This window comes from Ranitomeya variabilis, chromosome 1 (genome assembly GCF_051348905.1).
Source record: "Ranitomeya variabilis isolate aRanVar5 chromosome 1, aRanVar5.hap1, whole genome shotgun sequence".
NCBI lineage: Eukaryota > Metazoa > Chordata > Amphibia > Anura > Dendrobatidae > Ranitomeya > Ranitomeya variabilis.
In genome coordinates, this window is record NC_135232.1 from 222,603,535 (window position 1) to 222,725,729 (window position 122,195).

The window sequence follows — 122,195 nt, forward strand, 5'->3', positions numbered from 1 at the left end:
ATTTGTCCTGTATTATTGGAGGGAGATTGTTATATTTGTACAAATAGTGACTACTTATGACTTCATAAATGTGATGGTCATGCTAAGGTGATGTGTGGCCCTCCATTGGTACTCTGTTGGACCAATATTGTTTTATAAATATTTGTTAATTTCAATAAAGATATAAATTTGAGACATGAGGCATGATACACTCTGCGTATTTAATCCCATCCTTTCTGATAGACAAATGGAGTGTAATCCCAGCACGTATTACAGAATGCTCATCTAATCCCATAACGTGATAGTCTGCATATCTAATCCCAGCGTGATTTACTCCACATATCTAATCCTAGTGCGTAATACACTCTCGTATTTAATTCCAGTGTGTAATCCACTCAGCGTATTTAATCCCATCCCATGATACACTCCGCTTATCTAATCCCATAGCGTGAAACAGTCTGCATATCTAATCGTAGCACGGGATTCGGCAAACAGCAACTAACAGAATTGGCGTTGCCAGCTTTCCTCTATGACAATTTCCACATCTCGGTGTCGCTTTGCAGTCACCAACAAAAAGTTTCCGCACGGTGATCCTAAACTTCATTCTCCCTTAGCCTTTTTCAAACGCCCTTAAGGAGTGGGAATGAGTGACATCAGACACGTGAGCAGATCCACCCACATTTACTGCAGTCGTAATGTGAGCCTGCACTACACTAGGTTTTCAAGGAAAATTTTAGTAGATGCTCCCTCTAGTGTTTAAAAATGGAAAATGTCAAACTTTTTTAAAATTATTTTTCATTTCTTAAACCATTTAAAAAAGTGAATTTCTTTAAAATATTATTTAGCCCATATTGACTAGATTAACAAACTAATTTTTATAAATACTTATTACAGAGCTAAACACGTTGTGGGACAAATGGATTATCTTCTCGGCGAACAGGTGAGGAATATGGTTGTTAATTTAATTCTATTACAGGAGACATTGGCTTCAATGGATTGGGCCTTGAAGTTAGCATATGTGTTTTTGTTAAATGTAGATTAATTAAAGGAGTCTTTAATTTCAATTAAAGGACATTATTCTTCGTGTTTTTTTCTTTTTTTACACAACATCACTACGGGGTTAGCAATGGGGACATCTTACAGATGCCTCTCCATAACTAACACCTGGGCTTGATATCACTTGACAATATAAAGGTGACATCAACCCCTATGCTATCACCACACTTGCCACCGCACCAGGGCAAGTGGGAAGAGCAAGGCTAAGTACCAGATTTGGCACATCTTATGAACATGCCTTTTCTGGGGCGGCTGAGAGCTGATTTTATTAGCCTGGGAGGGGGCCAATAGCTATGGCCCATTCCTAGGCTATTAATATGAGCCCGCAGCTGTCTGCATAGCCTTTGCTGGTTATTAATTATAGGGGTATCTTATGTAATTTTTGGAGGTAGGTCCCCCATTTTAATAATCAGAAAAGAAGGATTTTGGGATGAGAAAAAAACCAAACACTGCATTCTATGATTGTCCTCGTATGTCGGACAAGACTTGCCAATGCAAGTACAGTGGGGGGGAAAAAGTATTTAGTCAGCCACCAATTGTGCAAGTTCTCCCACGTAAAAAGATGAGAGAGGCCTGTAATTGACATCATAGGTAGACCACAACTATGAGAGTCAAAATGAGAAAACAAATCCAGAAATCACCTTGTCTAATTTGGCAAGATTTATTTTGCAAATTATATACACTGTTCAAAAAAAATAAAGGGAACACTAAAATCCCACATCCTAGAAATCACTGAATGAAATATTTCAGTTGCAAATATTTATTCATTACATAGTGGAATGTGTTGAGATCAATAAAACATAAAAATGACCAATGTAAATCAAAATGAATATCCTATGGAGGTCTGGATTTGGAATGATACTCAAAATCAAAGTAGAAAATCAAATTACAGGCTGATCCAACTTCAGTGGAAATGCCTCAAGACAAGGAAATGATGTTCAGTTGTGTGTATTGCCTCCATGTGCCTGTATGACCTCTCTATAACATCTGGGCATGCTCCTGCTGAAGCGGCGGATGGTCTCCTGAGGGATCTCCTCCCAGACCTGGACTAAAGCATCCGCCAACTCCTGGACAGTCTGTGGTGCAACGTGACGTTGGTGGATGGTGCGAGACATGATGTCTCAGATGTGTTCAATCGGATTCAGGTCTGGGGAACGGGCGAGCCAATCCATAGCTTCAATGCCTTCATCTTACAGGAACTGCTGACACTCCAGCCACATGAGGTCTGGCATTGTCCTGCATTAGGAGGAACCCAGGGCCAACAGGATCTCATCTCGGTACCTAATGGCAGTCAGGCTACCTCTGGCGAGCAGTACGGCCCTCCAAAGAAATGCCATCGCACAACATTACTGACCCACTGCCAAACCGGTCATGCTGAAAGATGTTGCAGGCAGATCGCTCTCCACGGCATCTCCAGACTGTCAAATGTGCTCAGTGTGAACCTGCTTTCATCTGTGAAGAGCACAGGGCGCCAGTGGCGAATTTGCCAATCCTGATGGGAAAGATCGGTCTCCCTCAGGACTGTGACCTCAAGGGTCATACTGTTGAATTCAGAGACTGAGAACTCTGGTGAAAGAGGGGGTATTGCGAGAGAAGAGAATTACTCCTGATGGTAGCAGGGAAGAGACAGTCTGAAGAACCCCTGGAGCCTGCGACTGATGTCTTAGCAGGCGAGACAGAAAGAAACGTCCTCCTCGGAGGGAAGTTGATTTTTTAACCGGAAATAACTAATCTCCCTGACCCAGGCAACGTCGACCACTAACAAACCAGCGTTCCAGAAGAGACGAGGCCGGCCTCCTACCCTGGAAAGATTCCCAGGTAGGGGTGACTCGTTACGTTGAAGAGAACTTGCTGGTGCGGGACCCAGAGTGCTTGGAGGAGCGACCCCGCGGCCGCCATTGGGATGCAGGTTTGAATGACGGCCTTCTTCCTCTCCCCTTGGGCGGAAGAGCCATCATGCAGAGAGGAAGTCCCTGAAGAAGAGAAGCGCCAAAAGGAAAGAAAATGAAGCGACCTCTTCCTATTGAAAGGACATTTAGGCCTGGGCTGGGGAAGAGGGGAGCTTTCTTCCCCGGTAGCATTCGAAATGATCTGATCCAGTTTGGATGTGAAAAACCTAGAGCCTTGAAAGGTAAGGGTAGTGAGACTTATTTTGTTTTGAGGGTGGATCTGTAATCCGCACCTTCAACCAGAGGATGTGGCGTATAGCAATGATGTTGCTGTTTTCCCCAGCGGAGCAACTGGCTGCATCCAAGGAAGAGGTCAGAAGATATTCACCAGCATGGGCAATCTGGGACCCCAAATCTGCCATCTCATCCGGAAGAGCTGCTGATAGAAAGCCCTGGTGAAGCATTCTTGCCCAGACAGACATGGAGTTTGCCACCCAGGCGGAGGCAAAGATGGGCCAAAGTCTCATTCTGTCTATCTGTAGTGTCCTTAAGAGACACACCGAGACATACCATCTGGCAGAGACAAGTGTTGTGAAATTGGATTTTGGGCTCCCCCGGTGGCCACTGGTGGAATTGAACTGGTGTGCATCATCCTCTCTGTTCACCTGTTTCCATCAGGATGTGGGAGTCGCTATTTAGCCTTGCTCCTCTGTCACTTCCATGCCGGTCAACATTGTAATCAGAAGCCTTTCTGTGCATGTTCCTGCTGCTAGACAACTCCCAGCTAAGTTGGACTTTGGTCCTTGTTTGTTTTTGCATTCTGTTCCAGTTCACAGCTGTAGTTTCGTTTCTGTGTCTGGAAAGCTCTTGTGATCTGAAATTGCCACTCTGATGTTATGAGTTAATACTAGAGTCTTAAAGTAATTTCAGGATGGTATTTTGATAGGGTTTTCAGCTGACCATGAAAGTGCCCTTTCTGTCTTCCTGCTATCTAGTGAGCGGACCTCAATTTTGCTAAACCTATTTTCATACTACGTTTGTCATTTCATCTAAAATCACCGCCAATATTTGTGGGGGCCTCTGTCTGCCTTTCGGGGAAATTTCTCTAGAGGTGAGCCAGGACTGTATTTTCCTCTGCCAGGATTAGTTAGTCCTCCGGCCGGCGCTGGGCGTCTAGGGATAAAACGCAGGCTACGCTACCCGGCTACTGTTAGTTGTGCGGCAGGTTTAGTTCATGGTCAGTTTAGTTTCCATCCTTCCAAGAGCTAGTTCTTATGTTTGCTGGGCTATGTTCTCTTGCCATTGAGAACCATAACAGTTTGACCGGCCGCAAAGGGTTAAATTAATTGACAGAGAAAGGGGAGAAAAGAGAAGTCTGCTGAAGATTTTTTTTTTTTTTTTCTTCAGTTCTGAGTGTGCTTGTAATTGAATCTCTTGCAAGTCTGCCTATATTGCAGCCTTTCTCTCTCTCTCCCCTTCTAATCCTGGAATGGCTCTGTGTTCACCTGTTTAAAATGGATATTCAGAGTTTAGCTGCAGGGTTGAATAATCTCACCACGAAAGTTCAAAATTTACAAGATTTTGTTGTTCATGTTCCTATATCTGAACCTAGAATTCCTTTGCCTGAATTTTTCTCGGGGAATAGATCTTGCTTTCAAAATTTCAAAAATAATTGCAAGTTGTTTTTGTCCCTGAAATCTCGCTCTGCTGGAGATCCTGCTCAGCAGGTCAGGATTGTGATTTCCTTGCTCCGGGGCGACCCTCAGGATTGGGCTTTTGCATTGGCTCCAGGGGATCCTGCGTTGCTCAATGTGGATGCGTTTTTTCTGGCCTTGGGGTTGCTTTATGAGGAACCTCAGTTAGAACTTCAGGCGGAAAAGGCCTTGATGTCCCTATCTCAGGGGCAAGACGAAGCTGAAATATACTGCCAGAAATTCCGTAAATGGGCTGTGCTTACTCAGTGGAATGAGTGCGCCCTGGCGGCGAATTTCAGAGAGGGTCTCTCTGATGCCATTAAGGATGTTATGGTGGGGTTCCCTGTGCCTGCGGGTCTGAATGAGTCCATGACAATGGCTATCCAGATCGATAGGCGTCTGTGGGAGCGCAAACCTGTGCACCATTTGGCGGTGTCTACTGAGAAGACGCCAGAGAATATGCAATGTGATAGAATTCTGTCCAGAAGTGAACGGCAGAATTTTAGACGAAAAAATGGGTTGTGCTTCTATTGCGGTGATTCAACTCATGTTATATCAGCATGCTCTAAGCGTACTAAGAAGCTTGATAAGTCTGTTTCAATTGGCACTTTACAGTCTAAGTTTATTCTATCTGTGACCCTGATTTGTTCTTTATCATCTATTACCGCGGATGCCTATGTCGACTCTGGCGCCGCTTTGAGTCTTATGGATTGGTCCTTTGCCAAACGCTGTGGGTATGATTTGGAGCCTCTTGAAACTCCTATACCCCTGAAGGGGATTGACTCCACCCCATTGGCTAGTAATAAACCACAATACTGGACACAAGTAACTATGCGGATTAATCCGGATCACCAGGAGATTATTCGCTTTCTTGTGCTGTATAACCTACATGATGTGTTGGTGCTTGGATTGCCATGGCTGCAATCTCATAACCCAGTCCTTGACTGGAAAGCTATGTCTGTGTTAAGCTGGGGATGCAAGGGGACGCATGGGGACGTACCTGTGGTTTCCATTTCATCATCTATTCCCTCTGAGATTCCTGAATTCTTGACTGAATATCGTGACGTTTTTGAAGAACCTAAGCTTGGTTCATTACCTCCGCACCGGGAGTGCGATTGTGCCATAGATTTGATTCCGGGTAGTAAATACCCTAAGGGTCGTTTATTTAATCTGTCTGTGCCTGAACATGCTGCTATGCGAGAATATATAAAGGAGTCCTTGGAAAAGGGACATATTCGTCCTTCGTCATCTCCCTTAGGAGCCGGTTTTTTCTTTGTGGCTAAGAAAGATGGCTCTTTGAGGCCGTGCATTGATTATCGGCTTTTGAATAAAATCACGGTCAAATATCAATATCCGTTGCCACTGCTGACTGATTTGTTTGCTCGCATAAAGGGGGCCAAGTGGTTCTCTAAGATAGATCTCCGTGGGGCGTATAATTTGGTGCGAATTAAGCAGGGGGATGAGTGGAAGACCGCATTTAATACGCCCGAGGGCCACTTTGAGTATTTGGTGATGCCTTTTGGTCTTTCAAATGCCCCTTCAGTCTTTCAGTCCTTTATGCATGACATTTTTCGTGATTATTTGGATAAATTTATGATTGTGTATCTGGATGATATTTTGATTTTTTCGGATGACTGGGACTCTCATGTCCAGCAGGTCAGGAGGGTTTTTCAGGTTTTGCGGTCTAATTCCTTGTGTGTGAAGGGTTCTAAGTGCGTTTTTGGGGTTCAAAAGATTTCCTTTTTGGGATATATTTTTTCCCCCTCTTCCATCGAGATGGATCCTGTCAAGGTTCAGGCTATTTGTGATTGGACGCAACCCTCTTCTCTTAAGAGTCTTCAGAAATTTTTGGGCTTTGCTAACTTTTATCGTCGATTTATTGCTGGTTTTTCTGATGTTGTTAAACCATTGACTGATTTGACTAAGAAGGGTGCTGATGTTGCTGATTGGTCCCCTGCTGCTGTGGAGGCCTTTCGGGAGCTTAAGCGCCGCTTTTCTTCCGCCCCTGTGTTGCGTCAGCCTGATGTTGCTCTTCCTTTTCAGGTTGAGGTCGACGCTTCTGAAATCGGAGCTGGGGCGGTTTTGTCGCAGAGAAGTTCCGATTGCTCCGTGATGAGACCTTGTGCTTTTTTCTCGCGTAAATTTTCGCCCGCCGAGCGGAATTATGATGTTGGGAATCGGGAGCTTTTGGCCATGAAGTGGGCTTTTGAGGAGTGGCGTCATTGGCTTGAGGGGGCTAGACATCAGGTGGTCGTATTGACTGACCACAAAAATCTAATTTATCTTGAGTCCGCCAGACGCCTGAATCCTAGACAGGCGCGCTGGTCGTTGTTTTTCTCTCGGTTTAATTTTGTGGTGTCCTACCTGCCGGGTTCTAAGAATGTTAAGGCGGATGCCCTTTCTAGGAGTTTTGAGCCTGACTCCCCTGGTAATTCTGAACCTACAGGTATCCTTAAGGATGGAGTGATATTGTCTGCCGTTTCTCCAGACCTGCGGCGGGCCTTGCAGGAGTTTCAGGCGGATAGACCTGATCGTTGCCCACCTGGTAGACTGTTTGTTCCTGATGATTGGACCAGTAAAGTCATTTCTGAGGTTCATTCTTCTGCGTTGGCAGGTCATCCTGGAATCTTTGGTACCAGGGATTTGGTGGCAAGGTCCTTCTGGTGGCCTTCCCTGTCTCGAGATGTGCGAGGCTTCGTGCAGTCTTGTGACGTTTGTGCTCGGGCCAAGCCTTGTTGTTCTCGGGCTAGTGGATTGTTGTTGCCCTTGCCTATCCCGAAGAGGCCCTGGACGCACATCTCGATGGATTTTATTTCGGATCTTCCTGTTTCTCAGAAGATGTCTGTCATCTGGGTGGTGTGTGATCGTTTCTCTAAGATGGTCCATTTGGTTCCCCTGCCTAAGTTGCCTTCTTCTTCCGAGTTGGTTCCTCTGTTTTTTCAAAATTTGGTCCGTTTGCATGGTATTCCGGAGAATATCGTTTCTGACAGAGGTACCCAATTCGTGTCTAGATTTTGGCGAGCATTCTGTGCTAGGATGGGCATAGATTTGTCTTTCTCGTCTGCTTTCCATCCTCAGACTAATGGCCAGACCGAGCGGACGAATCAGACCTTGGAGACATATTTGAGGTGTTTTGTGTCTGCAGATCAGGATGATTGGGTTGCTTTTTTGCCTTTAGCGGAGTTTGCACTCAATAATCGGGCCAGCTCTGCCACCTTGGTGTCTCCCTTTTTCTGTAATTCGGGGTTTCATCCTCGATTTTCTTCTGGTCAGGTGGAATCTTCGGATTGTCCTGGAGTGGATGCTGTGGTGGAGAGGTTGCATCAGATTTGGGGGCAGGTAGTGGACAATTTGAAGTTGTCCCAGGAGAAGACTCAGCTTTTTGCCAACCGCCGGCGTCGGGTTGGTCCTCGGCTTTGTGTTGGGGACTTGGTGTGGTTGTCTTCTCGTTTTGTCCCTATGAGGGTTTCTTCTCCCAAGTTTAAGCCTCGGTTCATCGGCCCGTACAAGATATTGGAGATTCTTAACCCTGTGTCCTTCCGTTTGGACCTCCCTGCATCTTTTTCTATTCATAATGTTTTTCATCGGTCATTATTGCGCAGGTATGAGGTACCGGTTGTGCCTTCCGTTGAGCCTCCTGCTCCGGTGTTGGTTGAGGGCGAGTTGGAATACGTTGTGGAAAAAATCTTGGACTCCCGTGTTTCCAGACGGAAACTCCAGTATCTGGTCAAATGGAAGGGATACGGTCAGGAGGATAATTCTTGGGTGACTGCCTCTGATGTTCATGCCTCCGATTTGGTCCGTGCCTTTCATAGGGCTCATCCTGATCGCCCTGGTGGTTCTGGTGAGGGTTCGGTGCCCCCTCCTTGAGGGGGGGGGTACTGTTGTGAAATTGGATTTTGGGCTCCCCCGGTGGCCACTGGTGGAATTGAACTGGTGTGCATCATCCTCTCTGTTCACCTGTTTCCATCAGGATGTGGGAGTCGCTATTTAGCCTTGCTCCTCTGTCACTTCCATGCCGGTCAACATTGTAATCAGAAGCCTTTCTGTGCATGTTCCTGCTGCTAGACAACTCCCAGCTAAGTTGGACTTTGGTCCTTGTTTGTTTTTGCATTCTGTTCCAGTTCACAGCTGTAGTTTCGTTTCTGTGTCTGGAAAGCTCTTGTGATCTGAAATTGCCACTCTGATGTTATGAGTTAATACTAGAGTCTTAAAGTAATTTCAGGATGGTATTTTGATAGGGTTTTCAGCTGACCATGAAAGTGCCCTTTCTGTCTTCCTGCTATCTAGTGAGCGGACCTCAATTTTGCTAAACCTATTTTCATACTACGTTTGTCATTTCATCTAAAATCACCGCCAATATTTGTGGGGGCCTCTGTCTGCCTTTCGGGGAAATTTCTCTAGAGGTGAGCCAGGACTGTATTTTCCTCTGCCAGGATTAGTTAGTCCTCCGGCCGGCGCTGGGCGTCTAGGGATAAAACGCAGGCTACGCTACCCGGCTACTGTTAGTTGTGCGGCAGGTTTAGTTCATGGTCAGTTTAGTTTCCATCCTTCCAAGAGCTAGTTCTTATGTTTGCTGGGCTATGTTCTCTTGCCATTGAGAACCATAACAGACAAGACTGTCTTGGAAGACAAGCGAGAAACTGGCGAGTACTCCTTAGGGGACTCTGCCCATCAACCAACAAAGTCAGGGCAAAAGGGATAAAGAATGTCTAGCTGCTTCTTTCCCGGGAAGCGCTTTTTGGGATGTTCCCATTGTTTAGCCACAATAGCTTGAAATTCCCTGTCATATGGGAAAGTCCAGGAGGGATGTTTTACACGCTTGAAGGAAAAGGAGTGCTCCTGAGCAGGTGCCTCGTTCTCCTTCAGATTCAGGGTTTGGGTAAATGCCAAGATAAGCTATTGAGCATATCCTGTGTCTTTGACACCTGGTCCGAATCTGACAAATTTGACTCAGACTGGGAATTCGCATCCAACCCGAAAGACGCCTCCGAGGAGGGGGCCTGGGGAGCGGAGGGCATCCTAAAGAATGCTGAGGGACCTGGGGAACTGGAAAGAGCCCGCTTCTTGTGCTTTGTACCCGATCTGTCCCTGCGAAGGTTGTGGTCAGGTGCATGCGAATCACCATGAGAGGCGTTCGGAGCACTGGTGGCAGCAGACAAATGTGAAAGACGTTCCAGGACCAGGGACTGTGACTTTTGTCAGGTCAGAGACCGACTGTGACATGGCAAACAGCCCACTCTGGAGGGAGGGGTGTGCTCTCATCCCGGGCGTTAAGAGTGGTCCTGTGGGGCAGATGGGGTGCAGCACTGCACAGGAAGGGGAAAGCAGACCTGAAGACCACTTTCTTTTGCAGAGGGCACAGGCATACTGGATTACAGTCGGCTTAGAGGGGCAACGAGAAGCCTTTCTAGGGTTGGGCATAAATCTGTTGGGAAGGGTAACAGAGAGCGAAAGATAATAGATCCTACGTATATCAGGAATGACTAACGGTGACCGTGTGGCTGCCTGTGTCTCCCTGCAGCAGGCGTGGAGAGGCTCCGATGAGTAGTGAAGAGGAAATCCTATCTGCCGAGGCAAAAGCTAAAAAGCGGAGCATCGGCTGTGCTGAGCCCCAGCAAGCACGACGCACTGCAGAGGGTGTGCCTGAAAAGCTGGCCAATGAGAAGTGGAAGAACCCCTCCGATAGGCTGAAAAACTGGGGGCATGTACTGGCAGGGAGCTCCGTGAACTGCAGAGGTGATCCTGTCTGCAGAGGCACAATGCTCTATTGGAGCATTGGCTGTGTCGAGCCCTGGTAAGCGCGATGCTGTGGTGGGCGTGCCTAAAAAGCTGGACGATGAAGGAAGCGAAAGTACCCCTCCGATTGGTCGAATTGCCGGGGTCGTGTACTGACCGGCAGGGAGAGGAAGCTGTGTGATAGGAGCAAAAGCGTGCAGGGAAGACGCGCGATGAAGCGGGGGCATGGCCAGGTCTGCAGCCAACGGAAGCCCTTCTATTGGCTGAAAAGGGCGCGCGATTCAAAATCGCAGTGGTGAGTGGCCAGAGGAAGCCGGGAGGAGGTGTGGCCAGGAACAAAAGGGGAGGGGGGTTGGGCCACAGAGTTAGAGGATGGTCAGGGTTAAAATGGCCACCGCTATGCAGAACTATAGGAACAAGCTGTCCTGCCCCCTAAGGCTATGTTCACACTTTGCGGGTTTTGCTGCGGATCCACAGCGGATTTGACGCTGCGGATCCGCAGCAGTTTTCCATGCAGGGTACAGTACAGTGTTACCCTATGGAAAACAAAAACCGCTGTGCCCACATTGCGGAAAATCCCTTAAAAAAACGTGCGGAATTGCTGCGGAAAAAAAGAAGGAGCATGTCACTTCTTTCTGCGGATTCCGCAGCGGTTTTCAACATGCACCAATAGAAAAGTGCTGTTGAAAACCCGCAGAGGAATCCGCAGAAAAATCCGCAGTGAAAACCGCAGCGGTTTTGCACTGCGGTTTTTCCAAATCCGCAGCGGAAAAATCCGCAGCTAATTCTGCAAAGTGTGAACAAGCCCTAACAGTGATGCTATGGCCGTCGCTATGCGGGCCCTTAGTCAATGCCGCCCTGCTACCAGGACCTGTTGCGCTTCTGGGAGGGAATCATACATACCTGCAAGGTGAGCCCTGGTCCTCTTCGCAGCGGAGGATGATATCAGGAGCCCCCGGGTGGATGGGGGTCACTGGAATAGTAAATCCTCCTTTCCGCACCGTCTCCGGACGGTGCAGAAGACGGCATCAACCCCTTACAATAAAGGGGGGAGGCCGTCTTCCTCTAAGCCCTCTCCGAGGAGAGGGGTGAGGTGGGGGAAATCGGCAAAGGACCGGCCACTGGGAATCACCCTGAAACACCCGTATAGGTGACAGGGGATTAGGTCCTGCCTGCGGGTCCAAGAGTGGACGATGTGGGTGACACCACACTGCTCTCTCGGTCGCATGAATGTGGGAAAACAGGGTGAGACATTACACCCGGTTACCCTGAAGATGAAGCACCTGAAAAACAAAGGAAAAAGATAAATAAAACAGATGACCTGAAAAGGAAAACTGCGGATCTGGGATCAGATCCAGGTCCGCCTTCTACAGACAACAAGCTTAAACTGAGGTACTTGGTTCCTGTCAGTGGGGTGTATACTGCTGAGGAGGAGCTATTTTCCTTTTTTTGCATAGTGTCAGCCTCCTAGCGACAGCAGCATACACCCATGGTTACCTGTGTCCCCCAATGAAGCGATAAAGAAAAAAACATGTACAGTAAACTACACAAGCAATGTAATAATTATACATAACTAGATGGTGTAAACATACTGACGCTAGAGTTATTAGACTCCCATAGTCAAGAAGCGCTGAATTTTTAACAAATACCTTTATTAACATATAAAATACAAATACACATGGTTAAAAAATGCCTCTCAATCAAAGATTTAAATACCAGTACAGAGACCAGCGAGTTTTAACTTGTGCAAATCCAGGTAAATACGCACAGTTAATACAATTAGTATTGCACAGACTACAATGTAGCAAAGAGGGAAATTAGAAAGTGACAGTGCAGAGTAAATAGCCATAAAGGCCCCTAAAGGTGCCAATAAATTTATTATTGCGTCTCCATAGTGAGATGTGTTTTCCGTTTTCCGGGCTGAAATTGTGTTAGGTGCGGGGGATTATAATGAGATTTGGCCATTGTTAGGCTACAAGGTTTAATAGTATATTAGGTGCAAACACATGCAATTATGTATGCCGGACAATTGTCCGTTACTACTGCTGGATAATTTATTATTGCGTTATGATCCATCATAGGCCTCTGTTTGAGGAAATGGGAATGCACAATATTTATTGGCACCTTTAGGGGCCTTTATGGCTATTTACTCTGCACTGTCACTTTCTAATTTCCCTCTTTGCTACATTGTAGTCTGTGCAATACTAATTGTATTAACTGTGCGTATTTACCTGGATTTGCACAAGTTAAAACTCGCTGGTCTCTGTACTGGTATTTAAATCTTTGATTGAGAGGCATTTTTTAACCCCTTCACGACCTTTGACGCATACGCTGCGTCATGAAAGTCGGTGCCAATGCGACCTATGACGCAGCGTATGCGTCATGGAATGATCGCGTCCCTGCAGATCGGGTGAAGGGGTTAACTCTCATTTTACCCGATCTACAGAGACAGGGGGAGTGGTGCTTCAGCCCAGGGGGGGTGGCTTCACCCCCCCGTGGCTACGATCGCTCTGATTGGCTGTTGAAAGTGAAACTGCCAATCAGAGCGATTTGTAATATTTCACCTAAAAAACAGGTGAAATATTACAATCCAGCCATGGCCGATGCTGCAATATCATCGGCCATGGCTGGAAAACCTGAAGTGACCCCCCCCACCCCACCGATCGCCCCCCCAGTGCTCCGTTATGGGGTCCGGTCCCCTCCGTCCGCCTGCCGGCTCCCCTGTCCTCCTGTCCGCTCCCCCCTGTGGTCCGATCACCCCCCCTGTGCTCCGATCACCCCCCCCTGTGCTCCGATCCACCCCCCCACCACCCCTTCATACTTACCGATCCTCCCGGTGTCCGGACGTCTCCTCGCTGGGCGCCGCCATCTTGGAAAATGGCGGGCGCATGCTCAGTGCGCCCGCCGAATCTGCCAGCCGGCAGATTCCTTACAAGTACATTTTGATCGCTGTGGTAGGTTCTATCACAGCGATCAAAATAAAAAAAATAATAAATACCCTCCCCCTTTATCACCCCCATAGGTAGGGAGAATAATAAAATAAAGAAAATATATATATATATTTTTTTTTCGTTTTCCACTAGGATTAGGGTTAGAACTAGGGGTAGGGTTAGGGTTAGGGGTAGGGTTAGGGTTACGGGTAGGGTTAGGGTTATGGCATGTGCGGATTTGGCTGTGGATCCGCAGCGGATTGGCCGCGGATCCGCAGCGGATTTGGCTGCGGATCCGCAGCGGATTTGGCTGCGGATCCTCAGCGGATTGGCCGCTGCGAATTCGTTGCAGTTTTCCATCAGGTTTACAGTACCATGTACACCTATGGAAAACCAAATCCGCTGTGCCCATGGTGCGGAAAATTCCGTGCAGAAACGCTGCGTTGTATTTTCTGCAGCATGTCAATTCTTTGTGCGGATTCCACAGCGTTTTACACCTGTTCCTCAATAGGAATCCGCAGGTGAAATCCGCACAAAAAAAACACTGTAAATCTGCTGTAAATCTGCAGGTAGAACGCAGTGCCTTTTACCTGCAGATTTTTCAAAAATCGTGCAGAAAAATCTCACACGAATCCGCAACGTGGGCACATACCCTTAGGGTTAGGGTTGGAATTAGAGTTAGGGTACCGTCTCACAGTGGCACTTTGATCGCTACGACGGTACGATCCGTGACGTTCCAGCGATATCCATACGATATCGCTGTGTCTGACATGCAGCAGCGATCAGGGACCCTGCTGAGAATCGTACGTCGTAGCAGATCGTTTGGAACTTTCTTTCGTCGCTAGATCTCCCGCTGTCATCGCTGGATCGTTGTGACAGCGATCCAGCGATGCGTTCGCTTGTAACCAGGGTAAACATCGGGTTACTAAGCGCAGGGCCGCGCTTAGTAACCCGATGTTTACCGTGGTTACCAGCGTAAAAGTAAAAAAAAAAAAAACCGTACATACTCACATTTCGGTGTCCTTCAGGTCCCTTGCCGTCTGCTTCCCGCTCTGACTGTCTGCCGGCCGGAAAGTGAGAGCACAGCACAGCAGTGACGTCACCGCTGCGCTCTGCTCTCACTGTACGGCGGCACTCAGTCAGAGCGGGAAGCAGACGGCAAGGGACCTGAAGGACACCGAAATGTGAGTATGTACGTTTTTTTTTTTTTAACTTTTACGCTGGCAACCACGATAAACATCGGGTTACTAAGCACGGCCCTGCGCTTAGTAACCCGATGTTTACCCTGGTTACCCAGGACCTTGGCATCGTTGGTCGCTGGAGAGCGGTCTGTGTGACAGCTCCCCAGCGACCACACAACGACTTTCCAACGATCACGGCCAGGTCGTATCGCTGGTCGTGATCGTTGGTAAATCGTTATGTGAGACGGTACCCTTAGGGTTGGAATTAGGGCTAGGGTTGGAAATAGGGTTAAGATTAGGCTTGTGGTTAGGGTTAAGGATAGGGTTAGGGTTGTGTTGGGGTTACAGTTGTGGGTAGGGTTGGGATTAGGGTTAGGATTAGGGTTGGATTTAGGGTTACGGGTGTGTTGGGGTTAGGGTTGTGGTTAGGGGTGTGTTGGGGTTAGGGTTGTGATTAGGGTTATGGCTACAGTTGGGATTAGGGTTAGGGGTGTGTTGGGGTTAGTGTTGAAGTTAGAATTGAGGTGTTTCCACTGTTTAGGCACATCAGGGGTCTCCAAACGCAACATGGCGCCACCATTGATTCCAGCCAATCTTGCGTTCAAAAAGTTAAATGGTGCGCCCTCCCTTCCAAGCCCCGACGTGCGCCCAAACAGTGGTTGACCCCCACATATGGGATACCAGCGTACTCAGGACAAACTGGGCAACAACTGTTGGGGTCCAATTTCTCCTGCTACCCTTGTGAAAAAAAAATTGCTTGCTAAAACATCTTTTTTGAGGACAGAAAAATGATTTTTAATTTTCACGGCTCTGCGTTGTAAACTTCTGTGAAGCACTTGGGGGTTGAACGTGCTCACCACACATCTAGATAAGTTCTTTGGGGGGTCTAGTTTCCAAAATGGGGTCACTTAGGGGGGCTTTCTACTGTTTAGGCACATCAGGGGCTCTGCAAATGCAACGTGACGCCCGCAGACCATTCCATCAAAGTCTGCATTTCAAATGTCACTACTTCCCTTCCGAGCCCTGATGTGCGCCCAAACAGTGGTTTACCCCCACATATGCGGTATCAGCGTACTCACAGCAAACTGGGCAACAAATATTGGGGTCCAATTTCTCCTGTTACCCTTGTGAAAATAAACAATTGCTTGCTAAAACATCTTTTTTGAGGAAAGAAAAATGATTTTTTATTTTCACGGCTCTGCGTTGTAAACTTCTGTGAAGCACTTGGGGGTTGAACGTGCTCACCACACATCTAGATAAGTTCCTTGGGGGGTCTAGTTTCCAAAATGGGGTCACTTGTGGGGGGTTTCTACTGTTTAGGCACATCAGGGGCTCTGCAAACGTAACATGATTCCCGCAGACCATTCCATCAAAGTCTGCATTCCAAATCGTCACTACTTCCCTTCCGAGCCCCGGCATGTGCCCAAACAGTGGTTTACCCCCACATATGGGGTATCAGCGTACTCAGGAGAAACTGCACAACAACTTTGGGGTCCAATTTCTCCTGTTACCCTTGGGAAAATAAAAAATTGTGGGTTAAAAAATCATTTTTGAGGAAAGAAAAATATTTTTTTATTTTCATGGCTCTGCGTTATAAACTTCTGTGAAGCACTTGGGGGTTCAAAGTGCTCACCACACATCTAGATTAGTTCCTTGGGAGGTCTAGTTTCCAAAATGGGGTCACTTGTGCGGGAGCTCCAATGTTTAGGCACACAGGGGCTCTCCAAACGCGACATGGTGTCCGCTAATGATTGAAGCTAATTTTCCATTCAAAAAGCCAAATGGCGTGCCTTCCCTTCCGAGCCCTGCCGTGCGCCCAAACAGTGGTTTACCCCCACATATGGGGTATCATCGTACTCAGGACAAACTGGACAACAACATTTGGGGTCCAATTTCTCCTATTATCCTTGGGAAAATAAAAAACTCCGGGCTAAAAATCATTTTTGAGGAAAGAAAAATATTTTTTTTATTTTCATGGCTCTGCGTTATAAACTTCTGTGAAGCACCTGGGGGTTTAAAGTGCTCACTATGCATCTAGATTAGTTTCTTGGGGGGTCTAGTTTCCAAAATGGGGTCACTTGTAGGGGAGCTCCAATGTTTAGGCACACAGGGGCTCTCCAAACGCGACATGGTGTCCACTAACGATTGGAGCTAATTTTCCATTCAAAAAGTCAAATGGCGCGCCTTCCCTTCCGAGCCTTGCCGTGCACCCAAACAGTGGTTTACCCCCACATATGAGGTATCAGCGTACTCAGGAGAAATTGCCCAACAAATTTTAGGATCCATTTTATCCTGTTGCCCATGTGAAAATGAAAAAATTGAGGCTAAAAGAAATTTTGTGTGAAAAAAAAGTACTTTTTCATTTTTACGGATTAATTTGTGAAGCACCTGGGGTTTTAAAGTGCTCACTGTGCATCTAGATAAGTTCCTTGGGGGGTCTAGTTTCCAAAATGGGGTCACTTGTGGGGGAGCTCCAATGTTTAGGCACACGGGGGCTCTCCAAACGCGACATGGTGTCCGCTAAAGATTGGAGCCAATTTTTCATTCAAAAAGTCAAATGGCGCTCCTTCCCTTCCGAGCCCTGCCGTGCGCCCAAACAGTGGTTTACCCCCACATATGAGGTATCAGCGTACTCAGGACAAATTGGACAACAACATTCGTGGTCCAGTTTCTCCTTTTACCCTTGGGAAAATAAAAAAATTGTTGCGAAAAGATCATTTTTGTGACTAAAAAGTTAAATGTTCATTTTTTACTTCCATGTTGCTTCTGCTGCTGTGAAACACCTGAAGGGTTAATAAACTTCTTGAATGTGGTTTTGAGCACCTTGAGGGGTGCAGTTTTTAGAATGGTGTCACTTTTGGGTATTTTTAGCCATATAGAACCCTCAAACTGACTTCAAATGTGAGGTGGTCCCTAAAAAAAATAGTTTTGTAAATTTTGTTGTAAAAATGAGAAATCACTGGTCAAATTTTAACCCTTATAACTTCCTAGCAAAAAAAAATTTTGTTTCCAAAATTGTGCTGATGTAAAGTAGACATGTGGGAAATGTTATTTATTAACTATTTTGTGTCACATAACTCTCTGGTTTAACAGAATAAAAATTCAAAATGTGAAAATTGCAAAATTTTCAAATTTTTCGCCAAATTTCCGTTTTTTTCACAAATAAACTCAGAAATTATCGACCTAAATTTACCACTAACATGAAGCCCAATATGTCACGAAAAAACAATCTCAGAACCGCAAGGATCCGTTGAAGCGTTCCTGAGTTATTACCTCATAAAGGGACACTGGTCAGAATTGCAAAAAATGGCAAGGTCATTAAGGCCAAAATAGGCTGGGTCATGAAGGGGTTAACCACGTGTATTTGTATTTTATATGTTAATAAAGGTATTTGTTAAAAATTCAACGCTTCTTGACTATGCGAGTCTAATAACTCTAGCGTCAGTATGTTTATATTAATTTTGAAGTGTTTCCCATTCTAGGGGTTGAAGAAATGGGTTGGTGCTTTATGTTTATCATAACTAGATGGTGGCCCGATTCTAACGCATCGGGTATTCTAGAATATGTATGCGTAGTGTATAGCACAGCCCACGTATTATATTGCGCAGCCCACGTCATACATTGCGCAGCCCACGTAGTACATTGCACAGCCCACGTAGTACATTGCACAGCCCACGTAGTACATTGCACAGCCCACGTAGTACATTGCACAGCCCACGTAGTACATTGCACAGCCCACGTAGTACATTGCACAGCCCACGTAGTACATTGCACAGCCCACGTAGTACATTGCACAGCCCACGTAGTACATTGCACAGCCCACGTAGTACATTGCACAGCCCACGTAGTACATTGCACAGCCCACGTAGTACATTGCACAGCCCACGTAGTACATTGCACAGCCCACGTAGTACATTGCACAGCCCACGTAGTACATTGCACAGCCCACGTAGTACATTGCACAGCCCACGTAGTACATTGCACAGCCCACGTAGTACATTGCACAGCCCACGTAGTACATTGCACAGCCCACGTAGTATATAGCAATGTGGGCATCATATTCCTGTTAAAAAAAGAAATAAAATAAAAAAATAGTTATATACTCACCTTCCGGAGCCTCCGGATCCAGAACCGGCCTTTCCCGCTTGCAACGCTCCGGTGCCTGCTCCATGCTGCGGTCTCGCGAGATGATGACGTAGCGGTCTCGCGAGACCGCAACGTCATCATCTCGCGAGATCGCAGCATGGAGCAGTCACCGGAGCCTCGCAAGCGGGAAAGGCCGGTTCTGGATCCGAGGGGCTCCGGAAGGTGAGTATCTAACGATTTTTTTTTAAATTATTTTTAACATTCGTTTTACTATTCATGCCGCATAGGCAGCATGAATAGTAAAAAGTTGGTCAAACAGGGTTAATAGCAGCGGTAACGGACTGCATTACACCGCGGCATAACGCGGTCCATTACCGCTGCCATTAACCCTGTGTGAGCGGAGGGGTGTATGCGGGCAGTGAGTGCGGGGAGTAAGGAGCGGCCATTTTCTTCCGGACTGTGTGCGTCGCTGATTGGTCGCGGCAGCCATGACAGGCAGCTGCCGAGACCAATCAGCGAACGAATAACCGCGACAGACAGAAGGACAGACAGACGGAAGTGACCCTTAGACAATTATATAGTAGATTTGCAAAATAGAAATCAGACAAGGTGATTTTCTGGATTTATTTTCTCAATTTGACCCTCATAGATGTAGTCTACCTATGATGTCAATTACAGGCCTCTCTCATCTTTTTAAGTGGGAGAACTTGCACAATTGGTGACTAACTACTTTTTTCCCCCACTGTACTTGCATTGGCAAGTCTCGTCCGAGAGATACGAGGACAATCATAGTATGCAGTGATTTTTTTTTCTCATCCCAATCTGAGGGCTAAAAAAAAAAAAAAAAAAGCACAGATAAGAATTCATAACTTGTCGAACAATACGCTAATGTAACTATCTCCATGCCAGAATCAAAAATTGTATATTGCCAGCTCATTGCCCTTTGAGTTGTTTTTTTCCACAAAGGAGCACGGGATAATCCACTTCCAGACTTTAAAAACGTATTCATGGAACACTGACAAAAGAGCAGTCTGAATCATTGCTACAACCCTTATGGCAAAAAAACGCTTTTTACAACCCATCTGCTTATATCCATCGAGCTGGGCCAATCACTGAAAGTTTGTGCACAGGTTAAAAACAATAATACATTTTTCATATATGCAAATGACATTCTCTTTAAATAGTATCAGTCAGCACTTTTGTAATGTAAAGTAAAGCCATGGCAGTAGTGGCGCTGTAATACGGATTACACTGATATCGTCGGTGAAGAAATCCGCTATGTTCTTTAATCATCATTTGAAGTTTTCTGCTAATTAGATCTTCGTGCAGAGGGGGCCGCACTGTGTACAGGGTCTTCTCTTCCCTGACCCCTCCACCTGCCTCCAGGGTGTGAATGAAGCCTCCTGTTTGAGCTCTCAGCAGTGATCTGTCTCACGGGCTGGGAATCCCAGACAGTGAGAAGACCCAGTATACAGTTCGGCCCCTGTGCATCGAAATCTAATTAGTAGAAAACTTCAAATGCTGATTACAGAAGAACCATAAAGCAGATTTCTTCACCAAAAGGTATCAATGTAATCAGTATTACGGCACAACCATGTCGTTACTTTACATTACAAAAAGGCTATGTGCACACGTTGCGGATTTTGCTGCAGATCCGCAGCAGCTTTCAATGCGTTTACAGTACAATGTAAACCTATGGAAAACGCAATCCGCTGTGCCCATGCTGCGGAAAATAACGCGCGGAAACACTGCGGGTTACATTCCGCAGCATGTCAATTCTTTGTGCGGATTCCGCAGCGGTTTACACCTGCTCCATAATAGGAATCCGCACAAAATCCATGGTAAATCCGCAGGTAAACCGCAGTGCCTTTTACCTGCAGATTTCACAAATCCGCTGCGGAAAAATCCACAGAGCTCAAAACTACGTGTGCACATACCCAAATGTGCTGACATTCTCTTTAACAAAAGAATCTTGATAAAATACCTGTGAATAAACACATATACTTACTACCAATAATGATTTACTACATCATGTCTGTTATTAACATAGGCTGGAAATGGAGTATGTGGTAGTCCTGAGGAAGGACTAATTCTGAAACGCATTGATAATAAACCACTTTCATTTAATTGTCTTTGGATGTTGGAACCAGCAGCCCATCTGAAATCCACTTTTTCCTTTTTATATACGAATTGATCCCTGTGGATATTGCCACAGCTGGTAGTTATGCCATACAGTGGTTGTGTTACACACCTCTCAAGGTATCTCACCCTTATCTTTCTATGATTCATACCTGGATAACAACTGCATTTTTTACGTTTTTATTTTTTTATAGGATGGGATTAGATGCAGAAATTAGCCATTTCATTGTAAACCCTGCGTTAGACATCTGAATGAAGCTTTACGATGACATAGTACAGCTACATCAGAGTTCACAGCACAGCACTGATTATGTGTGGCACAACAGTTTGTGCTACACATACACTAAGAGAAACACTTCTAACAAACAACAATGTATTATGAGTGTTTTTGATTCACTTATGCTTTTTTTCCTGACATTGTTTGTAGTCCATTTTATATTTTAACTACCGTAGTTTATTGAAACATTTGGCTTTATAAAACGTTAAGTTCACACTGCGTATTTCTGAAAAATACTGCAAATTAAGTCAGTATTAAAATGGTTATCTTCACCTTTAGTGATGAACAATTGTATAGTGCTTGTAATTTTCCCAAATATATTAGTTTTTAAAATTTCTCCTGTCCTCCCTCCACTGAAAAATGTCATTTTTATTACCTGTACTCTGGTTCTTATTGGACCATCCACGCCTGCAGTCACCGCACATGTGCAGAGCTTACAAGTTCTTTCCAATAGAGCTTGTACACAATATACTAGTACGTAAAAGCCATCTCACCAGGGTCAAGATGTACCCAGTCAGAACGTCCTAGCCTCAAGTATTAAAAGCAGGGCTGTGGAGTCAATAAGCAAAACCTCCGACTCCTCAATTTCCCTGACTTCCAACTCCACAGCACTCCCTCACTACTGAGCATGTGCATAAAGCGCAGCACAGATTCATCTCAACTAAAAGCCAATATCCTTAGATCAGGAACAGAACAGACATTTATAGGACATTTCATAACTTTCCAAAATTCTTATGAAGACATTTACAGCACATCGTGCATTGTTCTACTGGACCCAATGTATTATATATTTTAGGATTCGGTCCATTTTATACCAACTCCACAGCCCTGACTCAAAAACCTTAACAGGTGTCAAAATTACCTCAATGTGAATAAGGGCAGAGCAGGACCAGGGCCTAACTGTGGACACTAAACAATGGGAACCTATATAAACGTAATGCCCAGCTCAAGAAAACTGGGTATACCTTGACACTGGTGGGATGGCCTTTACACTTTTTTTTTTTTTTTTTTTAAATCAAAAATGGCGTTTACTATGTACCCTATAATATTTATATGCACTGTTGCTTTTTACATACTTACAGCAGGGTATACATTCATTTGATTTCTGTCTTTGGTTTGATCTGTTTAATGGCCAATGTGAACATGCTCCTACACATTGCATGTACACCATCTTATACTCCAGTTCATTTCTTTCAGTTTCACTTTTGGCTTCTTTAATGCAGCAGAGACAATTGTGCTTCCTTTAGCATGCGATCGTGAACAGTTTGGGCCAGCTACGCATCCATACTGCTGGACTGAACTGCCACTCTGGCTGGGTAGTGGCGCACTCCTACATCAGAGCATAACCCTTCTAAAGGAACTGTGATATGAAAAGCTTTCGATCATTTGTAGGAAGAACTGAAGCTTTGGAAGAGATGAACAAGAGAGAAAGGACAACTTTAATACAGAAAGTAGGCTATAGATCATTTCCAGCACGAGGGAGCTGGTGGAACTGGCTTGCGCCTTGGAACAAAGGTACTGGAGTGTTACAGTAGTAAATAACTAATACTTGTAAGGGATAAATAAAAGTATGCCTCACTCATACATAGTTGGGTGTAAAAGATGTATAGAGCAAGTATACAGTTTCTACAAAATCAGCAATGTAAAGCAGATAATCTGATAAAATACAACGCCAAATTGGACAACAACCATGTCCTGAAGTGGCAGCACTAATGAGTTTCTATGACGAGCTACGAGGGGCCTGAATAAGACAGTTTAGTGCCACAATTGGATTCTGGAGGGAACAGTATGGTGGACCACATGGGTCGATTGGAGGATTGCCAGTCAAGAAGTCATTGTCCAGTAAGTAAATAATGGAATTTTTGAAGGTGAACTCCGTTTGAGTTTGGGCATCCTGATGAGATTTTGTCTTTTCACTTTCATCTACAGCACTGTCACTGCTTTCTATTAGACTTTCCGTGGATGTAGAGTTTTCGGGCAAATCATCCAGATCTTCGGATTTAATGGACACAGTTATTATTTCGGATGACAGATCTTCGCCTTGGCTGGCATTACTGCAGGTTTCCATATCATTTTCAGTTGATGTAGTATACAATGGAAAATCGTCCAGAACTTCTGACTTAATTGACAGCGGTAGTGACGGATATTGGGAGGTCATCGCACAAAGCGACGTTTTCTGTTCTCTCTTCCTTTTGAAAGTTTTTCTTAGAGATAAATCTTCATTCACCTTTTGTGAATTAAATGGTACATTATCAAAAATGGTGGGGACGGCATTTGGACGTAGTGTTCGACTGAGAACATTGACGATAAAACTGTTATCAGAAAAGTGCAGAGAACAAAGGCGAAACTTGTTGCATTTCCTTTGCTTGTTGTCCAAAATTTGTCTGGCGACATTGTCAATGTCCTTGAACTTTTGCCCCATTTGTAGAAGCCAGTCTTTTATTCTTGGCAATGAATTTGGAAAAGAGTGCAGTTTGATCTCATGGCCATTATGAACCCGTCCCGGGGTGTATTTACAGCCTGTAATCCAACAAACCGGCATTGTGTATTGCCTGGAAAAAAAGAAAAACAATGTTCAAATGGACTCAAGCAGATGAATACATTGAGGTTACTAAACCTGTGGCACAGTGCACATTGTCTATAGGAAGTGGCACCCTGGAGAAAGTTATCAATCCTGGGGACACAACTAGAAAATGCTGGGTCCTACAGAAAACATCAGTGCAGCTACCAGCTTTATGTGAAAGTAAGAACATCCTTATCTGCAAGCCGCTGTCATAAGACACACAACTAGACCAACAAGTGCGCCACAACTCTTACAGGGGTGATATGTAACGTATAGCGTCCTATCAGTTACTAAGCAGTTAGATCCAACTGTAGGCTTAATTTCATTCACATCGCATATAGAAAAAACAAACAAACAAACAGTCATGATCCACACAGCTAAAGCAAATAAGGCAGCACACTGTAGCGCTGAAACATGCAAACATGAAACACGAAAATTGAACTGCATTACTGCACTAGAAATATGAAAAATGAGAGCGTTTAGCACATAAAAATGGCCAAATTTATGTGTACCTGGTAGCCACTTTACGGCATCTCTCTTATACCAGGTCCTACGCTTTCCTTTCCTTTCCTCGCTGAGAATAAACGCCTCCTTCTGAATGGGTACCTGTGAAACCTCTTCTTAGACTACATTATCTCTCTCTGTGGAGGGGTAATGGACCTGCTGCAATTAAAACACCTGTGACTAAGAGGCGGAGTGCTCGGTCAGAAGGCTAAATAATACATTTGAAAAAACTGACCGTCACATCCAAACATAGACTAAGTGTGAACAGGTGCTGAACCTAGAGTCACTAACTCATATATATAGTCAAGCAAATAATGCAGCACACTGTAGCGCTGAAACATGCAAACATGAAACACGAAAATTGTTCAATTTTCGTGTTTGCATGTTTCAGCGCTACAGTGTGCTGCCTTATTTGCTTGACTATACAAGAGTTGGTGACTCTAGGTTCAGCACCTGTTCACACTTAGTCTATGTTTGGATGTGACGGTCAGTTTTTTCAAAATGATCCAGACAGCTATGACGGGCTGGCAAGCTTTCATTATGCCTACAACCGGCATGGCAGCCAGTTGGCACCATGTGATGGCATGTTGCGTGACATGGAGGTGACAGAGAGACCCATCTAGCTCTAACTGCAGCATCTATCTGTACACAGCAGGAAGGAGACATGTACATTGTAGTAGGATGTCGGCTGCTAATTTCAACCCTCATGCCATCCAATGAAGGTGGGGGATGCTAAGGATGGAAAAGTCCTTGTCAATCATGCCAACCTAACAAAGCTAAGCAGATAAAAAAAGGAGACACAAAAAGCGCAATAGGGTCCTACCTCACGTTGCAAAGGGTACACCCACCAAAAGAACTACTCACCTGGTGAGGACGATAAAAGACATAATAATGGCGGCTGCTGCAGATACATAGGTCAGTGCCGGACCAGGTAGAAGTGTACACTTAGAAGGAGAAGAGGATTATAATTGCGCTGCCGCCAGAATAATTCCAGGAATAGTAAGGGTTCAACGTGGCTTATTCAACGCGTTTCAGAGTTCAGACGCCCCCTTCATCAGGACAAACCATACCTAACAAAGCTGTCACTGATCCAGAGGCTCTGCAGCAGTAGCAACTAGCATTTAAGACTACATGTGAAATGATAAAATATTACTGTAGGGAGGTGATGGGGATAGCAGCCACAGGTAATTAGCCTAACGCTTCGCCCTAGTTGCCACACAGACTAGTTTGCAGCCAGTGTGAGACTCCTGAGCCCCTACAGTTGTGGCCAAAAGTATTGACACCCCTGCAATTCTGTCAGATAAAACTCAGTTTCTTCCTGAAAATGATTGCAATCACAAATTTGGTATGATTATCTTCATTTAATTTGTCTTAAATGAAAAAACACAAGAGAATGAAGCAAAAAATTGATAATTTCGCACAAAACTCCAAAAATGGGCCAGACAAAAGTATTGGCACCCTCAGCCTAAGGCCGGTTTCACACTGCGTTACAGCAGCCCGTTCAACACATACGGTAACGGGCTGCTGTAACACAAGTGCCGACTTGGCACCATCGCTAGCGCAGATAGAGCATCTGCTAGCTCTATCTGCGCTAGCAGTGACGGACCCTGAAACGCTGCAGCCCGCGTCTCAGGGTCCGTCACTCAATGACGGCACATGGCTAGCGCACGCCCATTGTGGGCGTGCGCTAGCGATGCGTCCGACATAGACCTTAATGGCGGGGTTACGGACTACGTTACACTGCGTTTATGCCGCGGTGTAACGTAGTCCGTCTAACGGACGGGTTCAACACAGTGTGAACCCACCCTAACACTTGGTTGCACAACCTTTAGCCAAAATAACTGCGACCAACCGCTTCCGGTAACCATCAATGAGTTTCTTACAATGCTCTGCTGGAATTTTAGACCATTCTTCTTTGGCAAACTGCTCCAGGTCCCTGATATTTGAAGGGTGCCTTCTCCAAACTGCCATTTTTAGATCTCTCCACAGGCGTTCTATGGGATTCAGGTCTGGACTCATTGCTGGCCACCTTAGAAGTCTCCAGTGCTTTCTCTCAAACCATTTTCTAGTGCTTTTTGAAGTGTGTTTTGGGTCATTGTCCTGCTGGAAGACCCATGACCTCTGAGGGAGACCCAGCTTTCTCACACTGGGCCCTACATTATGCTGCAAAATTTGTTGGTAGTCTTCAGACTTCATATGCCATGCACACGGCCAAGCAGTCCAGTGCCAGAGGCAGCAAAGCAAAGCCAAAACATCAGGGAAGCTCCGCCATGTTTGACTGTAGGGACCGTGTTCTTTTCTTTGAATGCCTCTTTTTTCTCCTGTAAACTCTATGTTAATGCCTTTGCCCACTTTTGTCTCATCTAACCAGAGAACATTCTTCCAAAACGTTTTAGGCTTTTTCAGGTAAGTTTTGGCAAACTCCAGCCTGGCTTTTTTATGTCTCGGGGTAAGAAGTGGGGTCTTCCTGGGTCTCCTACCATACAGTCCCTTTTCATTCAGACGCTGACAAATAGTACGGGTTGACACTGTTGTACCCTCGGACTGCAGGGCAGCCTGAACTCGTTATACAGTATGGAGCATCATGTGTGGCCATATTTTTTTGTTTATAATTATTGTTTATGAAACAGTGTGATCAGCAGTGCTAAATGGGTGTGGTTGGGACGTGGATATGGGTGTGAATAGTTATGAATGGGTGTGGTTAGAGGCGTGGCCTAAAATTTGTTGTGGCGTACGTTGCGCGCCACAAACTTTGTCCCTCTTTCCCATCTTCATAAGTTGGGAGGTATGGTATTACATTAGTGCACACATAGGTTTAGGGCTTTTTATTTGAGTAATTTGTATATGTGTTCGGCTATATTTTTTAAGGTTTGTCATTGTGGGCGGAGTATAAGGTCTCCAGATGTTTCTTGGCCTTAAAAGTTACTAAATTTACACAAATGTGCTGTAGTCCCAGCCAATGTATGTACTCAAGAAATTCTTACAGTTTTCTGCAGCATGCGCAACTTTTTGCACTAAGAGGTTGGAAAGGAGTTTGCTCCCCGCAGAGGGACGGCTACCTGCTGCTCTTACGGGGGGGGGGGGGACGGCTACCTGCTGCTCTAAAGCCCCTGTCTCACTAAGCGAGATCGCTGCTGAGTCACAAGTTTTGTGACGCAACAGCGACCTCAGTAGCGATCTCGCTATGTGTGACACGTAGCAGCGACCAGGCCCCTGCTGTGAGATCGCTGGTCGTGTCAGAACGGCCTGGACCTTTTTTTGATCGTTGAGGTCCCGCTGGGTAGCACACATCGCTGTGTTTGACACCTTACCAACGACCTCGTTGACGACTCAGACACTGAATCGTCATAATAGCTCCCATGTGACATCGTTGTACAGGTCGCTGGTGAGATGTCAAACAGTGAGATCGCAGCAGCGATCGTTGGAGATCTCACTGTTTGACATCTCACCAGCGACCACATAGCGACGCAGCAACGATCCCTGAAGGTCGGATCGTTGTCGGGATCGCTTTAGCGTCGCATAGTTACTGCTCCCCACGGGGGGGGGGGCTGATGGCTACCTGCCTAAAACTACTGCTGAGGGCCCCAGGAACATTGCCTCATTGCCCACGATTGCCATCACATAACTTTGCCTGCTGGAGGATAAACCTGCTGGATTGAGGAGTTTTCATGACTTACCTGTCAGCAGGACTAGAGCTCCTCCCCCTCTGTGGCGCCCAGACCTCCTCTGCCCTGTGCTAGCCCCTGTGCCTGGGCTCCAGGATTCCCCGTGTCCAGGCTGCCTGTGGCTGTTCCCCCGGATATCCGCAGCTCGAGCGCAGAGTGGTCTCGCGGGATAGTGTAAACCTCGCGAGATCAGACTCCAAGAGCCGCTATTTATGTCGGCGCTGATTGGGTAGCTTCCCAGAGCCTCAGATTCCCTTCCAGTTATCAATGTAGCCACCTATTTGCAGTCCCCGGGTCTCTCACAAGAGGCAGCAGTTGAACGGCCAGAGCCCTAAGCGAAGACAGCGAACACCGCACATCCGCGCCTGCGTGAGCGTACTAGCCGGCAAGGGCTCAGTGCGCCTGCGCAGACTCCGCCTCTCAGCTTCGGCCGTCGAGAGCTGGAGAGGTGACGTCAGATGTGAGCGTAGCTGTGGAGGCCGGGACGCTGCTCGTCTCCAACATGTCCTTGCACAAGTGCCGGGAAGAATGGGGGGAACTGGAGAAGGAATTCCGGCAGCTGCAGGTGAGAGGCGGAGAGCGGGGACTGTGCACACTGGTGCCTTGTGCTGCGGCTTTTGTGTTGGGCTACGGCAGGGTCTCCTTTAAAGCACAGAGGAGATTGCAGTACGAGACCCTGCTGGATACCCGTGCCTGATCCTGGACGAGTGCGCGCTCCTCTGCTGCCGCCGTGTGTGCTCCGTCCGCACTGCACTCATCCAGCACATTACTGTGTGCAGCCGGGGATGAGCACAATGCAGATTACTTCCCTCATTAAAGGGATGGCCGGGATTACAAATCACAGGACCGTGTAACATTTGGGGAGAGACATCTGATGTCGGTGAGATCAGGAAAAGAGACATAAAGGGCGGGTGTAGGCGCGTTATATGGCGCTGGGGCGGGTGTCGGCGCGTTATATAGCGCTGGGGCGGGTGTAGGCGCGTTATATGGCGCTGGGGCGGGTGTAGGCGCGTTATATGGCGCTGGGGCGGGTGTAGGCGCGTTATATAGCGCTGGGGCGGGTGTAGGCGCGTTATATAGCGCTGGGGCGGGTGTAGGCGCGTTATATGGCGCTGGGGCGGGTGTAGGCTCGTTATATGGCGCTGGGGCGGGTGTAGGCTCGTTATATGGCGCTGGGGCGGGTGTAGGCGCGTTATATGGCGCTGGGGCGGGTGTAGGCTCGTTATGTGGCGCTGGGGCGGGTGTAGGCGCGTTATGTGGCGCTGGGGCAGTTGTAGGCGCGTTATGTGGCGCTGGGGCGGGTGTAGGCGCGTTATATATATGGGGCAGCACGGTGGCTCAGTGGTTAGCACTGCAGCTGGAGTCCTGGGTTCAAACCCAACCAAGGACAACATCTGCAAAGAGTTTGTATGTTCTCCCCGTGTTTGCGTGGGTTTCCTCCCACATTCCAAAGACATACTGATAGGGAATTTAGATTGTGAGCCCCATCGGGGACAGCGATGATAATATGTGCAACCTGTAAAGCGCTGCGGAATATGTGTAGGCGCGTTATATGGCACTGGGACTGCGCTAAGCGCACACGGCCAGATATAGAAATCAACTGAATGGTGCAGAACCGACATGACCGTCAATGATGATTTATTGTGAAATACATAGCTAATCAGGGGTAATGCACTGATGTTATAAGAAAGTGCGGATCAAAATACACTGCTCACAAAAATAAAGGGAACACTAAAATCCCACATCCTAGATATCACTGACTGAAATATTCCAGTTGTAAATCTTTATTCATTACATAGTGGAATGTGTAGTGGAGGTCTGGAGTTGGAATGATGCTCAAAATCAAAGTGGAAAATGAAGTTACATGATCCAACTTCAGTGGAAATGCCTTAAGACAAGGAAATGATGCTAAGCAGTGTGTGTGGCCTCCACGTTCCTGTATGATCTCCCTACAATGCCTGGGCATGCTCCTGATGAGGCGGTGGATGGTCTACTGAGGGATCTCCTCCAAGACCTGAACTAAAGCATCCGCCAACTCCTGGACAGTCTGTGGTGCGCCGGCGGGCCAGTCCATAGCTTGAATTCCTTCATCTTGCAGGAACTGCTGACACTCCAGCCACATGAGGCCTGGCATTGTCCTGCATTAGGCTACTTTCACACTAGCGTCATACGACGCACGACGAATTGCGTCGTTGCGACGTACCGACGCAAGCAGTGAAAGCGCCGCACAACGGGGGCAGCGGATGCTGTTTTTCAACGCATCTGCTGCCCCATTGTGAGGTGCGGGGAGGAGGGGGTGGAGTTCCGGCCGCGCATGCGCGGTCAGAAATGGCGGACACGACGCACCAAAAAACGTTACATGCAACGTTTTTTGGTAGCGACGGCCCGACGCAACCGTCGCACGACGGTTGCGACGTGTGTCAATACGTCGCACTGCGTCACTAATGCAAGTCTATGGAGAAAAAACGCATCCAGCAAGCACTTTTGCAGGATGCGTTTTTTCTACAAAACGACGCATAGCGACGTGCAGTGCACGACGCTAGTGTGAAAGTAGCCTTAGGAGGAATCCAGGGCCAACCGCACCAGCATATGGTCTCACAAGGGGTCTGAGGATCTCACCTCGGTACCTAATGGCAGTCAGGCTACCTCTGGTGAGCACATGGAGGGCTGTGCGGCCCTCCAAATAAATGCCACCCCACACCATTACTGACCCACTGCCAAATCGGTCATGCTGAAGGATGTTGAAGGCAGCAGTTCGCTCTCCACGGCGTCTCCAGATTCTGTCACGTCTATCACGTGCTCAGTGTGAACCTGCTTTCATCTATTTAGAGCACAGGGTGCCAGTGTCGAATTTGCCAATCCTGGTGTTCTGTGGCAAATGCCAAGCATCCTGAACACTGTTGGGCTTTAAGCACAACCCCCATCTGTAGACGTCGGCCACTCAGACCATTTTCATGGAGTCGGTTTCTAACCGTTTGTGCAGACACATGCACATTTGTTGCCTGCTGGAGGTCATTTTGCAGGGCTCTTACAGTGCTCTTGCTGTTCCTCCTTGCACAAAGGCTGAGGTAGCGGTTCTGCTGCTGGGTTTTTGCCCTCCTACGGCCCCCTCCAAGTCTCCTGGTGTACTGGCCTGTCTCCTTGTAGCGCCTCCGGACACTACGCTGACAGACACAGCAAACCTTTTTGCCCCAGCTCGCATTGCTGTGCCATCCTGGATGAGCTGCACTACCTGAGCCACTTGTGTGGGTTGTAGAGTCCGTCTCATGCTGCCACGAGTATGAAAGCACAACCAACATTCAAAAGTGACCAAAACATCAGCCAGAAAGCATTGGTACTGAGATGTGGTCTGTGGTCCCCACCTGCAGAACCACTCCTTTATTGAGTGTGACTTGATAATTGCCAATAATTTCCATCTGTTGTCTATTCCATTTGCACAACAGCATGTGAAATTGATTGTCAAACAGTGTTGCTTCCTAAGGGTATGTGTCCACGTTCAGGAAACGCTGCGTTTTTGACGCAGCGCTGAGCCGCAGCGTCAAAAACGCAGCGTCCAGATGTTACAGCATAGTGGAGGAGATTTAATGAAATCCCGTCTCCACTGTGCATTAAAAAACGCATGCGTTTTTCCCGCAAAAACGCACATGCGTTGTGTTTTTTCAGAACGCAGCATGTTGCTACAGTGAGCAAAACACGCAGGAACACCGCAGGTGACCTGCCAGTGACCTCAGGTGCATTTTTGGTCAGGATTTTACCTGCATAAAATCCTGACCAAAGCCTGAAGCAAACCTGAACGTGGACACATATCCTTAGTGGACAGTTTGATTTCACAGAAGTTTGATGTACTTGGAGTTATACTCTTTTGTTAACCCCTTCACGACCTTTGACGCATACGCTGCGTCATGAAAGTCGGTGCCAATGCGACCTATGACGCAGCGTATGCGTCATGGAATGATCGCGTCCCTGCAGATCGGGTGAAAGGGTTAACTCCGATTTTACCCGATCTGCAGAGACAGGGGGAGTGGTGCTTCAGCCCAGGGGGGGTGGCTTCACCCCCCCGTGGCTACGATCGCTCTGATTGGCTGTTGAAAGTGAAACTGCCAATCAGAGCGATTTGTAATATTTCACCTAAAAAACTGGTGAAATATTACAATCCAGCCATGGCCGATGCTGCAATATCATCGGCCATGGCTGGAAATACTCAAGTGCCCCCCCCCCCACACCCACCGATCGCCCCCCCAGTCCTCCGTTATGGGGTCCGGTCCCCTCCGTCCGCCTGCCGGCTCCCCCGTCCTCCTGTCCGCTCCCTCCTTGCTCAGATCCCCCCCCCCTGTGCTCCGATCACCCCCCCCCTGTGCTCCGATCCACCCCCCCACCACCCCTTCATACTTACCGATCCTCCCGGTGTCCGGCCGTCTCCTCGCTGGGCGCCGCCATCTTGGAAAATGGCGGGCGCGTGCTCAGTACGCCCGCCGAATCTGCCAGTCGGCAGATTCCTTACGAGTACATTTTGATCGCTGTGGTAGGTTCTATCACAGCGATCAAAATAAAAAAAATAATAAATAAACCCCCCCCTTTATCACCCCCATAGGGACAATAATAAAATAAAGAAAATTTTTTTTTTCTTTTTCCAATAGGGTTAGGGTTAGAACTAGGGTTAGGGGTAGGGTTAGGGTTACGGGTAGGGTTAGGGGTAGGGTTATGGCATGTGCACACAGAGCGGATCCGCAGCGGATCGGCCGCGGATCCGCAGCGGATCGGCCGCGGATCCGCAGCGGATCGGCCGCGGATCCGCAGCGGATCGGCAGCGGATCCGCAGCGGATCCGCAGCGGATCGGCCGCGGATCCGCAGCGGATCGGCCGCTGCGACTTCGAAGCAGTTTTCCATCAGGTTTACAGTACCATGTACACCTAAGGAAAACCAAATCCGCTGTGCCCATGGTGCGGAAAATTCCGTGCAGAAACGCTGCGTTGTATTTTCCGCAGCATGTCAATTCTTTGTGCGGATTCCGCAGCGTTTTACACCTGTTCCAAAATAAGAATCTGCAGGTGAAATCCGCACAAAAAAACACTGGAAATCCACGGTAAACCTGCAGGTAAAACGCAGTGCCTTTTACCTGCGGATTTTTCAAATATGGTGCGGAAAAATCTCACACGAATCTGCAATGTGGGCACATAGCCTTAGGGTTAGGGTTGGAATTAGGGCTAGGGTTGGAAATAGGGTTAAGATTAGGCTTGTGGTTAGGGTTACGGATAGGGTTAGGGGTGTGTTGGGGTTACAGTTGTGGTTAGGGTTGGGATTAGGGTTACGGTTGGGATTAGGGTTAGGATTAGGGTTGGAATTAGGGTTACGGGTGTGTTGCGGTTAGGGTTGTGGTTAGGGGTGTGTTGGGGTTAGGGTTGTGATTAGGGTTATGTGAATTGAGGGGTTTCCACTGTTTAGGCACATCAGGGGTCTCCAAACGCAACATGGCGCCACCATTGATTCCAGTCAATCTTGCGTTCAAAAAGTCAAATGGTGCTCCCGCCCTTCCAAGCCCCGACGTGCGCCCAAACAGTGGTTTACCCCCACATTTGGGGTACCAGCGTACTCAGGACAAACTGGGCAACAACTGTTGGGGTCCAATTTCTCCTGTTACCCTTGCAAAAATAAAAAATTACTTGCTAAAACATAATTTTTGAGGAAAGAACAATTATTTTTTATTTTCACGGCTCTGCGTTGTAAACTTCTGTGAAGCACTTGGGGATTGAAAGTGCTCACCACACATCTAGATTAGTTCCTTGGGGGGTCTAGTTTCCAAAATGGGGTCACTTGTGGGGGGTTTCTACTGTTTAGGCATATCAGGGGCTCTGCAAACGTAACATGATGCCCGCAGACCATTCCATCAAAGTCTGCATTCCAAAACGTCACTACTTCCCTTCCGAGCCCCGGCATGTGCCCAAACAGTGGTTTACCCCCACATATGGGGTATCAGCGTACTCAGGAGAAACTGGACAACAACTTTTGGGGTCCAATTTCTCCTGTTACTCTTGCAAAAATAAAAAATTCTGGGCTAAAAAAATATTTTTGAGGAAAGGAAACACGTTTATTATTTTCACGGCTCTGCGTTATAAACTTCTGTGAAGCACTTGGGGGTTCAAAGTGCTCACCACACATCTAGTTTAGTTCCTTGGGAGGTCTAGTTTCCAAAATGGGGTCACTTGTGCTGGAGCTCCAATGTTTAGGCACACAGGGGCTCTCCAAACGCGACATGGTGTCCGCTAATGATTGGAGCTAATTTTCCATTCAAAAAGCCAAATGGCGTGCCTTCCCTTCCGAGCCCTGCCGTGCGCCCAAACAGTGGTTTACCCCCACATATGGGGTATCATCGTACTCAGGACAAACTGGACAACAACATTTGGGGTCCAATTTCTCCTATTATCCTTGGGAAAATAAAAAATTCTGGGCTAAAAATAATTTTTGAGGAAAGAAAAATTATTTTTTTATTTTCACGGCTCTGCGTTATAAACTTCTGTGAAGCACCTGGGGGTTGTAAGTGCTCACTATGCATCTAGATAAGTTCCTTGGGGGGTCTAGTTTCCAAAATGGGGTCACTTGTAGGGGAGCTCCAATGTTTAGGCACACAGGGGCTCTCCAAACGCGACATGGTGTCCGCTAACGATTGGAGCTAATTTTCCATTCAAAAAGTCAAATGGCACGCCTCCCCTTCCGAGCCTTGCCGTGCATCCAAACAGTGGTTTACCCCCACATATGAGGTATCGGCATACTCAGGAGAAATTGCCCAACAAATTTTAGGATCCATTTTATCCTGTTGCCCATGTGAAAATGAAAGAATTGAGGCTAAAATAATTTTTTTGTGAAAAAAAAGTACTTTTTCATTTTTACGGAACAATTTGTGAAGCACCTGGGGGTTTAAAGTGCTCACTATGCTTCTAGATAAGTTCCTTGGGGGGTCTAGTTTCCAAAATGGGGTCACTTGTGGGGGAGCTCCAATGTTTAGGCACACGGGGGCTCTCCAAACGTGACATGGTGTCCGCTAAAGATTGGAGCCAATTTTTCATTCAAAAAGTCAAATGGCGCTCCTTCCCTTCCGAGCCCTGCCGTGCGCCCAAACAGTGGTTTACCCCCACATATGAGGTATCGGCGTACTCAGGACAAATTGGACAACAACGTCCGTGGTCCAGTTTCTCCTTTTACCGCTGGGAAAATAAAAAAAATTGTTGCTAAAAGATCATTTTTGTGACTAAAAAGTTAAATGTTCATTTTTTACTTCCATGTTGCTTCTGCTGCTGTGAAACACCTGAAGGGTTAATAAACTTCTTGAATGTGGTTTTGAGCACCTTGAGGGGTGCAGTTTTTAGAATGGTGTCACTTTTGGGTATTTTCAGCCATATAGAACCCTCAAAATGACTTCAAATGTGAGGTGGTCCCTAAAAAAAATGGTTTTGTAAATTTTGTTGTAAAAATGAGAAATCACTGGTCAAATTTTAACCCTTATAACTTCCTAGCAAAAAAAAAAATTGTTTCCAAAATTGTGTTGATGTAAAGTAGACATGTGGGAAACGTTATTTATTAACTATTTTGTGTCACATAACTCTCTGGTTTAACAGAATAAAAATTCAAAATGTGAAAATTGCGAAATTTTCAAATTTTTTGCCAAATTTCCATTTTTTTCACAAATAAACTCAGAAATTATAGACCTAAATTTACCACTAACATGAAGCCCAATATGTCACGAAAAAACAATCTCAGAATTGCTAGGATCCCTTGAAGCGTTCCGGAGTTATTACCTCATAAAGGGACACTGGTCAGAATTGCAAAAAACGGCAAGGTCATTAAGGCCAAAATAGGCTGGGTCATGAAGGGGTTAAAGTGTTCCCTTTAGTTTTTGAGCAGTGTAAATTATGCTCACAAATAACAATCAGTGTGTATGTAGAACATTGTGACATTGCTGCACAAAACGGCAAATATCAGATTAGTGACATGTTAATTATGTCACACAGTGTATACATGATAAGGTTCCACAATGGTTGGACACAAAATCATTAAGGAGATGGAATATAGAGGTATGTACATTAGTATAATCTAGCTATGGGGTATCCAAGGTGCAATCCTATTGGTAAAGTGCATGTGCAATGAAGTACTGATAGGATGGATGGGACAAAACCCACAATAGAGTGCTAGTGCATAATATCCCTCCATTCACATGTACAACCTACAATGAATGACACAACCATGGTTGGAATCTTTTATGAAGCTGATACCTTGGTAGGTGAGTGCCGCAGCCTGTGATGACATGGGCCCACCCCTATATAATTGGTAAGATCCATATTTTCATTCTGCATCTGATTGTGTCTTTTAGGGAAATCCGTTATACCTCCTAAATTGTCCAACAATTCCACAGCACTTTCCAGACATTGTACTCTGTCGCTGTCTCCGGTGGGGTTGACAATCTGAATGACCTGATACACATAGGCAGACCCCGCTAATATCATGTGTGGTGGCCCCCGACTCTCCTCCACTAGACGTCGGGATATCCTCACCCGATCCTTTAGATCTGTTAATATGATTGGTGCACGCCAGGACCTCATTCTGGGCAGCACTAGTCTTGGTTATACGGTATGTTGATGAGAGAGATGATTTTAAGAGGGGATGTCCAGGTCTGGGACTGAAGGCTGGAGTCAGTCTTTGTGACTAACTGCCAAGTCGTATCATCGTGCAGTGCACAATTTGGATTCCTGCAGTCACATGCCAATTAGACCCGTCTGTTTTCTCTCAATTCACTTCTAATAGAAACCAAACTTGTCTAGTCGGCCTGTGGCCACAAGTATGCAAATCACATCTGTGTGGTCATGTGACTGCCCACTCTCACTGGGAATACGAAGGAATGGAGACTGCCCTCTCTGAGTCACTGCAGACCTTTGTGCCCAACCTGGACAATTCCTTTCAGCATAAAAACAATTTCACCCAACAAACGAACAAAATCCTCATTTGTTGGGTGACTACAAAGCTGTATAGATTGGCCAATAAATACTAAGTAAGTATTCCCAGCAAGGGGCCATTTAGACAGACCAATAATCTTGAAGGAGCATTTCTGGGAATACGTTTCCGGATTAATGGCCTGGTTACAAGGGTAGTTGCACACAACCGATTTCTATCGGACGAGTACTGTCCTCACTTTTGACGGATAGCTCATGCATCCATGTTATTCTTTGGGGCTGTGCACATTTTTGATTTTGGCGTCAGATCAATGTGAAAGTCTTTGGGTCCATGGAAAACATTGACCACTTTCAGGTGACATCAGATTGCAGTCCAATTTTTACGGACTGATGTAAGGCCGGCCTCACACTCAGCGTATAAAAATACGGTCCGTTTTTTACGGCCGTAATACGCAGAAAAGTCCCCAAAATAGTGGTCCGTATGTCATCCGTAGGCAGGGTGTGTCAGCGTATTTTGCGCATGGCATCCTCCGTATGTAATCCGTATGGCATCCGTACTGTGATATTTTCTCGCAGGCTTGCAAAACCGACATCTAATGGATTTATGGGCTCAAATGTTCGTTAAAAAATATATACAGTATATATATATAATGTCATTGAGACACATATATATATATATATATATATATATATATATATATATATATATTCTGTATTTATATTTAATTCAGCGCGATATATGTGAAAAGCCGGTAATTCAATTGCCGGCTTTTCATTTCTCCTTCACAAACCCGACATGATGAGACATGATTACATACAGTAAACCATCTCATATCCTTTTTTTTTTTTTTTGCATATTCCACATTACTAATGCTAGTAGTGTGTATGTGCAAAAGTTGGGCGCTGTAGCTGCTAAAATAAAGGGTTAAATGGCGGAAAAAATTGGCGTGGGCTCCCGCGCAATTTTCTCCGCCAGAGTGGTAAAGCCAGTGACTGAGGGCAGATATTAATAGCCTACAGAGGGTCCATGGTTATTGGCCCCCCCTGGCTACAAACATCTGCCCCCAGCCACCCCAGAAAAGGCACATCTGGAACATGCGCCTATTCTGGCACTTGGCCACTCTCTTCCCACTCCCGTGTAGCGGTGGGATATGGGGTAATGAAGGGTTAATGCCACCTTGCTTTTGTAAGGTGACATTAAGCCAGATTAATAATGGAGAGGCATCAATTATGACACCTATCCATTATTAATCCAATTGTATGAAAGGGTTAAAAAACACACACACATTAAAAATTATTTTAATGAAATAAACACACAGGTTGTTTTAATATTTTATTGCTCTCTCAATCCACCTGAAGACCCTCGCTTGGCAAAATAATAAACCAACAATATACATACCTTCTGATGAACTGTCACATCCCACGAAGTAAATCCATCTGAAGGGGTTAAATCAATTTACAGGCAGGAGCTGTGCTAAAGCACTCGCTCGTACCTGTAAACACCGGGTGCTGAAAGGAAAGCTGGGTGATCTGTACTTACATTGAGTCGCGGTGAGGCGCCCTCTGCTGGATGTTCTCATGAACTGCAGCCTTGGAAAAGTTCCCACGCTCGAGTTCATGTGAGTTCATCCTGCAGAGGGCGCCTCACCGCGACTCAATGTAAGTACAGATCACCCAGCTTTCCTTTCAGCACCCGGGGTTTACAGGTACGAGCGAGTTCTTTAGCACAGCTCCTGCCTGTAAATTGATTTAACCCCTTCAGATGGATTTACTTCGTGGGACGTGACAGATCATCAGAGGGTATGTATATTGTTGGCTTATTATTTTGCCAAGCGAGGGTCTTCAGGTGGATTGAGAGAGCAATAAAATATTAAAACAACCTGTGTCTATTTCATTAAAATAATTTTTAATAATGTGTGTGTGTGTTTTTTAACCCTTTCATACAATTGGATTAATAATGGATAGGTGTCATAATTGACGCCTCTCCATTATTAATCTGGCTTAATGTCACCTTACAATAGCAAGGTGACATTAACCCTTCATTACCCCATATCCCACCGCTACACGGGAGTGGGAAGAGAGTGGCCAAGTGCCAGAATAGGCGCATCTTCCAGATGTGCCTTTTCTGGGGTGGCTGGGGGCAGATGTTTGTAGCCATGGGGGGCCAATAACCATGGACCCTCTGTAGGCTATTAATATCTGCCCTCAGTCACTGGCTTTACCACTCTGGCGGAGAAAATTGCGCGGGAGCCCACGCCAATTTTTTCCGCCATTTAACCCTTTATTTTAGCAGCTACAGCACCCAAATTTTGCACATACACACTACTAACATTAGTAGTGTGGAATATGCCAAAAAAAGTGGATATGAGATGGTTTACTGTATGTAAACCATGTCTCATATCCTGTCGGTTTGGGAAGGAGAAATGAAAAGCCGGCAATTGAATTACCGGCTTTTCACTAACACCGCTGCGTATTTCTTGCAAGTCACACTGCTGGTCCGTGTGGAATCCGTATTTTTCTCCCCCCATAGACTTTCATTGGCGATTTTTTTTTTTTTTTTTTTTTTTGCGCAATACGGTGACAAACGCAGCATGCTGCGATTTTCTACGGCCGTACAAGACCGTATAATATGGATCAGTAAAATACGGCAGATAGGAGCTGGGACATAGGGAATCATTGGGCCGTGTGTAATGCGAATTTTACGGACGTAGTTTATGCGCTCATACGTCCGTAAAACTCGCTAGTGTGAGGCCGGCCTAATGGTGAAGGTGAAGAAACTTTTTTTTTTTTCATTTCCCTCTCCACCTCTGAGAAAAACTGATCACACTCTGATCAAACTTTGGTAATAAAAATCAGACCTTTTTTCTCAAGTGGAGAGAAAACGGTCACATGCTCATACCCTGATGGGCCCTTACTGTGCTCTCTATAACACAGAAATTCTCAAGCGGAGTGTCCCCCTATATGGGGGAGTCAGGACAGCTGGTTGCTAGCTGAAGGGGTCCCAACAGTTAGCTAATGTGTATGGCAGCCTCAGGCTCTATTCACACTAGCATCTTCATTTCTCAAAACAGAAAAACTCATTACCACGATCCTCATAGAATCGCAACTTTATTGCAGCACATTAAAGACTCATGGAAATGCTTGTTACACATTTCTCACCATGTCTCATGTCCCATTAAAGTCAATGTGATCTGAGCTGCAGTACCCGAGAATGGCCACTACACAGTGTATGGTGCTGTAGTGTTTCGGTACACTGTGCACTTCCAACCACCATGATACCTAATGGCTAGTGATGAGCGAACAGTGACTTCGGTGTGCTCGAAAAATATGTTCGAGTCACCGTGCCTGCATGTCTCTTGGCTGTTCGACAGCTGAAATGCATGCAGGGATTGTTTGCCTCGAGACTTGCAGCTGCGGGGACTCAAACATATTTTTCAAGCTCGCCAAAGACACTGTTAGCACACGAGCATGCTCAGTTAACACTTTATCCAATCACATTAAGGCTAGGTTCACATTGCGTTAGGGCAATCCGTTTAGCGCTAGCAGATTGCGCTAACGCAATGTATTTGTTGGGGTCACGTTTAGGGGTCGCGTTAACGTCCCCGCTCTCGCAGATCCCCGATCTGCGAGAGCGGGGAACGGACCTCGGGCGCGCCGCGGACGCTGTAAGCAGCGTCCGAGGCGCGCCACAAAAGAACGGCACATCGCTAGCGCGAGCCGAAAAAGGCACGCGCTAGCGATGCGCTTCAGGCAGAAACAACATTGCTGTCAATGGGTGCGCTAACGGACCCGTTGCACGGCGTTAATTGCGACATTTTCGCCGTGCAACGCTGTCCGTTAGCGATCACCCAATAACGCAATGTGAACCTAGCCTTACAGCAGTGCCAGGTGTTGAACCCCTTTAATCTGCTATTGATTACGAATCCTAAGGATAGGCCATCAATATAAAAGTCTTGGACACCTAAATGGACTATTACAGTTAATCGGGTCTGCTTGCAGATGTTTGTGTAAGTCATAGGGCAGACCTGTTTATTGCAGGAGAAAAACAGAACTCCTAAGTCTAGCGGAGACTGAACATTGGAGCCAGGCTCTCAAAGTCCGCCAGGTTTGCTTGTTGTTCTCATTATCTCCTCTGTGGACATTGCCCAGCTAATAAAATTGTACCTGCTCGAAAACAATATACGTGTTTTCTGAAGGTGGTGAAGCTTGGGTTGTTCTAGGCTTTGTAGGGGGTTCATAACTTGGGAATCTGACCACTGAGCAGTATTGAATATAGACTTCCCAGCATGTTGCAGCTAGCTGATTACTAGTAGCTGCCCGAGGCTCATTTTACAACCAGCAATTACTGTACCACTATTCCGACCAGGAATGTAGCTCCTCTAATGACTGAATGCTATTATCTGATCTCCCTTATTATTGTCAGGGCCTCTGTAGGCTACAGCTTTACCAGGAGGGGGAAGAAAGCATAGCTCTTTTCTTTTTTCTTTTTAGTTAAACTGATGATTACTTGAATGGAACCCGATTTCTGTTCTTGTAACACTAGTGTGAATTGAGCCTAAATGAGGAATGATACTTATTATATAGTGTTCTTGTCTGGAGTAAGACAAGTGTTATAATTTGTTGCTTTACTTCAGTTACACCTCATTCAGAAGTCTGCTATTTCTGCATATGAGTGTTATCTGTCTTTTTCATTTATGGTCACGGATGCACTCTTACCTGTAATAGTTATGGGGCCATTCATATGTCCGTGATTTTTCAAGGACCAAGTGGTCAGTGTAAAATCAGATATGTCCGATAATGATTAAAGTGTCCCATCAGAATCTGCAATGCAAGTCTATGATTCTGTGAAAAAATCTGATAGCATTTGAATGGCGTCGAGTTCAGTTATGTTACTTAGGAGAATTTTTTATTTCTCCACATACGAGAAAAACTGACGACATTCTGATCAAACTCCTTGTTCTATTGTTCTTGTATGTGAGAAAAACAGTCGTCTGAATGAACCCTTAATCTTGGTAAAAAAAAAAAAATAATTTTTCCCCTTCTCCCATGACAACACCACCTGAGAGACGGTATCCGCCCATCAAGGACAGGAAGCCTACTAAATAAAAGAGCGGTACCTCTCCTCCACCTCAGTTTGGTTTCCTGTCCTTGAGGGCGCCTAGGAAGTGAGCGGTACTTGGACTTAACCTGATCTGGAGGGTGTCCAGGATGGGATGCCTTCCAGAGGGGTAAAGTACCACTGGCCAGGGGGTCGGTGCAAAGCCGTGCAGGCAGAGACCTCTTGGTACAAAGGTCCCGGCTTTGCGCACGCCAGGGCTGCAGGAGCACCCCGCGTGGGACTTGCTTCCGGGGGTGCGCTGGTGGTAAACCAGGTGCATTCTTGCGACGAGTGCGCCAGAAAGCGGGGCCGCCTCCGGTTTGCGCGGGACACAGGGTGTATATCCGGCACGTCCTGATGACGTAGCATGCGGGAAACTAAAGCAGCCATCTTGGCTGCACGTGTGTATGGTCGGCTGAGACTCCCTGCCCACAGCGCACCAGATTTGAGAGACCAGAAATGGGGGCCAGATGGAGGTGTCTGGGCTATTCTACTATATAGGGGATGGGCCCAGGATGATGGTGGTATTTTCTACGGCAGTCCTGAGCAATGTATTCGCAGCAGCAGCACTCCACCACAGCGGTAGCATCTGCTACTAGAGCAGCAGCAGCCACTACAGCATCACCAGCAGCGCCATCGCTAGGGACGCAGCCGTGGAAGTCAGGAAATCAGTAAGACCAGCCTGAAGAGTAAGGCAGGACATGAGTCCACCTCCAAGGAAGAACGTTCTTCTGAACTGATCCAGCCTTCATCTCCGATACCTTAGATTGATCAACTGATGGTGAGTGATCTAATCGAAAGTTCAACATATTGAATGGGTCCCCCTTTTCTGTATTTTTTTTTTTTTTTTTTATTAGGAAAGGCCCCTTTAAAAAAATGTATCAGAACAATAAAGAATGTACTCTGTGCAGGAAGGGGTTGCCCAACACTTATGTTAGACTGCCCTGATTGCATACAGCAAACAGTCTTGGAGGAAACCCCCGGGTTTGCTATGAACTTTAAGTCTGTAATTAAATCTGAAATCCAGGATTCATCGGAGTCTGATGCTTCAGTAACATTAAAAGATAGGGAAGATTCGGATTCATCTGGCTCCTCTTCCTCTTCTGATAGTGACACGGGGTGGGGGGTGTAGGCTTTGTTTTCCAGCAGAGGACACAGACAGGCTAATCAGAGCATTCAGGTCAGCTATGAGCATAGATGATTCTAAGACCCCTAGAACAGTCCAGCACATCATATTTGGGGGCTTCAAACAGAGGAAAAGGCTTTCTTTCCCAGTCAATTACAAAATCAAAGTGCTCATTGGCAGCGAAAGGAAGAAACCTGATAAGAAGGGTCCGATACAATCTTCGTCAAAAAGAAGATATCCGTTTGAAGATGAAGCAGGTGTATGGGAGAAAACTCCTAAAATTGATGTGGCGGTAGCAAAATTGGCAAAATAGTCTACATTGCCCTTTCAAAACCTGGGGTTCTTAAGGACCCCCTGGAAAAGAAAGAGGAGGTTTACTTGAAACAGACGTGGGAGTCATCAGCAATGTCGTTAAAGCCAGCAATAGCAATCTGCATAGCCAGGTACATGATGGTGTGGCTACAGCAGCTTGAGGACCAAATCAAGAACAAAACTCCTAGGGATAAGATCTTGGAATATCTGCTGATGCAGGGAGCTGCTGCATTCCCGGCTGACGCCTCGGCAGATTCGGTCAGGTTGGCTGCTAGGTCTGCAAATCTATCTAACGAGGCCCACAGAGCTTTGTGGCTCAAAAGTTGGCCAGGGGATACCCAGTCCAAGGCCAGACTATGCTCGGTCCCATGTGAAGGGAAATATCTTTTCGGCCAGGCACTGGATGATATCCTAGATAAAGCAGCAGATAAGAAAGAGTTCCCCAATGTGTCCCTTCCACAGTACAAAAGTCCTTTTGTAAGAGGAAGTATAAAAGGAACAAACCCCTTAGAGAACAAGGGGGGTTGAAGGAGAAAAATCAAGGAGCGGAGGCTTCATATTTGGGGGCCCCTCTTCAGGAAGCTGAAAGCCCTGTAATTGATGGGTTTCCCCAGGTAGGACGAAGGATGTCCAGCTTCCAACTTGCCTTGGAGAAAATCTCTTCCAATACCTGGATCCTGAATAAAAATAAGATCAGGGCTAAAATTGGAGTTCAGGTCCTCTCTCAGGCACAACTTCAGATCTCGTCCCCCAGGACGCTGAAAGAACAGCTGGCCCTAGAGGCAGAAATGTTAGGCTTACTGCAGAAACAGGTTCTGGTGGAGGTACCGGTCCAGCAGCAGGAGAGGGGTTTTTATTCTCTCCTGTTCCTGATAAAGGAAACCCAACCTGTCTATCAGGACTATTGTCAATCTAAGGCGACTGAACAAATTCCTGGTCTACAAAACCTTCAAGATAGTCGATAAAATCAACAGTAAAAATGTTGTCTTAAATATGAGCATCCTGGATTTGAAGAACGCATACTACCATGTCCCAATCAATCAGAGAGACCAGCAGTACCTGAGAGTAGCAGTGCATATAGGCAGACAGGTTAGGCACTTCCAATACAGGTCACTACCCTTCGGACTGTCCATGGCTCCGAGTATTTTCGAGAAGATAATTCTTGAAGTATCAGCGCATCTCGGAGAACAGAATGTGTTAATAGTGCCGTATCTGGGCGATTTTAAGTAATCGGCAGGTCAATGGAGGACCTCAGTCGTCAGCTGAGGCATATCAAAAGCACCCTGACTCGGCTAGGGTGGATGATATATATGGAGAAATCAAAACTACAGCCCCTAAGGGTTCAGTCTTTTTTTTTTTTTTTTTTTTTTTTTTTTTTTTTTTTTTTTTAGGGCTTATTTTGGATTCTGAAGAACAAGCTTGTCATCTAAGAAAAGAAAAACAAGATCATTACCCTTGTGTCAACAGCAATTACCAACCCGGTTATGAATCTGAGGAAGGCTATGTCACCACTAGGGACAATGACTTCCTGTATTCCGGTGGTCCAGTCGGTGCAAATTCACTCCAGGAATTTTAAATAGGACATCCTAGTAGGAGTAAGAGAACTCGGGTGCTATTTAGAAGCAAATATTATTCTTTTACAAAAATCAATCGACTCCATGGCTTGGTGGCTGGAATTGAGGAATCCCATATATATATATATATATATATATATATATATATATATATATATATATATATATATATATATATATATATATATATATATATATATATATATATATATATATATATATATATATATATATATATATATATATATATATATATATATATTCGTGTTTCCCCGATAGTAAGACAGCGTCCTACATTCTTTTACCACTCAAAAGTCCCACTATGTCTTACTTTCGGGGGGGTGTCTTACCTTGGGAAAAAAACCTGTGTGGTCGCTGGAGAGCTGTCGCACAGACAGCTCTCCAGCGACCAACTATGCGAAGTCCCCTGGTAACCAGGGTAAACATCGGGTTACTAAGCACAGGGCCGCACTTAGTAACCCGATGTTTACCCTGGTTACCAGTGTAAATGTAAGAAAAAAAAGTGAGGTGTCATCTTGTTTTTTCCAGAGGTGATTTTGGAGTTTTTGGGCTGTCGGGACAGAATACAGTGGCTCTTCCTTTGCCTTTTGGTGTTTTTAATCCTTCAGAAAGATACTGTTGACTTCCATCTCCAAGTTCTAATCGTCGCTTCGCCGGAGGGCGCCCCAGTGCAGGCTGCAGTAGGCCGGCTCTGGCGGCGGGTCCATGCGGGGTGGAGTAGATGAAGCTGGCCGCTGCTTGCTGCTCCGGAGCGCACAGTCCGTGCGGGGGATGGTGCACCGGGCCGGGGGAAGACAGGACGTGCAGGTATCTGCCGCCTTCTGCGCCAACCACAGCACCGCCCCCAGCCACGAACCCCCCGGAGAAGCTGGAGCATTTGTCGGGGAGCAGCAGCTGGTCGTGCCCAAGGTGGCTTCCCTTTCTCATGGTACGGAGCCGCCGCCTTCTCCGCTCTCCTCCTTGTGAGGCGGATTGTACGGCTGTGTGTGCTCGGGCACCAGCTCCGACCTTCGCGCGTAAACCGCATCCCTTCATTCATTGTCAGCTTCCTGGAGCCATTTTTCAGCCGCGGCGGTGGCAGGGAGGTCGGAGCTGGGGCCCGAGCACACACAGCCGTACAATCCGCCTCCATCTGCCTCCCCCGGTGCTCGATAGCCCTCCGACGAGCTCACCTCAGCACCTGCTCTAACTGCAGCCCCGGCTATTTGTAGGGTGCAGGCCAGGCAGTGCGGATTACTGGGGTCACAAGGAGGAGAGCGGAGAAGGCGGCGGCTCCGTACCATGAGAAAGGGAAGCCACCTCGGGCACGACCAGCTGCTGCTCCCCGAAAAATGCTCCGGGGGGTTCGTGGCCGGGGGCGGCGCTGTGGTTGGCGCAGGAGGCGGTGGATACCTGCACGTCCTGTCTTCCCCCGGCCCGGTGCACCATCCCCCGCACGGACTGTGCGCTCCGGAGCAGCAAGCAGCGGCCAGCTTCATCTACTCCACCCCACATGGACCCGCCGCCAGAGCCGGCCTACAGCAGCCTGCACTGGGGCGCCCTCCGGCGAAGCGACGATTAGAACTTGGAGATGGAAGTCAACAGTATCTTTCTGAAGGATTAAAAACACCAAAAGGCAAAGGAAGAGCCACTGTATTCTGTCCCGACAGCCCAAAATCACCTCTGGAAAAAACAAGATATGACACCTCACCTTTTTTTTTTTTTAACATTTACACTGGTAACCAGGGTAAACATCGGGTTACTAAGCGCGGCCCTGCGCTTAGTAACCCGATGTTTACCCTGGTTACCAGTGGCTGAATCGTCCGCATCCCGCAGTTAATGCAGCAAAAGGTACCGGTACGGCTTATATTTTTACAATGTACAGTACTATGTCTTACTTTCCGGGGTGCGTCTTACATTAGCCGACCCCGCTAAAACCCGCACTACGTCTTACTATCGGGGGTGTCTTACTATCGGGGAAACACGGTGTATATATGTATGTGTGTATATATATATATGTATGTATGTATGTGTGTGTATATATATATATATATATATATATATATATATATATATATATATATATATATATATATATATAATTAGTTAGTGTGTGTGTACAGGTGCTTTTCACTAAATTAAAATATCAAAAAGTTAATTTATTTCAGTTCTTCAATACAAAAAGTGAAACTCATATAGTCATTACAAACAGAGTGGTCTATTTCTTAGTGTTTATTTCTGTTAATGTTGATGATTATGGCTTATAACCAATGAACACCCAGAAGTCATTATCTCAGTAAATTAGAATAATTATCAAAAACACCTGCAAAGCCTTCCTAAGCGTTTAAAAAGGTCCCTTAGTCTGTTTCAGTAGGCTCCACAATCATGGGGAAGACTGCTGACTTGATAGATGTCCAGAAGGCAGTCACTGACACTCTCCACAAGGACGGTAAGCCACAAAAGGTCATTGCTAAAGAAGCTGGCTGTTCACAGAATGCTGTATCCAAGCATATTAATGGAAAGTTGAGTGGAAGGAAAAAGTGTGGTAGAAAAAGGTGCACAAGCAACCGGGATAACACTTGAAATAGATCACTCTAACTCTAACGAGTTTCACTTTTTGTATTGAAGAACTGAAATAAATTACCTATTTGATGATATTCTAATTTAGTGAGAAGCACTTGTATATGTATATTCAGAAAATGGCTAACATAGAATAAAAAAAAAAAAAAAAACATCACAGAAAAAGATACAGCGTTTAATCAACGCCAGGCCAGATTACCAATGCAGTAGCAGGATGCAGCAGACCCCCATGATAAAGGCGTGGGCAGCACAGGTGCAAAATACTGATGCAAACAGCCACTCACAAACCTACCAATTCATGGAGTGGGTAGCTGTGTAGTATTAAACATGCACCCAGATGGAGCTTGCATAGGATGCCAGTCACACAGATACCGTAATTCCGATGCAGTGTCTGGATTACAACCCCGAGGAAACGCTCATTTGGGCTGGCTTCACGCTGTCCTTTGTGGGAACTATGGGTAAGACCTAATGAATAATATTTTTGATAATCATGCTTCCTTAAAGTGATATACACCTTTTATTTATGATTGATCACTTTTCTGCATAACTAACTGCCCTTACAATTGGATTACATGGAGTAATAGGCACTAGTGGCTCACTTTCATGGAAGCTTGTAGGAGTGGGGTATTAACCTTGTAAGCACTTGCACTCTATGTAACTTGCTGCTATCTGATGGTTCTCCCACCCACGAATATTATATGTTGTGGACAGTGTGTTTTATACTTGTGTCCAAACCTTCTTCTTTGTCAGTGTTACTGCAAATTTTGATGTTTTATGCTTAGTCTGTTTTGTATACTTTTCAATAAAATGTTGTTATGGTTGATTCTGGACGGGTTTTATCCATTTTTTTAATGTAATTAGTTCAGTGGGAGTGTCCTGTACAAATTGTGGTCCTTTCTACTTCTAGGTATAGGGCCTGACCTACTATCATACTGTGTATTCTGTTCTTAAGATTCTGCTCACATGTAGTGTATCTGGTCTCTTTATTAGGAAACACACAAGATATATAAACAGAAGTTGGAAGAATTAAACACTCTTCAAAGTGTGTGCACCGGCTCCATAAGCAAGCATAAGAGGCGACTGGCGGATTTAAAAGGCAGCTTAAAAATGTAAGTTTTGGGAGTTTTATTTTTAAATTAAAAATTCACATTAATTGAATATTAACTAATAAGGTTGCTGATTTCAATTTTCCAAAGCACAATGAAAAATGAAAGTAGTAATCTGATTAGTTACTGTGAGCAACTACTGACGTTTCCTTGGCTCAAGGTTTGATAAATCTCCCTATTCTAGCATTTCTATATGGCTGACCCTATCCTTAGGAAACCTCATCAACATTAGATCATGGGGAGACCCGCTTTGGGCACTACTGCCAATCAGCTGCTTAGAGCGGTGTTGTTCAGCAATAGGCCATCCATTTTAAAGAACTTCTTTATTAAAAAATTAAAGGTTTATATCTATAGCAAGCTTTAGTTTATTGGTGGTGAAAGCTATATCAAACCTATGTACCTGGTAGTAGATTGTAACACTTCTTACATTGTGTAATCCAATATTTAGCTGGTTTTGTAATGACAGTAATTTCCACTGCTGTGTATTGCTTTTCTGTTTGCATCTGTGCTATTCATGCTGCTACTTGTAGAATGAATGCTCCTGAGATACACAAGTAATATACCTGTTCTGTTCCAGCTGCTTCAGTGTGAGATGCTGCCAAGATTAACCCCTTAATGACCACCAATACAACTTAAAAAGACCTCCGATATAAGAGAATAGCATCCACCGACTGGTGACAATCCAGCAGCTGTCGGCTGTACACTATAACTGACAACTTGCTGCATCAGCCACGATCAGTGTTGGCACCAAACATGGCTGTTTAACCTCTTAAATACTGCTGTCAATAATAACTGTAGCATTTAGATGGCTAACAGAGTGAGGAGGCTTCTCTAACCCCCATCAGCACCCTGAGATCTTGATCGTGTGGTTCTGATGTTTGCCATGGCAATTCATGACCAAATAGTGGCCTTAAAGTCTTCCAAAATACATTTTTTCATTCCCGTCATGTCACTTTGCATTCATTTCTGAAAAGCACCTGAAGGGTTAATGAACCACCTGAAAACAATTTTGCATGCATTGAGGGGTGCGTTTATTAAAATGTAAGTACTCAGAGATTTAGTTTTCCTTGCCGCAGCTGAATGATTTACATCTGTTAGCCTGCTTGATTACATGTGGGGATTCCCTAGCAACCAGGCAACCCCCACATGTACTTATGCTGGCTAACAGATGTAAATCATTCAGCTGCGGCAAGAAAAACTAAATCTCCGAGTACTTATACTCAAAGGACACCTGAGCGTGCTCGGGAAATCTCGAGTACCGAGTATATTCGCTCATCACTAATAATCATTCAAAGGTTGAAAATTGCTATTTTTACAATTTTTTTACCATTATCATAAAGTGTAATATGTCACGAAAAACAATCTCTAAATCAGTGGGATATGTTGAAGCATTCCAGAGTTATTGCTGCATAAAGAACCCCTTTCCGACATTGGGCGTAATAATACGCCGATGTCTGACTCCCCCCTGTTTGCATCTATACAGCTGACATGTGCCCTCAACAGTCGTCAGTGGAATCGTGATCCACCCACAGCTGTTAACAAGTTAAATGCCACTATCAATCTCTGACAGCGGCATTTAACTTGCTCTTCTGGCAAGCGCGCTGGAAATCGCTCCCATCGGTGACCCCTTCACGTGATCGCAGGTCACAGATGGGTTGGCATGACAACCAGAGGTCTCCAGCAGACCTCTGTGGTTGTCATAGCCAGATTGCTATGAGCACCACCTTGTGGTCGGCACTCATAGCAAGTGAGTATTTCTGCTACATACAGGCGATCTGATCATCGCCTGTATGTAACACAGCCGATCAGACAAGTGCAGCTTCTAGTCTCCTATAGAGACTATTGAAGCATGCCAAAAGTAAAAAAAAAAAAAAAGTTTTAGAAATATAAAAAAATAATATAAAAGTTCTAATCACCCTCATTTCACCCCATTCAAAATAAAACAATAAAAAAAAATCAAACATACACATATTTGGTAATGTCGCGTTCACAATCGCCCGATCTATCAATATAAAAAAGAATTAACCCAATCGTTAAATGATGTAATGAGAAAAAAGTCAATACGGCAAAATTTAAGTTTTTTGGTCGCCGCAAGTAATGGCCGATCAAAAGATAGTATCTGCACCAAAACGAAAATCATTAAAACCGTCAGATTGGCGCCCAGAAAATAAGCCATCACCCAACCCGATATCACGAAAAATGGAGACTCTACAAGTATCTGAAAATGGCGCAATTTTTTATTTTTATTTTTTTTTTCAAAAATTTGGAAATTTTTGTTCACCACTTAAATAAAAAAAACAAAAACTAGACATTTTGGTGTCTATGAACTTGTAATGACCTAGAGAATCATTATGGCAGGTCAGTTTTAGCATTTAGTGAACATGGTGAAAAAGCAGAACAAAAAACAAGTGTGGGATTGTACTTTTTTTCAATTTCACAGCACTTGGAATTTTTTTCCCGTTTTCAGTACACAATATGGTAAAATCACTGGTGTTTTCAAAAGTACAACTCGTCCCGCAAAAAACAAGGTCTCACTTGGCCATTTTGAAGGGGAGCAAAAAATGCAAAAATACGTCTGATCGTTAAGGCAATCTGTCACCAGGTTTTAGCTATGTAATCTGTAAGCAGCATTATGTAGGGATAAAAACCCTGATTCCAGCGATGTATTCCTTACTGGTCTGCGTGCTGTTTTGTCTGCTGCAGATCTAGCATTGTTCAGAATGCTGAGCCCTGTATAACCTCTTCCACACCACTGATTAGCAGCTTTCTGTGTAACTGTACATAGACAGAAAGCTGCCTATGTTTGTTGGGGGCAGGGTTACACAGATCAGAAGTACACGGTGTGAGACAACTAGTCTTCTAGTGATGATCTCCTACTGATAAAACCACTTATTTTATTGAAACAGTAACACACAGCCTAGTAAGTGACACATCACTGGAATCGGGGTCTCCGCCTCTACATAATGCTGCTGCAATATTAGGTTGCACAAACTTGCTGACCGATTCCCTTTAATTGTAAAATGATTATTTTGGGCACGTAATATTAATCTAAAAATGCTGCAAATTGGGGTAATGTCACCAAATAATGGCCTATAAATCTAGTCCTAATGCTCTCACAATAAATGAGTGCATACATGTGGCAAGTTCTCTCATCGGTGACCCTTTGCAGCCAACAAATTGTGTTTGCTTGAAGAGCAAGCAAAATTAGTCTGCAGTCTGTACTTATTAAAAGTATCTGAACATATAAAAAGTTCATAATAGTGTGTCTCCGCATTATAGTTTGTATTGCTTTAAAATAAATACTGCTTTCTTTAATGTTGTGTGTTTCGGCAACTTCTATGTTATCTTCCTATACTCCCTTGTGTTTTTCCATCAAGACACAAACAGTCGGCAAGCCTTGGAGAGACGGACCTCATCCAACAAATAGATAGCACCATAAAAGAGAGGCACAATGTGTTCTTTGACATGGAAGCCTATTTACCAAAGAAAAATGGGTAAGTTTGGAATCGTAGCTTGTATTTGATCATTTTGAGGGCAAACTCATTTATGTAGGGTTGCAGGTGAAGAAAAAGAATCTGCAGGACCCGGTTTCACCTGCCATGTTGGTAGTCTGTAGCTGCCTGACCAGGGAGCTGTTAACCCCTTCTTACCTGCAGCACATCTGGCTCCTCTTCTGATTAGAAGGCCCCTTGATGTTATTTCAGTGTGGTGGATGCATGATGGTGGGCCTACTAATCAGAAGAAGCGACGGGAAGCTGCAGGTAGGAGGAGGGTCTGTGGTCCAGCGGCCATGAGCTATGCAAGTGGCCAATAGGTCCTGTGAATCTTTTTACTTACATAGGGTATTTCCATCATGCACGTTAATGGCATATCACTTGATTTGGCATACAAGCGTGATCAATGAAATTCCACTCTTAAAGGGACTCTTGGCTCAGAATGACTGTTGAAACCAAGGACAAGTGCTTCACGACGGGGCCAATCATTTATATACACCCTCCTACCTGCGTTGTTTTCCACCTATATTAACTCTTCTCTGGCTCTATGAAGCCAGAGCTGTCAATCAAAGATGAGGGAGGGTAGAGCAGGAAGGAAAACAAGCAGGTGGGGAGGTGTATATAAATGTTTGGCCCCTCCTTGATGCACCGAGCGATGTGCTGAGATGTCCTTTAACCCCTTCACGACATGTGCTTTACTAGTACGGCGCATGTCGTGTCTCCTCCTTTGATGTGGGCTCTGGCGCTGAGCCCACATCAGTCGCGACATGTCAGCTGTTTTGTACAGCTGACATGTGTGCGCAATAGCGGCAGGTGGAATCGCGATCCACTCGCCGCTATTAACTAGTCAAACGCTAACAGCGGCATTTAACTACCGCTTCCGGCCATCAGGCCGGAAATGCACACATCGCCGACCCCCGTCGTGATCGGGGGTCAGTGATGCGTCGACATGACAACCTGAGGTCTCCTTGAGACCTCTATGGTTGTTGATGCCGGCTTGCTGTGAGCGCCACCCTGTGGTCGGCGCTCATAGCAAGCCTGTAATACAGCTGCATAGGAGCGATCTGATGATCGCTCCTATGTAGCTGAGCTGATCCAGTTGTGCCAGCTTCTAGCCTCCCATGGAGGCTATTGAAGCATGGCAAAAGTAAAAAAAAATGTTTCAAAAAAAATATAAAGGTTTAAATCACCCCCATTTCGCCTCATTCAAAATGAAACAATAAAAAAATTTCAAACCTACACATATTTGGTATCGCCGCATTCAGAATCGTCCAATCTATCAATTAAAAAAAGGATTAACCTGATCGCTAAATGGCGTAGCGAGAAAAAAATTCAGAAGTACGTTTTTTTGGTCGCCGACACATTGCATTAAAATGCAATAACGGGCGATCAAAAGAACGTATCTGCACAAAAGTGGTATCATTAAAAACGTCAGCTCAGCACGCAAAAAATAAGCCGTCACCCGACCTGAGATCCCGAAAAATCAAAACGCTATGGGTATTGGAGAATGGGGCAATTTTTATTTATTTTTTAGCAAAGTTTGGAATTTTTTTTCACCACTTAGATAACAAATAACCTAGACATGTTTGGTGTCTATGAACTCGTAATGACATGGAGAATCACAGTGAGTGGTGGGTCAGTTTTAGCATTTAGTGAACCTAGCAAAAAAGCCAAACAAAAAACAAGTGTGGGATTGCACTTTTTTTTGCAATTTCATCACACTTGGAATTTTTTTCCTGTTTTCTAGTACAAGACATGGTAAAACCAATGGTGTCGTTCAAAAGTACAACTCGTCCCTCAAAAAATAAGCTCTCACATGGCCATATTGACGGAAAAATAAAAAAGTTATGGCTCTGGGAAGGAGGGGAGCGAAAGATGAAAACTCAAAAACGAAAAAGGCTGCGTCTTAAAGGGGTTAATGGTCACTTGGAATCAGTTGGATGCTCTGCACCTGTACACTTTGATGGCTTCTTTTTCTTTTTACTAAGATTTAGAAAACGCATATTTAAATGCACAATTGGAGAAATAAGAGTTCATAGATAATAGAACACATAAGTGATGTCCTCTTGGTTCACCAGCTCTGCATAAAAATAGATAGGCTGGCGTCACACCTCCAAGCTCAACAGTCTTTGTTTAGACCCCTATTTCCAGACCGGCTGTAGGTCTCTCAGTCTGGACTCAGCAGATATGTATAAATATGTGAGGTCAGGAAAGGAGGTCTGCGTCCAGTCCATAAAATGTGGTTTGTGAACCACCATACAATCCAGTAATGCAGTGCTATAATTAATACAGTGCTTTAGGACAGCACGGAGCACAGATTCCATTTAAAACTCAGTTCAGATATTTGTTATCCTCGAAGGAGAAAAGTTTGTCTTTATTGAGTAGAAAAATTGCCTCGTTGTCTCTGCTAGTTTCCATGAATGTGTAAATGCAATGTAATGAAGCCGCCATCTTATGCACAGTTTGCCATAAGGTCTTGGTTGATTGACTGTGTCCTTGAAAAATTTGTACTTTGAAAATGAGAAGCTTATCAAAGGTCAACGACAAGTTCAGATAAGCTGGGAGAATGTTTTCAGAATGCACCTAGTATGAATAGGCAAAGATAATATCACAGGTGAAACTTCAGTACAGAGCAAAAGTTTGGACACCTCTTCTCATTTAAAGATTTTTCTGTATTTTCAGGACTATGAAAATTGTAAATTCACACTGAAAGCATCAAAACTATGAATTAACACATGTGGAATTATATACTTAACAAAAAAGTGTGAAACAACTGAAATTATCTTATATTCTCGGTTCTTCAAAGTAGCCACCTTTTGCTTTGATCAAAGATATAAGCAGCTGAGTGAATGGGCCTGCAGCCTCCTCGCTCTAACAATACTGTTAAAATGGAAAACTAGCTTACTTATTTATATTATGTGCAGCACGTACCAGGGCTTCTGTGTGCTGAGTGTTAGCTTGTTCATTATTCCTGCTGCCAGTTGTGTGTCTGCCCAGGGCAGTGCCGTACTGAGAAGGTGACATTTGCAGAAAACTCTGTGCAGCAGTGAAGTCATGTAAGAGAAATCGGTTTCTTAAAGCACCACTCCAGCATTTATTTTTTTTTTAGTTGCACTGCTGGACTGGTGCTTTAAATGCAAGTCCTCTCCACCCTGTCTCATACTCACCTGCCGCCGCTTTCGTTTTCCAGTGTAGCTCCCGTTGGTCTCTGGTGAAAAGTGACCTGCCTGCAGCTCCAGTGTTTCATGGGGCGAGCCGGAGGATGCTTTTCAGTACAAGTCTGAGAGCCTGGTTTTGGCTTTCATAGATTTGCATTGAGAGCTTGTGGGGTAACGTCTGGCTTCTGGCTAGTCAGAAGCTGCGCTCACAAGATGGGATCAGAGAGGCCCTGAAAAACGGTGAAGACGCTGGAGGGTGAGTATATGACAGAGGGTAGGGGGCTTACATTTAAAGTGCCACTCCAGGGCTGGATTTAAAAAATGCTTTGAAAAGTCCACATAGGAAGGTGAAAGAGATTTCAGTTACAAAATCGGTAAAGCCCAGGGTGGGAAATCTTTTTCTTTTTTTTTTTTTAATTTATTTTTTATCTTGGACACTCTGTCACATGGCTGTCACTTTGTGTTTGTGATTACGATCAATTGATCAATGGGGCTTCACCTTCCTGCCAATATAATAACGTAAAATGTGCATGAAACCATGGATTTACATTCATTCCACGTCTGGACTTTTTACATTTATATCTGCAGTGTGATGGTAGTGCAGATAAGTGACAACAGAAACCTACAGCAAACACACATGGCCGCAATACTGGCAGAGGAATGGAAATGCATATCGATCCAGCTGATCTATAAGTCTTTTTGAGATATAACACAGTTTAAGACTTTTTTTTCAATATTCTCATGTGAAAACGGTCTACTGCTTTATATAGGTATTTGTTTCATGGTTCCCAGCATAAACTAGATGAGATTGTGATATTAAAAAAAAAAAAAAATCTTTATCAATATAGTGTGAAGAATTGGGACACTATAATTTGACTAAGTAATTTCAGCAGAGAAGTGAAGAGCAGGAATATGAAGCCATGATCCGGTTCCTTCCCGAGATCCCGGTGTTAATGCTGAATATACGGTGACATGGCAGCCTCTCTCCTGTAGATAACTGACTAAATCTTGCTGGAAATCCTGTCACTTATCAAGGAGTTTAACACATCAATGTTGTCTTCTTTTTTAGTTTATATCTGAACCTCGTGCTTGGAAATGTGAACGTCACTCTTCTTAGTAATCAAGCGAAGTAAGTATACATTTTAGTAATGGAACAAGAACACGAGTACATGGACCACTCAGCACAGTCTTCCATCGCTTTTGTCTTTCCCATTTCCTCCGCTTAAATGATCCTCCTAATGTTTCCAGTGGTAGACGCCAGCTAATTTATAGAATGTAAATGAGCTTTATTAGTGTGTGTGGGCTGAACTTGTACTGTCAGGGGGCTGATAATCAGTGCCAGTCTCTAAAACCTATGGACACATGCAGATTGATCTATACTGTGTAAAGTCTTAAAATGTGACAGATTCATCATTTCTTCATGCAGTTTGATAAGTCTGACATGTTTTAAGACTGTATAGTCTATACCAACTGTTAGTTGACTGACTTTTTCCCAAAATGTGTGCCAAAACGTTGGCCTAGTGCTGCACATTAGGTCATTTTCCAGTTTGGCAAACCACATTCCTTCTAGAAACATGGCACAGAAACAAATAATAAATATGGTGCAGGTCATAAGACAGGTTTTAGTTGTTTTTTTCACAAATTACATCAGAATTCTGACACTTACCTTGATAAGTATGATCCACCATATCCATATTGAGGACTATGTTCCTCAAGGCAAAGCCGCCATTTCTGCCTTTGGGCAGTTGCTAAGGTCCTTGTGGCCTCATTAATGACGTTGCAGGGATTCTCTTCAGAGGGGCTTGGAAACATTGCAGAGACGTTGCAGTCTTTGACACAGTAAAACTTCATAAAAAACGATTGAAAGCTAAAACAAGTAGCATCGGTCCTTGATGTGCCATAATTTTGTGTTTTCGCACTGATCCTGTTCTATAGCTGAGCCTGTAGTAATCTACACCATGTATGTATAGGGAGCGTTAGGTCTCCATATTGTTGTGTGTTATTTTTAGGCTTCCAATGCGTCAGTGAAATCCGCTTGGCTTTTATTGATTACACCTTTGCCTCTCTTTTTGCTTTCAGATTTGCTTACAAAGATGAGTATGAAAAATTTAAGCTTTACTTGACAATTATTTTGCTGCTTGGAGCCATCGCGTGTAGGTTTGTGCTTCATTACAGGTGAGAAATCATTTTTTCTGGATACAAATATTGAGCTGAAACTTTCTATTTTTTCTTCATGCTCCCTGATCCAGAGGGATTTTATTCTATACAGCGTGAATTCATGTAATTATAACATAAATTTGCAGCTGAACAGCTCAAATAGATCAAATAGTATTAATAGAAGGCTCTAATGTATGGGACTGCATCGGCTTACAGCAGGGGTGGGGAATATTGTTTTCAGCCAATGGCCATTTGGATATTTGTACCATCCTTCGGGGGCTGTACAAACTTCTTGTTAACTCCGCCCACAAAGTTCGTCTTGACGCTGGCACTGGTATCAGGACGTAATCTTTAATTCAGCGCGCCTCGCAGTGAAGACTGTGCATGTGCTCACAGAGCCGGAAGAAATGAAAGGGCCGGCAGCCGTCATAATACAGTTGACAGCCCAAGCTCTAGGGTCCTTGAGAATCTGCCCAGGTGCCGGATAAAAGGTCATCAAGAGCCGTAAACGGCCCGCAGGCCTGAGGGTCCCCATCCTTGGTTTAGTGTCATTCTTTTCCTGTAAAGTCGCATTGTAAATAAATCGAGTGATTGTCTCAATATGCATCTTTATGAGCAGCCCACTCCTGGCCCTGGCTTCCTGCTCTGCAGATTGACAGCATGGTGCTGCAGGTCCAGAAATGTGCTTCTTCACAGGCAGCTTTCCTTCTGCAGCATTGGAGACGTTCGGGGGACTGAAGCTGGCAAGATCCAGGGCTTCGGCTCGCTTCTCAGTGGCATGACCAGGCTCCTTCTTTAACCCCTTCATGACCGTGGGATTTTTCGTTTTTCCATTTTCGTTTTTCACTCCCCTCCTTCCCAGAGCCATAACTTTTTTTTTTTCCGTCAATTTGGCCATGTGAGGGCTTATTTTTTGCGGGACGAGTTGTACTTTTGAATGACATCATTGGTTTTACCATGGCGTGTACTAGAAAATGGGAAAAAAATTCCAAGTGCGGTGAAATTGCAAAAAAAGTGCAATCCCACACTTGTTTTTTGTTTGTTTTTTTTGCTAGGTTCACTAAATGATAAAACTGACCTGCCATTATGATTCTCCAGGTCAGTACGAGTTCATAGACACCTCACATGTCTAGGTTATGTTTTACCTAAGTGGTGAAAAAGAATTCCAAACTTTGCAAAAAAAATAAATAAATAAAATTGCGCCATTTTCCAATACCCGTAGCGTCTCCGTTTTTCGTGATCTTGGGTCGGGTGAGGGCTTATTTTTTGCGTGCCGAGCTGGCGTTTTTAATAATAGCATTTCGGTGCAGATACATTCTTTTGATCGCCCGTTATTGCATTTTAATGCAATGTTGCGGCGACCAAAAAAACGTAATTCTGGCGTTTCGATTTTTTTTCTCGTTACGCCGTTTTGCGATCAGGTTAATGCTTTTTTTTATTGATAGATCGGGCGATTCTGAACGTGGTGATACCAAATATGTGTAGATTTGATATTTTTTTTATTGATATATTTTGATTGGGGCGAAAGGGGGGTGATTTAAACTTTTATATTTTTTTTATTTTTTTCACATTTTTTTTTACTTTTTTTTTAACTTTTGCCATGCTTCTATAGCCTCCATGGGAGGCTAGAAGCAGGCACAGCCCGATCGGCTCTGCTACATAACAGCGATCATAAGATCGCTGCTATATAGCAGAATTGCAGGTGTGCTGTGAGCGCCAACCACAGGGGGGCGCTCACAGCCACCGGCGATCAGTAACCATAGAGGTCTCAAGGACCTCTATGGTTACCTTCCTGACTCATCGCCGTCCCCCGATCATGTGACGGGGGTTGGCGATGCGCTCATTTCCGGCCGCCCGGCCGGATGCGGTAGTTAAATGCCGCTGTCTGCGTTTGACAGCGGCATTTAACTAGTTAATAGCGGCGGGTGATCGCGATTTCACCCGCCGCTATTGCGCGCACATGTCAGCTGTAAAAAACAGCTGACATGTCGCGACTTTGATGTGCGCTCACCGCCGGAGCGCACATCAAAGCAGGGGACCCGACATCGGACGGTATAGTACGTCCGATGTCGGGAAGGGGTTAAAGGGAAGGTGCCATAAAAAAAAAAATTTTTCCAGTGATTGAAAAAATGTAAAGAATTAATGTTTAAATTTTCTTAAAAAATATTATCATTTGTTTATAATTTAGTAAAATATGAAAAATAATTTTAAAAGGTTTGGCATTTCCACTTTTAAACACTAGGGGGAGCAGCTAATGAAATTTGACAAAAACCTAGTGTACAACTAGCTCACATTACTGCACTGCAGTAATTATGGGCGGAGTCTGCTGACGTGTGTGATGTCTCCTCTCCTCCCCTTCTGGGTGTTTGCTAAGGGATAAGAGAGGATGATATTCAGGAACCCAGTGAGCAGCCATTTTGTTGGTGACTGCAGAGTTATACTGACAAGTAGACAGTCACTGAGGATGGCAGGCAGCAAGGACTCTGGGAGATATGTGGTGGAGGGAGCAGGGTGACAGCAGCACAGAGTATTTCAGGAGAGCAGTGTGCTGGTGTATGGGGGGGCACCATGTTCAGTGCGCAGAGCAGCCAGGGATTGTACATAGAGCGCTGTCTTTTATACACATGGATGGACCGTCTGCTCCACAGAAATCCAGGAAACATTTCTGTGGATAGACAACCTGTTCTGATCCAGACTTTGCATGCTAAGACACCATTCCCCTCCTCAGATCCTGTCTTCTCCATCCTGTCCTGGCGATGTGTGAAAGCGAGGCGACAGGCACAGTCCAGGGTGACGCTGGGAAGGAAATGTAGCCATATAGTAACGATAAAAATGAGACCCCTCTCTTCAGCTGCCTCACCAGCCCTCCCCTGACTGCACCTAACTGGAGGTCATGCTGCCCCCTCTATTACCCCAGACCCGTGTGCACGTACTCAACCAGAACAACCCTAGAATGAGTCCCCTTTATGAAGATTATACTGCCATAGTGTTCTCACATAATACCACCATATATATCACACATAATACTGTTCTATAGTTCTCACATAATACCATCATATAGATTGCAAATAACGATGCCAGTTTTCTCACATAATACCGACATGTAGATCTCACATAATACCGCCATATAGATCACACATAATATCGCCATATAGATCACTCATAATACCGCCATATAGAGCACACAATACCGCCATATAGAGCACACATAATACTGTCCTATAGTTCTCACATAATACCATCATATAGATCGCAAATAACGACGCCAGTGTTCTCACATAATACCGACATATAGATCTCACATAATACCGACATATAGAGCACACATAATACCACCATATAGATCTTACATAATACCGCCATATAGAGCACAGATAATACCGCCATATAGATCTCACATAATACCGCCATATAGATCTCACATAATACCGCCAGTGTTCTCACATAATACCGCCATATAGATCACACCTAATACCGCCATACAGAGCACACATAATACCGCCATATAGATCTCACATAATACCACCAGTGTTCTCACATAATACCGCCATATAGATCACACATAATACAGCCATATACTTCTCACATAACGACGCCATATAGATCTCACATAATACCGCCATATAGATCACACATAACGGGGGAGAGGAGTGCATAGGAGAGGATTAGATACACAGCTCAGCAGTCAGTATCACACAGGACAGTATTGGATACACAGCTCAGTCAGTATCATACAGGATAGGATTAGATACATGGCTCAGCCGTCAGTATCACAAAGGATAGCATTAGATACACAGCTCAGCAGTCAATATCACACGGGAGGATTAGATACACATCTCAGCACAGTAACACACAGAATAGGATTAGATACACGGCTCAGCAGACAGTATCACACAGGATAGGATTAGATACACATCTCAGCACAGTATCACACAGGGTAGGATTAGATACATGGCTCAGCAGACAGTATCATAAAGGATAGGATTAGATACACAGCTCAGCAGACAGTATCACACAGGATAGGATTAGATACACAGCTCAGTTAGTATCACACAGGATAGGATTAGATGCATGGCTCAGCAGACAGAATCACACAGGAGAGGATTAGATACACGGCTCAGCACAGTAACACACATGGGAGGAGATACACTGCTCAGAGTCAGCACCACAAAGGATAGGATTAAATTACCTCTCCCCCTCCCCACTGATACTTACTTCACTGCTCCGCTGCTGAGTCCTTTCTCCCTCCCGTCCTTGGTCTCCTTCTCCTATAACCGCAGGGCTCCTGCGATTATACTGGGAAACTGGAGCTCACAGATGCGCTGTGAGCTCCAGGAAGATGGCGCTGATCTCCTGCCTCTGCTGTGGTGTGGACGGCTCAGGGGGCGCCGCCAGATCACAGCAGGGAGCAGCACAATGATAGTAATGGGGTCGGGCGCCGACTGCAGCCTCCTATGCCCAGTGCTGCCTTATTTGCAGAGTGTAAGTGTCGTGCAGCTACACTTACACTCCTGCAAAGCAAAATGGCGGCGCCCAGTTGCTGAAAAAAAAATTAATAATAAAAAATGTTAAAGTTAAAAAATGTAAATTTGTATTAAAAATAATTGTTTATATAAACAATCATTTTTAATACAAAAAATAAAATGTGGCACCTTCCCTTTAAGTAACCGGCTATGCTGGGACTGCAGGGTTGCTTGCAAGGAGTTGCACATCATAAAGCTTTAAAATGCCTTTGTTCTTAAGAACGCGTAAGATTTTTAATAAGGGATAAATTGCAAAGCTTCTTGTTTTTACAAGCACTTTGCAATTTTACCTACTTCTGATCTTGAAACCAACCCCTTTTAATGTACACTGACCCCGCATATGCCAGACGGACACTCTTTTGGTATCTGTCTGATGTATTGGGCACCTTTAAGTGTATGCCCTCTGAGCTTTCCCGATGCAGACATGAGACCTAGTGCTAAAACGAGACTTGAGCAGAGCATCGATTAAAATATCTGCCATATTTTGGGGCAAACATGCAGTCATTTTCCAAGTCATTTTTAAAACTTGATTGGAGAGTTTTTACAGCTCAAAAGGCTGACGAAACCAATTGTTCATACAGATAGCAATTGCCTGAATTATTGAAGTGTTTCTTTGATGGCATGGACATAAACAATCTTGGAGATGACAACATTTCTAAATCTAGTGCACTCAAACGGCTTGGAAAATGAGCACGACTGGTGCCTAACCTGAATTGTTTTCCCAATGGCAGGATGCAATGACTAAGGCTGCATTTACACTGCACGACCTGCGGCTGTTAAACGACTGCAGAGCGGATACATGTTTGGTTTAGTTATAAATGATCGGATGTCTAAATAGATTTTCCTACAAATGTGAGAAGGGGAAAGCACACAGTTAGTATTAACCACTTGAATATTTGTGTATTGCCATCCTACAGATGGACAGCGTACCCTCTAGTGCGTGTTGTGAGCACAGCGGCTGTGCTTGCGCCATCTGCAGTGGGTGCCGCCTGTGATAGCTCCGATCCCAACCATTATCATCTGTATATCTCCGATCTGGTCATTTAATTCACTAAATGTTGAGATCCATGACAAATGTGTCTGCAAGAAGATTAAAGAGGGTGTGGTGTCCCTGAGCCTCCCCTAACAAGATTTCATGATTCTTATGGTTTGGCAGCAAGGGGCCTAACAAAGATTAGGTCGTCCGTTCCACAAGATTCTTTGGTGTATTGAATATGCCAAAGCATTATATCAGGGATCCAGTTTTTTTTCCCTGGAAAGGGTTATAGTGATGTCTGCTTCCCTTCTGCTAAAGTGGTCCCCAAAGCATGTAAAGTACATATCAAGCTGAGCTCAGTGCCGCGTGCCATCCACCCCTGCACGAGCGCTCGGATCAGTGAGTGGTTCCAACAGTAAGGTGCGCTGTTGATGTGACGGCCTCGCTCTGGTCCTGACACTGGGACTGCAGCAGTACCAAGAAGCTGACGCTGGACCCAGGGAGGCCGAGTACCTGATGAGTCTGTTATTTTATGTACTTTACACACTTTGGTGACCACTTTCCTGAAAGTGGACATCCCCTTTAATAAAAGTTCCTCAATAAGCTATGTAGATCAAAAAAGTTAACACTATCCACAACTGTACACCCCCTGCTTAATCATTTTGGGGCCCTATGTAAAATATAAACAATGTCTACTCAATGCAGTAGTCCCATGACCCAATAATGTCATATGACCCGCTGGGAATAATGGGGCGACATCATTGTTAACGGCGCCGCCGCAGGAATTGAGTAGGCAATGTTTTTATTTTAAATGCCCCCCCTTCAAAGTGATTAAGCAGGGGATATCTAGTAGTGGACAACAATTGCTTTAAGTATACAACTCAAGCATAAAAACAAAAAACATGTCGTCACGACAATCTTACAATGAGTGGTCCGAGGGCTGTCGTTGGACAGAGGGGATTTTGCTTTTTAAATAATTTTTGCCTCTCAGAATGAGGCAGCACAAAAATGAAAATGATCCTTGCGGTCCTCCATGATAAGAGTTTAAGAAGGGGCTTGTTGTTCTCATGATCATTATTAAGGCAATGCAGTGTACAGGGCTGAACGTGCCAGTGTGAATTACTTCATCGGAATACTTCTACTTCACAAACTCTGAAATTCATTGCCTCCTAGAGTCACAGATGAAGTGTTCAACTTCTTACTGGTCTGGTACTTCTGCACGTTGACGATAAGGGAAAGCATCCTCATAAGCAACGGATCGAGGTGCGTTTATTTACAGCCATAGTCTCTCCATTGTTCATACATTTGGAGATCAGAAAACATTTGTTTTTGGAATAGAAGCATGACCATTCCATTTGCTGACACTTTATCACATTTTTGTACTGTGAATGTTTGCTTTCTTCTACAGGATAAAAGGCTGGTGGGTTTCTCACCATTATGTATCCACATTTCTATCTGGGGTAATGCTGACATGGTAAGTTGAATACCCACTGTATAAACGGTAGGGCAGAGCAGCCATATTGAACACTGTTTATTACGGTAATTGTGATATATTGGTCCAAAAAATACTTGTAGTCTGTGTCAAGTTCTAAAGTTTCTGTTTTGTCTTTCATAGGCCAGATGGACTGATGTATCAGATGTTCCGCAATCAGTTTCTTGCATTTTCAATATATCAAAGTAAGAAAGAACATTGGTAATTGTCTGTGTGTATCTCTATGTAAACGTAATGCTATGCGGGAGATAAGTCACATTTCAATTATAGAATAATTCCACTTTTAAAGAGGGTCTGCACACTCTCCTGACATATCTGTTTTAGATGGGATGGGAATTTTGACATGTGTGACATCAGTCTTTTTACTTATGATTTTCTCTGTAACTGAGGCCGGTACATCATCCTACGTTACAGAGGAAATTAAGTCTCCTGGTTGCATAGCAGAGCTGACAGAATCCTCTCACCAGCTGCTCCCTTCCTACATCCAGCGATCACACAATAGCTGTGTCTGGAAGTGCAAGCTCTGACTGGGTTTCCTTTTACTGCATATAAAGCACTTGTTCAACCTTATGTGTACAGGAAGGCAGAGAGGGTAATAAACCTCCTCTGGCCTTCTCGATGGGGAGTCTGGCTGTGTCTGACAGCTAGCTCTTGCAGCTTCTCAGCCGCGTACAAACTGCTTACTTGGCATTGATGTTTTAGAATGTAATTGCAGAATAAAGTGCCAACTGAGTGGAGTTTTAAAGTCTGTGGGTGGTCTGGAAATAGTTAATATGACAGTTCCATTATTTTTATTACAACTGTGCATTGCACTATTTCCCTATTGCTCCTTCTGGAAATGCATCTATAAATTGACAACTGTAATCAATGCACATTCTGACATCGTCCGAGGGGAATAGTAAGAAAATTTGTCAGTTTACACATACGTTTCTAATAGGAAACAGTAACAGCACGAGTATAACGGTTATAAGCCAAAATGGTCCAGAATTGTTATTTCACGGAGAATGTTTTTTTTATCAGTTGTGTTTTGGGAACACTTGCACTTTTGCCTTGATGGAATTAAATTTGGCACTATTGGTGATTATGTTCTCGTCTAATGCTTGACTATTTTTCTGGGTGTAGAGTGTGTAGTAATTTCTTTCTTCTTTGTTTTTGCAGGCTGTGTACAATTTCTTCAATATTACTATCAAAGTGGGTGTCTATACAGATTACGTGCGCTAGGAGAGCGAAACCATTTAGACCTTACAGTAGGTAAGTGAATATAAGGGAGGATTGAATAATTGTATGTACTTACATGTAGTATAATTATGCTTATGATGCAGTATATTTTTAATTACAAGTGTGAATTCATGAAAATCACATCTATTTCATTAGAAGTTAGTTTGCCTATCAGCTGATCACTACAGGTCCGCATCTCTATTTTCAGTGATCAGTTATTGGTATAAATGGATGTGTAGTCCACCAGAATGAGAGCCGGACTTGCAAGCTACTGTGATCTGGCATGTAGGGTATGAGGGCGTCCAACTCATGGCACTAATAGGTGACCGGTTTGTAAACATCAGGTCCCCTTTAAAGATTTTCTTCACAAGTAAATCAATGTCAAAGATATCAAACTTCTAATTGCTAACCAACATGCTATATATTAGTTAATGATTGTCTAATATAATATCTGTGTAAAAAAGCAGTTTAAAGCACCACTCTGGCTTTTTCCGTATTGGAGCGATGGAATGGTGCTTCTAATCTAAGGTCCCTGACCCTATCCTTATACTCGCCTGCCGCCGTCTTTAACTTTTATCACTGCCACTCCCATTGGTCTGTTGCAGTTTGTGACCTGCTGGAATGCTCTAGTGTTTCTTGGAGCAAGCCGGAGGTCACTCTTCAATACAAGTCTATGAAAGCCTTGATCTGGCTCTCGTAGACGTACATTGAGAGTTGCCGTCATAAGATGACTCCATGGAACCGGTGCGGAGCCACAAAAAAAAAAATGCTGAAGATGCCAGATGGTGAGTATAAGGTCAGGGATCTTACATTAGAAGCGCCAATTCAGCGCTGTAGTGGTGATTTAATAGGACAGTAAAAATCCGATCGGAAATTTCTGTTTAAACTTCTGTATATATTTCCAAAAATGCAGATTCTGTGGACTTTGCTGCAAATGTGTTTTCATGGGCAAGAGTGACAGTACCTTTAGTAGACAACCTGGTTGTCAAATGTCCTACAATGGTAATTGCACGCTACTCGGGATCGGTCACCAGTAGTTTTGCTCTTTAAACATTGCATTGATTTGGAGAATGTACACTGACAAAAAGCCAGGGACCGGGAGAGGTCCTGTAAGCGGCTCTCTCCAGCCCTCCACTCCCAGCTCTGCTTCATTATAAATGTCTCTATAAGGGTATGTGTCCACGTTCAGGCTTGCTTCAGGCTTTGGTCAGGATTTTATGCAGGTAAAATCCTGACCAAAAATGCCCCTGAGGTCACTGGCAGGTCACCCGGTGTTCCTGCGTGTTTTGCTCATTGTAGCAACATGCTGCGTTCTGAAAAAAAGCACCGCATGTGCGTTTTTGCGGGAAAAACGCATGCGTTTTTTAATGCACAGTGGAGACGGGATTTCATGAAATCCCCTCCACTATGCTGTAACATCTGGACGCTGCGTTTTTGACGCTGCGGCTCAGCGCTGCGTCAAAAACGCAGCGTTTCCTGAACGTGGACACATAGCCTAACAAGCAGACAGGGAGGAAAACACCTGTCAATCAAGTCAGAGTAAGGCTGTGTGTTCTGCAGCAAAATACGCAATAGTAATCTGCTCTGTTTATTGCATCTCACTGCATTATTTTGAAGTGTTTTTTTGATTGCTTTTGATGCCGATTTGATGTTTTTGTTTTTTAGCCTAAATCCAAGCAATTCTGAACTTAAAAAGCAAGAAACCACAATTGCATTTTTTTAGGCTCCTAATACAGTGGGGATAAAACTCTCCTAAAAAAACAAACAAAGAAAAAACACAGTTCAACATCATCTCTAAATGCAGACTGTGCATGAGTTTTCATGAAATCATATTCACTTTGCTTTAACTTTAGCTACCTAGTATTAGAGTAACATCATGTAGAGACCCTGATTCCAGTAAAATATCACTTAGTCGGCTGTTTTCTGTAGTTTTGAGAAAATAACTGTTTTATCTGCAGGTGATTATCACTAGAGCAGAGCTGGGCAAAGTGCAGCGGGCCATATCGGGCCCTCTGGCTTTTCCAGTCCGGCTGACAGAAAGACAAAGGGATGAAAACAGTAGCCCAGGTGCCAGATCATACCCTCACCCACACCACCTGTCCACCGCCCGCTTCCCTATGTCACCGCTATCCGTATCCTCTAGATGCAGACAGTGGGGAATACATTGGTGGAAGACAGCGCTGCTGACTCCTTCTTCCATCAGTCAGCTTGTGGAACAGAGACAGCAGACACAATGACGTCATTACACACTGGGTATGTGGGGGCTCACACTGTATGTAGGGGAATTCTGCATACTCAGTTGTCCTCAATATTAAGTGATACAATTAATCTTAATATAAAATAATCTGGTAATATTGAGCAGAATTAATGTCAGCCTATTGGTTCGGCCCTCCAGAACACTCATGGCCTCTCATGTGGACTCTTGAATAAATTAGTTGCCCACCCCAGGGCTAGATGACTATTAAACCAGCTGCCAGGTCATCCTCCATATTCTTTGGCTTGGTATAACCCCTCCCTCTCCAAATATTGGCAACTTTCTGCCTAATCGCAGTGTAAAGCTGTTAATTAGAGGTGTGGGCGGGGTTATACAGAGCTCATCATTCAGAGAACTGCTAGATGTGCAGCAGAAGACAATGGGGTTTTATCAAAACTGCAGCAAGCAGCCCAGTAAGTCATGCGTAGCTGGGATTGGGGTATCTGCCCCTACATCATGCTGCTCTCAGATGGAGTAGCAAAAAACTGGTTCTCTTTAAACATGGAAACTGTACCTCTAAACCTTGCTACAACTCTTTATTTCCAGGTATGAAAACTGACCCACTCGCCCCATCTCTTTGCTCCTGATCTTGTTTGTTTGAGGAGTTGATGCTATATTATTGCTGATCACCAAACAACTCTCTTTCACTCCGAATTTCTGAAGGTTTTTTGTCCTTTATCTCTGTCCTACATTTTGCATTGTGATGATGCTGTATTTTCCTTGATGGAGACACTTGATTTATGGTGTTGCGTGGGTCACCCTTTGTCATACATTTTGGACATGGGCTTGTGGTAATGCCCTTTTTTCTTCATAGTCTGTGGTTTTCCTTTTTCATATTCGGTAATAAAGAACAGTTACTTGCAGGCGCGATCTGTATCTTTTTTCTTACGCTTTATTGCTATTCATCCTGGACTGGCTGTCTATATTATCATGTTTGGGTTTTCAGCCGGTCTGGAGGTTGATGCTGCGCAGACATACAGTACAGACCAAAAGTTTGGACACACCTTCTCATTTAAAGATTTTTCTGTATTTTCATGACTATGAAAATTGTACATTCACACTGAAGGCATCAGAACTATGAATTAACACATGTGGAATTTATATACTTAACAAAAAAGTGTGAAACAACTGAAAATATGTCTTATATTCTAGGTTCTTCAAAGTAGCCACCTTTTGCTTTCAGTATATAATTCCACATGTGTTAATTCATAGTTTTGATGCCTTCAGTGTGAATGTACAATTTTCATAGTCATGAAAATACAGAAAAATCTTTAAATGAGAAGGTGTGTCCAAACCTTTGGTTGGCACTGTAGTTGTCTGCAATGCAGATAGCCTGTCACTTATGGTGCCCCTGGTTGGGACGGCAATTATCTCTAGGTAGGTTCATTTAAAATAATTGAATTTTCTGTAATAATTACTATCAAACTATGATTAACTGTTTACTTGCCTCATATGTAGAGATTGTTAATTTTAAGATGAAATTATTGCTAAAATTACAATATTGAGTTCAAAGATTCACTAAATTTAACTTTTTTCCATTAATGTTCCAGAAGGGTTTCAGTCCTGGATGTGGAGAGGACTCACATTTCTACTTCCCTTTCTATTTTTTGGCCATGTAAGTTGTTGTTTTTTTTAAATTGTACTTTAAGGGGTCCGGCACCCAATAGATTCCTTCCGTCCCTCGTGTCATTGGCTTTAGTATTATTATAACTTGCCACTCACACTTTGGAGAGTGGACGAACTTTAGTTGCAGGGAGAAGATGGGAGGCACAATGCTTTTTTTTTTTTTTTTTTTCTCTCTCCAAGCAAAGGACACAACTGTTAAACCCTACTTCACTCCTCAGCCAAGCGAGACCTTAGTAAGCTTTACTTTCCAGAGTTTGCGCTTTTACATTCTCTTAGGCTATGTGCACACGTTGCGGAATGGGGTGCAGAATTTTCTGCACAAAATCCGCATCTGGCAGAATCCGCAGGTGCAGATTTGCCACGGATTTTGTGCGGTTTTTATGCAGAATTGATGCGGATTTTGTGCAGATTTTCTGCGGTTTTTAACCACTGCGGATTTCTATAATGAAAGGGTGCAGAGACGCTGCAGATTCGCACAAAAGAAGCAACATGCACTTCTTTTAAATCCGCAGCGTCTCCGCGCGGATTTTTCCGCACCATTAGCACAGCTTTTTTTTTTCACATTGATTTACATTGTACTGAAAATCACAGTGCGGATCTGCAGCGTTTCTGCGCAGAAAAATCCGCTGCGGATCCGCACTAAATCCGCATCGTGTGCACACAGCCTTACAATATATAAAGTCACTTGTTATAACTTAAATTTTTATTTTCTCTATCGCCTCTCATTGGGGGACACAGGAACCATGGGTGTATGCTACTGCCACTAGGAGGCTGACACTATGCACAAAAAAATTTAGCTCCTCCTCTGCAGTGTATACCCCACCGACTGGCATTATGAAATTCAGTTTAGCTTAGTGTCAGTAGGGGGTGGACACGGGTCTTTCAGATTTTCCGGAGGGATACAGTGTGAACAGTCACAACTGTAATCCCACATACGGACTATGAGTACGGCGTGTACAGCCACCCCGTATCCTCATAGATCCCGCAGCAGGACCAAGATCCTAGCACACAAAAATGCCTAGAAGTCCTGTCCTAGCTCCATCCCCCACCCACTCGCCCACCAGAGCCTGTCGGTTGCGGAGACGAGGACGTCCATCATCTGCTCCCTGGAAGTCTCATACCTTCCTTGGATTAAGGTTAGTAACAGATGACGTGGGATGTGTGAGGTGAGTATTTCCCCCACCCGTCCCAGATAGGCGTTAGTAAGGGGTACCCCGGGAATTTTATTACTAAAGGGTGCAGGCTACCTTTGGTCCAGTCGTCGCTGTTACCATAGGCGGAAGACACTTGCAGGGGACAGGGATCTTAGCTGCAGACAGCTTTTGCAGGCACAGATCCCCTCATCCGCGCGGCGGTCTTTGCAGGCAGCTGCGTCTCTTTTTTCCCCGGCTGCTGCGGCCGCACTGCCTTTTGCCCTGGAGCTGTTGCCTTTGCAGGCAGCCGCGCTGCTCCCCCCTTTTCCGGCTGCCGCACTGTCTTCTTTCCGGCACGGCAGCCTTTGCAGGCAGCCGCGTCTCTTGCTTCCCGGCGGCTGCAGCCGCACTGACTTATGCCTCGGCGCGGCTGCCTTTGCAGGCAGCAGCGCTGCTCCTTTTTTCCGGCGGCCGCACTGTCTTCTATCCGGCGCGGCAGGCTTGCAGGCAGCCGCGCCACTTCTTCTCCCGGCGCCGCGGCTCTCTCCGGTGGCCGCCGGCCTCTAATTTAGGCCCCGGCTTCTGCTCGGGCCTACTCTTCCTTCGCCCACTTCCTCTTCTCTCGGGTGGGCTTTTCTCCCGCCCGACTGTCATAGCAATCCCACCGGCACCATCTTGGTGCTCCTCGACAGGCGGTTTAGCCCCGCCCACCACTCATGTGCCCCTTCAGGAAGCATTTCAGCGCCATGATCGTCCCGCCCATTCCAAGAGCGCGAATCCTGGTGTCCCAGCTACCTTTCGGACACCATCTACCTGCTGTTGTTCACACCTAGCTCCGGATCCTGAAGCCGTCTCTGACTGACTCTCTTGAGGAGCATCTTCCAAGCTGTGCAGTGGACACCGAATCGTCTGCTGTGAGTAGCTCTGCACTGCAGACTGACACTCTCCTCGGCCCTCCTGTCCCCTAACCTTCTGGCATTACTCAGGGTTTCGTTCGCCATGTCTAATTCTAAGGGAGGTCGCTCTCGCCCTCCTAATTCTTCCTCTACTTCCTCTGCCTTAGTCAAACACTTTGCGTGTATGTCTTGTAACTGCAAACTTCCCTCAGGTCAGTCCTCTCCCCTCTGTCAGGCTTGCAGCAACCCCATTATGCCCACCGCCCAGGACCTCCCTGCTGTTCCACCTGAGAGCGAAGCCTCTACTCCAGCCTGGGCTTCCTCTCTGTCACAATCCGTAGCGGACCTAACACGAGTGTCTCAAACTCTTGTGTCCGTGATTGATAGGTTGCCCCTGCAGACCCCCGCAGTAGCCAGCGGGTCGCAGGAGGCTCCGTCCGAGCCTTCCGTTGTAGGCCGTAAAAGGTCCAAACAGGAACGCCAGTCTGAGTCCTCTTCCCGTTCCATCTCGCCCCCACGGTCCTTCTCTGCGGTCGGCTACTCCCTGGTCCTCCTCCCCTGAGTCAGGCGGGGCGTTCTCTGATGCGCCTTCGGAGGATTTTTCGGAGCTGGATTCGAGCCAAATCTCTAGCATGAGAGATATGGTTCAGAACCTCATTGGAGTGATAAATCAGACCTGTGGCATCAAAGATTCCTCTACAGAACCCGCAGACCAGGCGGTTTCGTTTAGGCTACGTTCACATTTGCGGTGTGCGCCGCAGCGTCGCCGCCGCAACGCACAGCGCAAATGTGAACACATGCACAACGCAGCTTTTTGCGCCGCATGCGTCCTTTTTTTCATTGATTTTGGACGCAGCAAAAATGCAACTTGCTGCGTCCTCCGCGACCCGACGCGGGCGCCGCAGGGACGCATGCGGCGCAAAAAGCAAGTGCACCGCATGTCCATGCGCCCCCATGTTAAATATAGGGGCGCATGATGCATGCGGCGCCGCTGCGGCGCCCGCCGCTGCGGCGGGCGCCGCTAATGTGAACGTAGCCTTAGACGGTCTAAACCACCTTCCAAGGTTTTCGTTCCTCACCCTGAATTTGAGGACATCATGATCAGAGAAAGAGAGAATCCGACCAGACGTTTTCAGAGGGGAAAGCGCCTTGGCGTTTTTATATCCTTTTTCGCCAGAGCTTACCGCCAATTGGACTGTTTCTCCCTCGGTGGATCCTCCAGTTTCCTGGCTGTCCACCAACACGGTCCTTCCGCTGTCCGGCGGAGCATCTCTGAAGGATTCTAACGATAGTCATAGAATCCTTTGCGAAGTCAGCCTTTGAAGCAGCTGCAGCTACTCTATGTCCGGCCTTTGCTTTCACTTGGGTTTCAAAATCCATATCCAAATGGGCCAAACAACTCCGTCGGGGTATCCTGGACGGGGCTTCTCCCTGACAGCTGGTGGACCTTGCCAACCAGATTTCTCATGTGGGCTATTACCTGGTCCCCGCTCCCTGGATGCCGCGTCTTGTGCGGCTCAGGCGTCCAGCAATGCTGTTGCCATCCGTCGGACCGTTTGGCTCAAGGCCTGGCAGGCGGACTTGTCTTCAAAGAAGTCCCTTACCAGCCTGCCTTTTCAGGGTTCACGACTCTTTGGTTCTAAGCTGGACCAAATCATTAAGGACGCCACCGGGGGCACAAGTTCCCTTCTTCCCCAGTCTAAACCTCGTTGCCCTCCTCGCCGGCAATTTCGGTCCTTTTGGCCCTTTCGACGTTTCGTGGCGGCAGATTCTTTTTCCCAACAGCAGAGGCCGCAGGCACGTCAAGAGAAGAAGAAAGTATCATTTAGACCCAATCCTTCCTGGCGCCCTCGCTACTCCCAGGGTAGATCCTCCAGGTCTAGGACTGGAAGATCCACCTCGGCATGACTCACCACAAGATCCCAGCCCTCTTCCCAGGCTGGGCGGCCGTCTCCTCTTTTTCAGAGACGTCTGGATCTCCTCAGTAGAGGACGCATGGGTCAGGGAAGTTGTATCCTTGGGATACAAGATAGTTTGTTTCACAACCCCCGGGATCGTTTCTTCGAATCCTGACCTCCAAGGGACCCCGCTCTAGTTCCGGGTTTTTTCGCAGCCATCGCTTCTCTCCTCAAATCCGGGGTAATCGTTCCCATCCCAGAACAAGAACAGTTCACGGGTTTCTATTCAAATCTCTTTGTGGTACTGAAAAAAGACGGCAAGGGTCGCCCCATTCTGGATCTCAAATTGCTGAACAAGAGCGTTCTTCTGAGACACTTCAGGATGGAATCCCTTCGTTCAGTAATTGCTTCCATGGAGGCTCAGGAATTTCTGTGCTCCATAGACATTCAGGACTCCTACCTCCATGTCCCGATATTCCCGGGACATCACAGATTCCGGCGCTTTGAAGTGCTCCAGGAGCATTTTCAGCTCGTCGCCCTGCCGTTCGGTCTCGCAACCACTCCCATGGTTTTCACGAAGATCATGGCAGCGCTGATCGCCATCTTGAGGGTCAGGGGCCTCGTACTTTTTCCGTACCTCGACGACATCCTCATCAAAGCTCCATCCTTTTCTCAGGCTCATGAGAACCTGTCCATCGTCCTCGACACTCTAGCCCGTTTCGGGTGGCTTGTCAACAGGAAGAAATCCTGTCTTGTCCCTTCTCAGCACCTCGTTTTTCTGAGCATGCTCTTTGACACTCGTCAGACCAAACTCTTCCTTCCCGAAGACAAGAGATCCATCCTTCGTCGGGAAGTTTGCTTGCTCCAGGGTCCTCGGCTTCCCTCCTTCCGATCCACCATGAAGGTTCTGGGGAGGATGGTTGCAACATTGGAAGCGATTCCCTTCACCCAATTTCACTCACGGCCTCTTCAGCAGGCGATTCTCTCACAGTGGGACAGGTCTGTACTGTCCCTAGATCGCCCGATTCGGCTTTCGCCCCGGGTCAAGCGGTCCCTCCACTGGTGGCTAACGTCACCAATCATCTCCTAGGGCAGGTCCTTCCTTCCAGTTCACTGGCGGGTGGTGACGACGGACGCCAGCCTTCTCGGCTTGGGTGTGGTGTTTCGTCACCTGACTGTTCAGAGTCGTTGGTCGGGGCAGGAGTCTTCTCTGCCAATCAATGTCCTCGAGATTCGGGCCATCTTTCTGTCTCTTCGTCACTGGGAAAGGATTCTCAGGAGTCTACCAATCCGAATCCAGACGGACAATGCCATGGCGGTGGCATATATCAACCATCAGGGGGGTACTCGGGGCTCCTTGGTCTCGGTATCTAAGATCCTCCTTTGGGCGGAGACAACGGTTTCGGTGATATCCGCGGTGCATATCCCCGGCGTGGACAAGTGGGCTGCCGACTACCTCAGCCAAGAGGGCCTCGTGGCAGAGGAATGGTCCTTGCATCAGGAGGTCTTCCACCAGATTTTTCTTCGATGGGGGACTCCGGATGTGGACCTCACGGCGTCCCGAATGAACAGGAAGGTCCCTCGGTTCGTCTCCAGGTCTCGCGACCCTCTCGCAGTGGGCGCCGACACTCTGGCCATTCCTTGGTCGCAGTTCGTGCTCCCCTATCTGTTTCCACACCTTCCCTTGCTTTCCAAGCTGTTGAAAAAGGTCAAGGCGGAAGGGGTGCCGGTCATTCTGATCGCCCCGGATTGGGCCAGGAGATCTTGGTTTGCAGAGATCGTCAATCTTCTCGCGGACGCCCACTGGTGCTTTCCAGACAGACCCGATATGCTGTCTCAGGGTCCGATCTGCCACCCGAATTCTCGGTTGCTCAGTTTAACGGCGTGGCTGTTGAGACCGCAGTTCTAAGAGCGTCCAGCCTTTCGGATCGGGTGATTCACACTATGATCCAGGCTAGGAAGCCTTCGTCTTCCAGGATCTACTATCACACATGGAAGTCTTACTTCCGTTGGTACGAGTCCAACCACGTTTCTCCTATGTCTTTTTCCCTTCCTTCCATTTTGGTTTTCTTTCAGGCAGGACTGGATTCGGGCCTTGATCTTAGTTCCCTAAAGGGCTAGGTTTCTGCGCTCTCCATCCTTTTTCAGAAGACGCTATCTTCTCGGCCACAGGTCAAGACCTTCCTTCAGGGAGTAGCCCATGCTGTCTCTCCGTGCAGGGCCCCTGTGGATTCATGGGATTTGAACCTTGTGCTGGAGGTTCTGAGGGGTTCCCCCTTTGAGCCTCTCAGGGAGGTTTCCCTGTTACTTCTATCTTGGAAGGTGGCCTTTCTGGTGGCCATCACTTCTATCTGCCGCATTTCCAAGTTGGCAGCCCTTTCTTGCTGACCTCCTTTCTTGGTTATCCACCAGGACAAGGTGGTCCTCAGGCCTCTGCCTTCCTTCCTAAGGTGGTTTCCACCTTCCACCTCAACGAGTACATCTACCTTCCTTTTGTCCAGCTACGACTCATCCTCTGGTCTATCGTTGAACAAGCTGGACCTTGTCAGGGCGGTGAGGATCTACCTGGCTAGAACGGCCGTTTCCGGAAGACAGATTCCCTTTTCGTCATTCCTGATGGCACGTGTAGAGGCCTGCCGGCTTCCAAGGCGACTATTGCTCGCTGGATCAGAACGGCAATTTTGGAGGCTTACCGGGTCAAGAACAGAGTTCTCCCTCCTAGGATTAAAGCTCAATCTACCCGGGCAGTCGGCGCTTCCTGGGCGGTGCACCACAGGGCTTCCGCCTTACAGCTTTGTAAAGCGGCAACCTGGTCTTCCATCCACACGTTCGCCAAATTTTACAAGGTCCATGTCTACGCTTCGGCGGAAGCCAGCATAGGCAGAAGGATTTTGCAGGTGGCAGTGGTGAGTCCTCTGACCTGATGGAAGTCTGTTTTTTCCCACCCTAGGGACTGCTTTTAGACGTCCCATGGTTCCTGTGTCCCCCAATGAGGCGATAGAGAAAACAGGATTTTTGGTTGGTTACTGTAAAATCTGTTTCTCGGAGCCTTCATTGGGGGACACAGCACCCTCCCATGTTATTCAGTTTTCTGCTGTTCTGTGTTCTATGACTGTTCTCATGTTTACAGTTCTCACGTTTGTGATTATTTCAATCTTATTGTTTTCTCCTACTGCTTTCTCACTAACTGAAATTCATAATGCCAGTCGGTGGGGTGTACACTGCAGAGGAGGAGCTAACTTTTGTGCATAGTGTCAGCCTCCTAGTGGCAGCAGCATACACCCATGGTTCTTGTGTCCCCGAAACAGATTTTACGGTAAGCAACCAAAAATCCTGTTTTCTTTTCTGAAACAAAAAAAAAATGTCCTTTCCAATATAATGGGTACTGAAGCCATTTTGCACTGCATGTACTAAATGTCTGGGTGCTTTCCACACGGAAAGAGCCAGCTACCACGACTGCAGCATTACTACCACACAGTCCCCTTAAACAGAATGACTGTTCAAACCAAGCACTGGTGCTCAGTTCATTGATGTGGTCAAACCTTCCATCATATTTGTTTTCCCTCTATTCCCCCCTTCTTTGATTGAAAGCTCTGCTTCATAGAACCAGAGAAGGGCAGAGATAGATAGAAAACAAGCAGATGGGAAGGTGCACCTAAATGTTTGGTCTGTCATGGTGCACAGAGTGCCTGTATTTATCAGAAACAGTATTTTGCTTGGGTGTGTGATATGCTGACACATGAATATTAGAGATGATTAAATTGTTGAACGTGACACCACAATGTTTAGGGGCTCACACACACAGCAGTGCATGGAGGTTGTACGCTACCAGGTTTAGAGTTGCGTATGTAGGTAGCATCTGAGCACACATGTAACACTCCCTCCCCCCATAGGACCCAACATAAAAACATATTGAAAATAAACATGGTTTTTGAGTTACACCTGGATTAATCCAATATTTTGTATAGTGTCTAAAGTGACAATTATTTTTCATTTGTTTCTGTAACCATGATACTTTTTTTTTTTTTTTCACTTTTCTTATCAGAACAGCAGGGTGTAGCACTGAGTCACAAAGCAAGCGTTTTATAGCCGATCATTTATCATTTTTATGACTTGTGTGTGTTGTTGACCTGTAATTACAGTTGTTGGTATTTTTTTTTTCCCCTAGTTTTGGCAGTTGTATAATTCAGTGACACTTTTTGAGCTGTCTCGACACGAAGCATGTAAAGAATGGCAGGTAATTTATCAGTTTGTTTCCATACAGATTAAAGAGGTTATCCGGGATTTTTATTATTTTTCTTTATTGGACTAAGAACTATCAGGCCAACTACCTGTTTTTCTAATTGTCTGTTCAGATCGATTCGGCTGACATCACATCGACAAAACGGTGTCTTCTCTTCCTCTCTGCTTTGTTGATGGGGCGTCTCTGCTGATATCATGCTGATTGCCAGCCTGCACCCTACTACCTAACTGCAGGGAGCAGCCTGTCAATCAGCATGATGTCTGCAGTGACACCCCATCAACAGGCAAATACATGCCTCTTTATTCTTAACCCCATACCGAAAAATAATAATCTTGGATATACCTTTTAACTTAAAGTAACTGTAATTTGTTGGGTGTAATTTGTGGTTCTCCTGCATGGGATTGTGTTTTTTTTAGAGAAGTTTTACTTCCTTTCTTTTGTGTCTCTGGAATGCCGCATTCACCCATCTGTGTCTTGGTCCAAGCACAGAACCTGCTGCACGGACTGACCTTGGGTATCCTAACCAGAACTTGATGCCTAACAGACTTACAGGTGCTTCTCACAAAATTAGAATATCCTCAAAAAGTTAACTTATTTCAGTTCTTCCATACAAAAAGTGAATCTCATATATTATATAGAGTCATTACAAACAGATGATCTATTTCAAGTGTTTATTTCTGTTAATGTTGATGACTATGGCTTACAGCCAATGAAAACCCCAAAGTCATTATCTCAGTAAATTAGAATACTTTATAACACCAGCTTGAAAAATGATTTTAAAATCTGAAATGTTGGCCTACTGAGATGTATGTTCAGTAAATGCACTCAATACTTGGTCAGGGCTCCTTTTGCATCAATTACTGCAGCAATGCGGTGTGGCATGGAGGAGATCAGTCTGTGGCACTGCTGAGGTGTTATGGAAGCCCAGGTTGCTTTGATAGCAGCCTTCAGCTCGTCTACATTGTTGGGTCTGGTGTCTCTCATCTTCCTCTTGACGATACCCCATACTATGGGGTTAAGGTCAGGCGAGTTTGCTGGCCAATCAAGCAAAGTGATACTGTTGTTTTTAAACCAGGTATTGGTACTTTTGGCAGTGTGGACAGGTGCCAAGTACTGCTGGAGAATAACACTTCCATCTCCAAAAAGCTTGCCAGCAAAGGGGGAGGCATGAAGTGCTCTAAAATTTCCTGGTAGACTTCTGCGCTGACTTTGGTCTTGATAAAACACAGTGGACCTACACCAGCAGATGACATGGCTCCCCAAACCATCACTGATTGTGGAAACTTGACACTAGACCTCAAGCATCTTGGATTGTGTGCCTCTCCACTCTTCCTCCAGATTCTGGGACCTTGATTTCCAAATGAAATTCAAAATTTACTTTAATTTGAAAACACCTTGGACCACTGAGCAGCAGTCCAGTTCTTTTTCTCCTTGGCCCAAGGTAATGTGCCTCTGTCACTGTCTATTGTTCATGAGTGGCTTGACACAAGGAATGCAACACTTGTAGCCCATGTCCTGGATACGTGTGTGTGGTGGCTCTTGAAGCAATGACTCCAGCAGCAGTCCACTCCTTGTGAATCTCTCCCAAATTTTGAATGGCCTTTTCTTAACAATCCGTTCAAGGCTGCAGTTATCCCAGTTGCTTGTGCACCTTTTTTTTTTTACCACACGTTTTCCTTCCTCTCAACTTTCCATTAATATGCATGGATACAGCACTCTGTGTACAGCCAGCTTCTTTTGCAATGACTAGTGATAAGCGAGTATGCTCGTTACTCGAGTTTTTCCAAGCATGCTTGGGTGGTCTCCGAGTATTTCATTGTGCTCGCGATTGTTTGTCGATGCAGCTGCATGATTTGCGGCTGCTAGACTGCTTGAATACATGTGGAGGTTGCCTGTTTGTTAGGGAATCCCCACATGTATTCAAGCTGTCTAGCAGCCGCAAATCATGCAGCTGCGACATAAACTAAATCTCCAAGCACGCCGAAATACTCGGAGACCACCCGAGCATGCTCGGAGAAACTTGAGTAACGAGCATACTCTCTCATCACTAGCAATGACCTTTTGTGGCTTACCCTCCTTGTGGAATGTGTCAATGACTGCCTTCTGGACATCTGTCAAGTCAGCAGTCTTCCCCATGATTGTGGAGGCTTCTGAAACAGACTAAGTACCTTTTTAAATGCTTAGGAAGCCTTTGCAGGTGTTTTTTTGTTAATTATTCAAATGTACTGAGATAATGACTTCTGGGTGTTCATTGGCTGTAAGCCATAATCATCAACATTAACAGAAAGAAACACTTGAAATAGATCACTGTTTGTAATAACTCTATATAATATGAATTTCATTTTTTGTTTTGAAGAACTGAAATTAATTAACTTTTTGATGACATTCTAATTTTGTCAGAAGCACATGTATACAGTATAAGGCTGTCAAGTTCAGGCCAGGAGACCTGCGGATGGTCTGTGCCCAGATCGTGGCACATGGATATCTGAATGTGGCATGAAGGAGAGGAGGGAACTGGAAGTGACATCAGGCCGAAAGGTAACAAAATGTTGCAGCCATTTTCCCCCCGTCTTGCTTTTTTTTTTTTTTTTTTTTAATCAGATATTTTTATTAAACAGTAAGGGTAATACATGGAAATTACGTTACTGCAAACAGTACACATATGTATTTTACTTTTTAAGAAATTTTTAAACCCCAAGCCAAACTCCCACCTCCCCTCCCCTCCCCTCCCCCCCAACCTTTAGAGACCCGACAAAAACCGCCCCAGTTTGCTACATCGTACATAGTTATACAAGAAAAGGAAGATGACTTGTCGATACTGCTCTCAAGAGGGCAGAAAACCCAAGAACAGAAACAGAGTCACTTAAATCACGTTGACTCGAGCCACGGATTCCACAACCTACTGAAGAGGTCCATCTTGTTTCTCTTAAGGTAAATACTCCTCTCCAAAGCGATAATGTGGTCCACTTGCGTCATAAAGTCTCTTCTCGTTGGTGGCTCTTCCCTAATCCAAAACTTGGCAATCAACTTTCGGGCGACAACCCGCAATCTAGCAATAACCATTTTGTACAGATTATCAGTTACAATCTCCTCTACGTAACCCAAAACACATACCAAAGGGTCCTGTGGGATAGAGCAATTATATGTCAATCCCACTTTATTCAGTACCACAATCCAAAAGGATGACAGCCTGGGGCATTGCCACATCATATGGAGAATGCCCGCCTCGGATTGCGAGCACCTAGGGCATTCTGAATTAGGTCTCAGACCGGCTTTGAATAACATGTCCGGAGTTCTGTAAGCCCTATGGATAACCAATAGTTGTGACAACCTCCCAGGCTCGCTCATTGAGATCCTGGGCACGTACTCCAATATTGAGTCCCAACGATCGTTGTCAATCACCCCCAGGTCAGCTTCCCATTTTGCCCTAGCTCTGATAGGGTGCCCCTCTAAGAAAGAGAATAGAAGAAATTCGTATATTCCCGAGATCACCCCCTTCGTGCCTCCCCCCGTAAGAATAAAATCCAGCATGAGATCAACCTGAATCTCCACAGGCCCTCTCACACTGTGCCTGGTATGCATGTGAGATGCGACTATACTGATAAATCTCAGAGTTTGGCAGTAGAAATTCTTCCTGCAATGCCTCGAAGTTCCTAATCCTACCCTGATGTAGTATTTGACTCATCCGAGAGATGCCTGCCTCCCTCCGGACATGAAATCCCGCCATCTGTCTGAACTCTTGTAAGAAATAATTATTCCAAATAGGTGAGAATCTAGTGAGTGCCCTCACCCCCCTAATTACCTTTACTGTGTCCCAAACCTTGTGAATAAGCCTAATAGTGCAGAATTTAGAGCCCATCTCATGGAAATGCCCACCCTCCAGGCCATCACTCAATACCTTTGACCCAATCAGTGTCCTCAGGCTACAAGGTATCCGTGCCCCACCCCATCCCCTAAAGTGCTGACACTGTGATGCCAAAAAGTATAGCCACGGATTAGGTAGTGCCCCCCCCCCTTCTCCATCTTTGGCCTTTGTAGAATTTCCTGTTTAAATCTGGGGCTTTTCCCACCCCAGATCACCTCGCCAAACAAAGATCTGATCCTCCGAAATCTGCTCCGTGATATCCATACAGGAGAGTTGTGTAACACATAAAGAAGTTGCGGCATCACAATCATCTTTATAAGATTTACCCTACCGACTACCGATAAATGTAACTTTTTCCACGCCTGGACTTTAGTGCGTATTCTTCGCAAAAGTGGTGCCAAGTTCAGCTCCTCGAAACCAGTCAAAGGGAGAGCAATCTGGATCCCCAGATATTTAAATTTATCAACTGACCGCAACTTTGTAGAAGAGTCCCACATCTCGCTATCTCCATATTCCCCATCAATCAACATCATGTTGGATTTGTCCCATTTGATTCTTAGGCCCGAATAACTCCCAAATTCCTCAATGATGGCCTCCGCCCCAGCCAGGGTCCCCTCAGAGTCCTCCAAGAAGAGCAAAATATCATCAGCGTATAACGCCACTTTTTCTTCTAAGTTCCCGTACATGAAACCTCTCACCTCCCGGGATCCTCTAATTTTTGCAGCGAGTGGCTCCACCGCCAAGGCAAAGAGCAGCGGGGACAAAGGACAGCCCTCTCTAGTGCCCCTAGACAAAGCAAAGGTCTCAGAAAAAGCATTATTCACTCTAATTTTGGCCACTGGAGAGGAGTACAACAGCCGCACCCATGAGATGAACTTAGGTCCAAACCCCAATCGTTCCAGCACCGACCACAGGTAGCTCCACTCCACACAATCAAAAGCCTTGTGGGCGTCCAAGGAAACCACAACCCGTTTGCCGACATTGTCGGAAGGAATTTGCAAATTTAAAAACAACCTTCTCAGGTTGAGTGCCGTTGATTTGTTGGGCATAAAGCCTGATTGATCAGGGTGAACCAATTTGTCAATCACCCTAGTCAACCTATTTGCCAAGGCTTTTGCCAAAATCTTTGTCGGCCGTCAGCAGTGAGATTGGTCTATAGGATTCTGGTACCCCCGTCTTGCTTTTCATTGACCACCTAAGAAGGCGTACAGGAATACGCTCTGCAAATGCCTTGTATGATTGTGATAGTTTGTGGACTGGCATGAGCCTCTCTTTACGGTCTAAACAGGCACATATGTGAACTAAAGCCTCCATTTTCCGTCCTTCACCAACCAGGTGTGCTCAAAACAGGGAAATCTCATGGCTAAAAACAGTATATAGTTCACTAATGGAAAGCCGTTGTACTTTAGAAGTTTGACAGGTTCCCTTTAATCTCCAACCCCTCTCTCACACCCTAACAATTTATAAGATTGTGTAGCACTTTAAAAGAGAAGACCATTAATTCCATTAAGACCCCAAAGTACTGTGCAGCTGCGAGAAATCGCGTCTTGAAGAGAAGTATCGATTTCTGGAAGTACATTCGGGTGTGACACTGGCCTTCCAGCTCCTCGGCCTCGCGCTGTATTCCCAACCACCACCTGCCTCCTCCACTAGTTCATTGGTACACTGCCATCATCCCGCCAATAAACCAAAGGAGGGTGGCTCTAGGCAGGCATGAGGCTGAGGAACTGGAGCACAGTGTCACACCCCAATGCACTGCCAGGCCGGTGTACACTGAACTTCAAAATGTGATTTCTTCCTGCTGCTGTGGTTCCTTGGGGGACATAAAGGGATCTATTGCCTTCCTATATAAAGGGCCAAATAGTCATATAAATGGCTTTGGGAGTTGGCAGAAGTTTCTGACTGGTTCCCTTTAAGTAAATTGTTCACTCTTTGTGGGGAAAAAAAAGCCAATAAACACCAGTAATCTATTGTGAAAGGCGAGATGTGTGAGGACTCTGATTCATCATACTTCATAACTTCTTCATTCAGCTATTGAATACCATGAATCACTGCTACCTGGTTGTGCTGCAGCAGATCTGGCGTCTGCTGATGCGTTTATCAAGGGTGGAGATGGTGGAGGCTCCAGATTATGAGACCTTGGTGCACGCCTAGCTAGTACAAACACTCAGGATGACACTGCTATTACAGCTGCAGCCAGTGAAACCTACAAGCAGGCGTGCCTGGAAAGCACGGCATCATTGTTCCTGCATGCATAACTATACAAATTGGGTTTTTATTGTAAGCAGATTATATTTTAATCCATTGATGAAGGGTATTTTGTATTCTATTCTGCTTGTTACAGTCCGCTGCAGTTTGCTTAGGATTTAATCCACTGTCCAATATTTGTATGTGTACATATAATACATTTTTAGATATTTTTTTTCTGGCAGAGTAAACTAAGGACATAATTCATCTTTACAGGGAACTTGGAAAAAAAATCACTAATTTGAGATATCCTTTCTGCAGCGGTTTGTTTTTAAGATATTTTTATTTTTTAGCTCCACCTGCCTTCCTCCTTGTGGTTTCTTATTGTTTACATCCGGAACTTCCTGCCCGCTATCTTTCTGTTGCTAGAGTACATTTCCCAGGAGGCAGTGCTTCATCTCTCCCACCATTAGTGCCCGCCTACTCCACCTACCCAGCACCTTCTAGATACTCTTATACAGTCTCAAGATGGATAAACTACTGCGCACAGTTTTTCCTTCCTAATATTTCCTCCCACTTCGTCTAGTATGTGCTCTCATGACATGTTCCTGCAGACAATGTTAGTTACAGCTGTTAATTGCGACAGCGGTGTCTAAGTGATTCAAAGGAGGGGCTAAAAGACCCCCTATGGCAGGATAGCAATCCCAGGTGCTGATCGTTGCCATGGTACCCGGAGTCATCTGATGACCCCAGGGTACGGTGGCTTGTGAGATCCATCCATAAGCCGGGTCTCACAGGCTTTGTCAGTGACTCACTGACTGGTCTCTGGCTTTGGAATACGCGAGTACTGCAGGGCATGAGACCAGTGATCAGAATAAAAATTATACACGTCCCACAGTGGGACTTTGGGAAAAGTAAAAAAAAGACATAAAATGTGTAAAAGGTAAAATAACGCACAAAAGTGCACACATTACAAAAAGTCGTTTCGCCACTAAAAACAGCGTTTTGCGTTCAAACAGAAATAAACAAAAAAAAAAAGTACGTAATTGTTATCGCTGCGTCCAGAAAGACCCCATCTATAAAACTGGCATGTTATTTATTCCATATAGCGAACACCGTAAAAAAAGTCATAAATGATCATGCCAAACTGTCCCTCAAGAAAATAAGCTCTAATATGGCTCATTCTGGAAAAAAAAAAAAAAAAGTTACACCTCTCAGAATATAACAATGAAAAAACAAATACATTTTTGTAAAATATTGTTTTTTGTGTGTTAAAGTAGCAAAACCTAAAAAACCTATATAAATCTGGTATCGCTGTAATCGTACTGACCGGCTTAACAAATCGGTCTTATCAGTTTTATCGCACAGCGAATGGCGCAAAAAAAAATGAAAAAAAAACCCTCAATAATTGAATTGCTGTTTTTTGTTCAATCTGCATTTCAAAAATCTCATGTTCCCAACAATGGTACCAAAGAACAAGCGCTCATACAGCTGTCAGCCAAAAAATTAAAGTTACAGCTCTGAGAATATGGTGGGAAAAAAAATACATATATTTTTTTACATAAATAAAGCATTTTTACTGTGTGATAGTAAAAAAAAAACATAAAAAAATGTAAATCTGGAATCACCGTGATCGCACTGACCCAAAGAATAAAGTAGTCTTCTCACTTATACCGCACGGGGAAATGCTCAAAAATAAAAATAAGAACTGTCCTTGTGCTGCCGTCTATGTAATTCCCAGAAACCTCAATTCAGGCAAAATCCCTGAAGGAAGCACTCACTTATGGGGCACATGGAGTCCCTTTGGACTCCGTCTGGTCGCCGTTCCCTACCCTACCTTATCCTGCACCAGCCCCCACTCAGATCCATCATCTGTCACTGGAACTATAGGGAGGTCCCACGCTACTGGTAGAACAAAGACTCTGGAAAGGCGACATGGCTCCCACCCCACCAAATAAAAATCCAGTGAAATCTGCTCATCCAGATGCCCCCTCCTGAGCCCCGCTGTGCCTAAACCCCAGTAAGCGGTCACATGTTTGGCATTATTGTAGCGGGGAGAGCGCACGTACGGTAATTTATGGCGTGCATGTCTCCAGAAGCACAAGCTAGGCACAATGTGTGGGGGCTCTACAATAAATCAACACTACAATGTATGGGAACTTAACTGCCATGTTTGCATTTCTGCAGAAAAACCGCCTGGCGTAAATGTTACACAATAGTCACTGCAGCTGTAGATTAATTCTTTAAGCGGTGCAGTTTCTAAAATAAGGTCACTTTGGGGGGTTTCTGCTGTTCTGGCATCTTAGGGGCTCCGCAAACATCGCAAACTATTCTAGAGCTCCAAAAGCCAATCAGCTCTTTTGCCTTTTCAGCCCTGACATGTGGCCAAACAGTCGTTTCTGACAACATATGGGGCGTCATCGCGTTACTGCGCAATAAATTGTGGGGTCCAGTTCCCCTATTAACCCTTGTGTAGCTGACCAACTTGCAGCAAATAAAATTACATTTTTACCACTAAAATGTTGTTTCTACTTCTCAATGTTATACAATTCTGAGACACCTGTGAGCTCAATACTCCTTACACCCACAGATGAATTCCTCAAGCAGTGAAATTTCCATTACGAGGTTATTGGGGGGTTTCTGCTGTGCTGTCTCCTCAGGGGCTCAGCTAATGGAGCCCACGATCTATTCGAGCAGAAGCTGCATTCTAAAAGCCATGTAGCGCTCCTTCCCATCCGATCCCTGCCGCGTGCTTAAACAGTAGTGTACAATCACATATGGCGTACTGCCACGTTCAGTACAAATTGCATAAAATTATGGGGTCCGTTTTCTCCTCTTACCCCTTGTGGAAAGTACAAATTTGGTGCTAAAACAGTTTTTTTTCGGGGAAAAAATTTAATATTTTTTTCACATCCAAATGTGATAGTTTTGTGAATCACCGTTAGGTTAAAAATGCTCTGTGCACCCCTAGATGAATTCCTTGAGTTTTTTCCCCCAAATTGAGTCACGTGTGTGTGTGTGTGTGTGTGTGTGTGTGTGTGTGTGTGTGTGTGTGTGTGTGTTCTCCTGTTCTGGCATTACAACATGACATTCACAATCTATCCCAGACAAATTTACGCTCCAAAATGTCAAATGGCGCTCTTTCTTTTCCTATCATTTGCCCAAACAGCAGTTTTTGACGACATGCGGGGTATTCGTGTTGGGAAGATATTGCGTAACAAGTTATGGGGTCCATTTTTTCATTTTGTTTATTGTGAAAATTACGAATTTGGGTCTAAATCGTTTTAGGAGAAGAAAACAATTTTTGTTTTCACAGCCACGTTTTAAAAAGTTCTGAGAAACGCCTACTGGTTCAACAAGCTCACACTCCTAGGTGGATTCCTTGATGGGTCTAGTTTCCAAAATGGGGTCACTTGTTGCTGTTTTGGTACCTTCATTTTCTTGTGCTATTCCTTGTAAAAGTGGGAAAAAATTGAAGCCAAAGGAACATTTTAGAGTAAAAATTACACGTTTTTTATTTGACTTTGCTGTCAGAATTTTTTTTTTAACTCTTCAGGTGCTACACAGGAATTTAATGCAGTTTAAGTATTTGAGGGGTGCAGTTTAATATTCTATCACTTTTGGGGAGTTTCCAATATATAGGCCTCTTAAAGTCCATTTAAATCTGAGTAGGTGCCGAAAGAAACAGGTTTTGTATATTTTTGGAAACAAAAAACTAAAACAGAAATTGCTACTAAATTTTACCCCTTCTAACATCCTAACAAAATAAAATGTTTGAAAAATGATGCAGATATAAAGTAGATATATGGGACTTGTTTATTATTTTGTACAGCTTGATTAACTGGTTTAAGGATATAAAAATTGAATATTTCAACATTTTCTCCAAACTTACAATATTTTCACAAATAAACACAAAACATATTTACCTAAAATTAGCCGCAAACATACGCTACAATGTGTCATGAAAAAAAAAAAACAATCTCACAATCCCCTGGTCACTAAGGTGTTAAAGTGAATCAGTAAGTAGCTTCAACCCTCCTAAGCTGTCTATATGGGCATGTAAGTTATAGGAAGCTAAATAAAATGATACCTTGATATCCACATTTTTATTTTATTTTTTTTCTATGTGCTGGACACTGATCTGCAAGAGAATCTGTCTCCAGAAATTATTAAAAATTGAAGGGGCATTACCAATGTGAGACATGTAACTAACACAGAAGAGTTGAACTGAATTTTGTCTTCTGACAAAGCTCTCACGGCTCTGCTATAATGCAAACACTGGCTGCCTGTGAGATGGAACCTGCAGATGTCAGTCATAATCACACACCGCTCTGCAGTGAGAGAAGAGAGCTGCCATTACATATCAGTTTTTCATTTAAAATAATCTTTGGAGGCAGATTCTCATGCTGATCTGTGTCTGTGATCTGTATCTTAACAGCTCATTTACATAGAAAAACGTGGATTTCTCTAGAATAAGACATCTGTTCACAGAGATCATCATTTCATTCAGCTTTCTATGACGTCCATTTTTAGAAAGCAGGGCCGGCTCCAGATTTTTGTTGGCCCCGGTCAAAAAAAGTCTCAGTGGGCCCCTTTAACACATACCACAATTTATGATGCACGGATACGGCACAGAAATATACCGTAGGTATAGTACAATGCCAGATTTCACTTCTTACATTACTTGAGTGTTAACTATTGTAAATTGTACAGTAGGTCATAAATCAGACAGTATAGTCCTCCATACAGTATTATGGGCAACACATAGTGCTCCATACAGAATAATGAGCCCCATATATTGCTGCATACAGAATGAGCCCCATATAATGCTCCATACAGTATAATAAGCCCAATATATTGCTCCATACAGTATAATGAGCCCCATATATTGCTCCATACATAATGGGTCCCATATAATATTCCATACAGTATATGATGGGCCCCATATAATGCTCCGTATATAATGGGACCCATATATGATGTTCCAGTGTATGATGGGCCCCATATATTGCTCCAAATATAAAAAAAAAAAAAGAAATACTCACCTCTGCTCAGGACTCCTCATCGTCGGCGTCTTCCGGCTCTCTGCACTGTGACTTCTCAGACAGAGGGCGCACAGTACGGACGTCATCGCACCCTCTGACCTGAACGTCGGTCACGGAAGACGCCGCAGCAGTGGAGCGAGGAAAGGTAAGTATCGGAAGTGCCAGGGTCCTGAGCAAGTGGAGGGCCCCCACAGCACACTGGTGTCGCAGGCGGCGAGTGGGCCCGCCCTGGCGCTTGCCTGGGTGCGATGGGTGATGACTCTGGCCCTGTTAGAAGGAATCTGTCATTAGTATCAAGCCTCCTCGGGTGTTATTACAAAGTTGACTGCAGCTTAACACTGCTTTTAGGGTAAAAGGCTTATGTTGTGGATTGTCTGCAAAAACTGTATATTGCATGCAGATTTTACCTTATGCACTGCAAATGGGGAATTCTGCACAAACAATTGATATGCTTCGGATTCAATAAAACACTACGGGTCAATTCACGTGTAGAAAATTCCCGCTAAATGTGTACTGTGTGCATTTAATAATGTTAAAGGGAGTCTTTCACCCCCAAAACTTAATTTAAACTAATACAGTGCGATAAGGTGCTTGGCTGCTATAAAACTACACAATAGAAGATTTTCCTTCTTTAATTGTGTAGAAAAACTGTTTTATTGCAAATGAGGCCTTCCTGGTGTTAAGCCCTCTCTAAGGGTACTGTCACACAGTCACACTTTGATCGCTACGACGGTACGATTCGTGACATTCCAGCGATATCCATACGATATCGCAGTGTCTGACACGCAGCAGCGATCAGGGATCCTGCTGAGAATCGTACGTCGTAGCAGATCGTATGGAACTTTCTTTCGTCGCTTGATCACCCGCTGACATCGCTGGATCGTTGTGTGTGACAGCGATCCAGCGATGTGTTCGCTTATAACCAGGGTAAACATCGGGTAACTAAGCGCAGGGCCGCGCTTAGTAACCCGATGTTTACCGTGGTTACCAGCGTAAACGTAAAAAAACCAAACAGTACATACTCACATTCCGGTGTCTGTCCTCCGGCGTCTCAGCTTCTCTGCACTGTGAGCGCCGGCCAGCCGGAAAGCGAGCACAGCGGTGACGTCTGACGTCACCGCTGTGCTTTCCGGCTATGGTGCTTACACAGTGCAGAGAAGCTGAGACGCCGGAGGACAGACACTGGAATGTAAGTATGTACTGTTTGTTTTTTTTACGTTTACGCTGGTAACCAGGGTAAACATCGGGTTACTAAGCGCGGCCCTGCGCTTAGTAACCCGATGTTTACCCTGGTTACCTGGGGACTTCGGCATCGCTCCAGCGCCGTGATTGCAACGTGTGACCGCAGTCTACGACGCTGGAGCGATAATCATACGATCGCTGCAACGTCACGGATCGTGCCGTCATAGCGATCAAAATGGCACTGTGTGACAGTACCCTAAGACTGTATTAGCAGTTTAAAATGTGTTTTGGGAGCGACGCTTCCTTTAAATATTGAGTTCAGCAATCATCGACCACCAATTATTTACTTGTGTAAAGTCATAAACTGTAAATATTTTTCTACAAATTTATTTTCTAACCCTTCGATGAATATCGTAACCTCCCTGCTATTAACCCATAACGGTCTCTGTCTTCATGGTTGGTCGCTATTTGAACAATGACCTCTACAGTCTCGTCATTGATGCAGGATGTGATGTCATTTGGTCATCATATGCGATACATAATAATTTACAGAAGGCATATGTTTTATGAAAAATCCACATTATTTTTTTATACAGATTGCAAATGTATGTATGCAATGTAAAATATATATTTTTTTTTTTTTGCAGAATGGGCTTTAAAATTTATAGAGGGAGAAAAAAAAATAAACTAAACTTTAAAGAAAAACAAAAATCTTGTGCACTATACTATAGGGGTGTATTCAGAGTATTTTTAGCAGTTTTTGATGTCCGCCTTGTAACAGTATCTGCTCCAAACTATATATTGGAGAATAAAAAAACCCTGTGTAAACCTAATCAAACTTTGAAATGACGATTGGCTCCTCTAGATGTACGCTCACTTATATATGCCAATGTTAAGCAACTTGGCAAATACATTTCACTGATCCTGTGTTGCAGCGTTATTTTATGTTACGGATTTCTATTAATTTGTTTCTTTGTTTGTGAACTACAGGTTTTTGTCCTGGCCCTTACTTTTCTGGTACTTTTCCTGGGGAACTTCCTGACAACTTTAAAGGTGGTCCATGCAAAGTTTCAGAAGAACAAAGCGAAGAAACCTTGATGATCATGAGAACCCAGACTTGTGACTGTTACTTAACCAATGAAATACACTACAAATGAAATGGGGGAGAACAAACCCGCATCTGTGGGTTCTCACATCCCCTCCAGCCTCCATCTGTAACCATAATCCTCCATGCTGCTCACTATTTCTCTGGAAGAGACACTGATGTTCCAAAACTATTAAGTACCTTAAGCTTTTTACAGTAGTGTGATAACACCTCCTGTGCCATGAGAGACAGCAAGCTAGATAAAGCCACTCGGTAACCACTCGTGTCATAAGCTGCCCGCAGCGCTTACTGCACAGAACTGACAATTCTTGGAAAATCTGAAATGACGGGCATTGAAGGTTAGCACAGCAAGTCCAACTGCTTCATGTGACTTCCTATGCGACCTTTGGGTGTTCATACAGACAGCAGGCCACTTCTCCTTTAATTTTATTTTTTTTCCTTTCCCTCCTCAATTAAGGCAACTTGCGCTTTAAATACTTGACAACTAAATTTATTTGGAAAATGTGAAAAGGGAAATGTCCTTCAGCGAGGGTGTGTACTCAGTGATAATGTTTACAGAACCACACATACATGCTGTTGAAATGTATGGGTTGTGAATGGGAAAATGGTGAATAAATTTGAAATGATTTTTCGTTTCTGTATCAGACTCTTAGAGCACAATAATTTAGGATTAAATGGTACCCTGTCTTTTATTGGAGCTTCATCCAGGGCTCAAGCGGTTTATCGATGGTGGAAAGATCTAACATAGATGCCAAAGGAAGGTGGAGCTCATGGTAAATCTGAATGCATAGGTTTCAGAGCACCTGTGAAAAAGGAGAATAACCACTCCGCTTTTTCTTTTACATTGGTATTGATTTATTTTCCGCATTCGATCCAGACCCACCTAAAACAAAATGTAGCTTTTCCCCAACCTACTAGATTCTGGCATACTGTTGGTTGCAGTCCAGATGCATGTAAAGTTGCAAGGGCCTACACCTCTACTATACAAAAATCAACTGGCGTTTACATGTCTTCTTTCTTACTTTAACTACTAAATACAAATAATGGTGTTGGCAGTGAATAACATCTCTTTGCATTTTTACACAACCAATAATGCCTGCAAATGCTTAAACTTTGTGGTGGGATAAAATTCTATATATTTTTATTTATTTATTTTTTTACATTCAATGGGTCATACACAACCTGGCATCATGATTCTGCAGTATATAAAAAGCGGCAGCTGTAAGCGTGCCCCAACACTGATGGAAAGCTCGACTCTACCAGATCCCATAGGCCTGCTGCAATGAAGGCCGCTGTGGTCTCTATATTTGTCCTCAATGTGGGCTGAGCTTCATGGGAGAAAGATAGTATTTCACTTATGGTATAAGCCAACCTGCAAAAGTTTGATCCCCTAAGGCCAATAGGTGGCACTAGAGTTATAGCTCTCTTCCGCTATGAAGAGACAATTTGCATAATTAGCATATTACCCAGAGGAGCATTGCGGCTTTAAGTCTCCTCATCTCGGCATGCTTAGCATGTCGATCTCCGCAAGGAGAAACGATACTTCTTGGATTATCCCCTAAGGCAGAAATCCCAAACGTGCTGCTCATGGGCTCCTACAGCGTAGCTTGCAGCTGTCCAGTTCCTCTGCGATATAAAGGATTCGATGGCTAGCACTCAACTGAAATGAGTAGGACGGTGCTAGTGAAAGGAGCTTATGGTCCCATAGACAGTAGTTCATGGAAAACCACTGCGCACACGTACAGGTTGAAAATTATGCTTCAAGTGAGGGTTTATTTATGAGTGGTGAAGCGACAGGCAAACGACGACGTTTCGGCCAGTTAATGGCCTTGATCACATGAAAAACAAAAAAATTGAGCGGGCACCACTAATGTGATCTAAATTGTAAAGAGGGGGGTGCTACTCATGCGCCAAAACCATGCCTATGCGAAAAGAAAAGAGCAGCGCAAGAACAGTGCACACACAACCCAGATAATAATTATGAATAATGCTTTATTAAGACAAACAAGTGCAAATACAAAACATAAAAACATTTAGGCCATGTTCACACTTTGCGGTGTGCTCTGCAGGTTTATTCCGCAGCGGAATTGATAAGTCTGCAGGGCAAAACCGCTGCGGTTATCCCTGCAGATTTATCGCGGTTTGTTCCGCGGTTTCAGCTGCGGGATTACTCTGTACTATTGATGCTGCATATGCAGCATCAATAGTAATGATAAAAATAATAAAAATTGGTTATACTCACCCTCCGCGGTCCGGTTCCAAAGATGCTGTGCCGAGAAGGACCTTCGTGACGTCACGGTCATGTGACCGAGGCGTCATCACAGTCATGTGACCGCGACGTCACCACAGGTCCTGTTCGCACAGCAAACCGAAGACCGGACGGCCGCGGGCAGCGCTGAGAGGTGAGTATATCATTATTTTTTATTTTTATTCATTTTTTTTTTACACTATTTATGCTTCCCAGGGCCTGGAGGAGAGTCTCCTCTCCTCCACCCCGGGTACCATCTGCACATTATCCGCTTACTTCCTGCATCGTGGGCACAGCCCCATGCGGGAAGTAAGCGGTTCAATGCATTTCTATGGGTGCAGAATCGCTGCGATTCTGCAGAAAGAAGTGACATGCTGCGGGTTTTAAACCGCTGCGTTTCTGCGCGGTTTTTCCCGCAGCATGTGCACAGCGGTTTGCAGTTTACATGTTAATGTAAATGCTATGGAAACTGCTGCGGACCCGCAGCATCAAAATCGCCGCAGATCCGCGGTAAAAACCGCAAAGTGTGAACATGGCCTTAAAAGCATGTGAACTAACACCCAAACATGCATTGTCAATATCCCCTGTATATAGAGACATGAATAAAGCAGGCTCAATACGGATGAAAATGAACCCGGAAGACCCTCCTAGTGAGGGTCGGACAGTCCCAGTATTTACTTATTTATTGAAACGTGTGCTGATACACGTGACTCAGGTGGGGGGCACCCCCGATAGCGTGGTTAATAGCACTGCTTTATCAACAAATATTTATATCTATTGCCGCATATTCAATTGGCCTGTACTATAGGATATATTGTCATATATGTTTACTGATTGATATTATTATATATGCAGAGTGCTATTGGGGAAACACAAACCTGAGTCAGTGACAGGCGCACAAGTGTATCTTTATATCTTCTATTAGTGGGACATTGTTACACACTGGGAGGGTCTTCCGGGTTCATTTTCATCCGTATTGAGCCTGCTTTATTCATGTCTCTATATACAGGGGATATTGACAATGCATGTTTGGGTGTTAGTTCACATGCTTTTAAATGTTTTTAGGTTTTGTATTTGCACATTTGTCTTAATAAAGCATTTTTCATAATTATTATCTGGGTTGTGTGTGCACTGTTCTTGCGCTGCTCTTTTCTTTTTGCATAGGCCTTGATCACATGGTCGCTAAATGATATAGGTTGGTTTAGCGTGGAGGGAGGAAACCTGAGTTCTGGATTCTATATTGGAACACAAATGAGGGGAAACATGTAGGAATCTGTTCCCAAATGCTCATTAGAATTGGTCCACGCTTAGACACTGAAGCGTCAGAATCTACCACTGTGCCACCAACGAACAGCGACTGCCTGATACCAGATTGGTCCATGGTTTTTCCATGAACCACTTCCTCTGCAAGTTAGTGCCAGGTATAATATACCACCACAAGCAGGATGAACCATGAAAAGGTTAAGGCTGCCTCTACCTCCTTACTGGTAACATCCCTTTCAGTGTAAAATTCCTACTCAAATGGGTCAAAACACTGTTACTCATGGTCTAGAACAGACCTGGGCAAAGTGTGGGCCACAGCTGGCCGTCTGGCGGTCCGCAGGCTGGACTGAGACAAAGACAGCCATGGGGCTGGAAAATAGAGCCCCACCATGCCCGCTGTTTCCATCTGCACCACTTCCTCCACCAATCAGTATGTGAAACAGCTGACGCAATGACATTTTACCCTTCGCCACGACAGCACCCACTTTGAGAGGGATCTGCCCATAGGAACAGGAAACCTACAGAGATAAAAAAGGGCAGTCCCCCTCTCCTCAGTTGGTTTCCTGTTCCTATCGGAATCCCCCAGGTATACCTACAGCATGTGGATCCTGGGCTGTGCATCTGCCTGGGTGGTGGCCACGGGAACACCAGGAGCTGCGGCACCAGGAGCAGCGTCGGGGGAGCCACTGCATTCAGCCTCCCCTCTCGTCTGTGATTTCTGGCAGGGTCCGGGCAGCAGGCCCGGCCGAAGGAGGGGAGACGCTGGAGTGTGGGCCAGCAGTGTTACACCGCTAAGGAGCGTTGGCGGCAGTATGGCAGCGGTAAGTGAGCTCTGTCGTGCTGACCCGGAAGTAGTGGGAGTACCTCCAGTACGCGGTCGGCGGGGAACGCCGCGGATTCAGAAGGCGCCGGGGACAAAATTACAAGCACATTTGCTCTTAGCACCCACCAGTGATGGAACAAGATAGCGCTGAAGCAGACATTAGGATGGAGGACAGCAGCGCTATAAGCACAAGATCTACTGGCAAAAGAAGTGGACGCTCAATTGAGAGATCTGCCACTCAAATGAAATCAAGGAGTAGAGAAGAAGATCTACCGTCATTGCTTCACTGGGCGAGTGTATAAAGTCCTCTACCTATAAACTGACCCCTTCCTTCTCTATACTCTCCCTCATAGGCTAAGAAAACCAGTAAATCAAAGCATGTGGAATGTGCCCTGTGTATGCAGCCCCTTCCTGATGCATATCCCAAGAGGTTGTGTCCCAGCTGCACTAGGGTACTGTCACACTAAACGATTTACCAACGATCACAACCAGCGATACGACCTGGCCGTGATCGTTGGTAAGTCGTGTGGACGCTGGGGAGCTTTCACACAGTCAGCTCTCCAGCGACCAACGATGCTGAGGGCCCCGGGTAACCAGGGTAAACATCGGGTTACTAAGCGCAGGGCCGCGCTTAGTAACCCGATGTTTACCGTGGTTACCAGCGTAAAAGTTAAAAAAAAACAAACAGTACATACTCACATTCCGGTGTCTGTCCCCCGGTGTTCTGCTTCTCTCCACTGTGTCTGTGCCAGCCGGAAAGCACAGCGGTGACGTCACCGCTGTGCTCGCTTTCCGGCCGGTCGGCGCTCACAGTGCAGAGAAGCAGAACGCCGGGGGACAGACACCGGAATGTGAGTATGTACTGTTTTTTTTTTTTTTTTCTACTTTTACGCTGGTAACCACGGTAAACATCGGGTTACTAAGCGCGGCCCTGCGCTTAGTAACCCGATGTTTACCCTGGTTACAAGCAAACGCATGGTTGGATCGGTGTCACACACACCGATCCAGCGATGACAGTGGGAGATCCAGCGACAAAAGAAAGTTCCAAACGATCTGCTACGATGTACGATTCTCAGCAGGATCCCTGATCGCTGCTGCTTGTCAGACACAGCGATATCGTATGGATATCGCTGGAACGTCACGGATCGTACCGTCGTAGCGATCAAAGTGCCAATGTGTGACAGTACCCTTATTAAGACCTTACAGGAAGAGTCTGCAGTAACAACTACCAGTATCAGAGCCTTAATTAGGCAAGAGATCCAATCTCTGGGGTCCAAAAGCTGAAAGAAAAAGGGAGGCAGAAGCCTTTCCCCCGTATCCAGCTCCGAATCAGAAGAGGGCTTAATCCGATCATCTAATACCTTAGGGTCGTCATCTAGCTCCTCTGATGATGAGGGCCGAGCATGCTTTCCAATTGATAGCATAGATAACCTTGTAAAATCTGTCAGGAATACTATAGGTTGCCCAGACATGAAGGAGACCAGGTCAGCACAAGATATTATGTTTGCTGGACTAGCCCAGAAAAACCGTCAAGCTTTCCCAGTTGTTTCCGCTATTAAGGATTTGGTCAAAAAAGGGAGGGATAAACAAGGTAAAGGGTTTCTCCCACCCTCTTCCAAAAGACGTTACCCTTTCAGTGATGAGGAGCTGGAGGTATGGTCTAAAGTCCCAAAAGTGGATGCGGCGGTGGCATCCACCTCTAAACAATCGTCTCTTCCTGTAGAAGATGCAGGAGTTTTGTTAGACCCACTAGACCGTAAAACTGAAGCTTTACTTAAAAGGTCTTGGGAGACGAATACAGGAGCCTTTAAGCCTGCCATATCAGGTACATGCACAGCGAAATCCCTTTTAGTGTGGATAGATCAGCTGGAGCAGCAGGTCAAAGGCAAAGTAACGAGAGAAAAGATCCTACAAGCAGTTCCGTTAATTAGAAGTGCTGCAGCATTCTTGGCTGATGCTTCAGCAGATTCTCTCCGTTTAGCTGCCAGATCAGCCGGCCTAGTGAATGCGGCTCGTTGAGCCCTCTAGCTTAAAGGATGGAAAAGGGATGCACAGTCCAAATCTAAACTTTGTACAATCCCGTGCCAGGGTGAGGAGTTCCTGTTTGGAAAAGTTCTTGATGACCTACTCAACAAAGCAGGAGAGAGAAGGGTTTTCCTAAACAATTTCTTCCTTCTTATAGGAGAGCGTTTAGAAGACGGCCATTTAACAGAAGGAGGCCGTTTGAGCCACAAAAGGATCGCTGGGATACAAAAGAAACAAAGCAAAAAGGTGCCTTGTTTAGTGGCTCCGATTCAAATAAATGTAATAGATACCGTCAGTAACGACATCCCAGTAGGTGGAAGATTACAATTTTTTCACCATAACTGGGAGCATGTAACATCAAGTCAGTGGATCCTCCACCTGATAAAAACAGGACTAAAATTAGATTTTTTTCGACTCCCACAAGATACTTTTATTGTAACATCCCTGAGAGCACCGGAACAAGAAGAGGCACTCTAGTTAGAAATAGTCAGTCTATTGGCCAAAAATGTTCTCATAGAAGTACCAAAGAATCAGAAAGGAAGGGGATTTTATTCCCCTTTATTTCTGATTCCAAAACGTGATGGTTCTTTCCGTACTATAATAAACCTTAAAAAATTAAATTCTTTTTTGTATGATCGCACCTTTAAGATGGAATCAATCAGGTCTACTATCAAACTTTTATTCCCTAGATGTTTCATGACGGGATTAGACTTGAAGGATGCGTACTATCATTTACCTATCCATGCACAGCATCAACAATACCTCCGAGTGGCAGTCAACTTGGGAGGCCGGATCAGTCACTTCCAGTTTACAGCAATGCCATTTAATGGCTCCTCGGGATTACACGAAGGTCATGCTCGAGGTGATGGCCTATCTATGGCAACAGGATACATTAATTGTGCCCTACCTGGATGATTTTTTAATAATTGAAAACTCTGCCTCACAATGTAAAGAGCGCTTGGCTAATACCATTTCATCTTTACAGGCGTTAGGATGGATTGTAAACTTCGAGAAATCCAGACTTCATCCAGAAACCCTCCAATCCTTCCTGGGGCTAAACTTGGACTCTGTAAGTCAGAGATGTCTCTTAGAATCCAAGAAGTTGACTATAATCTCAAAAGTTGGTATGGCGAGGTCTAACCCTCAAATGTCACTAAGAGATGCCATGTCTCTCCAAGGCCGGCGTCACACTGGCGAGTTTTACGGACGTAAGAGCGCAGAAACTACGTCCGTAAAACTCGCATTACATACGGCACAATTATTCTCAATGGGTCTAGTCCTATCAGCCGTATATTACGGTTCAGTATTATACGGCTTTCTACGGCCGTACAAAATCGCAGCATGCTGCGTTTGTCAGCGTATTGCGCAAATAATACGCCAATGAAAGTCTATGGGGGCGAGAAAAATACGGATTCCACATGGACCTGCAGTGTGACTTGCGAGAAATACGCAGCGGTGTTAGTGAAAAGTCGGTAATTCAATTGCCGGCTTTTTCCTTCTCCTTCACAAACCCGACATGATATGAGACATGGTTTACATACAGTAAACCATCTCATATCCCCATTTTTTTTGCATATTCCACACTACTAATGTTAGTAGTGTGTATGTGCAAAATTTGTGCACTGTAGCTGCTAAAATAAAGGGTTAAATGGCGGAAAAAATTGGCGTGGGCTCCCGCGCAATTTTCTCCGCCAGAGTGGTAAAGCCAGTGACTGAGGGCAGATATTAATAGCCAGGAGAGGGTCCATGGTTATTGGCCCCCCCGTGGCTAAAAAACATCTGCCCCCAGCCACCCCAGAAAAGGCACATCTGGAAGATGCGCCTATTCTGGCACTTGGCCACTCTCTTCCCACTCCCTGTAGCGGTGGGATATGGGGTAATGAAGGGTTAATGCCACCTTGCTATTGTAAGGTGACATTAAGCCAGATTAATAATGGAGAGGCGTCAATTATGACACCTATCCATTATTAATCCAATTGTTTGAAAGGGTTAAAAAACACACACACACACACATTATTAAAAAGGATTTTAATGAAATAAACACAGCGGTTGTTGTAATAATTTATTGTTCTCGCAATCCATTTGCAGGCCCTCGCTTGGCAAAATAATAAACGCACAATATACATACCTTCTGATGTCAGATCACGTCCCACGATGTAATCCATCTGAAGGGGTTAACTAATATTACAGGCAGGAGCCCTGCTAAATGCAGCTGTGCTCCGTGCCTGTAATCCCCGGCGAATGAATGAAATGTAGGTCATTGACCTACATTTCCTTCAGTCGCGGTGATGCGCCCCCTGGTGGATGTCCTCATATGACCTGGAGCGTGGGAAAAAGTTCCCAGGCTGCAGTTCATGAGAACATCCACCAGAGGGCGCCTCACCGCGACTGAATGTAAGTACAGATCCAGCTTTCCTTTCAGCACCCGGGGATTACAGGCACGAGCGAATGGTTTATCGCAGCTCGTGCCTGTAATATTAGTTAACCCCAGGGGCGTAACTACCGCGGTCGCAGGGGTCGCAATTGCGACGGGGCCCGCAGTGCTTAGGGGCCCACCCAGTCCAGCAGACTGGGCGGGCTCCTAAGAACTCTAAGCTACAAAATGGGCCGCCGGCCCTTTAAATAATTCTTCCTTACAGGCCCTGCTGCGCGTGCACTCGCGATCACGGGTGGGACTGCACTTGACCCGCAGCAGAGCCCCTCCACCGCAGAGAGCCGCACACCACTACTATAGCTGCCACTGCTCTGTGCGCACAGGACCTGTGATGAGGTCACAGGAGGGGAGGAGTTGGAGTCACATGATCAAGGGCTTCCGTGTAGTGCAGGACAGTAGTGCAGTGCTGTTTGTCATCATGCTGGAGGAGGGTAAGCTTTTGTGTGAGGTCAGGAGGGGTTTGGGTGGATGTAGCAGAGCAGTGTGTGTATGAGGTTGTACGGAGCAGAGCCGGGTGTGTATGAGGTGTACGGAGCAGAGCCGGGTGTGCATGAGGTGTACGGAGCAGAGCCGGGTGTGCATGAGGTGTACGGAGCAGAGCCGGGTGTGCATGAGGTGTACGGAGCAGAGCCGGGTGTGTATGAGGTGTACGGAGCAGAGCCGGGTGTGTATGAGGTGTACGGAGCGGAGCCGGGTGTGTACGAGGTGTACGGAGCGGAGCCGTGTGTGTACGAGGTGTACGGAGCGGAGCCGTGTGTGTACGAGGTGTACGGAGCGGAGCCGTGTGTGTACGGAGCGGAGCCGGGGGTGTACGGAGCGGAGCCGTGTGTGTACGAGGTGTACGGAGCGGAGCCGTGTGTGTACGAGGTGTACGGAGCGGAGCCGTGTGTGTACGAGGTGTACGGAGCGGAGCCGTGTGTGTACGAGGTGTACGGAGCGGAGTCGGGGGTGTACGGAGCGGAGTCGGGTGTGTACGAGGTGTCGCATCTCTGCTTCAGGAAAATGGCCGCCGCGATCTCCATCTAGGCACGCGCGGCATCCTGCGGCCATTTTCCTGAAGCCGCGGCCAGCAGAGCGCCGCTTCTGCGCACGCGCGGCCAAAGGAAGATGGCCGCCCCCACCGATCACCAATGAAATGTCGCACATCACGCTATTTTCACTCCCCTGTGCAGTGGATTCGGGACCTTGGGCATGCGCACACCACTACGCCACCAACGGAAAACTAAGCAAGATCTGGGGGAAGACACCACGCCCATCTGACCAGACCAGCCTGATTGACAGGCGAAAACGACTACTTTGGTAACGTATTTCGGCAGCATAGGTGGGGAATCGGGGTCCACAAAATACACTATTGCAATGCACAGCTCAGGCCCTATTTAACAGTATTTTTATCTCATACGGAAAAAACGGGGTGACAGGTTCCCTTTAAGAGAAAGCCAAAATAACCCCGGGACAGAAGGCGAGAGCAGGGGGGAGGTGCGGGACAGAGCCGCTTTAGGCTAGTTTCACACTAGCGTTAACTGCAATACGCCGCAAATGCGTCATTTTGCCGAAAATACGCATCCAGCAAAAGTTCTTGCTGGATACGTTTTTTCGTCATAGACTAACATTAGCGACGCATTTGCGACGCATTGCCAAACGTCGCGTCCGTTTTGCGACGCTTGGGCGTGTGGTAGTGGATCGTCGGGAGAAAAAAACCTTACATGTAACGTTTTTTGCTCCCGACGGTCCACTTTTTCCGACCGCGCATGCGCGGCCGGAACTCCGCCCCCACCTCCCCGCACTTCCCCGCACCTCACAATGGGGCAGCGGATGCGTGGGAAAAATGCATCCGCTGCCCCCGTTGTGCGGCGGAGACCACACTAGCGTCGGGAACGTCGGCCCGACGCACAGCGACGGGTTGTTCCCGACGCTAGTGTGAAACTAGCCTTAGTCAGGAGAAGCTGAGGAGCTGCAGCCGGTTTACATCAGCCACCCCTGTACCAGAGAGGAGATTGTGAGTTGTGTATATGAGCTGGTATCTCTGGTGTGTGTGTGTGTGTGTGTGTGGTATCTGTAGTGTGTGTGTGATAACTGTAGTATGTGTGTGATATCTGTAGTATGATGTGTGTGTGTGTGATATCTGTAGTGTGTGTATGTGTGTGTGTGTGTGATATCTGTAGTGTGTGTATGTGTGTGTGTGTGTGATATCTGTAGTGTGTGTGTTATCTGTAGTGTGTGTGTGTGTGTGTGTGTGTGATATCTGTAGTATGATGTGTGTGTGTGTGATATCTGTAGTATGTCTGTGTGTGTGTGTGAGGCAGCGGCGTAACTACTACGGTCGCAGCTGCAAGCGGCTCTGGCAGGTCAGGGGGCCGTGAGTCCCCTTGAGCCTGTCTCCCTTATGCTTGTGTCCCCATGTGCCAGTCTCCCTTGCCCATTAGTCCCTGTGTGTCCCCATGTGCCTGTCTCCCTTGTCCCCTTATGCTTGTGTCCCTTGTCCCCGTGTGCCAGTCTCCCTTGCCCATTAGTCCCTGTGTGTCCCCTTGAGCCTGTCTCCCTTATGCTTGTGTCCCCATGTGCCAGTCTCCCTTGCCCATTAGTCCCTGTGTGTCCCCATGTGCCTGTCTCCTATGTCCCCTTGTGCTTCTGTCAGTCTCCTTTGTCCCCTTGTGCTTGTGTCAGTCTCCTTTGCCCACTAGTCCCTGTGTGTCAGTCTCCCTTTCCCACTTGTCCCTGTGTGTCCCCTTGTGCTTGTATCCCTTGTCCCCTTGTGTCAGTCTCTTGCTCACTAGTCCCTATGTGTCCCCTTGTGCCTGTCTCCCTTGTCCCCTTGTGCTTGTCCCTTGTCCCCGTGTGTCAGTCTCCATTGCCCACTAGTCCCCTTGTATCAGTCTCCCTTGCCCACTATTCCCCGTGTGTCAGTCTCCCTTGCCCACTAGTCCGTGTCCCCGTGTGCCAGTCTCTCTTGTCCACTAGTCCCCGTGTGCCCTTTGTGTCAGTCTCCCTTGCCCACTTGTGTCAGTCTCCCTTGCCCACTAGACCCCTTGTATCCTTCTCCCCTGCCTCCTAGCCCCCATGTGTCCCCTAGTGCCTGTCTTCCTTGCCCCCTTGTTCCCTCTCCTCTGCCCCCTCGTCACCATTTGCTCGTGTCTTTGTCACTGCCCCTGTATGGAGGGGCTGCATTATACTATGAGGGGGGGGCTGCATTGTATTCTATGGGGCTTACATTGAATTTTATGGCGGGGGGGGCCCCATTTGGAAGTTCACACCGGGGCCCATAACTTTGTAGTTACGCCACTGGTTAACCCCTTCAGATGGATTACTTCGTGGGACGTGATCTGACATCAGAAGGTATGTATCTTGTGCGTTAATTATTTTGCCAAGCGAGGGCCTGCAAATGGATTGCGAGAACAATAAATTATTACAACAACCGCTGTGTTTATTTCATTAAAATCCTTTTTAATAATGTGTGTGTTTTTTAACCCTTTCAAACAATTGGATTAATAATGGATAGGTGTCATAATTGACGCATCTCCATTATTAATCTGGCTTAATGTCACCTTTATTTCAGCAGCTACAGCGCTGAAATTTTGCACATACACACTACTAACATTAGTAGTGTGGAATATGCAAAAAAAGGGGGGATATGAGATGGTTTACTGTATGTAAACCATGTCTCATATCCTGTCGGGTTTGTGCAGGAGAAATGAAAAGCCGGCAATTGAATTACCGGCTGTTCACAGATATCGCGCTGAATGAAATCTAAATATAGAATATATATATATGTGTCTCAATGATATATATATATATATATACATATATACTGTATATATGTTTTCCCGAACATTTGAGCACATAAATCCAGTAGATGTCGGTTTTGCAAGCCTGCGCGAAAATCTCGCAGTACGGATGCCATACGGATTACATACGGAGGATGCCATGCGCAAAATACGCTGACACACCCTGACTACGGATCACTATTTTGGGAACATTTCTCCGTATTACGGCCGTAGTACGGACGTATAATACGTGGCGTATTGTCTTACGCCAAGTGTGACGCCGGCCTTAGGCTCACTCACCTCCTGCATCCCTGCGTTACAATGAGCCCAATATCACACTAGGACCTTACAGCATAAGATCCTATTTGCGCAGTACCATTGTCAGGGATGTTTAAATACCAAAATTATCCTTTCTAAAGAGGTACTTAATTCTTTGTCTTGGTGGTTAGATAAAAACCATTTATCCAGAGGGGTCCCATGGACGATAAAACCTTCCAAAATAATTACCACTGATGCAAGCCCAGATGGGTGGGGGGCCAATTTAGGTCAGGATATCGCTCAAGGCCGCTGGAACTCTGTAGAGTTACAGCAGTCCTCCAATTGGAAGGAACTGAACGCAGTTAATTGTGCTTTGAATGGTTTCCTTCCCCAGCTCCAAGGATCTCATGTCAGAATCCTATCGGACAACATGACAGTCGTTGCATATTTAAATTGTCAAGGCGGAACGCGATTGGGAAGTCTAATGTCTTCAGCAACAAATATCTTCGATCTAGCGGAAGTCAACCTCTTATCACTCACGGCTCTTCATATCAGAGGAGTAGAAAACTCAAAAGCCGACTCCTCAGTTGCCACAGACTTTGCCAAGGGAAATGGACTCTCAGTGCTCAGGTATTCAGGAAGATAATCGAGATATGGGGACTTCCGCAAATAGATTTATTTGCGACCAGGGAAAACAGGTGCAAATATTTGCCTCCCTAAACGCAGCGGATCATCCAAACATGATGGATGATCCAGTATCCCTGGAAATTCGACCTGGCCTATGCCTTCCCACCAATGATGTTAATTCCATTAGTAATAAAAAAGGTAAGGGAAGAAAAAGCAAGGGTGATTCTCATAGCACCCTTCTGGCCAAGAAGACCTTTGTTCTCATGCCTTCGAGCGATGTCGGTTTGCGATCCCTGGATATTGCCAACAATCCCAGACCTACTGTCTCAAGGTCCATTCCATCACCCACAGGTGAAGGGACTCCACTTGACGGCGTGGAGCTTGAGAGGCAAATACTAACTTCAAGAGGCTTTTCTCAAGAATTGATTGATACACTACTACTAAGTATGAAAAAATCTACAACTTTAATATACAGTAGAGTATGAAGGAAGTTTTTGAGCTTTTATGCAAAACCCCTCTCTAATACAGTTCCAATTAAATCTATCCTAGAGTTCTTACAAAGAGGTCATAAACTGGGACTCTCAGTGAATACATTAAGAGTTCAAGTTTCTGCTTTGGGAGCCCTTTATGGTGCTAATATAGTGGGCGACAGGTGGATAGCGAGATTCATTAAAGCATGTGAAAGGAGTACCACAGTACATATTCCACGTCTACCACCCCGGGACTTGATTCTAGTCCTGGATGCTTTAACTGAACCCCCCTTTGAGCCATTACAGTCTATTCCTCTAAAGATAGCTCATACAAGGTAGCCTTATTGATAGCCTCTGCCAGAAGAGTTGGAGATATCCAGGCACTTTCTGTAGACCCTCCCTTCCTATTGATATACCAGGATAGGGTAGTTCTTAAACCAGATCCATCATACCTCCCGGAGGTAGCAACAAATTATCATAGGTCTCAAGAAATTTTCCTTCCTTCCTTTCATGACAATCCATCAAATCCAGAGGAAGAAAAGCTAGACACGTTGGATGTGAAAAGAGCAGTATTGACCTATATAGAGAGAACCCAGTCCTGGAGACAGAGTAGGGCTCTGTTTATATCTTTTCAGGGTCACAGAAAAGGTCTCGGAGTCACAAAGGCTACCTTGTCCCGATGGATTAGAGATGCCATCTGTCTAGCCTACTGGGCAAAAGGCAAAGCTCTTCCAGAAGGTGTGAAGGCTCATTTGGCTTGCGCTGTATCGTCCTCTTGGGAGAAAGCGGACATCTCATATGTAAGGCCACCCTCAACCTTTTATAAACATTATAGGCTTGACCTATCTTCTTCGTCTGACTTAACCTTTGGGAGAGCTGTCCTCAGCACGGTGATCCCACTCAAAGTGGGTGCTGTCGTGGCGAAAGGTAAAAAGCCGGATTACTTACTGGTAATGCACTTTTAATGAGTCCACAACAGCACCCTCTCACTTCCCACCCTAGTTAGTTATGTATAGTTATTCATAAAGTATTAAACTTTTCATGGGTGAATATAAATAAGCAGAACGTGTAAGATATTACACACATTTATTAATTTGACAACCACGGATCCTCTCGTACTCTGAAAAACAACTGAGGCAGAGAGGGGGACCGCCCTTCTTATCTCTGTAGGTTTCCTGTTCCTATGGGCGGGTCCCTCTCTCAAAGTGGGTGCTGTCGTGGACTCATTAAAAGAGAATTACCGGTAAGTAATCCAGCTTTTCATCGCGTCAGCTGTGTACTCCAGAGAGTCCACACACCGGAGGCAGAGAGAGAAGCAGAGGGTCAGGTAACGGTCAGGTGAGTATGTGTGTTCATTTTATTTTATTTTTTTCACGTGTATGGGATGGTTGGGTGGGCATGGGGGTGACATGCAGTGTGTATAGGGGAGGATGTGTGGGGCTCATGCCGCATATGGGGGACGCTGTGTGGGGCTCATACCGCATATGGGGTACGCTGTGTGGGGCTCATACCGCATATGGGGTACGCTGTGTGGGGCTCATGCCGCATGTAAGTGGTTGTTGGGGGGCTCATGATATACAGAAGGGGCTGTACTCGGGTTCAAACGATATATAGGGGGATGTCAGAAAACTTGATTATGCTCAATATTAAGTGATGCAACTAATATTACAATTATCAATAATATATAGATATTAATATTGAGCAGAATTAATTCTGGCCTATTGGGTCGGCCCTCCACAACAGTCACAGTCTCTCATGTGGCCCCTCGGGAAAATTAATTGCCCACCCCTGGTCTAGAATTATATATTGCTAACTGGTTTAGAGCTAATCGTCACATTAATAGCGCCCATAAGTGACCTTTATACTGAATATAAATATGCATACCTCTTAGCAAGAACTACACTACCAAGGGAGTACTTTTCTTTAGAATTGCTAAAAATTAGTTTATACATTCTATTACTTGAGTAAGGAAATCAGTTGGCTTTTAAAAGTAATAAAATTGTTACAAACTTTACGTCCACAAGATGTTAAGTAAACTTTGCTTGTTAATGCAATTGTATGAGGTCCTATGTTATGCAGTTCATTTGTAAAACTGCTAAAATAAAAGCCTTTGGGCAACACTCTGGTCATATCCAACACCTGCTAGAATAGTTTGTAACACTATTATTCATTCTATAGGCATCAAGTATAATTTTTACATTACACACACACCTTCCCTGATCGTCCCGGTATAGCTATATCAAAGTTAGATGATGCCCGGTTGTTACCAAATAGTATTAAAAAGGGATATTCCCATCTGTAAGATCTTATCCCAAATGTAGTAGGTGTAATAATATTAGGAAATTCCACCAATAAGAAAAATAGCATAGTTCTCCTGATCTGTAATAGGTGTAATAATATTAACCTATTGGGATTGAATCTTTGAGATGGGAATACCCTTTTAATTTGTAAGCCAAAGAAAAGAAAGGCCATCAGCAGTGGAGTGTTATGAAAAGATGTACGGTACGTGGTTTTCCACCCCATTTTTGTAATAGGTGTAGCTGTTCATTTTCGTTTTCACAAGCTGGATAACTGATTTTAATCCTGTATTTTAGGTCTCCTTCATATGGGACAATAAATACTTTTCTTGAATGAGCCCTTAGGATGATATTTCCAAGAGTGCCGTTCAAGAGATTGATCTGCTAGAACATGGAGTACGGTATGTACTACTCCAACCCTCAACATCAGATCAGAATAGGACATGCTCTGAGCTTTTTACTCCTTGATTTTCAAGAATAGATGGAGGGACAAATAACATGGGTCCAAGTGCTATCTGATTTAATAAATAAAAAAACAACAAAACCCTGCACATCACACGGACATTTCACACATATGTGGGAGAGCATGTGTTAGGTTTTTTTGCTGCCAGGAAGTCTCCAAGTACCCTAATGAAGCCACAACAGAAGTCAAACACATATTGGCTTGGCCATCATGAAATTGCCAATTTATTAGTTCTGGCTAAGCTGTAGAACTGCAGTCATTACAAAATGGGAAATGTGAAAAATGGGAAAATGTGCAGGTTTCTAGAAAGTTAACAGGTGGAGAATCAGTTTAAAGGTGTTGTCCAGGCATGATGACATATTGATGACCCATCCTTAGGATGTCAGCAGAGGCAGACATATAGCCAATGCAGCTACATCAGGGCCCAGAGGGAAGGGGCCATGACCTCTGCATTAAATATTGTATTTGTCCAAGGGTCTGTATGGCTCACCGGGGTGCTACTGAAGATCCTGATGGACCCTGGAACCTATTCATAAGCTCCCCTGCTCCTGGGACTCACTGCTCAGGAGTGGATGATGAAAACAGGACTCCAGGAGAGCTAAGGGGACAGCAGGAAGATGTGCTCCACATGCAGTCCACAACTCCTGGCCAAAAAAGACACAGGAAAGGCCACAACTTCAAGGGGGTCTTCTACAACTTATGATGAAACCGAGGTATTATACTGGTTGAAAAATATATAAAAATTGTAAAGTGCTGTAGAATGTATTGGTGCAATAAAAAAAAAAAATCTATAGCTATAGTGTGTATAGTATGTGGGCCTGTGTATATAAAAAGTATACAGTATGTGGTTGTATATCTGGTAGGTTTGTGCCTGTGTATGTGCCCATGACAAATATTCTTGGTAGTGTGTGTGACTTGCTGGTGATTTAGTTTGTTCAGTGATTATTGTGCACGTGTTTGTGTCCTGTACTCGTGATGTGTGCACTGTACTAGTGTGATGTGTATATGTGCACTGTGTGCTGGTGTAACATTGCATGTGTGCGCGGCCCCGACCTGTGGACTTAGTACTTCTATGACATGACTTGTTTTTGTGTGAAATGTTACTTATAGGTGAGGGTTTCTTGTTTTAATTCTTTTAATGCCCTAAAGCATTAAAAACAAAAGGGAACAAACAAAATCAGGGGTACTCCTCCTACTTGGGGCCAGCAAATCCATTTTCCTACTGCACTTGTCTTTGATTTCAGGCTGCAGCCATGATTAGAACACGTGATTACTGGAGCTAATCCGTGAACTCAGCTGTCATGCCAAGGTGGACGGCGCAAACTGCTGAGCACTAAGACTGGCTAAAATGGTCACGTGTGACATTACCACTGCAGCCTGTATCCATAGATGGAATAGTAGCAGAGATAGCACTGGACCAGGTGAAAAGGAGTACAGTTTCTTTAAATTTATCTTTTCCCCTAGCGCAAGCTGATGGGCAGAAAAAAAAAAAGTAAGACCCCCTTTAAGGGGGGGGGGGGGGGGGGGGGGGGGAGAGGCGCACCCATACCCAGGGTCCCTTTGCTCTCAGTGTCTGCCCATCAGTGTGAGCTCAATGGCCAGCACTCCCATTGATCGATGGTTTTCAGCTCTGGTAGTGGCTGATGAGAGCAATCAAGTGAATAGCATTTGTGCTGTAGTTCTCACTAACATCCAATACACAGTGTACGGAAAAGTGCTGTATGGGCGTCGTTCGCTGTTTATTCTTTGGATAACATTTTTCAGCTCCACCTGGATATAAAGTCATCAATGTCATAAGCCAGCACAACCCCTTTAATGACCAATGGAAGCTTTACCCTAGCCTGCTCATTCAGAGAAATATTCAATTTTCAGTGCAGACTGTTGTTATTTCTTGCACTATGCTTCAGCATCAACCGTTGCAGATTGCGGGAAAACTTCAAAAGTATTTTTTTCTCTCCCACTGTACGGCAATTCCGTCAGTCCGGTGGGTGTGGTTTCTGCAGTCTCCATCTATCCTTCTGGCTTCTCTATCCCTCCTCCTGTCATATTGGACATTGATGACTCCTACAAAATCCCCATAGCTTGACAAAATCTTGCGCAAATAAATCACCAGCTCACGCCTGCGCACTATGCTCTGCCCCAATCATAACAGTGCATGCACACTTATGTTTTTGGCTTTGACCACAATAGGGCCGAGCATAGTGCGCAGGGATGAGATTTCACCTGGCTATATGGATGATGCAGGAGGCGGCCATCAGCAGCCGTGAAGAGTGATGGAGACTGCAGAAGACACACGCATTGTACCGACCAACAGGATTAACACACAGCGTGGGAGAAGTACAAAAGCTTTTTGGGGGTATATTTCTCCCCCCCCCCCCCCCCCCCCAAGTCAGGGGGTTATATAACCATTGATGGACTGCAGCACAGGCGCTGATTAAGGTAATCTGTTTAGTTAAAGCAGAACAAAACTGGCGACAGGTTCCCTTTAAGACTGGTGTGACTTTTGTTTCCCCTCAAGTACAATTATTTTGCACGTGTATTGGAATAACCACATTGATACAATATTCTTGGCACTTAAAAGGGAATGTTTGATACAAAATTATTATTTATCAAGTATAAATTTAAAATAGGCAGTTTTTTCTATAAAATTTATAAAAAAAAAATGTAATTTTCACATTTAGGCTTATTTCAGATTCATGCTTTCTACTTTCTGTAAATTCACATGTACATTATCAGCTATAGACTTCATAATTTTTGCACACACATTAGATGCTTCAATACAAAAATTAGACAAGGAGCAGGGTAAGCGGCAACATTGCCTATTGTGAATCCTATGTTATCAGCCCGTCATTGTAATCCAGACTCTGCGAATTAGAAGCCTGCCGAAAACTCTTTTGAAAGTACAGAAAGTATGACTCTAAATAAACCCCATTGGCCAGAGTGAAAATTGCAAGATTACTTATTTAGCTTTCATGTGTTTTTCTCTTCTTATTTTAAATACAAATCATGGTTATTTTTTTAACAACTTGATGCCTTCATAAATGTAAACTATATTTTTCTGGGAGTTGTGGTACACCCATCAAACCATACATACTGATGTCCTATGGCAAGGACAACATTGACAGGGCAAGGAATTGATTTGTGATGGTCACTATGGTTAAAGAAGCACTCTAATCTCCTGTAAAAAGTTTTTATCCTCTTAATATTTTGCAATCATATTATATAACACTGTGTACTTACAATTGCTCATTTTGCCTTTCTCCCCAGCTAATTTGTCTTTTCTCTGCAGTATGTAGGAATGGGAAGTATCATTCACCTCTTCAACTCCAGACTCAACTGCCGCCTCCTCCACCCAGTCAGACTTTTGCAGAGACCTCCTGTTTCTACATAGAGCTTAAAAACATCCAGATAATGGGTAGAAAGACAAAATGAGCAATTGTAAGTACACAGTGCTATACTATATGATTGCAATATATTAAGAGGATAAAAATGTTGATGGGATGAGTACTTCTTTAAAGATCTGCTTGCCCCCCTTTCTTTCTGTTGCCTTTTAACCTAAAACCGATTGTGTAAAGTGACGCCACATACCATACGTGGATTTGGTATCATCATAGTACAATTCAAATAAAATCTATTTACAATAAAACAGTCCAGGTCCATTACAAATTGCAGTCTGAGAAGTGTCACAATGTCGCAGATATGAGTAGATTAGAAGTTCATCTCAATATAGACCTAAAGAAGCTGGCAACTTTTGCTCTTCCTCCTCATCTTCTGTTCTTTTTTCATGCTGTCAAGAGCAATCAATGTGGCTTCTCGAAAAACATTTTCAACATTCTCCTGAAACTTTGCTGAACACTCAAGGTACTCTTGGGCTTGTATACTTTTACACGTTGCTTCACCCTTTAAGAAATAAAACTAATATTATCATTCTCATTAGTGTAGAACAGTAACAGATTATCATTTGCATAGAATATATATTATATATTATTGTATACATTCAAAAGCCTCCCCAGCCTGTTGTCCACAGTCGGGACACAATCCTTTGTCTGCCCTTATTCACACAGTGAGGTCAACTCTGACACATGGTAAGGTTTTTAAATAGACAGCGTAGGACCTTCCCAATCAGGGTCACCTTGCCGACGGTGGGATGGCTTTTATTCTATTTTTGATCAAAATTAGTGTTACTAAGAACCATATGTTATTTAGACATACTTTTGCTTTTTAATTAGTTACAGCAGGGTTTATGTTCACTTTTGAATCTTGCAGGCAGTGGCGTAACTACAAAGTTATGGGCCCCGGTGCGAACTTCCAAATGGGGCCCCCCCCCTACCCCCCCACCTTCCCCCGCCCCGCTTCCCCTAGATACGCCTCGGACTGTTGCAGGAATCTCCTGCACTGCAACATGGTGTTGGGTGCCAGCACAGCCCGCACAGTGGTATATCCAGCACAGCCCGCACAGTGGTATATCCAGCACAGCCCGCACAGTGGTATATCCAGCACAGACCGCACAGTGGTATATCCAGCACAGACCGCACAGTGGTATATCCAGCACAGACCGCACAGTGGTATATCCAGCACAGCCCTCACAGTGGTATATCCAGCACAGCCCGCACAGGGGTATATACAGCACAGCCCGCACAGGGGGTATATACAGCACAGCCCGCACAGGGGGTATATACAGCACAGCCAGCACAGGGGGTATATAGAGCACAGCCCTCACAGTGGTATATCCAGCACAGACCGCACAGTGGTATATCCAGCACAGACCGCACAGTGGTATATCCAGCACAGACCGCACAGTGGTATATCCAGCACAGCCCTCACAGTGGTATATCCAGCACAGACCGCACAGTGGTATATCCAGCACAGACCGCACAGTGGTATATCCAGCACAGACCGCACAGTGGTATATCCAGCACAGACCGCACAGTGGTATATCCAGCACAGACCGCACAGTGGTATATCCAGCACAGCCCTCACAGTGGTATATCCAGCACAGACCGCACAGTGGTATATCCAGCACAGACCGCACAGTGGTATATCCAGCACAGACCGCACAGTGGTATATCCAGCACAGACCGCACAGTGGTATATCCAGCACAGACCGCACAGTGGTATATCCAGCACAGACCGCACAGTGGTATATCCAGCACAGACCGCACAGTGGTATATCCAGCACAGACCGCACAGTGGTATATCCAGCACAGCCCTCACAGTGGTATATCCAGCACAGACCGCACAGTGGTATATCCAGCAGAGACCGCACAGTGGTATATACAGCACAGCCCGCACAGTGTTATATACAGCAGAGCCCGCACAGTGGTATATAGAGCACAGCCCGCACAGTGTTATATACAGCAGAGCCCGCACAGTGGTATATACAGCAGAGCCCGCACAGGGGTATATACAGCAGAGCCCGCACAGGGATATATACAGCAGAGCCCGCACAGGGGTATATACAGCACAGCCCGCACAGGGGTATATACAGCACAGCCCCCACAGGGGTATATACAGCACAGCCCGCACAGGGATATATACAGCACAGCCCCCACAGGGGTATATACAGCACAGCCCGCACAGGGGTATATAGAGCACAGCCAGCACAGGGGGTATATAGAGCACAGCCCACATCTCATCTCATCCCCCCCCCCCCCCCCGATAATGGCCCCACAGTCCGGTTAAAAAGAAAAAAAAAAAAAAACTCTCCTCACCTTTCCTTTTGCCCGCGCTGCTCCTGGCGGCTGCAGTCTGCCCAGGACACTGCAGGTGCGCGATGATATGACGTCATCGCGCACCCGCAGTGTACTGTCAGAGGCAGAGCGGGGAATGATGGGAGAGGAAGCGTCAGGTGACGCTCTCTCCTCCCATCATTGCATTGAACTATACCGGTGTCATAGACGCCGGTATAGTTAAATGCGGCGGCGGCGGCGGCACTGGGGGGGTTCCGGGGGAGGAACAGTGCAGCGGCCCACTACTGGCATCGGCTCTTCTGGCATTTGCCAGAAGTGCCCGATGGCCAGCCTGGCCCTGCTCAGACCTGCCGGCCCGGGGCCCCTGACCTGCGGGGCCCGGTCGCAATGGCGACCGCTGCGACCGCGGTAGTTACGCCCCTGCTTGCAGGGTATATATATATCAAAATTGGAACAGCATCACATATTACCGCAGTTGTCGTGCAGCGATTTCCCAACCAAAGTTCAATTGCCCTCCAGTAATAAAGATAAAAAAAGGAAAACAGCACAAAAATGAAAGAAAAAAATGGGCTTTAATGCCTGAACGGCGTGGCAACGTTTCGGATATAGTATCCTTTCTCTTATATATAATTGTCTAAGGGGTACTTCCGTCTTTCTGTCTGCAACTTCCGTCACGGAAATCCCGCGTCGCTGATTGGTCTCGCCAGCTGCCTGTCATGGCTGCCGCGACCAATCAGCGATGGGCACAGTCCGATTAGTCCCTCCCTACTCCCCTGCAGTCACTGCCCGGCGCCCGCATACTCCCCTCCGGTCACCGCAAACACGGGGTTAATACCAGCGGTAACGGACTGCGTTATGGCGCGGGTAATGCACTCTGTTACCGCTGCTATTAACCCTGTGTGTCCCCAACTTTTTACTATTGATGCTGCCTATGCGGCATCAATAGTAAAAAGATTTAATGTTAAAAATAAAAAAACGGCTATTCTCACCTTCCGTCATCGGACGATGCGCTCGCGCCATCTTGCGTTCCCAGAGATGCATTGCGAAATTACCCATTAGACTTAATGGTCTCACGAGACCGCTAAGTCTTCTGGGTAATTTCGCAATGCATCCTGGGAACGGAAGATGGCGGCAGCCGTGCGTGTATCGCCAGGACTTCGCTGGATCCCTGCGGGTGAGTATATAACTATTTTTTATTTTAATTATTTTATTTATTTATTTTTTTAACAGGGATATGGTGCCCACACTGCTAAATACTATGAGGGCTGTGTTATATACTACATGGCTGCTAGATACTGCGTGGGCTGTGCTATATACTGCGTGGGCTGCTATATACTGCGTGGGCAATGTTAGATACTACATGGCTGCTATATACTGCGTGGGCTGCTATATACTGCGTGGGCAATGTTAGATACTACATGGCTGCTATATACTGCGTGGGCAATGTTAGATACTACATGGCTACTATATACTGCGTGGGCTGCTATATACTGCGTGGGCAATGTTAGATACTACATGGCTGCTATATACTGCGTGGGCTGTGCTACATACTGCGTGGGCTGCTATATACTGCGTGGGCAATGTTAGATACTACATGGCTGCTATATACTGCGTGGGCAATGTTAGATACTACATGGCTGCTATATACTGCGTGGGCTGTGCTACATACTGCGTGGGCTGTGCTACATACTGCGTGGGCTGTGCTACATACTGCGTGGGCTGTGCTACATACTGCGTGGGCTGTGCTACATACTGCGTGGGCTGTGCTACATACTGCGTGGGCTGTGCTACATACTGCGTGGGCTGTGCTACATACTGCGTGGGCTGTGCTACATACTGCGTGGGCTGTGCTACATACTGCGTGGGCTGTGCTACATACTGCGTGGGCTGTGCTACATACTGCGTGGGCTGTGCTACATACTGCGTGGGCTGTGCTACATACTGCGTGGGCTGTGCTACATACTGCGTGGGCTGTGTTACATACTGCGTGGGCTGTGTTACATACTGCGTGGGCTCTATTAACGCATCAAGTATTCTAATGTATATATATATATATATGTGTGTGTATATATGTATAGAAAAAATGAAAACAGCACAAGCTCACCAATGGGTGCCAAGCCTCCTGGGCAGGACGGTCCACTCATCCACCCAAATACCATACCAAGCGAAAAAAGGAAGGCAGCACTCCAATTCTTAGAAAAGTGAAAAAGCTGTGAAGTTTATTTCAGACCCACATCTCTATACGACGTTTCGGCTCACACTGAGCCTTTCTCAAGCAGTGGGAGGTTACAAGTCATGTGCTTATATACATCTGATCCACAATCATTTACATATTATATAGCCATATTAGTGTTTACAGTAGTAATTATGAGGTAGTTTATATAAACAATACCCCACATGTGTCCCTTAAATATACAAAGTGCATTGTGCTAAGGTGCTTTGATAGACTTCCTTGACTCCATATTCCCTCTGATATTATCACTTTTAATCTTCTTCATCTATAATAAATATATATATATATATATATATATATATATATATATATATATATATATATATATATATATATAATGTATATAATTATTGAATAGAGTGAAGGATAGCACCCTCAGAAAAAATAGAAGGGAGTTACTTAAGAAAAATACAGAGAAAAAAAGACTGAAAAGAATACCATTCGTCCCGACATATACGGAAGAAAGTGGGTCCATAGCAGAGGTGATTAGGAGACACTGGGATATGTTGGGCAAATGCCTTCCAAAAGTTAAGGAATTTGGTGAACCTCCACTCTTCTCATATCGGAGAAGTAAAAATCTCAAAGATCAGATAGTCAAATCAGATATCGGCTCCCTAAACAACATGGTTGCTTTCCATGTCTATCATGCGTAAATTGTAAACATATGATAAAGGGGTCTAGCTTTAGTCACCCAGTAACAAAGAAACAATATACAATTCAGGAATATGTTACATGTGACTCAGATTACGTCATATATTTACTGGAATGCCCCTGTAAACTATGGTACATTGGGGAAACAACATGTGAACTCAAAACTCGCATGAACAACCACCGGCACACAATAAGAAAGAAAAGACAGGACCTGCCAGTCTCAAAACACTTTTCAGATTTGAAACATACGGAAAAAGATTTAAAATTTAGAATTATAGATAGGGTCCCCGCTCAAAGAAGAGGGGGGGACAGAACATATCTCTTGAAAAAGTTAGAACTACGTTGGATTTATGAGTTGGGCACATTGAAGCCGAAAGGCTTAAATGTAGAATTTAAAATTCATTAATATATGGTCCAACCCTAAGGTAATATGCTTCTTTAAATTTGGTGTTTACTCACTTTGAGAAATGATATGGAACATATTAAAAAAGGAGCAATAGAACAGTCTACATTCTATAAGTGTAATGTTTGTATATCTTTTTAGATACGACTCCACCCTCAACAAAAAGGCCCTTACCCTACCGATCTATGGATTGAAGTTCACAGAGGAGGATAAAAAGAAAAAAAGAGAAAAAAATTTTTTCTTTCACATTTAACCTAGTGTTGGTCTGCTGGCCAGTGAGATTATGCATATAATAATATAAATAATTAACTAATAATTGTACTACAATGACTTGAATAAAATGAAAATAACATTTATTTTTGTCTAATAAGATTCATTACCAGATCCGATATAGGGCACAATATCGATACACTTATATGGGTCCTGCTGCGGTGATCATGTGACCTGAAAAGGACATGGGTCAGTGTAGAGGCCCATCGGCAGCGGGAGACAACCTGAATAAGGTGCCGTCCGGCTAGCTGATAGTGAATTCGATAAATAGCCCTAGTGATATCGTGAAATAGTTAAAGATTAATAGAGGAAGTATATTTTTTTGCCGAGTACCGCAGCCACATCCAAGATGGTGGGGCGGTCGGGATATGGTGCCTATGCGCAGATACAAATAATGAGCAATACATGCCGGAATGCCACAACCAAAATGGTGGTGCGGCGCTGACACAGTACTTATGCGCAGGCGCAAATAGTAGGTACGCCCTTGTAATCTCACTGGCTGACGTACCAACATGTGAGTATGAGATATTTTGACATGCGCAGTAAGACATAGGGAACGCCGAGTTCGGCGTGCATACAGCCCTCCATGTGCCTTCTTCTACTCGGTGGGGTAAGCGCTAAGATTTTGCGTGGAGCCCCAGATCGAGGGAGATTATCAGTGGTCTTGAATGTCTTCCATTTTCTAATTATTGCTCCCACTGTTGATTTCTTCACTCCAAGTTGGTTGGCTATTGCAGATTCAGTCTTCCCAGCCTGGTGCAGGGCTACAATTTTGTTTCTGGTGTCCTTTGACAGCTCTTTGGTCTTCACCATAGTGGAGTTTGGAGTCAGACTGTTTGAGGGTGTGCACAGGTGTCTTTTTATACTGATAACAAGTTTAAACAGGTGCCATTACTACAGGTAATGAGTGGAGGAAAGAGGAGACTCTTAAAGAAGAAGTTACAGGTCTGTGAGAGCCAGAAATCTTGATTGTTTGTTTCTGACCAAATACTTATTTTCCACCAGAATATGCAAATAAAATGATAAAAAAAACAGACAATGATTTTCTGTATTTTTTTTTCTCAGTTTGTCTCCCATAGTTGAGGTCTACCTATGATGTAAATTACAGACGCCTCTCATCTTTAAGTGGTGGAACTTGCACTATTGCTGACTGACTAAATACTTTTTTGCCCGTGTGTGTGTGTGTGTCTGTATATATGTGTATGTGTGTATGTATGTATGTATGTATGTATGTATGTGTATATATATATGTATGTATGTGTGTGTGTGTGTGTGTGTGTGTGTGTGTGTGTGTGTGTGTGTGTGTGTGTGTGTGTGTGTGTGTGTGTGTGTGTGTGTGTGTGTGTGTGTGTGTGTGTATGTATGTATGTATGTATGTATGTATGTATGTATGTATGTATGTATGTATGTATATATATATATATATATATATATATATATATATATATATATATATATATATATATATATATATATATATATATATATATATGAAAAAAAGGAAAACAGCACAAAAAAGTAACAAAAAAGTGGGACTTTTAATGCCTGAACGGCGTGGCGACGTTTCGGATTTTCCAATCCTTTTTCAAGCAGTGAACATACAAATGAAGCAAGTATATATAGCTGTTACAAATATTGCTTACTAATTTGTTATTAAAAGATTATTTACATTTACACCATTAATATCAATGTGTTTTATATCGCAATAAGGTGCATCAATATATATTTTTCTCAGATAAAAATCCTCATAAAGTGACATTTGTGAAATAAAGTGCATCGTGACTGTGCATAAAATACATTAATGATCAATTAAAATCTCACAGATGTCCCAATCTATCATAGAATCAGATCAGAGGCGTACTTACAAACAAAAATGCCACATGTATTCCACTCTCAGCGTCCTCCTAGAGTCACTGCGCATGTCTGTGACGTCTAGCAGAGGAAGCAGGGAATTGTGGTCGACGTCTGCGCACAACTATTCAGAAAACATCAGCGCCATCTTGAAAAAGGGAAAATGTAATGTCTTCAAGGGCAGAAGACAAAGAACAACGATCCAAAAGCGATATATCAAATTTCAATAAGCGCTGACCGCTCATGTTAATGTTAAATGTAATATAAATATTATTAATTTAATAATCATATATTTATTTGGCTGATAGTCACACCATCAATATATCTATATAAAGGCACCCGCAACATCCCTATTAATTCAAAACTCCAATCATGTCTCAATGGCATAAATGGTCCGGACATAAGTCCAAAGAGGATACATGAAAGCCCTCCCCAATCAAGTGGGGCTTCATGTACCAGAACAGGGACACAAACAGAGTAGGGGGTGGACAATCCCCCTCAACTCACTTATGTCACCCATAAAACAAGGACCATATTTTACAGACATAATAGAGTAAGAAGGAAGAAAAAAAAGGGAACAGGTGGGTGCCAATAATATTTTTTATTTGAAAAAAAAACTTTATAAATTTAGTATGGATCTTCAGCGATTCTTTAGATCGATCAAATTAAAAGAGTGGTTTTTTAATAAACCAAATTTGGAAAAACCTTTCAATTGCAATTTTAGTCTACAACAGCTGAATTTAAAAAAAACTAGTAACTTCACCCCACCAAACAATTCTTCTGTGATTGATGCCTTTATTCTTGCAGTTAACCAAGATATAGAAATTTTTAAAAAAGAATGTACTAACCAGTTTTTGTGTCCAAATATGACAGCAGGTGAGATGGAGGCTCTGTATGAATTGGCACGGGATGATGAAATAATTATCAAGAGTGCAGATAAAGGTGGTGCAGTCGTTATTATGAACAAAAAAGATTATATGGATGAAATTTATAGACAGCTTGCCGACCCGGAGGTGTATGAGAGACTTGCTTATGATCCAAAGTTTGACATTGCAAGAGACATAAAATTTATCTTAGATGATGCCTTGGAGAGGCAAATTATTGATAAGGATGTCTTTGAGTTTTTGACAATAGAGTTTCCCATCACTCCTGTGATGTATATTTTACCTAAAATACATAAGTCTCTCATACATCCTCCGGGCAGGCCTATTGTTTCAGGCTGCGACTCCATCTTTTCACATATTGGAATTTTTTTAGATAGAATTTTGAACCCTATTGCCAATCATACAGAATCTTTTGTAAGAGATACAACGGATTTTTTGGAGAAAGTTGGTGGTATTGAGATCACAGGTGAAGTCATACTGGCCTCATTCGACGTAACTTCTCTCTATACGTCAATTGAGAATAATAAAGGTCTAACAGCAGTTAGTAAAAAATTGCAAAATACCCAATACTCTGAAGGAAGCAAAAGATTTATTTTAGATCTTCTTGAACTAATATTAACTAAGAATTATTTTTTATTTGGAGATATTTTTTACTTTCAAGTGCGAGGAGTCGCCATGGGCGCAAATATGGCGCCGGCTTATGCGAATATCGTCATGAGTGTCCTGGAGGAGGATCTCGTCTATGTGTCTCCCCACTTCAGCTATGTGGCTGCGTGGTGGAGATACATAGACGACATCTTCCTCATTTGGACAGATACAGAAAACTCATTAATTGAATTTCATAACTATTTGAACACAGTTGATGACACAATTAAGTTTACTTTGGTACATTCAAGGACAAACATCCAATTTTTGGATGTAAATGTGAAAATCGAGAATAATAGACTTATGACTCAACTGTATTCAAAGATGACTGATAAAAATGACCTTCTTTTATTCAACAGTCAACATCCTAAGAAAACAATTGAATCAATCCCATTTAGCCAATTGATTAGGGTCAAACGAATTGAAAGCGAGGAAGATTCTTTGCAAAAATCGATGGAAAGCACCCTAAAGAAATTCTCAGATAGGGGCTACCCCAATAACCTGCTGCATAGACAGAAAAATAAAGTTGATTTGATGAAAAGAGATGTCCTTCTACAAAAGAAATTTTGTAAGAAGGATATTAAACGTATACCTTTTGTAACATCTTTTTGTGAGGAAAGTAAAGAAATTTCAAAGATTGTCTGTAAACATTGGGGAATGCTATCAAGATGTCTACCACATGTGACAGAATTTTCCAATTTGCCAATATTTTCTTATAAACGTAGCCGCACCATTGGCTCCACTTTAATTAAATCTGACATTGGATCTTTTAAAAAATCTAATCAAACTACAATATCTGGTCAGAGTAGAAAAGGATGTTTTCCATGTTTGTCATGCATCAATTGCAATATGATGCTCAAAGGGTCAAGTTTTGTTCACCCAGTCACTCGTGTAGAATATAAAATACAGCATTTTCTGACTTGTGATTCTGAATTTGTGGTGTATTTGTTACAGTGTCCTTGTTCCTTATGGTATGTCGGTGAAACAACTTGTGATTTTAAAACCCGTATAAATCAACACCGACATACCATAAGGAAAAAGCGTATGGATTTGCCTGTGTCCAAGCACTTTGTGGAAAAATCACACACAGAAAAACAATTGAGATTTCGCATCATTGATATGATCCCTGTTCAGAGAAGAGGAGGTGATCGGGTGCGATTATTGAAAAAGAGAGAATTAGAGTGGATTATAAAACTTAATACATTAAAACCTCATGGACTAAATGTGGATTTTAAAACTAGTCAAGTTCTATAGGATATGTGAATATGTCTTTCCTTTCTCATATATGTGTTAAAAAGATTTTTAATTTGTCTTTTTCAGATTTCCCAATCTATGAAAGTAGAGACGTATTCTGCGCACAAGTTTCTAATTGTTTTTTGAGAGAGAAAAAGAAACAAAGAAAAGAAAATAGCTCATTTATAAAGTTTTTTTCAAATAAAAAATATTATTGGCACCCACCTGTTCCCTTTTTTTTCTTCCTTCTTACTCTATTATGGCTGTAAAATATGGTCCTTGTTTTATGGGTGACATAAGTGAGTTGAGGGGGATTGTCCACCCCCTACTCTGTTTGTGTCCCTGTTCTGGTACATGAAGCCCCACTTGATTGGGGAGGGCTTTCATGTATCCTCTTTGGACTTATGTCCGGACCATTTATGCCATTGAGACATGATTGGAGTTTTGAATTAATAGGGATGTTGCGGGTGCCTTTATATAGATATATTGATGGTGTGACTATCAGCCAAATAAATATATGATTATTAAATTAATAATATTTATATTACATTTAACATTAACATGAGCGGTCAGCGCTTATTGAAATTTGATATATCGCTTTTGGATCGTTGTTCTTTGTCTTCTGCCCTTGAAGACATTACATTTTCCCTTTTTCAAGATGGCGCTGATGTTTTCTGAATAGTTGTGCGCAGACGTCGACCACAATTCCCTGCTTCCTCTGCTAGACGTCACAGACATGCGCAGTGACTCTAGGAGGACGCTGAGAGTGGAATACA

General features: G+C 44.8%; 2 protein-coding genes and 1 long non-coding RNA gene across 3 annotated transcripts in view; 1 reads left to right on the forward strand and 2 right to left on the reverse strand.

Moving 5' to 3' along the window:
* Positions 1 to 22,388: 22,388 nt before the first annotated feature.
* On the reverse strand, positions 22,389 to 27,918 carry LOC143810156 (uncharacterized). The gene is made up of 2 exons (XR_013222679.1): positions 27,715 to 27,918; positions 22,389 to 23,522 (listed from the first exon to the last, which is right to left on the reverse strand). It is a non-coding gene; the product is annotated as an uncharacterized LOC143810156 (long non-coding RNA).
* TMEM120B (transmembrane protein 120B) lies at positions 27,796 to 91,518 on the forward strand. The gene is made up of 12 exons (XM_077293035.1): positions 27,796 to 28,267; positions 48,323 to 48,441; positions 51,816 to 51,932; positions 56,160 to 56,219; positions 57,170 to 57,265; positions 63,920 to 64,009; positions 64,155 to 64,220; positions 64,362 to 64,423; positions 65,397 to 65,489; positions 69,261 to 69,325; positions 77,432 to 77,500; positions 90,776 to 91,518. The coding sequence occupies exons 1-12, from the start codon at positions 28,205 to 28,207 to the stop codon at positions 90,881 to 90,883; spliced, it is 1,008 nt and encodes a 335-aa protein (XP_077149150.1). The 5' UTR covers positions 27,796 to 28,204; the 3' UTR covers positions 90,884 to 91,518.
* A 17,756-nt stretch (positions 91,519 to 109,274) lies between these two features.
* RHOF (ras homolog family member F, filopodia associated) overlaps positions 109,275 to 122,195 on the reverse strand; it is a 111,657-nt gene continuing 98,736 nt past the window's right edge. Inside the window, exon 5 of the mRNA XM_077293049.1 lies at positions 109,275 to 111,459. Coding sequence (XP_077149164.1) covers positions 111,292 to 111,459 — 168 coding nt within the window. The 3' untranslated portion in view covers positions 109,275 to 111,291. The remainder of the gene's footprint in view (positions 111,460 to 122,195) is intronic.

Excerpts from the sequence above, each read along its gene's own strand:
- TMEM120B (XM_077293035.1), top strand. The coding sequence starts at position 28,205 with ATGTCCTTGCACAAGTGCCGGGAAGAATGGGGGGAACTGGAGAAGGAA. Across the intron at positions 51,933-56,159 it reads TATTTACCAAAGAAAAATGG|TTTATATCTGAACCTCGTGC; the intron begins GTAAGTTTGGAA and ends CTTCTTTTTTAG. Across the intron at positions 64,221-64,361 it reads TCTGGGGTAATGCTGACATG|GCCAGATGGACTGATGTATC; the intron begins GTAAGTTGAATA and ends TGTCTTTCATAG.